This window comes from Protopterus annectens, chromosome 4.part1 (assembly GCF_019279795.1).
Source record: "Protopterus annectens isolate FY-2018-M chromosome 4.part1, PAN1.0, whole genome shotgun sequence".
Lineage (NCBI taxonomy): Eukaryota > Metazoa > Chordata > Ceratodontiformes > Protopteridae > Protopterus > Protopterus annectens.
Genome location: NC_056734.1, coordinates 885690451 through 885834629, shown reverse-complemented (window position 1 = coordinate 885834629; position 144179 = coordinate 885690451).

Genomic DNA, 144179 nt, shown 5'->3' with positions numbered 1-144179 from the left:
CTGCCAGATCTCCACATTTATATTTTGAGGCAAACAACTTTCATTTTTGAATGTAGCTTTTCTAGCTGCTTCTTCAGTGCAATAACGTAAAGTGCTTACTTCTCATGTGTGTCAGAATTTTGGCTTCTCACCTGGCTCATTATTAAAGAAAACTAGCCCACTACCCATTTTGTTTTGATGCTTGATTTCTAATCTGCAAGTTCCCAATACACTGGATCTGCCTTGCTGTACTTTGCATTTCTTAAACTGCAAGTACCATTTTTGAAAATGGCATTATTACTACTCTAAATGCTTTATAAATATTAACCATTAATGTTATATAGTTGTTAGCCATGACAGCTTCTGATCTGTCATCTTAATCATTGTAATGTTTTGTATTTCTTCATATGTAACACTCAGACATGGCAGAAACTAGTGAGTTTAGGATCAGCTCATTGCCGTAGTTAACAAATGAATAAATAAAAATATCCATTCAAAGCATTATTAAATGAATGCATTCTCCCCTTGGCACCTTTCTGGTCTTCAGGCCAGAGACCAGGATTAAAACTGATCTCTCATTACTATGATTCCATTTGTGCAGTTAAAATGATTTATTAACAGCCTATGTGAAACTTCTTTAAAAACATACCAGTAGTTCTGGCAATCACCTTATCTGCTGCTCATTGCCTTTCCCAGGAATCTTGGAAGAAAAGCAAATGTGTGCTCTGCATAAAGCAGTCGGATATGGTAGCTTGAAGACAAATAGGTAGAATGCCAGCAAATCAATTAGACCTGAAAATGTAGTCATGTATACTCAGCTGCAAACTGTCTTTGTGTGACATTTTAACTAAAGAAACTTAGTTGTTTAATATGCCCTACATCAATGCAGCGTATACAGTATACCTTTGTGTCTTTACATTCTCTCCTACATATCCATAACATTCATCAACCTGACCTGCTTTATTTGGACAACTACACCCATGACCATATGGCAGGCACCCTGTGGTATGTGATTTGTAACAGATACCCCACTTCTATAGCATTGCCAATTATTAGGTCTATACCAGCTGCAAGACAAACTGATGCTATGCTTCTTCATAAGTAAATAGTGACACTTGTAAATGCTAAATATATGAGTAAAATATCTTTAAATGCTGGCATCTATAAAACAGGTATGCATTCCAACAAGTTGCCTTTTCTATGCCTAAATTAAAAAAATGTTGCTCTTAATTTAGATCTGGAAGCAAAACTTTTCCATCATAGGAAACATGTGGTAGGCTTTGGAGTCTAAAGTGAATTATGTCTGCTGCAAAATATCCAGACCATAATAAGCACATATGAAATAAACCTGCAATACTCAAGTTTACATATAATTACTGTGCTCAGATGAATATGGAAAGCACACATCTGTATTTTTAGACATATCTTATAAATACTCTTTGGAATTGTTTGAAATATATACCGTCACTACCTGCTTTGTATTAAAATTTAATTCAAGATACTCTTACCCTTGAACTGCATTGACATGGTGCCACTTGTCTGCATTTGGATGATTGGCATGTGCTTTAGGGAGGATAAACTGTGATGGAAACTGTCAGGTTGAAGTAATAAAGTCACACACTACAGGAAGACAAGATAATATGAATGGTGATAGATAAGATATGTTTATCTTATTTTAGTAAGAAGGCTTGTGATGAACAGAAATACAACTGATGTGTCCAGAAGCCCAAATAAATGGCTAACATGACTACTTATCTAACCTCTTTAAGATGTGTTCAGCAGAGCCATAAGATTCAGGTAATGTGTTCTCAGTCCATTTGCACTTTGCGATTTAAATAAAACCTCTTTGAACATTATCATGGAAGCAGCCTCTGACAGAATGTAGGCCTTATTCCACACATTTTATTTTGATACCCAGGTTTGTTCAGTGTAATACTGAGTGAATATTTAAGAAAAGAGAGACTTATCATTCTGCCATTATCACTTGATAATATCCATATAATTTAATTGTAATTCTTTAAGGTTTGTGATCCTTCAAATTAATTTTAATATTACAGACAAATGTATTTTAAGCTTGTTAAAGCTGATATTTGCATAGAAACCAAAATGAAAATGACAGAGTGGACGGAGATGAGGAAATGATGATGTGGACAGAGACTGAGGGATGGTGACAGTGGACAAAGAGACAGGGATGGTAAATGGCAATAGTGGACAGAGATTGAGGATGGCAATGGTGGACAAAGTTGACATGGATTAGGAGACAGGGATGTGGGGATGATAATAGTGGACTGAGTACACAGGGACTGGTGGATCTTAATGGTGGTCAGAGTAGATAGATGGTACAGTCACCTGGCTTCTGGATGTTTAGGAAGGTCAGGAGAACAAGTGAAGTATATGATGGTGGTGGTGGTATGAGAACAAAAAGGGTTAAAGAGCACAGGAGAAGAGGTCAAGTATGAGAAAAAGGAAGGCAGGACTGATAGAAATGGTTACCTAATGCACAGAATGACTAGCTGAAATACAAGGCAGCTGGGAAAACTACACAGACAATCTGTTTTGTGAAAGTGGATGGTAAGGGACCCAAAAATATATAATACTATGTTGTGAAACGCAGAATAAAAACATTTACTGATGAAAGAGTTCAGTCTTTTAATGGTAAACTAAGAGGTGATCTTGAGTTTAGGAGAGAAAGGTAGTATCTCTCATATGGATTATGGAATCATATTCAAGCAGAAGATTGTTTCCTACAAGAAAACCAATGTCATTGACCTGGTCAAGTCCAGCAGGGATAAAACTAGGGGAAGTAGGTATAAACGTTTAGGTAGATAATAGTAACCCTGGCACAATATAATTCATTGCTACATGGGAGAGGTCTGGAAAGACAACAGGGAAGAGCTCTGCAAATGTAGAACAGTAACTTCAACAGATTGGGATGCCCATTTGGAAGGAAAACACAGAAGACATAGGAACTATCACCCATGGTAGAACTCTGGTGTGCTTTAAATATCAAGCTAGTAAAGAAAACATACATGTCAGGAAGCTGGAATGGTGATAAAGAAGATAGAAGTTTGATGAAGAAGACAGAAATATGGAAATATCATGTATATGTGCCAGCCCAGACATTTCTTGACTTTGTAAACATAAACACCCAGGATATGATACTCCACATGCACACTAGGAGTTTAAACATACTGGGCCTGCTCTTCACAAACATGGAGGAATGATGCACCCCCCCCCCCACCCCGGCACAGTAATGACCTCTCTGGTAATGTCAGACCATAAAGCTGTCTGTGAAATAAAAATAAAATCTGTGACCTCAGTTATCCCCACATAAGTCAGGAACTGTTCTAAAGCAAATTTACTTTTATTAGATGATAACCTAGCAAAGTGTCAAGCCCCCCACATCCTGAGAGCACAGCTGACTATGCAGAATTGTTCATAGAAACTCTGTGAAATCATGTTAATAGAAGAACTGGGACAACCCACCAGGAATAAGCTATCCTAGCATAAATAGGTTGTATAACAAAAGATAAAAAAATGTCAAAAGTTTGGAAATGTAATGCAATACAAACAGAATAACCCCTCCCCCCAATCTGAACAAACAAATAAACAACTCAGAAGGAAAATCAAGTCTAACTAAGCCATGTTTGAGGTAAGAATAAACTCACATGCCCAGGAAAACCATAAGACTTTCTTTAGCTATTTCCTTATCCTGAAAGGCAGTGTACAACAATGTGCAGAACTAATTGTAAATGGAGTCACCTACATGGGGCCAGAAGATAAAGCAAATCTACTGGCTGACAAATTCATTTCTAATTTAGGCATAAACCCTTATTTCACCTGATGGATAGCCAGCTGGCTCACAAGACAGAATGGAGGAAGTTAAAATTGGAGAGTCCATCTCTTCAAAGACGACAGTCACCAGTGGAGTCCCTCACGAATCAGTTCTGGGACTGTCCCCTTTTGATATCTACTTCTCTAAAGTCAAGGACAACATTAAGGGCATCTGGTTGACCAAATTTGCAGATTATTGCAAATTAGGAGCTGTTATAGAATCCCCCACCAACACTAATGTTCTCCAAGAAGGAGAAAACAAATCAATTGGTGTTAGAGTCATGGACTAAAAGCAAATGCCAATAAATCTATAATAGTGTCCTCCAGAAAGTCAGCAACCCTGGTAACTATCATATTGACAACGAACATCTAAGTAGTCAGGAAACTGGGGACATATATAGATAGTAATCTAGTCTTTGAATATCGCGTCTACGGTGGTGAGGAAAGCATTCTATGTTGTGCAACTTATAAATAAAGGTATGGCATCTAGGTCCAAGGAGGTTATTAATCCACTGTATTTGGCATTCATCAGACCTATTATTGAGTACAATGCCCCTTTGGTATTTACCTATTTAAGCACATCCAACAACTGGAACTGTCACACATGTTTCTTACTAAAAGAATACAGGACGTAAGTAGCATGTCATATGCATATCACCTCGATGCCCTATCCCTTTATTTTTTATTTTATTTATTTATTTTACATTTGTTGACCGGGCTAGTCCAGCTGGATAATTTCCATTTTCAGTGGAGGCCCGGGGAGAAAAGCTCCACAATTAAAACAAGGTTAAACATTTAAGCAACAATGCATACATTTTAGTTTAGTAGAAAATACAGCTAAAAAAAAAACAGATAAAAAACAAATAGTCTAGACTATATATTCATATTTTTCTTTTTTTTTTTTTTTTTTTTTAGAACAGTACAGTAATTTAGTCATTTGAAATAGCAGGGAAAGATAATGATTTTTACGTAGGGAGTTATGGCTGAAGAGCGAAGAAGTCATTTAGTCTGGATTGGTACAGGAGCAGAGCCAGAAGTTGTTAAGATGTAATAGAAGTTGTTTTTTGAAAAGGTGAAAGGAGTCTAGTGAGGTAATGTGTGGGGGGAGGTTATTCCATATTTTCCCTATGGAGTTTGAAAATAGACAGTTACCTGCTGAATTTGTAATTCTAGTTGTGGTGACTTGTAGCTTTTCGGCAGATCGCAACTGTTTCAAGTTTTTGTAGGGAGTAAGGAGGTTACTGAGAGCTGGTGTTTTTGTTGGTTGATAAAGAATGTTATGTGTAATTAAGAGTTGTTGATAGATAAGCTTGTTAGGTAGTTCTAACCATTGTAATTGTTTTAAGTTATTACAGTGGTGAGTTCTGTACTGGGATGCTGTGGCAAAACGGGCTATATTATGATATGATGTAGTTAGTTTTTTCAGGTTAGCTTTAGAGAGATTGGTGTAAATAGAGGAAGCGTACAGTAGGGTGGAGATAAGATGTGATTGAGCTAAGGTGGTCCGTGCTTCTGGTGTAAGGAAGGGTTTTATTCTGTACAGTGAACCTATCTTTTTATTTACTGCTTTTATAGTGTTATTGATATGACAGTCATAGTTAAGATTATTATCAATAGTAACACCAAGCAGTTTGGTAGTAGAGTCTGGGGAGATAAGAGAATTGTCAGCTGCAGTAATAGTAAAATTTAGTTGAGAAGATTTGTGGGTAGGTGAGAATAGTAATAGTTTTGTTTTCTTGGAGTTGAGAAGGAGACATCTTTTTGAGAACCATTGTTCAACGGTTGAAAAGGTAGATTGTGTGAGTGACTGGAGTTCAGATTGGGTGGAAGCTGTACAGATGATGGTAGAATCATCTGCATATTGTATGCAGGTAGTGTTATGGATAGATGATTGAAGATCATTAATAAAGATAGAGAATAAGAGTGGACCTAATATTGATCCTTGAGGTACTCCTAAGGAGATAGGTAGTAGAGCAGATAGAGAATTTTTCCAGAGTACTGCTTGTTGTCGGTTTTCAAGGTAGGATGAGAACCAGGTTAAGGAGGAGAAATCTAAGGCAAGTGAGTTAAGTATGTGTAGAAGAAGTTTATGGTTGACCATGTCAAAGGCTTTTGACAGGTCTAGGAAAAGAGAAGCAGTTAGTTTGTTATTATTACGGTTACAGTTTATGGTATTAGTAAAGGAAAGTAGTGCAGTGGTAGTACTATGTGAGGGTCTAAATCCATGTTGAGTGTTTGCTAGTAGGTTATTTTGAAGGAGATGGTTAAGTAGTTGTTTGTGTATACATTTTTCCATGATTTTAGCTAGTGGGGATAATAGTGCTATTGGGCGGTAGTTAGAGAGGTCAGTGGATTTGCCTCCTTTATGTAAGGGTATGATGTGTGATATCTTCCAAATTGCTGGGAAATCACTTTCTTTTATGGATCTGTTTATTAGGATCGAAACAGGGTAGGCTATAGCTTTTGCTGCTACCTGAAGGAATTCAGCAGGAAGCTTATCTGCTGAGGGGGTAGTGGGTTTAAGTTTTTGTAAGAGAGATTGTATGTAGGAGGTGGGTATGGGTTGAAGTTGAAGGGAAGGAATGACTTTGTTGGTGTTACTTAAGATCAGTTGGGAAGCATCAGGGGATAAATGGCTTGCTAGTGTTCTATCTTCTTCTATCGAATGCAGGCTACTGAGTAGAATCTATGTCAGGCATACAAGGCATCATCTGATCCCACTCTGAGGAATGTCCAGCATATCTGCAAAGCAAACAGCACCAGAATTATCTGTTCTTAAGATTTAAACCTTGCTGTGATATAAATAGGACCTGCTGGAGAGACAGGTATGTATCCCAGAGGCCACAACTTCTCTGGAACAGGCTCAACATCCATGTGAAGCAGAGTTTTTTCCTAACCTAATTCAACAGAAACTTGGAAAATCTGATAGGGAACAGGAAATTCATCCCTGGTTTGGCACCTGTGTCTTTAATGCATGCTGGCAGCTTGTAAATGTTTCATTTCCCAGGGCCCTGCTTGTAAATGTTTTATTTTCCAAGCTCTAGCTTACACTTACCAAGGGTACTAGAACTTGTCAAAGACTTGGGATGCATAGCTAGGCTTAAAAAGGCACCAGTGGTTGTCAACTTAGTACAAACCTATGACCCTATGAGCTGTGAAATGTGATTTTTTTTCATCTAAAGCTAAAGCACGCTCAAACAACAAATACTGGTTTATGCAATGTGAAATGACTTAACTACACACTACTTGTGGCAAGTTATCATACTAATCTGTGGCTTTGTCAGAATCAGTTTGCTATGAGAAATCATCAGTCTGACTCAAAATCTGGAAATAAAATAACATCAAATGACAGAATAAATGGTTAATGTTATAACTAGACACCATAAGCCGAAAAATAACCAAACAGTAACACTTCTTAGGGTATTCTACAACTTGCGTGCTTTATGTAAAATGCTTAAAACTTCTACTAAAGTTATTAAGGTTTAATCACCAATTCCTCTTGCATGCTTTTGAGGAGTCGGGTACCTATACTTTTGAGGTGACCAAAAATTCACATTACTTAAATTATAACTTTTAGTCTTGGGCCGAGCAATTGAAACTAAATGTGCCAATGACCTATGGCATTATGGATTCAATGTTGCTGCAACACTGTGCAAAAGTTGTTTGACAACACATGCTACTTCAGTCAAACTTCTCAACTTTTTAGAGTGAGAAATCTGGACAAAGCCATAAATAAAAGTGGGACAAAGGTCCAAAATGGACAATTTTTAAAATATTGCTCTTACAAATTTAGAAAGTTGATAGAATAACAGATTATGCATTAGCACAAATTTTCTGAAGGGTGTGAAGTCTGAAATTCAAATGTCTGTCATTTTCTAACTTCACTCTTTAATGATTCTCACTAATTTGCCAAAAAACACAATTTTATGAAAAACAGGCCAAAAATATGAGCCACAAATCTATATATTCTGTGAAAATCTGTACAGTTGAGAAATATGAGGTCTTCAGTGTGTATCCATGAAAAAAATAAGACACAAAGCCTGTGGATACATCACATGTATTTGCTCGATGTCTATCTTCTTATCTATCTATCTATGTATCTATCTATGTATCTATCTATCTATGTATCTATCTATCTATCTATCTATCTATCTATCTATCTATCTATCTATCTATCTATCTATCTATCTATCTATCTATCTATCTATCTATCTATCTATCTATCTATATATCTATATATCTGTCTATCTATCTATTCTGTTTTCAAGTATTTGCAACATGTACTTAGCATTTGTATGTGTATCTGTATCTGTGCATGATGCAACTACTTATGTATATACATAGCTACTTAGATAACTGTCTCTCTATCTGACTGACATTTTTTAATGAATTTATGAATACCCATGTGATTAGCCCAGCCTTGTTTGAAGGAAGATACTGTATCACATTGCTTGATCTGCAGAGGGAGTTGATTCCACGGGTCAGAGGGATACTGAGTAATGAATCTGTCTCTTCATCTTGTTTTATTAATCTGCTGAAGAAGATGTAGATATCCAATTCTGGTAATTTTAGAGTTTTGTCTTGTCAAAGCACAAGACATCCTGAACAACTGTACCCCTTATTGCACTAAAGATGAGACATAGGTCTCCTCTGAAGAATCTATATGATATGAAAAAATGAAAGTGCTTTTAAGCTTTTCTTGTTGCTTAAGAATTCTAAGCCTGTGATCTTTTTCATCAGAAGCCTCTGGAGTCTTTCCAATTGTTTGATATGTCTCCTTGGTACATCCCAAAGGAGGCATTGTATGTTAAATATGTCTGATCAGTGCTAAATAAAAGGGAAAATGACCTCTTTTAATCTGGATTATTTTCCTTTTTATGTCTAAACTGAAATAGTTCCTGATAAATGTTGCATGGTGGTAAAAACATAGAGGGAATTATCAATCTAGGTTGCAAGGTCTCTAACTATATTTTCATTTTAAGAGAGATACATTATATGCCAAGGAAGGGGTCATTGATGAAATATGACACTGTTGCATGTTTTAGCATTTAATTTAAACCTGTATTTAGTGCACAAAGTATTTATAAGTATAACTTCATGCTGGAGTTTACAGACATCAGATAGGGATTTGGCAATGACTCCCAATTTGCAATTATCAATGAATTTATTTTGCCATAGGTCTTGGTTCTTGATCTGGAGATCAGCAAGATAAATACCAAACAAATGTGGCCCCTATACTGAGCCCTGTGGAACACTGCTGGTTACATTCATGATCTCTAAGGCTGCTTTTTCTACGTATACTATGTAGGAGTCTGTCTTTTAAGCAATTTGCTATGCACTGAATTTACTAATTATGATAGCGTGGGGATGGTGCTAAATGCCTTGGCTAAATCAAGGTAAGACACATGAACAGCACGACCACTGTCCACAGCCTGTGTTGCCCTGTCAAAGAAGATTACCAGATTCATTAGACAGGACTTACCTTTTAAATCAAATGTCTGTGTGTAAGTCTGATGAGAGTCTTAATGTAAAGGATAATCGCATATTAGGATATGTTCTATGGCCTTGCAAATTAGACCGTAGTGTTGATGGGTTAATAATTCCCAGAGTCTATAGTGAGACCACCTAATCAAGTGGAATCACCTGTCCTGTACAACATATATCTGGGGCAAATCTTTTTTTTTAGCCTGTGGTTAAATACTTTATGTAGTGGTTCTGCCAGACCATGTTTGGTTCTGCTTTTGCAGCAACCTAGAATATTACTCAGTCTCATGGAGAAGGTGTTTTTGGTAACATGAATGAGGTTCAGAAATATGGGGAGATATGGATTTTGTATAGTCATCTTGAGAGTAAAATTTGCACTGAATTTATTTGCTAGTATTTTATTGGTATCCACAAGGTCTGAGTAGGTATAGTTATCTTGTATAATTTATTTGCAAAGTCTGGTGTTGTTTCTTAGTTTCCTAACATAGCTAATAAAGGATTTGTATCTATCTTGGCTTTAGATGCTAACCTATGTTTGTGGACAGCTTTGTTAGATTTACTAGTCTTTTTTAAACTTTTAATCAGCTGTCTTATATTTTCCTCAGCTTTGATTTCTTTAGATTTATTGTCTGCACGAGATTTTACCTTTTATTGTACATTTTATTTATATTACTGGGCCACCAGGATTGATTATTTTTAAATTTCCCATAAAATTTGGATCTGGATTGGACTATCAGTTTGATACAATTCTCTAAATGGGTATAAAACAGCAGGTCTATATTAACAAATGTCAATAAATAAATAAATAAATAAATATTACATTAACACAATCCAAGGCAAAAAATGGGTACCAGGCACCAGCAGTAATTGTTAAAAACTCCTCTTTATTCCAACGAAAACACAAGTCAATTCGGCCCAGAAACGAAAAGAACAAATAACTGTTGAGCGCGCTTTCCCTTTGTTAAATACAAAGCTTCCTCAGAACAACCCTGTTTAAAAATACCATGCTTATATATACAATTTAATTGAATTCATTGAAATAATTAAATCATTACTTTAATTAGTAATGAATGTAAAAAACACATTACTCCATTTGTTGGCAGTATTACAAAATTGTTACCAATACTACCAATATTACATATCTAACATCTCGTGGATGCAGGCAGGTATTAAAAACTATACAGGTTGTAAGTAGATTTAAATAAAACTAAAAACTTTCTACATTTACAAGTTTTGAACTTATTTATAATACATGTTTAAGAACTGAGACACTGTGGTTTGGACATTAAAACCTAACCAAATGAATGAATGTAAAAAAACGTAAATGCAACACCCATAATGCTCATAAAACTGTAATGAACACTCTAATAGAGTGTTAACCACCAAAAAAATGTATATTAAAAATTGTTACATGGAAAAATCCACGTACATGTGTTAAAATAAAAATAAATATAAATAAAAATGAATAAAAATAAAAATAAAAGTGTATGACCAACAAGAAAGCTCATTCTAATGGTGTAGAAGTTTAAAACTCCCTTTCTCCAAAGGTTTTACCAAGTCCCTTCTACTCTGTTTAATGATTTTTTTCCTTTGCAGTTACTTATAATTTTGCTTGTCTTAATTTCAAGACACTACAAATACTAATGTTGTCATTAAGACCTGGGGGTCTACTGGTGTCCATTTTTAGTTGCCAAAATAACTCGCTAAACTCCTCTCTGGAATACCAGTCCCCCCCCCCCCTTGGATCTATCATTACTTGCTCTATTACTGCCAATTTAATATTCATTTTACTACAAACCAAAGAGTGTTTGTAGATGGCATTGGATTCTTTACCTTTGCTGATTTCATACATATGTTCGTAAATTCTTTTCCTTAAAGTGCGTGTGGATTTTCCTATGTAAAAACTATTGCAACTTATACACCAATGTACACAATTCCTTTTGCACCACAATTATAATGTCTTGGTGCTATCAGCTTAATACCTCTGGAGGGAATGTAAACCTCTTGTTGGTGCAAAATATATTCACACTGTCGGCATGACCTGCATTTATAAGTGCCCTTTTTAGAATTAATGTTGCCCACCAATTGAATCTCTTTCTTTTCAAATATGTCCTTTAAATTCATCCCCCCTTTTCTAATGAAGGATGGTTGAGTGGGAATATATTTTTCCATATCGTTGTTTATTTTCAATAAAGGCCAATATTTCTTAATAATGTCTTCCACTATTTTAGATGTAGCAGAAAATGTGTGTACAAAAGCTTGATTACACTTCTCCACCTTCTCACCCCCTGAATTCCTTACATTTTCGCTTAATCCTAATAATGGAAAATATTTACTTTTTCTATCCTTCGTTACCTCATTCATGTTGATCAAACAAAATAGTTAAATCTTTATAAAATGCAGAACACAACAGTGAGTACACACATAATTACTGACAAATTGAAGATGCTTGACGTTAAGATGTTGAAACTAAAAAAACTGCAGCTAGAGGTAGCATATTTTAAACAATGTCTGGAAGATAAGGTTGTGCCTAAGGGACTCAGGTGCAACTTCTTCCCTACCAGCTTACTTCCAGATTCTGCATTTTATAAAGATTTAACTATTTTGTTTGATCAACAGGGAGTACAATTGTTAGAATTGATGATCAAACACTACTCCCTGAACATTGACTTGATGATTACTGAAGTTAATGACTTGGATAACTCGATAAAAAGTGATTTGGACTTTATTAGATATAAATACGATTATAGTCATATTTTCTCTAGTATAGACGCTCTCATTGAAAAACTAAAACTTAATAAAACAAAGAAACTTGAACGAGACAGAAAGGCATACAATTTAAGTACTGCTTACCCAAAATTACAACTTAGTCCAACTGGTTCTACGTTTCCTGCGTGTCCTGAAACTACAAACAACGTACCCGGACAAATACAACAGTCTCCAGGTTCTAATGCAACAGTTAATAATACAAATAGTGAACAACCTTATGAGACACCCGTGGAAGAACTAAGACAGAGTGATAGACTTCGAGCAAATCGAAATGTATATGAAGGCCAACAAGGTAAACCTATTGGCCACAATTCTCAAACAGCTTCTAACAATAAAAATAAAAATTTTTTAGGAGCTCGGAATTCACGTAAGCAGAAGAACAAGAATTGGAACAACCATCGGAGATGATAATTGAGGACGTTCTGACAGAAGGCTTGACACTGAAAATACTAACTAACTCTATGGGTGACTTTAAAATCTACAACTTTTCTACAATTAACATTGAGCCTGACTTGATAGAATTACTTTCATATGGAAACACATTTGTTCCAAGTAAAAGGTTTAATATAGCAAATACATTAATTGATTTGAAAAGTTACGTGAGAAAACTCAATTTGAAACTACTATTTAGCAATGTAGATTCTTCTACACCAGAAGTATTGAAACCTTTGAGTACGTTCAATCCTCCTTTGCATCCTGCACTACTGTTATTTGAAAATATACATGAGCTTGACATTAGATATACTATAGAACCACACATTTACAAGAATATACACTCCAAGTCTAACATTTCAAAAGATCAGGCAATGGCCTTACATACATTATGCAGTGCCCCAGTGAGGATCATTAAACCAGATAAAGGGGGTGGGCTGGTTATTTTTGATATTATTGATTACAACAAAAAAATGTGTACAGTACTAGATGGACCAGCTTATATTAAGTCGTCCTTAAATGAAATGAATACTGTTAACACCAGAATTAGAGGTTACTATAGAGACTTGTTTATAGGAGGAAAAATTGATATCAATACCTATAACTACATTGACATTCCCTTTCCTAAAGTCCCTGTAATCTTTGGAATACCCAAAGTACACAAGGACCAGAATAACCCCCCTATGAGGGCACTGATAGATAGTCGGGCTAGTTTGATATATTCAAGTGCAAAACTGGTAGACAACATCTTGCAGAAATATTTAAAGTTAATCCACAAGTATGTAAAGACTCCTGGTCATTCCTTAACAATATAACAACCTACAATTTGACCCTACACTGAACTTTTTAACAGTAGATGCAGTCGACCTATACACTTCAATACCACACAATGAAGCTGTTGAATGGTTGGCACTAATGATGCAGAACTTAAAAGCTACTAAAGTAGAAATTGATCTCATTACAGAGTTATTAGATATTATCTGAACATCCAATTTCTTTATGTTTAACAAAAGAGTATTACCTTCAAAAACAGGGCATTGCAATGGGTTCACTGCGTGGTGCAAGTGTAGCAAACTTATTTGTAGCTTATTGGGAGAAGGAATACGTATTTAATAACTCAGATTATGTGCCACAAATCAAGTACTATAGAAAATTACTTGATGATATTTTTATCTTATATAGTGGAAACGAAGAGGAGGCTACCTCTATGATTGAATACTTCAATTCTACTACACAATTTTTCAAATTTACATACCATTTTAACACTGAGCAAATTGACTCCCTTGATGTAAAACTAAGTAAGGACATATCTAATGGTTCATATGTGTCGACAATATTTAGGAAACCCACGTATTGTAATTCATTTCTGCACTACAATAGTGCACATCCATTTAAACAGAAACGGTCCATAGTTAAAGGCCAATTTATCAGAGCTGCGAGAATGTGTTCTTTAGATGTAACATTCTACGCGGAGTGCCACTTACTAAAGGAAATGTTTATTAATCAGAATTACCCAATACCATTGATTGACGATTTGTATCAAGAAGTCAAACGTAAAAGAAAAAATAGAATATATTTCCCTTTACTTCTCAATAGTGATGAAACTCCTATACGAGTAACTGACACTTACATCGAGTCAGGTAGCCATAATCCAGTTACTCTAGATCATGAAAGCATAACCTTCGTTAAACCAGTTAAGCATTACAACATCAGCTTTATTACTACCTTCAATATAGATTCTGAGCAAATCAGATCTATTTTGATCAAGAATTGGCAACTTATTAAAAATAACTTTAAACTGGAGGAAAAATTAGGGTCTTTTCCTAAATTTGTATACAAAAAAGGGAGTAACCTTAAGACGTTACTCGAAAGGAGAAATGATTTTTCTACTTTTTCAAGACTAAAGGGAACATTTCCTTGTGGCACATGTAAACAATGTAATTATATAAAACCTGCAAACTCTTTTACCATCAGAGACAAGAAATATTACATTAACTATAGATTTAACTGTGAGTCCAAGTCTATAGTGTATTTAGCGATCTGTGATTGTTGCCCAGCCTTCTACGTAGGAAAGACTGACCGAAAATTACAAGAAAGACTTTATGAGCATACTTATGCCATAAGGAAAAACAAAGATGATAACACTTTGGCTAAAGATATAGGAATCTATCCTGGGCACGGTTTCCATTTTTTAGCCATTGACCATATCCCTTTCGACGTCAGAGGCGGTCCCTTTTCTTTAAAACTAGAGGTTCGAGAACTGGAGTGGCAACTAACCTTAGATGCATTTTCTGCACCTGGACTCAATGAAAATTGTAATATACCTTATGTGTTGAAACTGAGATGCTCTCAGAGGTAAATCTTCCAACTATGAGAAAAAAGAAGAAGAAAAAATATTTACTTAGTTACCACTAATAATTGAAGATAAATTAAAAACATTTTGGAATTTACATAGGAGAGGGATGTGTAATATCAGAAGGAATATTTTACCTTTCTTAATTAATTATTGGGTTCATCAGTACAGACGGTAATTTATGCGATCTGTCTCTTAATAATGTGATAAGAAGCCATAAAGAAATTTTCACCTATTATTAAACTATTCTATCATACTTCAAAAATTTATGATTAATATTAAATAAATAGTGTGTTTGATTGTTCTAACAAGTAAAGGCCTATGCTTTTATTACTTTTTTTAAAAGCTTTTAACTATTTTTAATTAATTTTTAAAAAGTATTTTATAGAACATACTTAAAAATATAGCTGTAGCACTTTAACTGTCAAATGTGAAGGTATTTCATTTCAACATGATGCTACTGTGACGTTTTAGGTTCTGTTTTGGCGCCGTTTACTATTTAAAAGCTTGGCGTTTTTTTTAAACTGGTTTTCTGATGAAGTTACTGTTAAACAGTAATGAAAACGTTTGTGGATTTAAAAATAAACTTACATTCAGTATACTTCATTGTGACTGCTTGGATTGTATCGACTACCTGCTTTCTTTATTTAAATCTACTTACAACCTGTATAGTTTTTAATACCTGCCTGCATCTACGAGATGTTAGATATGTAATATTGGTAGTATTGGTAACAATTTTGTAATACTGCCAACAAATGGAGTAATGTGTTTTTAACATTCATTACTAATTAAAGTAATGAGTTAATTATTTCAATGAATTCAATTAAATTGTATATATAAGCATGGTATTTTTTAAGCAGGGTTGTTCTGAGGAAGCTTTGTATTTAACAAAGGGAAAACACGCTCAACAGTTATTTGTTCTTTTCGTTTCTGGGCCAAATTGGCTTGTGTTTTCATTGGAATAAAGAGGAGTTTTTAACAATTACTGCTGGTGCCTGGTACCCGTTTTTTGCCTTGGATTTTGTTCTTCATTGGTTTTGTGACTGGGTGTGTTTCGCTTTTAAATATTACATTATCAAAGTTTCAAAACTTCGAATCTGATATGGTCGACACCATATCATCGAAGTCTTAAAATATCAAAAATTTAATAAAACAACAACCTACAAAAACAAACCATTTAAATGCTCTAATCAGGGGGGCTGCACCCCTCCACACTCTCTACTATTTAAATATACCAACTCTGAGAACGCACTTTAGTGCAGAAATGGGAAATCTTCCCTTTCTGCGTTGTACGGAGATCTCCGTTAAAAGATTCAAAGTTTCAAGACTTTGATCATATGGTGTCGACCATATCAGATTAGAAGTTTTGAAACTTCCATCTTCTGATATAGACCCTAAAACAGCTCTGAAAACTAGTCTGCAATGTCTTGCCATAATTCAGTATTTAACAAGAGTTCAAACCTTGCATTTGAATGAAAATGCATCATACTGTTTTTTATATTATGCAATGTTTTCTCAGTTAAAGTATGTTGTTGTTGAGGCACTGATATTACATTATTTTATTTTGTCATACACAGTAATTTGTGACTAAAGAGACAAAAATATCATCATTTGTGCATTGGTTAGGTTGAAGTGTCATCAATGTCTGTTTATATGGCAGGATACTCATTTTAATCTGTAATTTTCTCATTATTGTGTTCCATGAAAACTTGTGTATCACTGCTTTTAGGTTATATGTAACTGCCAGCCAGCTGTAAGAATGGTAATGCATAGATCATTGGTGTTAGTGACTGCAGTCTTATGACACAACTATTTTATTCTACAGTTCACTGAGGTTTTAAGCAAAACCATAACTATAATGAACTGCATACCATTGAAAATTGTGCTAAGCACCTCCACCATTTTTTAATAGCTTATTCCCTTCTGATTTAAACATTGACCTGTATTTGTGAAGATCAAGTTGTAAGTATCAGAATTGCTATGCTTTACTCATAGTAGGCAAGGTCAAATGTGGCATACACATCTCCTAAAGATAGGCTAGGTGATAGTGGAAGTGATTTTGAAGAGGGGTTATAATAAGAGCTGGATGGTGAGTTGGTCTGATGTCATGATCTACTTGATGCAGGTGATCCTGCAGACACTGATATGACTGTGCTGCTGGAACATGATACAGATCTTGAATGAGAGGTTCTGCTAGATGCAGACAAACAATCACATGATCTGCATGACATATGATGTGCTTGTTCCTCCACTAATTACAGTACTTTCTTGAGAAACACTTTTAGTGTCATGTAATCTGACCCCATGTGTGGACAGTATCCCATCTACTTCCCTCTTCCAAGACTGAGTCCTCCTTGAGTTTGCTAAGTCCACACTAGTGTATGAATAGATGAATGGAGGTGGCCACAGATGAATGATGTGCCACCATACTATGTTTCAGTGTGATTGTGGTATTATCCCTTCACATTTCCAAGTAGTGCTGGAAATCCTCAAACATATCCTGGGGAAATGTGACCATTTCCTGCTGACTCTCTGTGGCAGTACTCTGAGCATTAACAATGTCATAGCACATTTGTTGCTGGACAGCCAATGCTTTATGTGTTTCCTGGGGTAATTATAACAGATTTCTGCACCTGGCTTCCCTTTGTAAAGGTGTCAATGTGGACACTGTTACTTCTGAATCTCTGCCAACATCCTAAAAGTATTCATCTGGGGTTGCAGATAGTAGAGTAGAAATGCAAGGGTTTTCTTCCTTTTCAAGCTGTACAGCAATGTCAGCATGTGCTTGACGTTTGTGGTGCACTATCTCTTACTAACATGTCATGTGGTGTGAGATCCTGCCATTAAACTTGGGGTCTGCTTGCCACTTTCCTCAGGCTGCTTCAAAAGTATAACTATGCTATCAACATCATTATTTTAACAGCCATTTTGCTGCTATCCTCCAAATTTATTGGCATAGTAGAACTGTTTTTTTCACTGATAACCTTGTAAAAATGGCTAGAAAACATTTCTAATAAAACAATAACATACATTACTGCATGCCTATTAAGGATATATGGGGGGGCACTTACCATACACACTGCCTTCACTGTTATTCTGCATAGATGTGCAAGGATCACCTATTAATAACAATGATCATGTTTTAATGTAATCATTCTATGCCAACATTTAATTCTCTATATAAATAAATATTAATATTTTTAAACCAACCTTGCTGTGCAGACAAGTGTTGCTGTTGATAATAATCAATGTCCACACCATCTTTGATTATTTCATCATTCTCTGTGTCAAGGTCATCCTCACAAGTGGAGAGGAGGTAGTCCTCAACTGGTGTTAATTGGTACTTGTTGCAGGACTCCCCAGTACTGGTACAGGCAATTGCATTCTATCAAGCTTGCTTCTAGCATGTCCTATCATATTGTTTGTCCTCTTCATGCACTGTGTTAATGTATAGTTTCTGCTACCTACTGCTTTATTTTCAGGATAACTTGATTCCAGGCTTTTGTGCTGACAGCTTGTTTGGGCCACTTCTTTACCTTACAAAAGTTTTTTTCCATATGTCCTAAGGACTGCCATGAGGATGTGATTTTCCTTATGGCTGAAATTGTACTTTCTCTGCCTTGATCCCTTGCTTTGAATCATTACTCCCCATAACAAAAAGGCCACAGTCACACACATACACAAAATTTGATGTACTCCTCAGTCAAACAGCACAACAATGAGCATGTCTACCTGACACCCTCCTATAAAACGTTAGGTAACACAAACCCCATAATTATAAACACATGCAAAGCTGCAGTCCAGCAAAGTAAAGTCCTGCTATACTAATGTCAGTATTATCATGAATGCATTCAGAACAGTGAAGCAATCACTTTTTTAACAGATTAATCCCTCCCCTACCCCTACCACTGTCAAGTATTCATAATACTGTCATTTTTTTATTCTTCAATAACGCTCAGAAAAATCTTCAAGTAAGGACATATGTATGTTTAACAAACAACACATCCCTACCACTTCAGTACTTCATAATTAAAACACATAAGTATGCACAATTACTAAATGACACCAAAGTAAATGATTTTTTCAGTGATCACTAATCATTTCCCACTACTGCTATAATATTTTCACTTACAAATCACAGCTTTACATTATTCACTAAAGCCATGAGGAAACACGCATCATATCAGTAAAGTTATTGTTTCTTCAAGATAACTCACTAATTTGACATCGCTTTGAAGTATTTCATGTTAAATTTCAATATTTGTTTTAATTTTTTTCTTCCTTTATGAACTCATTAAAACAAAGAGTGAGAAGTCACACTGAAAAACCAATCAGTAAAAACTAAATGAAAACTCCAGTCAAGCTAGAACTTCCAATGAGTGACCTCACAAACCTCCCATAACAGAGGCACATGAGATATATGCAAATGACTCCTATGAACATCAGGTGTTTCAGCTATATGGCGATTCTGATTGCTCATGATTTTTACACTTGAAGTCGTTTTAATGGACAATTTCAGGCCGATAAATCCAAACCCCACTAGCTGTGGATATGCATATTTCAGCCTTGCTCACCAGCACCGCACAAGCAAGAGTGTTTGACTAAGCATAAGAAACACAGGGCTGTTATACCCAGCTGATGTCCATTATCATTAGGGTGACTACAACATATCCCAACTAACAAATTAAAACAAAGAATGAGGAGACCACACTGAAAACCAATCAGTAAAAACTAAATGAAACACTCTGCTTGTGCTGTGCTGATAAGGTCATAAGGCTGAAATATGCATATCATCAGCTAGTGGGGTTTGGCTTTATTGGCCTGAAATTGTCTATTAAAATGACTTCAAGCATAAAAGTCATGGGCAATTAGAATTGCCATATAGCTGAAACACCTGATGTTCATAGGGGTGATTTGCATATATCCCATGTGCCTCTGTTCCAAGAGGTTTAGGAGGTCAGTCATTGGAAGTTCTAGCTTGACTGGAGTTTTCATTTCTTTTATGAACTCAGTTAATTGCTGGTTAATATGGCAGTATTAAACTATTTCACATAAATTCAGGTCCATTTATGCATTTTCTATGTAGATCAGACCCTTGTATGCTTAGCTGTATAAACTACAGTAATACAATTACATGTAAGGCCACTCATACATGTAGCCATTCTTGGTTACTCATGAATCTGACATCAGGTTCATGTAAACATGTTGCAAAAGGTGGCAGATTCTGCAACAGTCCTTAGCAGGCCCCAGTATGACTGAGGAACATGATGTTTGCCTCAGATATGCTTATAGCTGTCTGTATTTAGAAAAAAAATGGAGCCATATGTACGACAGTTTGCAGAATTATCTGGCACACCTTATTGCCTCAAACCACTCAACACTTAATTAAAGTGGGTAGTCACACACATAAGATTATTTATTCCTGCAACTCCCCCCCCCCCCAAAAAAAAAATATTACTGCTGCTTTACTGCAGGAATAAATGACATTCAGGTGTAATACTTCAAAAAAGGTAGCTAAGACAATGCACAGCAGTAGCAGCAGGGTAATGCAAAGAAAAATGATGATTGCATACTGTTTTTATGCACCCTATAAATAAAATGTGAATATATTCATTTAAAAGGTGTGTATCACAAGGCATTTTGGTTAAACAAAACATGTCAATAATAACAGTACCTGCATAGTTATACAGCATAGTAAATAAAGCAAAAGAGAGCCTACAGATTTAACATATTCCTGCTGGTTATCTAGCTTTGGTTAAAGTGGTGACACACCCTAGACACACCCTAGAACCACTGTCTCTAGGGTGTGTCACCACTTTGGTTAAAGTGGTGACACACCCTAGAGACAGTGGTTCTCATGTGTGAACCACAGCCCTGCTCATACTTTCTTCATTATGGTTCTTGCATTTCAAATGATGTAAATACCCATGAAGGGATGAGACTACACTCCAAGCTGATCAGACAAGGGAACCCTGATAATGCTTCTCCTTCTTAGGGAGTCATATCAGGATAAGATCCAGGCATGCACAAAAGGAGATGAATGGGAAAAGACTGACATCTCCCAAAAGTTGGGTGAGCACTTATCATCCCTGACAGGCATCATCTGCTCTGGCCAACCATGCTGCCACAGGTAAAATGACCTACAAAAGCATAGGCCTGATCACCTGGCTGACTGGTTGACCAGATTGTGGTGAGAAGGCCAAAGTGCTATAGTATGTATTAATTATTATTTTTTTGGGGTCACACTAAACATAGTTTAAAAAATAAGCAATAAGAAGTCTTCATAATTGAAGGTGTTTGCTAGAAAAAACATGTTTACCTGCAAAAATGTATCTGTAAAGTTATTAAAATAATGCAAAAGAATATGTAAACATATCTGTGCACACAACTATATCTGTATACAAATATATGGAAAGTTTATGTGCTAACATAATTAATTGTATAAATACAGATATAACATATGTTTAAGTAAAATAATAATGTCTCTCTCTCTCTTGTCTCTCCCTATATATATCTGTAAATGACAAATATTCATGAGTATGAGTACACTTATAACTACTGAATCATGTATAACTACTGGATCCACATATTTTCATTTAATATTGCATTAACCTACATAGTAGTTAAAATTCATGCAGTTTTTGTAGGTCAGAAAATTACTTGTCCAGGTCCCCTTCAAGAAACACATCACACCGAATGACATTTGATGACCTTTATTAAATTCCATAAACATAAACGCTGACCAATATTCATTCATTTCAACCAAACAAAATAACATCCATGTAACATTATCATAGGACAGGACAGCATAAATCTGCTCATCCTGATCAGTAAGCAGTATCCATTCTCGCTCACTTCCGTTACCATTTATTGCATTATACCATCAACCAATAAGCAGCTTCCTCTGCTTGCTTATGTACTTATCAAGCAGCATAACCACTCACTTTCATTACCATTTATTGCATTATACCATCAGCCAAATCTTAGCATAACAGCTCACTTTCCTTTCCTAACTTATTGAATTAACCATCCAACACCAGAGGGAGAACAGAAGAGGGGAGTCTGCCCCCCTTCTCTGCCGTATCCAAACTAAACATAATCCATTACCCACTAATAAAAAGGGGGAGGGAGGGCAGGAAGCAAGTTCACGCCAAAATGTGACTCCTACTCCAGTTACACTTGCCTAACATCCTTTAAGCCCCTCCCTACCCCTATCTCACTTCCTCCCAAACCTCATCCTTTCCTATTTAACCCTATCCTCCCTCTATACTCCCAATTCCTGCTACTCTATTTATCGAACCCTCCCCCCCCCCTTGAAGATGTCCCTGGACAAATTGGTCTGTTCCAAACCTCATTTGTTAGAATAATTATTATAAAAGATGTTCTCCCAAATTTACTATTCTTCCATGCAGGACTAGCTTAGTCCTGCATGGAGGCGGCCATTTAGGAGCAGGACAGCAGCGTGCCATACATATTAATGAAGGCACACTGCCTGAGCTCCTAATCTTACAAGGAGCATGTAAGAGTGCAGGGGGCATGTCTGAGAGCAGAGATCTCAGAATATACATGCCCCTGTAATGAAGAACAGCAAAAATTCCTAAAAGAATGAGCGAGACTGCTCATAAGAGTATGCATACCCCAGCAACATCCCCCACATGTACAAGAGCAATAGCAAAAGTACACTTTAGTCACAGCAGTTAACCACTAAGCCATCACAGCAGTACATAAGATTGACGTATCACCAAACAAATCCTCACTATAGTAAAATCAAACTGAACATGTGAAAGGAATCTATATAAAGTCTTATGTTCTATAACCTACTACATAACATAAATATGTGAACTGGAGTACTGCAGTAAGCCCAGATGTGAGGTGTAATTGTAATAAAATGTTAAAGTCCCATAATAAACACAAGGACCCCATACAGTGTACGTACACATGAATCATGGATACCAGACACATATATAGCATGTAATGAATAATAAATCAATGCCAAAAAGCAAATATAATGCAAATTAAATATTAAGCAATTCTAAGCAATGCACAGGCCAGCTTAGTAGGTGTAAGCAATGTGTAGGGCTAACTCAATTTGCCCATTGGTATACCACTTCAAACAATGCCAACCTTAGGTAAGCAGGTTTGCCCATAGCTCCACCTTTTCAAAACTGTCCAATCATGGCAAAGTGTAGGAAATCAGCCCTATTTAAACTCAACAGGCAGGAATACATCTCATAACTGGTTGTAGCTTCCTCTTGCAGGCACTATGCCTGGAATGGGAGAAGGTGTGCACTTTTGGGTGCAGCACTGGGGCATCCAGGAGTCCACAGTCATGGCAGGACTCCTTATCAAAGACCATGAGCATAGACTGCTGCAAGGCCAGTACCAGGGTTCCCAATATAAAGCGGAAGCCTGGGACCGTCTCGCTCGTGACCTCATCAGTGCCACTGGTGTACCCCGAACTGGTGAGCAGGTCAGGCATCACTATGCTGACCTGAAGCGGTGAAAAGTGGATCTCTTGGATCAATGGATCCAAGTGGCTAGGAGGACAGGGGAGGTCCCAGATGTGTGTATCACTCCACTACCTTTTAATAATTGCCAGCTCATGTATATTATGGATAGGTATGGCTAAATATCCCTCTTATGTCCTTCACAATGGCAAGTGAGCTGGCTGTGAACCAGGAGGCCCATGGATGTTGCTTGGAGAGGTTGTGATGTGAGGCAGGTTAGTAATACTCTTGCATGTACTGTCATAGGAAATCAATCTAAAAGTATTAGTAAGTTAATTGCCTGTATAAAACCTGTATTGTTTAAGGCAAGTACTGCAAGTACACCAGAGAATATGGCAGGAAGAGTCTCATATAGGTTGTATGTAAATAAAAGCATAATAGCCTGACAATAAAGGTCTAACTGCTGGACTGCATGTGTTTACTTTGGTATCATATGGTAATGTACATTTGCAATCACGTAATAGTACTGTTGTATTAAGCACAGTTACTCACACTGTCCAACATAAATAAAATGTGTAGGAATGTCTGTATGTGACTGGTGTAATCCCCAGAGGTCATTTAGTAAAACTGAGAGAGACATAGACAGAAAGCACTGAAAAGACAGACAACAAAATCCAAATAGCACATCCAACTGAGACGTGAACTGTTGTATCTTTAGCACACACTGCCATGATTTGAATCCTGGGAGTGGTAGTAAGCTGCATACAGAATCATACCCCACAACTTTCCAGAATGTCCAGTAAATTGGCCCATATCTGCTGCCTGTCCCCCTGTCCCCCTGGGAAATCAGTGGGATGATCCAAGACATATAGGCTGCAAGCAAGAAATACAACTGATAGTCACACATCTATAAGAACAAACCTGTCACTCTAGCAACTCCCCAAACTGTTATGAGAGTAATAAGCCAAGTATGTCCCATCTACACCCCCATGTTGTCAAGCTGTGACCAGAGTGTGTACAGTAACAGACTGAGATCAAAGTGCATAATACTAATGTGAAATCTGGTACTTTGTGTGGCAAAATTCAGGTAGTGCCAACAAACATTGCTCCCACAGCTCTGTCAGATTCGAACACTGTGTCTAGAAATAAAAGATTGATACCCTGTACTGGTACTGATTACTCTGGTATTGTATGGTATTGTGAGTGTTGCAGTTGCTCTGAATAATAAGGTATCACTCATCACTGTCACCCACACTGTGCTACATAATATAACTGTCTAGGAAACCCTGTATAACAGTGTTATAAATCACTAAAGGTTGAAGAGGGCAATAGTCTACATATGTCCCGATTCACCTGCATGTGGTCAAGACATGGCCGGGGTCTGTGCAAAAAGACATGCACAGGTATGTGCATAACATCAACCTGGAATCTGGGAGTATGTATAGAAACAGTTAGTTAGTGTTAACAAACAATTCCTCCACAGGTATTCTAGGTAAGAGGTGTATACTGCAGGTAAAACCAGTTCATATATATAGTTGTCGATAGCCATATCACTGTCCAAACTAAGGCAGTAGGGTAGTGTAGTAATACTTGCAAGGTACAGATAACAGCACTGACTAGGACAGTTATGAGAACTACAGGAATATACTAGTTGTTAATTGACACCCCCCCCCACCATATCTGCAACAATAAACTAAATACCTAACTCAGTTGGTATGTGATGACTTCACTGTAATGTTGGGACATATGTCCTACAGTTTGATAATTATTTAAATCTGTTTCTATGCATTTGCTATGTTGAAATACTCCAACATTGATGGCATGATGCCATCAATGTACCTGCATGGTGTTGTAATTACCACTGTGGTCCCATATATGCATGTGTTCTGTCTGCTATGCAACTGTTCCATATCTGGGTATCTGGGTTAATGGGAATATCTATGCATGTTGTAATACCTAATTTTGGAATGTGTTGGCTATTAAAAACCCACATATGTTGATAAAACATAAACACCATAGCATGTATGGGAATGTGGGTCACAGTGGACCCACCTGTCCCACCTCAGCTGGCTGTGACACCGGGCACCAGCACATCTGGGGCCCAACCTGGGACCTCCTTCCTCATCCATTGATCCTGCACCACCTTCGGGTGGAACCACCTCAGGGGATGGGGCTCACCCCCCCATGAGCAGGCACAGACAGGAACCTGTCGCCAGGTCCGGGTTGTGGTGTGTAGTGAGCTCAATCTGGAGATCTGCTACACCAACTTGAGGGCCATGTGTCATGACTAGAGGGTCGGCCTGGCTCTCCGACTCAGCCCAACACAGCCCCCCTTTGGGGCTGTGAAGGTGCAGTAGTGACTGCCCATGGGTGGGGACCTCAGTCCCACTGCTTCCACTACGGGGCTCATGGACTTCCAATTTCCCAACACCCTTCCCCCTCAAGGTGTTTACCCCCCCACATGTGTCATATACTGCCCCTGTATGCATCCTGTTCTTCTTGTCTGTTAACCTACCCAACCTCCCCAAATATACCTATTATCCCTCCCCAACATCCCACTCTCACCTGAAAAAAGAGCAATCTGTTTCCCCCCAAAAAAAAATCTCACCCCATACATAGCTGTCCATTTTGCACACGTGTCCACTGGACACATGTAATCTGGTCTAATTGTTATTACAGCATATTATTGTTGTCCTCGCCCCTCTCACAGGGGTTTGAGTGCCCAAATCTACCTCCAAATTCAGTGTATAGGCACAGCTCTTGCTGTAGAAGAAATGGGCAGCTATGGACCTTCCCTTCACCCTTCATGCACATCCCTAGATATTTTTCCTACTGTTTTTCACTCTTTGTGCCCCATTTTCACCAGTTTCTTATCAACCCTTTTTTCTTTTCTTTTAAAGAAATTAGTGTGGTGGTAAGTGGGACTAAGCACTTTTAAGCAGCAGTACGCAGGTTTAAGCTTGTTTGCATGGGGGTAAGCAATGCCTACACAGGTTAAGCAATTTAGAAGCTAAATCAGAATAAGAAACTGTAACCAGAAGATTGCAGTGCTTACCTTCGCGCAAAGCCATGCAAACCTGCTTACAACTACTTAAAAGTGCCTTAATCACTCTGTATCCAACACCCTGTGTTCTGCCCAGCAACAAAATAAACAGCCTTTGCAAAGCTCAAACCGAGAACCCTGCACAACATAGCCAAAGCGAGTTACCACTAAGGCATGTCAGATATAACAACGTCATTCAACAGTGCAGGAATATTTAAACATCTAGGTGTATGTCTGTGCGTATATATATTTATATCTAAATAGATATAACATATCTATATATGTATATATATATATATATATATATATATATATATATATATATATATATATATATATACATATACATCTATAGATATATATGTCTACATCCATATGTGTGTGTATATATATATACCGCAGTAGATATATATATATATATATATATATATATATATATATATATATATATATATATATATATATATATATATATGTATGTGTAAATATATAGCTATATATGTATATACAGACATGCACCATTAATGGGGGTGAGGGGGCCCAAACAACACACATCTTGTACGTATAGATACCTGCCCACAGCCAAACACATCTGCCCTGCAATACAATACCAACTGTTGCAAACTTCATAACCAGGACCTGACACAACATGGGCACAAGATGTTAACCGTACTCCATCCCACTTGTATGATGTCAGGCTGGTATCAGTAACATATCATGCAGTACAGTCTGGCTACCATAGGGAATGTACAATGTGGAAGCAATCAACATTCCTAAGATACATATACACAGACACATATATGCAGATACATATATATATATATATATATATATATATATATATATATATATATATATATATATATATATATATATATATATATGTATATATGTAACTACACATACACACAGAGATATGTATAGGAATATACATATGTAGAAGGTGCACACAATACGGAACAGCCACTATGCCTACAGTTGCCACCTTACCAAATGGACACTGTATGGGCCACCCATACAAATGACAGTTGTTGCCTGCAACTTATACCCACAGAGAGATCAAAGGATATAACACCACACACAGGTTTGCATACATGAGAAAGCTTTATTTGTGTACTAATACATTTGTATATGCCATATCATATAGATGTTTAGACTCTGACATACATATAAACAGACTAATTCAACTGTGAAACAGATATATTAATACAGTATACTGGAAAGGTTTACATATGCTGCTGTCCAGGCCGAGGCATTCAAGTAGTACAATAGAAAAGACAGACTGGGCCAAAGGATAACAATCAATCAACAGTAAGTAATGCAGATGTATAGTCCAGCAGTCTCTATCTACACTCTGTACACAATCCCTAGGAGGTAAACACCTCAGTTGACACAATGGGATATATCTGTTGCATAACAAGGCATAAGTGACACCATCACAATCACACTGACAAACAGAACAGTCTACATGGCAGGAAGCAGTAGGCCTGCATTTACCCAAGGTGAATTGTATGGTAATGTACATCCAGATACCTTAAAGCAGCTTAACCCTGATATCCCCACATGCTGTAACAGCCTAGGTTAGTTATGGTCCATCCCCCCATAGAACTATATACAGGGCCATATACCATTGTTACATACAATGGTCTCTGGAGTGCATAAGGGTACACATGTATTTTGTAGATGAAGCCCACACACATATATGGATCCAACCCCACAATATGTGTGGGGGCATAACAACAGTGGACTGATGGCAGGAATGGCAGCATAGCATACTCACAGCCCACTACATAACAACCCCTGACAGCATGTCATATGGACAAAGCCTGATATGTAGGTGGAGGACATAGGTGGAACAGAGGCCCATATGTGAAATACTGTTGTCATACATTAAGCAAGTCGCTGGTGTTACAGGATAGTCTGCAACAGAATATGAAGTTAGAAACAGAAATGGATGTAGCCATGTACTGATAGCACTCAACACACACACACTGCTAGTGATATATTTGACACAAGATCTGTGTGGTGGACAGACAAAATATAGTAGGCACACCTCCGGCCATCAAGTGGATAGGCCCACAGTTGAGATCTTTGCAGACAGGCTGCAGTCCATGTTAAACCATTATGTACACACAAACTCTGTAACACTGGTGCTATACAATGCATACAGCAACACTACTCACACTTTGTAGTTCTAGAACCTCATACAAATATGTAGCTGGTCTGAGTGTGCACATTCTCTTGTAAGAGGTACTGCTACCTGCTGTCTGTAATACTGCTTCCCACACACAGGAAGGATGTCCACCATACAGGAAAGATAAAGGGACCAATCCCACATGATGTAGGGATTTATAGTAGTGGGTTGCCATGACAGTAGTAAATGGAAGAACTACACAGCATGTTGCATGCAACTAGCAAGTGGAGGACACTGACTGGTGTAGAGGCCATCACCTGATCATGTGCATCACCTACAAAATCCATGCTGCAATCTATTCAAAGCAGCTCAATCCATTTACTGGAGAGAGACCGAGATAGAGAGAGAGTGAGTGAAAGGCAAAAAAAAAAAAAAAAAAAGAAAAAGAAAAACATCCATCTAGCAAACTATCCAGAAGTGACATCATTGCCACAGGTATATGAAGTATATATGCATGTAATTGACTGCAGTAACTGGTCCATAATAATGTGATAGATGATGTGGAATGATTTATATGTGCCATCAGGTGTTGTTGTAATGATGTTCAGCTGAACAACTGCTAAGGACAATAGAGTCTGTCCCTGTGGGTAGTGGGCCATACCCATCAACTGTGCAGAGCAGTACTGACTGATAAGATGTAAGCCATTATAGTGTCTGTTGTGTAATGGGAAGCATGTATATTATTGTGGCCAATAGCTGGTGGTGGAAGTAATGCCATAATGATGGACATATGGGTTCCACAGCCCACCACTTGCAGGGTACTCAGGTTGACCTATATTGTAGCATGCTGGAATGCCATAGGTGTGTAATAGGGTTACCTACAATCTGGCCCTACATATTCCCCCCTAATTTTAGGCTGTGTCCACATGTGCACCTGTCTGTGTTGTAGCAAGGCAGAAAAGTGCAGCTGTGCAGGAAGGTGTTGTGTAATTGTGGACCTGATGGCTGAATGTACCCCATACATAAGTATGTGTATGTGTGTGTGTGTATGTATATATATATATATATATATATATATATATATATATATATATATATATATATATATATGTATGTATAAATATATACCTATATGCACATGTCTACATATATATATACAAACACACACACATATATGTATGTAAATACATGTCCCCCTATATTACCACCACAGTGCTGCATGCTATGTGCGAGGGGAACAGCACACATAACAATACACACAGATATATACAGCTGTCAGTGTGTGCAACATGGACAAATATGTCACATGTGAACCCCTTGTTGGGACCACATTGCCCTTGTCTGTGAAGTAGGGAATGGGAATATGGGGAAGTATGGCAGGTATAGTTGTGGAGCTGGTCTGGGTTAGTAGATATACAGGGATGGTATGTGACACATGTGGTGGATTAACACTCTGGATGGTGTGTGTGGTTTGTGATGTGGAAGCTCCATGGAGCCCAATATGGAAACAATTGGAACAAGCCTCCCACTCACTACTACTCACAACAGCAGTCCACATCTCGAAGGTACCTGGCCTGGAGGCTGAGCAGGAGGAGCATGTGGACCCTGTGAATGTGTACTGGGTACCTCAAGGTGATGTAGCACAACCTACATGTCTGTGGAGCCCGCTATGGAACAGTCCATGGACTTGACCTCGGGGGACAAGATTGTGTCTGTGTGTGCCCCCAGGGGGCAACACCCCCTGAGTTGGTTCCACCTGAAGGTAGTACTGAACCAGTACATGAGAAGGCCCCAGGGTGGGTCCCACATGTCATGTGGCCTGGTAACATGGGCAGGTAAGTCTGGAGAGGTGGTTCTGCTGGTAAATATTCCCTAAACATGCCATTGTGTCACTGTTATAGAATATGTGGGTAGTAATAGTCTACACAATCCCAGAACATGTCCAACAGCATGCATAGATATCCCCAATAACACAAAATGTCAGATGTGCAGCAATCACATACCAAGCATACCACAGGCATATATGGAACCATAGTGGCCCTGACAATGGCATACAGGTGAATAGTCTGTAACAGGCCAGCAACGATTGTGTCCACACAGGGAACATGGCTACAAACACATAGCACAAAGTGTGGTACAATACAATATCTGTTCCACTGGTAGGTAAGCTGTAGCCATACCTATTGAGTACGTACAGTTTGTTGTTGCCGATATGGTGGGAGGTGACAGAGATGTATATTAAGAACTGTGGTAACCTTGCTCTATGAGTTGCTCATACCTGTTTCCATCTTTATGTCTTTCAGTCAAGATGTCACATGGATGGCTCCCGGCTTACTCAGCTGCTGAGAATGATATAGTGATAAACCACCTAACCCAGCACTACCCTGTCCTGTTTGACCGGGCCACCCAAGAGCAGCAGGAGTGGACCGCCCTGTGGAATGACCTAGTCCACAGGGTCAATGATGTCGGACTGCACAACAGCAGTTATGAGCAGGTCTGGCATCATTGTTCTGACCTGCTTCGCAATGCCCATCGGCATGCTGCTGCAGTCTGGGGGGATCACCTCACAACAGGATGTGACCATGCCATCCATCCCCCCTGACATGTTTTGAGGAGCTCCTCGCCAGCCTCGTGGCACCTGCCTGTCCGCATAGCCAACGACTTCCAGACACCATTGTGGAGGTGGGTGCTACCCACACACTGGCTAAGGACCATGCAGGTAAGGCAATACGGCACATTAGTAGACCACTGTTGCATATGTATCTGCATCTGTACAAGTAGAACATGCATATCTGACATGTCATAGATATTAGTTTGTTGCTGCATAGTAGTGATGAACAGATAGTGGTAGTATTGTGGACATGTACTGTTGATGTACTGTAATGCTGCACCCACCCTGTAGCAATGCCAAAGGTGTGGCCACTGACTTTGCATCTCTCACCCTCTTATGTAGGTCCCTCCGGTATACCACCAAGGCAGCAACTGTAGCTGGTGAGTATGGTTTATGTTGATGCTTGCCAATACACCGAGCATGTAATGGCTATGGTATATTCCATGCACACATCTAACACACCTACCCAGAATGCATGCTGTACATGTGCATGTATTGCTGCTGTTAAATGCACGGCATCACAGTGGTGACCGTGATGGGGTATTGGAAGGGTATGTCAGACTCCTGCAAGATATCTAACATCCTGTCATAGCAGAATGTGTCCACAGGGAGTATCATAATGGTGGGAGACATGGCCTATAGTAGGGACATGTGTGAAACATCACCCGTATACAGTGCAATAACAGTGTATATACCAGTAGTACAATGACAACTCTTACAGAGTTACACTATGGCATGAAGTATTACTGTGGTCTACATTATCAGCTAAGACTAGGCTGTAACATGTGGTGTGCAGTGTACGGGACACTGCAAACTGATGCACATGTGTAGACCTTAGTTGTCAAGCATCTACAAAAAGGTTGAAGATGGGGGGTCAGCATGACACACCAGTGTACTGCAGCAGGGATCCTAAGGATGCTAAGAATGGCTGTATCTGCACACAGTCAGGTTCAGGAACTGTGGCAGACTTAACCCTACCCCCAGAGCAATAGTGACAGCAGTGTGTGAACACCAAGGGATGTGCACATGAGTAGACCTTGCAATCATGCAGATTTGGCGGACAAGTGTAGGACAGACTGAACATACACTGGCAAATGCAGATGGCCCATGCTAGTATACCCCTGCCAGGAGTAGTGACTGCTGTAGTACACATAACAATAGGTGCAACAAAATGTCATGATAAGGGTGTGCACACATATGCACACACGGAGTGTATGCATCACCGTCAGCATTTGCACACCTAACATATTCCGTAGACACTGCATGTGAATGTACAGGACATATGTCACATATTGGGCTCATATATTGTTAATATATGCGGTGATGTGGTCCCATCGCAGATCACGGAAGGGTGCGTCATATCAATAAGGGTGCATACACTCCCCATAGCCATGGTATGCTCTGACTGTTGTCAGTGTAATAGTATTGGATTGGTCATACATGGTCCACTGATGCTGAGATCTGTAAACCAGACATCAAGCATTCACAAATGACATCTGTCCACATATCATCCCAGGTATGTGCTGCTGAAAAACATAGGGGCTGTGAGCATTAGAGCTGACATAACTGACACAGTACTACACATTTACCAATGGGTTGTACACCTGTGAGTTTTGGTGCCCAGTACATGGCAGGGTGCAGAACAGATACACAGCAATACTGTGTACATGGGTGCAGTGGTAACCAGGGGAAGGGGCATCACCTACTAACACAGCATATGCATCACACACATGTATACTGTTGCTAGCATGGATTGTCTATAGCTGCACTGCATGCTGTTGTGTACCAGATGTTAAGCATGTTGACAGATGGGTAATAGGAGGACTGTGTATACTATCATTGTGCAACCTCACCTGTATGTGTGTGTGTGTGTGTGTGTGTGTGTGTGTGTGTGTGTGTGTGTGTGTGTGTGTGTGTGTGGGTGGTTATGTTGTCTGCACAGTCATTCTGGTGAAGTGGAGGGAGGGTGATGCATGCAGGATGGGTGTGTGCATGTGTGTGTGTTTGTGTGTGTGTCCATGTATGGACATGTGTGATTGTGGGGTTGTTCATAGAGCAGTACTTCCCTTTGGGATTGTGCAGTACATGGACATGGACTGACACATGGCACACCAGGAATACTTGTCATGTATGTAATCACAAGACAGCTGATTGTATAATAAGGTCTGTAGCATGGAACATGCATTGGGAGGGAAGGCAGACATCAGGTATACCCTTAATATCGCATTCACCAGAGAGGTGACTGACAACCCACGTATGCAGCATTACAGATGCATTGGGGAATTACTAGACAACACCAGGGAGTGTATCCATATATTACACTTGTCATGTGATAGGTTGATTGAGCAGAATATCTGGCATGTACTGAGCAATACTTACACATGACACTTCAGTGCATGATATTATGGAGTGAACTTAGTACCCCCTCACATATAGGGGTCATGCTCACGATGTCTGGACATACACAGGGTGAACACTAAATGACAACTGTGAGGCCATGTAAAACCACTCCACTCAGGTCAGGGAGGTAATGGAGTAACAGGTCTTGTGCTGTGATCACTTGTCTAGGCATTTAGAAGAATGATACATTAATGAGTGGTATTAATGAGTGTATGTTACCAAGTGTGATGCAGTATGGAGAATGCATGGGAATAAACATGGGACTGTCTGTAAAGTCACGGAAAGGTAGGTATTAAGGTGGTGTGTGTGTGTGTGTGTGTGTGTGTGTGTGTGTGTGTGTGTGTGTGTGTGTGTGTGTGTGTGTGTGTGTATACTGTTATGCAATGCTGTACAGATCTTAAAAGGCATTTCTTGTTTTCCCCCACAGGTGGTGAGGTGGGTCAGGGTCCCTCCTGCATGCAATATGATGTTGGTGTCCATACAGACACTGAAGATGATGCTAATACTGTTGAGGCACAGGTGGGGTTATCAGAGGCCGAAATAGCACCATCATTTGTCATCCCCCTTTTAGCCACCCCAACCCTGCATACAGTTTCAGTGCCTATACATACCCCATCACCAGTGGCTATAGTGGAGGGACAGCTGGCATTCAGTGACAATGCACAGGAGAGTGTGGTAGCCATGCCTACTGTGTCTGGTCACAGCAGGCATAACTGGCTGCCCGGCAGGGACCGTATAGGCAAATGTCCCAGGGTGCTGATGGTAGGGCCACTGGTCATCATGCTCCTGGCAGATGCATCACAACTGGTACCACCAGTTGCATGTTTCAGGCTGTCATGGTGGTGGTGCAGACATGCATGGACTGTTACACCAGACAGGGCTTGAGGCTGCAGAGGGCTGCTCTAACATTTGCAAGCTACAACTTCCATGAACTGTTTGGTGCCATCAGTGCTTATACCGAGCTCATGGATAGATGGTCTGGTGAGATGATGGCCCTCATCAGCCATGGCATGTCTGTGCTTGAACGTGTGGTGGGAGTGTGGCGAGGGCCTTGTGGACGTAGGCCAGCAACACCACAGCTGGCAGTCAACATGGATGTGCTAGGACACCAAGTGTCTCCCGTAGTGGCAGTACCATCCCTGGCACTGTCCACACCACACCACAGCAGACCAAGGGCTCATGGTCCTGGCCAGTCCCAGGAGGGATCTGGTTCCAGCGGACATCTGTCATCATCCTGGGAGAGTAGCACATTGAGGCCTTTACTTTGATGTGCCCATGGAACCCCTGGCAGGCACAGTCCACATGTCCATGGCAAGAGGCAGTGAACTGCACACCCTGCCAGGTATGGTCTGCAGCTGTCTACAAATACCTGTGTAGGGCAGCCACATGGCAGAACTGTGTGCATGCATACCCACACACTCTATGAACAAACCTATGGCAACCCCATACCTACACACACCACATCACCATGCTCAGGTCAATTCATTACACACCTCACCCATACACATGGTGTCAAATATATGGCCCACCCTCGGCCTCTGGGAAACCAACAACACACCCTGTGCATATGATTATACCTATGCCCCTTCCTTGTCATCCATAACATCAATGCAGGGACAGGCTAATATGGTTCTGATGCACACAGCGACTGTACTACAGTGTACCAAAGTACTGCAGTGTAACATATCAGGAGTAAAGTTTAATGTATACATGTTAGGTAGTGTAGCCATCCAGCAATGATGCATTATAGCTGCTAGTAAGACTGGTTGATTGTGGTCTGCATAATGTTATCCATGTTGTAGGTGTACATGTGCCAGCAGGAGGATGGTCTGCAGTCATATTCCACAATGGGGTATGGCACAGTGGTGACACCATGGCTGTGACATATCTGGGGTACAGTTGAACACTTGTCACAGGTTTGTATAACAGTTATTGCCTGTGCCACATGGACAGGTGACCCACTGGGATGTGTATAATCTGCTGCCTGATGTAGACCCATCCACATACATGCACACTCTTATTTGGCAACTCTGGGACTTGACCCCTACCTAGGTATGTAGTGCTACTGAAGTGTGTGGCTTTCATTGCACACACCACACAGTGTTTAGGGTGAGGTGTGTTATAGGTTACATGTTACATGCAGAACATCCCCAGACATGTACAGTATGCTAATGGGGATGTAATGGGTGTATATGGACAATACATAGTGTGACATACCTTCATATACACATTAACAGACACATAACAGGCAGACACACATCCAAGTGATCTGAGCCTATCGCTGCTAACTAACTTGACCATGTGTCCATTGTATTACAGGTAGGCTGCACACAGCACATGCATAACTGGGCTGGATTGTGGTATCAGCTAACTGTATGGTTGATGGCAACAGTGGTAACCATAAAGTGATACATGGAACATATACTGGGTGTACCTTAGTTGTAATGACAGTGTACACAGCACTCACATCCCCCAGTGGATATTGTACTCCCTGAAACCCATGATGACACTGACATACCCACCATCACACATTGCCCATGACTGCTATACAGCCCATTGTATATCCCAACAGTGGTACTACAGGGATATGCATCTAATGCACATGCCACAGGCATAGTAGGGTGCTGCATTGGCATGCCTCACCTATGGGCAGCAACAACACTATCTGTACTACTGTGTGGCAATGGGTATTGTAATAGGAGTATATGGCCTCGGAATGCTGTACCCTACAGAAATACGGACATGCACACATACACACACTTGCCAGAACTCAATGGGTATCCCATGCCTATTAACCCATTTGTACAACACTGTTGTGCTAGTACTGCAAGGCTCATGTAGCCAGTGGGGAGAGGAGCATAACAGGGTATATGTAGTGTCCCATACAGCAGCAGCCACAACTGACTATGGCAATGGGTGTTGCGGTGGTTGTGATGGCCCTCATGGAATTCCCAAGTATAGGTGTGCTAACACACAGACGCTGCTATGCTCATTAATGCACACATACACATGTGTCAGTACTGGGGTGCATTGCTGCAGGTAGTCATAGCTGTGTACCTACACTTATTACAGATGTCATTACCCTGCTATGTTATCGGACTGGGTGGTGAGAACTGGTTACCAGGGCTAAGCCATGCTTAGCAGGTATCAACATTGCTGCAATATAATAGCTAAGCTGATTTGTGCACTGGTAAGCGAAGGCTACACTGTGTAAGTGCCCATACTTTTACCCATAGCTTAGCATCACTTAGCTTCATGCAAACCCACACAAACCATCTTAAAGCTGTTCAAAACTGCCTTAACCACTCTGTATCTGACAGAACTTGTTCTGCCCAGCAACAAAATAAACAGCCCTTGCAGGTCTTGAACCCAGGTCCCTGTACACTCTTGTCACAACACTTAACCACTACACCATGACCACTGTGACGACAGCTGTTGTTTTTCCAATATATCTGTCAATACACATATTGATTAGTATTGAACAATTGCCTTTACTTCCACAAATGTGTAGTACTTGTTATTAATATGACTGTTGCATCACATATGTTCTTTTATCATACTGTACACATATCAGATACATACGGTGAGATACATCTAGGAAGGTATACACAACCGTGATGTTTACATATGACAGGAATATGGATATATACATATACATATGTTGATATATGTCTACATGTACATACACATGTATATTCATACATATGTCTGTATACACATCTGTATAGTGCATTATATATATGACCAGTTGTAGATCTCTTTATATATATATATATATATATATATATATATAGCTATATATGTATGCACATCCTATGTGTACAGATATGCCTATTTATGTGTATATATATATATATATATATATATATATATTCATGCATATCTATTCTGATATACCTATTACTGTCAATATATATGTAGATATCCATAAGTATATGTTCATATGTATCTATATCTGTATATGTGTAGACATATATTGCTGTGTATATGAATATATTTGAGTGCTGTGTATATGTATATATATATATATATATATATATATATATATATGTGTACATATATATAAATATATATATATATGTGTGTGTATGTTGATATGTATAGATATATGGATAATTATATGTACATATATGTTCACCGTATGTTCAGAACATGGAGTTGAGTCCTACCTCAGCCCCAATAGACCCACCCTCTTAATGCAAGGGGATGTCAGATATGTATTGCAGGTATATATGTGGACTGTCGCTACTGTAATAGGGGCTGTCTTAACAGACATGTGTGTTAGAGTTCACATCTGCTTTTAACATGTGTGCCATTGGCTACTGACAGACATCCTAAAGACATCACAGTACATTACAACTGCTAGCACAGTAATGATCCTGTGGATTACAGAAGAAATATGGCAAATCGATGTGGAGAGTCTGACATACTCTGGTCAGTCCAGAGATATACACAGAACCCCTTAGTACAAGACATGTGGACCAAGCCTGACAATGTGGATGTTAACAGCCATGTAAATGGGTAAATCATGTGAATACTGGAATACATATGCCCACATAGGTTATGCATTCACACACTACTGTCTGTCCTGATCCCATGGCCACATACCACCCAGTAGTTAATGACATACATCTGTACAGCATCCCACTGCTTTGTCAGAAATATATGACAGTTATGGTGGCCCGTCAGCAGTACATCTGGCAAATATCTGGACATAACATCACACTGGGTAAGTACACTAAGCTGCTAGGCATGTAACAAAGCACTGTGCAAACTACAGGTAGACTGCCACAACACTGGCCTACATCTCTTATGGGGGAATACACATGTACCTGCAAATATAGCAGGCTTTACTGGCATGTCACAGCACAGAGTAACAGACACCTGTGTGAAAGTGCATACCCACAATCAATGTGAACACAGCCACAGCCACATATGGTAAGCTAGCTTAATATTACAGTATATGGACTGTCTGATCAACACCATTATCATATGTGCCACTCACACACTAGCCCTACATATACTGTGTCACTACACGGTGTGGTCCAATGCCTGTCTGTGGTATGGGGCATGTGTGTGTTTGGCCCTACAAACATGTAAGCCAATAGAGTACCATACATTGTAGCAGCATGTAGCATCAGGTAGAACAGGACCAAGGACAATGACATCTTTCACAGTCTGTTCACAGGACAAGGTACATATTTGCAATACTCATACTGTCGACAATCACCATAAGCACAGAGACCTCAGTACTGTACACACAACCACAGAATGCCCAGGTTATGTCCTCAAATATAACCCCTACTATACATAACATGTGTAGCAGTCTGATATCTCACTGGCTTATTATCAGATATGATGTCAATAAATAATGGTGTACAGAACATATGCACATCTTACTGCATGATATATGTACAAAGGTCGACAGAGTTGTGGCTGGAGGCACAAACACAGGGCCAATATTGACATGTTGCTGTGATAACCTCATAAATTTACTGTTTTAAAAGGGTTTGTTGTGACATATGTTCTATGAGGAATATGAAGTCAGTAACTCTCATGGCTGTCACCATGTATTGACTGCAACCTTCACACTATGCTTCTGCAGTTCTCAGATAGGTGTTCTTTGAGTAACACAAGAAACAAAAGGCACCGCACATTGCCCAGTCTGCAGATGACCCTACAGATGGGGGTTTCCTCAAAAATATAGCACTGTCATCATGACAGATATTAAAACATGTAGACCAGCCATATCCACACACACCCTCTTAAAATGACATTACTCCAAATGCAGAATAGCAACACTTACATTCTGTAGTCATGTCAGGCACATCCCGCTCCTGTGTGCTGACGTGTTTCCACAGTGTATGTTGTTAGAGATAAATCCCAAATCCATCTGTGATGCTGTTTGCCAAACACCAGATCTAGGTCCTGCTCACAGCGAATGAAAAGGCCCAACACCAGCATGATGCTCCTAGATATTGGAGTGTGTTTCCATGCAATTGGCTGTGGGAATGTTACTATAGCTGTTCCACATGCAATCAGCTAGAGGAGGGCTGCAATTCATGCAGAGGCCATCAGATGATCATGAGCATCACTTACAAAACACAAGCTGCTGCCTAAGCAAACCAGATGTAGTTCTCCACATCCACCAGAGAGGGAGTGAGAGAGACAGACAGAGATAAAGCAAGTCAGGAAGGGGGTGGGAGAGTAAAACCTAAATTTCTTTGTGTCATACACCTACCAGTACAGGGTTTCAAACCCCAGACTATGTATTGCTATCACATGTTTATGCAGTTATTGCATGCACCACATAACTTACATGTTAAGGAGCTGTCCAAACCTATATGTGATGGTGAGTGACATCTGCAACAGTGATATGGTAGCGATACGGTAGGTGTAGTACATGTGCCTGTCCACATGAACAGGTGTCAGTGTCAACACAGCCACACCCCCTCAGGGACTCACAGGCATTGACACACTTGGTAGGGTCAGGAATACACTTCCTAACAAGTTAGTTTGCCACAATACAGCAATGTGCAGGTATCACATGCACCACAGGGGTTATCCAGAGGTTATATGGGCAAAGGGTATGTGAATATGTCTGACATCAGACAGCATGCATCAGTATGCCAAAGGGAGTTGTAGTGAGTGTGAATGTGATCAAAAGCATCATACACCACACACACAGACACAGGGTGCCAGTACTGACCTGCATGCATGCATTGCTTCACAGGTGTGTAGTGGTTGTCTGTGCCAGAAGGCTATACAAGGCTAGGTGAGGGGTATACCTTGGCATCAGGCCACATGCAGTGTGGCTCATGGGTGTAGTGTCTGGATTGGCCCACACAGGTGGGTATAGTATTCACCATCCAGTCACCCGTGTAACTATTGTGTGTGGCCATTGCTGTGCAATGCTTGCCATGTGTGTGTTTTTATTCCATGACATGGACACTGTCTGGGATGTGTACACATCCCACATGCATGTACAGTGACATGTGGAACTGTACCTGGGATGTCTGGTCCATGTTGTGTACACAGATTGTTCTCATCAGATGTGCCAGTGCTGGCCTCATGTGCCAGGAACTGGTAATAGACAGCAGGTTGACCCTGCACCTACATTGATAGCATGATACAGGCGTTCCCTGGTGTCAGTGGCATCTGTCCATACAGGGCATGTTTTTAAGGTATGGTATGTCCTTTGTGGATCACATTTAATGGCACCACAGGTGTTGCAGGCATCAAGTGGGGAACATAGTGAAGGCACGCTGTCTGCATGTGCATGCCAATTGTACTGATGGACTGGGTGCCATGCCCTCTGTAGTCTACTGCAATCACATCATGGTTACTATCTCTTGGCAATATGCAGGGTACTACCAACATAGCGGTTGTTTCCTAGGCAAGTGTATTTGTGTATGAGACATAGGTTGAGACTGTTCCCTGGGTAATACAAGGATTGCTAATGTTGTTTGCCAGACCTTGATGTCACATGTAGGGGTATGGATTGGCACCCCAGCCTCTCGGCTATTTCACATCTGTTATCCTTGTAAGGTGGACATTGTGACATATAATAGGGTCACCATATAAGAAATTTGCAAAACCCACTCCACAATGAGTCCGGTTGTTACTCACACTCACAAGATACAAATGACAAACACAGACATACTTGCCATGAATGGGATTAGAACGCCAACCTAACTAGCTTATTACACATCAGCATTACGCAATTATAGGACATGCCATGGAGGTTACCAGAGTACTCTCTCCCCAAAGGTGTATTTCTCTGGGAATGACATCATCAGGCTTGCCAAAGAAGGTAAACTGAGGTTGTAGTGACTGTGAATGACCTCAGAAGCATTGCACCTTACACAGACAAAGAAACAAACACACAAACATCCACACTTGTCATGTGTGGGAATATAACTCCTACCAAAGCACTATATCACACTACAGCATTAAGCTGTTATAGGACGCAACACGGGGATTACTAGGCTACTCCTTTCCCAAAGGTGTATTTCACACTGAATGACATCAGCAAGCTTGCCAAAGTAGGGCATTTGAATTGTAGTGAGTGTGACTAGCCTAAAATGCATTGCTCCCTACACAGACAATGAATCACACACACAAACATCCACACTTGCCATCAGTGGGAATAAACCGCCTACCAAAGTACTATATCACACTACAGCATTACACTGTTATAAGACATACCACAGAGATTACTGGGCCACTTCTTTATCAAAAGTGTATTTCAAAGTGAATGACATCTGCAGCCTTACCAAAGTAGGGCATTTGAATTGTAGTAAGTGTGACTAGTCTAAAAAGCATTGCTCCTTACACAGAGACACACAAAGTTCACATGTCTGGGATTAGAACTCCTACCTAACTAGTTTATCACACTACAGCATTATACAGTTATAGGACGTGCCACAGAGATTACTGGACTACTCCTTTCTCAAAGGTGTATTTCAAAGTGAATTACATCAGCAACCTTGCCAGAGTAGGGCATTTGAATTGTAGTGAGTCTGACTAGCCTAAAAAGGCATTGCTCCCTACACAGGGGCACACAAACACACAGTTGACATGTCTGGGATTAGAACTCCTACCTAACTAGATTATTACACTTCAGTATTATGCAATTATAGGACATGCCACAAAGATTACTGGGCTACGCTTTTCCAAAAGGTGTATTTTAAAGTGAATGACATCAGCAACCTTGCCAAAGTAGGGCATTTGAAATGTAGTGACTGTGACTAGCCTAAAAAGGAATTGCTCCTTATATAAACACACACACACACACACACACACACACACACACACATAGTTGCTATATCTGGGATTAGAACTCCTATTTAACTAGTTTATCACACTACAGCATTACACAATTATAAGATGCTACATGGAGATCATTCATCTACTCCTTTCCCAAAGGTGTATTTCAAAGTGAATGACATTAGCAGCCTTCCAAAAGTAGTGCATTTGAATTGTAGTGAGTGTGATTAGCCTAAAAAGAATTGCTCCCTGCACAGACATTGACACACACAAACCCACACACAGTTGCCATGTGTGGGGTTAGAACTCCTTTCTAACTAGTTTATCATACACCAGCATTACACAGTTATAGGATGCACCACAGAGATTACAGGTGCTGCCTTTCTCAAAGATGTATTTCAAAGTGAATGACATCAGCAGGCTTGTCATAGTAGGGCTGTGGGTAGGGCAGTGTGTGCACATGGGCCATAACACATTCATCTAGAGGTAGACACACCACACTCAGGCACATGCAGATTTACACTACACAGGTACGTGTATACAACTGCTAGATGACTACTGCCTTGTACAGTCATGTTGCACAGCTAGCACTTGCACCACAATGCCTGTAATGCTGAGGATACCAGTGGCTAATTTCTACAGTGAGTGACATTTACACATCATGTGGTTGTAGCCATTTGGCTGTGTGCTGGGTGGGACAGGTCACATGATAGAAGGGTCTTTGTCACTGTCACTCTCTTCCACACATCTATGTATGTGTACTTTTGGCATATTATAGTGTGTTGCCCTTGGATATATGTGTGTATTCCTATCCACTGTGTGTGCAAAGCATGACTGGTGCATACTGAGGTTTGTATGCACTAACATCTGCAACTGTCAGATATGTATGATCCACTGTTGTTGGCAGACATGGGCTTTATTTGTTTAAGTGTGTGATCATGCCCAGTATGCCCTTCTGCAATGAATGTGTGGATCCATTCCAGGTAGTTTGTACTCCAGTGCAGACCTTTGTGTTCCACACCTACAGGTAGCAAACTGTTTCTGCAGGATATCTGTAGATCAGTTGGCAAGATGGGGTCAAACTGTGCAAGGGACACAGATTGCATCTGTGCTGATTCTGCTACATGGTACTGGTGTTAGAGATATTCAGACATGTGCATTGTTATACATTGTGATGTTTTATGTCCTCAAGTACTGTCAGGTGGACATTTTTACTCAAGTGATGTCCTGGGGAACACTGGGTGAATGCAGCTGTGTCCAGTATTGTGGTCAAATGCCTACATATTCATGGAAAGTTATGCCATTCTGGAGGGGGAGCTGCAGACACTTGCTGCTGGGTCTGTGTATACAGTTCAGCACCTTGGTACAGTGCTGGCAAAGGATCCCATACTTGTACATCCATTGATGTGTATGGCCTTATCCTGTTGTGGCAATACCTCACAGCTGTTCAGATTCACACAGGTTACCCAGAGGCAGGGGTCATAAGTCAGGACATTACCCCTATTGTGGTGTATAGGTGGCTTTGTAGCCACCCAATTTTGTATTTGCAGCCAGGGATAGTGTGTGCACATGGCTGTATGTCGGACCTTGCACATTTCATGCTGCCCATGCTCCCACCCCCCTCTATTATTCTATCCTCTTCCATACATTATGCATACATTCACTGATTCTTTATCTATAGTTATCACCTCATCAAAGCTGTGTTTTGGTGTTGGTCCACAGTTCATGCAGTGGGACATGATGTACATGTTACTGTGGTTTGTCCACAGGGCCTTGCATATGGCTTATGTGGAGTGTGTTATGTTTTTGTTTGGGTGTCCATACATGGACAGTATGGATGAGATGTGGGCCTTTTGCAGAGGCCTGTAGGCCATTTGGTGGTGATGCAGGCCAGCTGTAGCAGGCCGTTGCATTCTGTCAGTCCTACAGTCCCAGACTGCCATACAGTATATTGCCCTGTGGTGACAGGGTAGATGCGCTAGGTGTTCATGCCAATACTTTCTATCAGTATTGATCAGGTGGTTTGGATGCTGGCAGGGTGCGAATTACAGCTAGGGACACACCTGCATGGGTCACCTGCAATGCATGCTGCATTCTTTTGCTATTGCCATATGCAGGTGGGGGTCATATTGTACCCATTCCCAACAGCAGGGATACAACCAGAGAGGTACCTGTGGGTGGTCTTTGGGTGAGCTGGGTGCATGTGTGCTATGGACACTACTTGCATATGACTCACAGATATGCATGGGGCATTCCAGTTATGCTGGCTTGTGCAGAGACATCAGCATTGCCCAATACAATAGTCCTATCACCTTTGTGATCTGCAAGTGTATGGCCAGACGACATTGGTATTCCCTATTACAATCCCAGATAATGTGATGCATACTTGTATGTACAATTACAAGGGTGTGTCCATTTCACAGTTACACATTATATTCTGTATGTCTGGGGTACTTTTCCCTGTATACTGCTTGTATATGTAGCCCAACAGTCATGCCATGTCCATCTTTCAGATGATGACACATATTACCACCATACATTTACAATAGCTTACTGCTAGCATGTTTTATACTGGGGGAAATTGTCTTTGGCACTGCAGTTGTGAGGACTTGGCCTTGTCCTCGGCAGTAGTGGGCAATGGCCACCAGGTCAAACTTCAACATGCATACATACTGACCACTCTCACACTATAGGAAGCACACACCAACCTAACACACACATACCTGCATATTGTACAAATGCTACAATCTAGCCTGCTACCTTGGCCACTTCTGGTCATTTGTGCTCCACTGGTATTATACCTACACATACATGTTACTACGTGTCTACATCAGATTGGGGGGCACACCTGACTGTTACTGCATTTCTACATAGGATTTGGGGGGTCACACCTGACTGTTACAACGTGTATACATTGGATTGGGGGGGGCACACCAGACTGTTACTACATTTCTAAATAGGATTGGGGGGCTCACCTAACTGTTGCTACATTTCTATGTAGGATTGGGGGCACACCTGACTGTTTCTACATTTATACACAGGATTGGGGGGCACACTTGACTGTTTCTGCATTTCTACACCAGATTGGGGGGCACACATGACTGTTTCTACATTTCTACACAGGATTGGGGGGGGCACCTGACCGTTTCTACATTTCTACATAGGATTGGGCGGCCCACCTGACTGTTTCTACATGTCTACACAACATTGGGGGGCACACCTGACTGTTTCCACATTTCTGCCTAGGATTGGGGGGATCACACCTGACACTGGTACACATTTTCTTTGACTGTACTTGTATTTCAGGTACTCCATTTCATTCTGTATTCTAACCTATCATGCTGACTAGAGGCATATCAGTGTACTACAGTTCCTAGGTTTGATGGACCTGCATATTAGTTTCTGACTTCCTACCCTTCAGAACTAACATTCCACTGCCTGACCTGAAGTAGTCTGTCTGTGTAGGCCTGGGGGGTAGGTTACCCATAGGCATCATTCAGAGGCCTTAGCAAAGCCTTTGTTTGTGCTTGTCTACACCTGTCCTGCTGGCTGAGACTGTTGTTGGGTATGTGAACCTCCCTGACTGGTATGTGTGTGTCATATGGACACACATGTGGCCTAGCACATTTCCTGCGATGGGTTTTGTCACCATGTGTAGTACTGGCTACTATGGTGACACCAGTATTTGTTTCAGATCTCATGCTGCCACTGTAAATGTCTACTATCTGCTGGCATCCCATTCAGCCACCCAATTCCCTTGCATGCTCGCAGCCATACCATAGATACAAGTAACAACACATACTACTCCATTTGGCGATTGGTAAGGAGAGTGACTAACCTTGTGGGTGTGCCAGTATTGAGGATGGGGCTGGAGGGCTGTCTATGTTGGATGCACATAGTACACTCCCTATGCATTGTTGAGCACAAACAGTGTCATGTTTGCCATCTCTTTTACTGCATGTGCAAGTCAGAGAGAGATGTCATTCCCTAGGTCTCTACTTTGTCAGTGTATGTGCTATGTGTTGCCTCTTTGCCAAGGCCAGGGCATACTGGGCATGCTTTCATCTGCCTACTGGGGCAGGTTCAGGTTGTTTCCTCTGAGTCACTCTGTGCCTGTGCAGGCCTTGGCATTGTCGGGGGGGCTGTGTGGTCCTGCCCTGTGCTGTTCCTGCTGCAGATGTTTCTGCAGGATCATATTGTGTAGCATGGCACATACAAGGACAATTTGAGTACATATAGCTGGTGAGTATTGCAAGGCTCCACCAGATGTGTCCAGGCACCGGAACTGTGACTTGAGCATCCCAAACACATGCTCTATTATAATTCTGGTCTGTACGTGTGCCTCATTGTGGAGTTCTTTTTCAGTTGTGTGTGCATTTCTGATGGGTGTCATTAGCCATGGCACCAGTGTGTAAACAGTATCCCCCACTAGGTGACTATAAGGGATGTCCCCACTGGCAAATTTCTGGTACAGCTGTCTCAGATGCCAGATGTGGGAATTGTGATCGCTTCCAGGGCAGCCAGCACACACATTCATTATAATGCCCTGGGCATTGCACACGACCTGGCAGTTGATGGAGGGGAAGCCCTTGTGGTTGATGTAGACCCTACCCCGTTCACCGGGTGGTGCTTTGATGCACATGTATGTGTGGTCTATAGCAGCCACTACCTCGGGGTATTCTGCTATTTGGTGGAAGAGACGCATATTGCTGGCCAACACCTCACGGGTGTTGAGGAAATATACGTGCTCACTGGCATGTGCTGACATGGCATCCAGGAGCTGGTGGAATACACTGGCTGCTGATGCCTGTGAGATCCCCATGATATTACCAGTTGGGCTTTGGGAGGTACCTCTGGCTAGTATTCCTAGGCCTACACATACCTTGGTATCCACTGGGATGGGTTCCCCTCTGTAAGTGCTGTGTGTCAGGCATGGCCAGCACAGCTCAACAATTTGCTGTAGGAGGTCCCTGTCCTCCCTATAGTGTTTCACTATCTCCAGCTCTTCTAGTCCCTTCTAGGTTGCCATGGGTCTGTACACCCTTCTCCGTCTACTTAAACTGTTGGTTGGTTGACAGCATTCTCATCCTAACCACCCTAAGCCACTTCCACATGTTGATGTGTGATAGCTGCTGGAGCCCCTATCATTTTCTTGTTTTTGTTTGTTAAAAGTTCCTCACTTGTATACACCGGTGGTGTAGAGTATGTGGGGAAAAAACAGAGGGAAAGGTGTTTGCATAGTTTATAGTAGTGTTCTGGGCTGGGCTGGTCTGTTGCCTTTGTAATTGGCTGATTCTGATACATTTCACCTGCCAGCTATGCTAGTTCTCCTAGATTACCTACCTACTGCTGTTTTCCCTTACCATTGCCTTCCTGTTTAAGCCCGGGGGTGCGCCGTGCAAACACAGTGCTCAAATGTGCACGGAGCTGCTATTTCCTGATTTATTTATTTTTCCCTTTAAAACCCGGTGCGCAGCTTACACACCTGCTTAGGCAATGCAAAAAGTGCTAGGCAGCCTCCGACACACCCACTTGGTTGGCTCTGCTAAACTAAGGGCAAACCCGAGCCACTGGGCTCCAATCCACTTACAGTATGCCTGACACACCCCCTATGATCTCAGCTAACTCCTAGGCTTGTACCAAGCTATTCTTTCTCTTACACTGTTGGGTGTGGACTAGCATGCAGGGGAAATCTGGGATTCAGTATCATTCCCCTCATTTGCATCGGATTGCCTGCAGATGCATAGTTACAGGTCCCACACTGAGCTTCCCCCCTTTGCATCCACTATTCACTGGCCATGTTGTCTTCTGCCTGCTATTGAGTATAATGGCAAAATAGTATTTTGGTTAGAATGCTTATTTTCGGGTTTTATTTTATTTTTCGCCAGATCCCATTTGCGCCCTGCTTCCATACGCAAATAAACGTTGATTTTTTTTTTTTTTTGCAACTGTTTTCCATGCCAGTGGCTATTGGCATGCTTTCTACATGATATCCACCTTTTATTTGGAGCTGTCACGGCTCTGTTTTGTAGTTTGCAGAAATGTACTCAGTTACTGGCCAAGTACATTTCTGCAAATTACACTAGTCCTGCACAGCTGGCTTCCTAATTCACCTAATTTTGTCCACTAATGATTGACAATGAAGTTTTACAGTGTTGAGTTTCCAGCCTAGCACCCAAACTTTCAAAGAAGGCATACCCACACATGTACCTACCTGCATGTTTTTCAATTCACTTGACCATGGGGTGGACATGCAGACTCCACACAGAGGATGCTCCAGCCAAGAATTGAACCAGAGAACCTCTTGCTGTGAAGTGCCAATGTTAACTGCTGCACCACCATGGCTCTGGAATTGAGATAGTAATACATATTTCAAAAATGCATGCTTAGCAAATACTACTGTGAACAGAATTCCTTGCAAATAGCCACTGATCATATGAATAATGTTAAGGGAAAAGAGGTGCAATACAGGTAAACAAAAATTGTCTTGTGTCTTCTCTTTATAGCTGAGGAAGAAATCTCCTATAACAGGAGACAGCAGGAAAGATGGGCATCTACTGGATGAAGACATTGGTAGGCATGGTTAATGTAATAAATAGCAGTGTGAGATTAACTGATTTCATTAATAGCATGTGTGTGTATATCTGGGGAAATAACAGTATAGTAAATGAAGCACTAGAGAACATTCATTAAATTACTGCAAGCAAAAGTGAGAGATATGTCAGTATGTAAGTGCAGTATTATGTCTTTAACTCAGTTTATTAGTGTATAAAAAGAAATCATTTATACTCCACAATCTAAGTTTCAACACCTAGGTTACCAGTAAGGAATTTTTACTATGAATTTTACTATCCTGCATATTCCTTCACACAGCTTAAAGAAAAACTCCATCTTAGAACTAAAAAAAATATGCTTTTTTCATTCTTTTTTTTTCTGACCTATTTTAACACATCAAAATCACTCAAGTGCTTTATTTGGAATTTTAGCCTGTTTTCCACAATATGGCTACCAATGGGGCTGGATGCATCAACATGATCTTGTTCTTCTTCAACCCTTTCTCTTTCCCGTAATGCTTTGTATGACTCATGTCAGACATAAGGAAGTAACTGTGAATTCCCATGCCATTGAGATATAACAGGATTTGTGTGAGTCATTGTCATCGTCTATACTTTCTGTGAAAGAACTGCTTCTTTTCTGTCTCTAATCACTCTCATTTATGTTTAGCTCAGAGTTTGTTTTACATTATACTTAGAAGTTATCCAGCTACAGCCAAAAAAGTAGTTAAACTGTAGGCCTTTGTTCAGGGTTTTCATTTGTAGTGCAAGAGGAATTGATAGTTCCCTCCCCCAAAACTACTGCAGAGGTGTTAAAACTGTCATTACACTGAGAGACCATTGCAGAATAAAGTGCAATTGATACCTCTTAAAGGAAAACAACGGGATATCAAATCAAATATCTCTACCTGATGTCTCTCTAAAATCCTGTTATGTGATACAGCCTCAAAAAAACATAACCGCAGCTTTAAAAAAAAAATCCACTATTCTCTTTTACTGCTTAGGCTTCATACTTTTCCGTACTGTTTGACTTTCAGTTTTAAAACCAAGATGAAAACTGTCTAGTTGTCTCTTAAATAATGATGTCACATCTGCCATAGCTCTTGCTGAAGATCCTGGGAGGTTTCCTCCCCCAAAGTGACGTAAACACTGCCTTATTTGCATGCTGTACATAATCCCTGTGATCCTCCCACATTGTGATGTCAACACTGCCTTTACCAGCCCACTGTTAACCTAATAAATGGACTAGGTGCTGTGTGGAACTCCTTTTCTGTGTTAGCAAATCTGGTCGTCTCTATTCATGTGAAGCACGTCTTCTTCACCAGTGTTTTGCTACTTCATAAGTAAGGTAAGTCTTATTACTTATTACTTCTTAATAGTGTATCCTAAATGTAATCTGTCCCTGTTTCTATGCCTCCCTAGCCCTTATATTGTGTCCTCCCAAGTTTTTAATTGCACATTAGTGGAGTTAATCTTTTTCTGTTTGTAAGGGTGCCACGTGCTTCCCTTTTGCAGCTGCATTTTTAGCTTAGCCTACTTATTTTCGTTTTGATCCAGGGTTTATATTTCCCTGGTTATGTTTAATGCTGGCATCTTTTGTATTCTTGAGTCGGCCTGTGTTTCTGTGCTTGCTGCCTTTGGGTTTCCTTCTGAAGTAAGTGTATTGCTGCTTGTAGTAATTGTATTACTGTCTAGTGTTTTTAGTTGCTTGCTGGTGTTTTTTAAAAACTATGCTGTATTTGTAGCTATATTTGGTTTTCTTTAGTTGATGCCTTGTGCTTCGCGATTGTGGTTGCTGGTGTGTTTTTTTTAAAAACCTTGCTGTATTTGTAGCTGTATTTGGTTTTCTTTAGTTTGTTGATGCCTCGTACTTCGTGATTGCATGCTGCAGATGTTTTGTAATGTTTTCAGCTGTTTGTTTCTGTTGTTGAGCTTCGAGTTTCGGTCTTGTCATGTTTTTTATTTTTGTTTTTAATATTAGTAATCCGTTTTATTGGTTATGCTGCTGGGCTTGCTCCGTTTTATTTGTTATGCTACTGTGCTTGCTCCGTTTTAGTGTGTGTGCCATCAAACCTGCTACCTGCTTGAAACTTTGCCACAGCTGAATAATACCTTTTTTTTCCCCGTTAGCTGGGTAATGAAATTATTTTAATGTGGACGCTGGAGCCATTAGGCATAAAACTTATTTATTGAGTAATTCTGCAGCCTGTAAACATACTTATGAATAGTCAGCAAGAGAGTGGTAGTAGTCCAGGGTGGTTTCTGCAGCTATACTTGTTTCATGCAACTAAGCTAAGTGCATTTCTGGGTTCCCATGTAAGATTATTATAGCAGGTAAATATACAGTGATGTAGGCAATATAGAGGTTCAACATTTTGTCCATCAGTATGTGTCCATAGTTTAGAAGTAGCCTCAGACACTTCACAATGCTCAGTTACACATAGAGTGCAGGTTCTTGTAAGATTAATGTCACGGTTGCTATCATATTCTTTGAGCCTGCGTGTTGTTTTGTTTTTAAATTAATGAAAAACGTAAGGGAAATAAGAGAGAAATAGAAGATAGATGGGAAAGGAAATGAAGAATTTTGCTGCTTGTACAAGCACAGCAGCTTAGTCATTGTAAAGCTGCTAAGCAGCATGCCTTGAGTGAGAGTTGCTGCCAATTCCTATTGAAATAATGGAATCAGCATAGCATATATTTTTTTTGACTTTGTTATAAAGTTTGGTAGACAAAATACTATTTCTTTAGTCTGCAAAGTGATATTCTGCCTGTTAATATAACATTTTGTGAGTGAGTATAGCACACAAGCCACTGAGAAGCAAAGTCTGATAAAATCTCTAAGGCTGGTAAACTTTTCTGATCTCAGTTTTCTGGTAGTGAAGTACATGCCTTGCAACCATTTTTTTTTTGTGGCCAGGGATAGCACTATCATGGTAGGGGCTCTGAGTGAGAAGAAATAAAATAGGAGGAGGAACTTGCTAAAAAATACAGGTAACATATGTAGTGCCTTCAGCTGGAGGCCTTCTAATGTCCATAGGATACAGCAAGGGGCAAGTGTGTGTGTGTGTGTGTGTGTGTGTGTGTGTGTGTGTGTGTGTGTGTGTGTGTGTGTGTGTATGAATGCAAGCAAGTGTGTGTGCGTGTGTGTGTGTGTGTATGTGACCTAAAAGCAAGGGGGCAAGTGTGTGTGTGACCGCAAGCAAGGGGGCAATTGTGTGTGTGTGACCGCAAGCAAGGGGGCAATTGTGTGTGTTTGACCGCAAGCAAGGGGGCAATTGTGTGTGTTTGACCGCAAGCAAGGGGGCAATTGTGTGTGTGTTTGACCGCAAGCAAGGGGGCAATTGAGTATGTGTGTTTGACCGCAAGCAAGGGGGCAATTGTGTGTGTGTGTTTGACCGCAAGCAAGGGGGCAGTTGTGTGTGTGTGTGTGTGTGTGTGTGTGTGTGTGTGTGTGTGTGTGTGTGTGTGACTGCAAGCAAGGGGGCAATTGTGTGTATGTATGTGTGTGTGTGTGACACTGCAAGCATGGGGGCAATTGTGTGTGTGTGTGTGAGACTGCAAGCAAGGGGGCAATTGTGTGTGTGTGAGAATGCAAGCAAGGGGGCAATTGTGTGTGTGTGAGAATGCAAGCAAGGGGGCAAGTGTGTGTGTGTGAGACTGCAAGCAAGGGGCAAGTGTGTGTGTGTGAGACTGCAAGCAAGGGGGCAAGTGTGTGTGTGTGAGACTGCAAGCAAGGGGGCAAGTGTGTGTGTGTGTGTGTGTGTGTGTGAGAGACTGCAAGCAAGGGGGCAAGTGTGTGTGTGAGACTGCAAGCAAGGGGGCAAGTGTGTGTGTGTGTGTGTGAGACTGCAAGCAAGGGGGCAAGTGTGTGTGTGTGTGAGACTGCAAGCAAGGGGGCAAGTGTGTGTGTGAGACTGCAAGCAAGGGGGCAAGTGTGTGTGTGAGATTACAAGCAAGGGGGCAAGTGTGTGTGTCAGACTGCAAGCAAGGGGGCAAGTGTGTGTGTGAGACTGCAAGCAAGGGGGCATGTGTGTGAGACTGCAAACAAGGGGGCAAATGTGTGTGAGACTGCAAGCAAGGGCCAAGTGTGTGTGTGTGTGTGTGTGTGTGTGTGTGTGACTGCAAGCAAGGGGGAAATTTTGCCTCTTTCAAGATTTCTTGTGCTGTGAAGTTCATAGATACAACTGATCGAGTAGATTTTACAGGGAGCTGAGAGATGCAGGGCTGCAACAATTATTAGTGCTGCTTATGTCTGCTTGCTTTGCTAATATCACAACAGGTTGTTTGCTTTTGATGCAGAAGGCTGTGGTTTCTACTCACATAGATGCATTTGTGAAACTGTACTGCATTGCAAATGGGGTGGATGATGCACTCCTTTCTGGTGAAGAAGATTGTCATCCATTCCCTACTGCAGTATTACCAGCTTATTGTTCTTGTGTAAGATAAGTAAATTATTCAAAAAGGGCAACTATGACATTATTTGTTTATGACATGACATCTAATTTTTGGCTATCAGCAACCGCTTCATTAGTTACAGATCGCTTTAATGTGGAATTATTTACAGGACGTTTACTGCTTCAGAAATTGTGCGTATGTACTGATACTGGTGGACTGTAGAAGTCTGACTACACTTGTGATGGAAATATTCAGAATTGGGCAGTATTGTCATTATTGGTGCATGCATTTTGTTGCACTATTTTCAGGAAAAATGTTTGAAACAGTAAATATAAAACACCCACTAAAACTGGACTGCATTGTACAAGGAATATAATTATATACAATCAGGAAGGTGTATTCAACAACATGTGCATTTCTCATGTGCAAAGGGTCTGAGAATTTTAAAATATCACTAACTGAAAGTGAAACTTAGACTGCCACTGGCTACATGTGTTATCTTTGAATGTCTGTTTCAGTGCTATTGCAATGTGCAGATTCTGACTGCAAGCAAGGTCGAAGTGTGTGTGTGTGTGTGTGTGTGTGTGTGTGTGTGTGTGTGTGTGTGTATCCGCAAGGGGGCAAGTGTGTGTGTGTGTGTGTGTGTGTGTGTGTGTGTATGTGTGTGTGTGTGTGTGTGTGTGTCCGCAAGGGGGCAAGTGTGTGACTGCAAGCAAGGGGGCAATAGTGTGCATGTGTGTGTGACTGCAAGCAAGGGGGCAATAGTGTGCATGTGTGTGTGTGACTGCAAGCAAGGGGGCAAGAGTGTGTGTGTGTGACTGCAAGCAAAGGGGTAAGAGTGTGTGTGTGTGTGACTGCAAGCAAGGGGGCAAGAGTGTGTCTGACTGCAAGCAAGGCTTCTTATTTTTGGATTGTTAGTCTCAATTTTTGTGGTTTTCAGTCAAACTCTTTCGGAATAAAGTCACTAAATGAGACACTGAGTTTCTGCCTTCATAACCTTCAGAAAAATGTATGCTAAAGCAAGACCTGTTATTCGATCAGCTCTCTCAGTTTATACAAGATCAATTTTTTGTACTGTTTTGATGTCCCCCCACATATAGTTTGCCTTGTCCAGATTTCCTGCATTAACAGGTTGCTAGGTACATGCAAATAAATTGCTTTTTTAGAATTAGGCATATCCCAACCTCTCAACTGTCCCTGAACTTGGCTCAAAATGTTGCTCTTCCCCTAATAATCCCTCCCCAGAAATTGCTATTTTGGAAGAAAACATGGAGGGTTTACCATTAACTGTAATAATCCAGTTAGGGATAACTTTAATTTCATAAATGCATGTTTTTTTTATTTTGTCAGATGCTCAAGTTAGCAGTACTAATATTAAAAGGAGGCCTTCTTTGACAGGTTACCAGCTGTATTGTGTGGCTATTATCTTTTTGAATCAATTTTTTTTTTTTTTTTTTTTTTTTTGGGACAATTGCTGCCAAATCATTAGAGACTGAAGAATGAAATCAATGACAGACATTTAAGTTTCAGATTTCATACCCTTTTGAAAATTCATACTAATGCAAGACCTACTATTTCATAATCTTTCCTAATTTGATAGGAGCAATAATCCTACTTCTATTTATTTATTTATTTTATTTATTTATTTATATTTGTTGACTGGGAGTGTCAGACTGGACGTAGGTCTATTTTCAGCGTAGGCCCGGGGAGAAAAGCTCCACAGTAAAATAGACAGTAGTTACATTGGATTATAATGATTAACAATTTAACATAGCACTTACTTACAACATATTTACAGATGAAGAACATAGTACATCAATAGACAAATAGAATCTTTATCTGTGAAGTACATAACAGACATTAACAAATGTTACAATGAGAAGTTTCTGCTGTATAATAAGTACTAGGCTTATGAGCATCTGAGCTTGCTATAATCAAGGTAGTTAGTGGAGTGGAAAGAAAGGTAGTGGTTGGATGGGGTGGATGATATTAGACTGGGAGTTGCAAGGGCATAGCCAGCATGTTTTTAGTTGCGCTTTTAATAAAGTTTTGAAGTGGGTGCATGATGGTACGGAGGTAATTGTGGGTGGGAGTGAGTTCCATAATTTGGCTATGGTGCAAGAGAATAGTGCTTCACCAGCAGAGTTATTGGCTTTAGTGATCTGCAAGTGATTTTTGTTGCTGGATCTTAGTGGTCTGGTGGTGCGATTAGGGTTGGAGTAGATTCTGAAGGGATGGGACATTTAGTGGATGGTTTACTAGTTTGTGGGTGAGTGAGAGTTGATACCACTGAAGCAGGTGAGGGAGTTCAAGCCAGCCCAATTCAGCAAGTGAGAGACAGTGGTGACTATGGTAGGTTCCCCTGTGGTGAATTTGGCGATTTTTGTTGTAGCAGGTCTCTAGCTTGTTTAGACCACATTGCCTTAGGTTGGTATATATTGGAGAGGCATAAAGTAGGGTGGAGATAAGGTGGGAATTTGCTATTGAAATCTTTGCTGCTTTGGTGAGAAATTGCTCTTTTCTGTATAATGCTCCTAGTTTTTTGTGGACTTTTTTTATGGTCATGGATAGTGTGAATGTCAAATATTAGTTTATTTTCTGTTTCCACTCCTAGCAATTTGGTGTGTTCAGTTGGGTATATAGTGGTGTTGTCTTTTGCTGTGATGTTAAAGTGAGAGTTGTTTTGAGTATGGCCACACAATTCAAACAACCAGCCCACTCCACTACACATGCCAGCAGAATACTACAACTACATCAGATCATCTATTTACCTTCGATCCAGTACCCATATCCTCTATAACATCTCTTCTTAAAAAACTAAAACCCACTAAGCTAGCAGCTGACCTTCTCCCAGCTGAGTTTCTGCAAAAAGCAGCTGAGGCCATTTCCTATCCCGTCTCCATAATCATAAACCATACCTTGTCAGAAGCCTTCATCCCCTCCATATGGAAAATGTCCCACATTATTCCTCTCCATAAAGGTGGTAGCTCACTAGAGCTAACCAGCTCCAGACCTATAGCTATATTCTCACCCCTGGCCAAAATTATGGAAAAGTGTGTCCACAAACAACTGATGGAACACCTCACCAAAAATAAAATTCTAGCCAACTCCCAACATGGCTTCAGTCCAAATCACAGTACCACATCAGCCCTACTATCCTTTTCTAATACCATCAATAACTTCAGAAACAATAATAAACTATCATCTGCTCTTTTCTTAGACCTCTCCAAGGCCTTTGATATGGTGAACCACATTCAACTCCTCCATACATTAAAAAAACTATCACTTGGCAATTCCACGCTGAAATGGTTCCAATCCTACCTGTCCAATAGGCAACAGGCTGTTCTATGGCAGGACAAATTATCCACATGCCTACCTGTTACACTAGGAGTTCCCCAAGGATCTATTCTTGGCCCTCTTCTCCACCATCTTTGTTAATGACCTGCCCACAATCACCCCCCATGCCACATGCATTCAATATGCTGATGATTCGACTATCATCAGCACTGCCTCCAACCTGGCAGACCTCACTGCTTCAACCCAAGACACCTTCAACCTAATAGAAAAATGGTTCTCAAGTCGTCAACTAGTTCTCAACCCCAACAAAACAAAACTACTTACTTTCTCACCCACTAACAAGACTCTTCCCCCCACCTTCTCTATTACATCCTCCAATGGAATCACTATATCACCAGAAGCTCACACAAAGCTATTAGGTGTTACCATTGATAATTCCCTTAAATTTGACACCCATTTCAATCTAACCATCAAAACTGTCAATAAAAAGCTTGGCTCTCTCTATAAAGTAAAACACTTTCTCACTCCTCACGCTAAAATTACAATTGCCAGCACACACCTACTATCAACTCTTTTCTATGCCTCCCCCCTTTTTACAAACCTAAACAAGACAACCCTTAACAAACTTGCTTCTTGTTACAATCACATAGCTAGATTTGCCACAAATTCCACCTTTAGAACGCACCACTGCACTAACTTGAAGCAACTAGGGTGGTTAGAGTTTTCCAGCCAACTCCATTTCAACCAACTCAAAACGGCTCACCAGATGTTGTATCACCCAGAGAAAACAGCAGCTCTGAAAAACATCATTCACTCCTATATTAACCTGCAATCTTTACGCTCCTCCAATAAGATCTTAGCTCAAACTACCAAAGCCAATAATTCTGCTGGGGATTCTGTATTCTCAAACTTTGTAGGTAAAATGTGGAACTCCCTACCGACCATGCTCACCTCAGAACCTTCACTCCTACAATTCAAAAAAAAGCTTAAACCCCATCTCAATACTCTCTGGCAATGTCCCTGTTCCAAACCTGATTAACCACTATCATTTACCCTTCTCTTACCTCACTATCCTTAACCACTTTTTAACAAGGCGCCTCGCCTTTGTAACTGACCTATGTTTTTTTTATATGCTGCTGTTATTTTTTTCCCAAGATGTGATGTATCTTTATATTGTATTTAGAACTCAACTATCTTCCTTTTTTGCATTAACAATGTTCATATGTCTGTTATGTACCTGGAGCTTTTCTCCCCGGGCCTCCGCTGAAAATGGACATGTATCCAGTCGGACTCTCCCGGTTAACAAATGTAAAATAAAATAAATAAAAAATAAAAATAAATGTTTGGTGGGTTGGAAGATGAGTAGTTTAGTTCTGTTTGGGTTGAGTATTAATTGGGCATCGGATAACCATGTTTCAACAGAGGAAAAGGCTTCCTGTGTGACTTTTTGCAGTTTCGGTAGGGACTGGGCTAAGCAGATGATGGTTGAGTCATCTGCATATTGTATGAGTGTGCCATGTTTGGTGGCAGAGGCTAGATTATTGGTGTAAACAGAGAAGAGTAGGGGTCCAAGGATGGATCCTTGGGGAACCCCTATGGAGACAGGTAGTTGGGGAGATGTCATTCTGCCATACAACGGATTGTTGGCGGTCAGACAGGTAAATCTGAAACCAGTTGGTGACTGATTGTGAGAAGGATAGGTTATTGAGGACAGAGATAAGTTGTTTGTGTGGGACCATGTCAATTGCTTTAGATAGGTCTAGGAAAGTAGCAGAGGAGAGATAGCCATTGTTTTTATGCTGAAGGATAGTGTTAGTAAAGGAGAGTAAGGCAGTGGTGGTGCTATGGTTTGGTCAAAAACCATGCTGAGTACTGGAAAGGATGTTGTTAGTAAGGAGGTAGTCTGAGACCAGAGAGTGTATGCGTCTCTCTAGTATTTTGGAGAGTGGAGAGAGAATAGCTACGGGGCAGTAATTGGTTGGGGTGGATGTCTCCACTTAGGGCTAGTTTTGATATGCATGAGATTATTAGTTTTCTCAGTTTTTGAATGTGTTTGTTTATAAGGGAAACTTTATGATTGTGCTCTGTGGGTAATAGGTATGGTGGGAGGGTTACTATGTTAAGTTGTAGGGCTGCTTTATGTTTGAGTAATATAGTTGGTAGAATATGTGGGGGGTGCATAGGGATGGTTCTTGAGCTGGTGGGAGGGGAGTTGAGTGTGGGTGAGACATGAGTGGTGGTGTGAGTAGTAGTACAGTGGTAGTGGTTGAGTGGGGAAATGATGGAGCTTTAGTAGGATGTAAGATATGCAAGGAGAGTGCATGCAGTGAGCATAGGTAAGGTATGCTGGTACATGTTAGTTGAGGAGGTGTGATAGTAGTGGGAAGGTGGAGGAGGTAGTGTTGGGTTAGCGCTGTGGTTGGCTATTGGAAAGATGGGAGGGGTTTTGAGTCCAATAAAGGTGGGACCACCTGGGGCGGGAGGGAATAGGGGGGCAGGGTGGGGAGCAAAGCGGGTAGAGACCCTGTTAGTTGCTCGTATGAGGGGGCTGGAAACAATTACAAAGCAAAGGCAAGTATGTGTTAAGAAACAATCACAATTGACCAAGGACTGCTCTGAAACTAAGTCATTTCTTAATTTCTCAGGTGGAAAAACAGGATAACTGTGTATCAGTAGGCTACTGTGGTCATAGTTTAAATTTACAAACACACAGTATTGATGAGTTATGGCGGATACTATTTGCTAACAGAAGGGAATAAGAGAAAGTGGAATGTGTGTGTGTGTGTGGTGGTGGGGGGGGGCTGCTTACAAGCCAAAGCAGAGTGCTCTCCAGGGGAAAATTAATATTGGCTCAAACAGGTAGACACATACTCAAAGTTAACTGTAGCTGTTTGCAGACAGTTCAGACCCGAACTGCGCTTTTCCGTTTGTGCCTTTGTCCCACTTCTATGTATGGCTTTGTCCTAATTTCTTGCTCTGAGGTTCATAGGTATTTCAGGATCAATTTATCCTTGCTTTTGAACCAGATTTCTCTGCTTGGTTAGTACACTGCTATAAAATGTAAAAATAAAATCTAAATCATTGTAGAAGTAAAGCAGTGTGTGTGTCTGCGTGTGTGTATGCACTACCATAATTTTTTTAAAATATTGACTCAAAAAAGCATGTGGGTGCTGTCATGCAAGTCTAAAATATTTCAAGTTTATAGTGCATCATTTGTTAGCTATTTAAACAGGAAGGGAAAATAAGTGGCAGATTGCTTTGCAAAGCAGGGATTATTGCCAGTGCTATGTAGCTTGGTTTTAAATTTGACAGGAGTAGTGCAACAAAAAAAGTCTCCCACTGTAAGGAGGAAAATGCTGACAAACAAACAGTACATTACTCTGGTCACCTGCTGTGATGAGCTGTCAATCACATGCAGATAATGGGTCAAATTGCCCTTGGCTCTTTGACAGCTAGGGAAGGTAGGTGTGAAGTGGGAGGGGAGATTCCTTGAAGAGCTAGATTTCAGCCTTCACAAAAGAAAGCAATTTAGCATTTCTAAGATGAAAAAGCTAGAAAATGCACCTTTCAGTTCTGTTCTGTAGCATTTGCACTGCTTGTGTTTTAAGTGGTCATTGAAAAAGGATAACATTTTAACCAAAAGTAGGGGATTTTAAGACTGCAGTGAATGCCTGTTAAGTCAATGAAGTGACAGCAGCTTAAGGCAAAACGTGGCAGATCTGATGCAATTTTTTGGAGACAAATAATGTATTCTGGGATACTTAGAGGCAGAGTAAACAGTCTGAATTTTTTCAATATGCCAGACCCCATGTGGTCAGAGTCAGAAATTGCATATAAAAATATCTAAAAAGCTCAAAATAGTCTCAGAGTGCTATTAAAATGTAGGAAACATCAAACCATGATGAAATTAATATGTTTTTTGAGTCTGAGGGCGCGGTTGTCCTTTAATGGAAAGGAAGGGTCTTCCAATATAAATCTCTTCTCCTCTGCCTGCAGTAGGAAGGTCTATTTATTTAATAAAATAGATTAATTATTTTTTCTAGGTGCAAATAGCAGAAATTGTTTGATTTGGTTTGTTTTATTACTAGTAACAGATTTACCTCTTACTCTATCTACAACACAGTATTACTATAACTTAGGTTTGCATAACTATTTCTTTCTGAGGAACACCTGTCTTGTGGCATTTTTGTTCTGCAATTTTCTGACATTCTAGTTATCTCCAGATTTGTTTCAGTAAAACACTAATTTGGCAAACATGAATCTACGATACTGGCACATTAAAAAAATGTTCTGAAAATTATCTCTATTACACAATCCATGCAGTGCAACTAACAATATAACTAACTTAAAAATGCACAAAGATAAGAGTGTCTCAGAGAAATTACTGATGCTGGGGCAAGGAATAGAGAATTGTTTAATAGTTTGCTGTTAAATTTAAGAACAGCACAATAACTTCAAAAAGAATGCATTAGTTATATGACTAATGTAAGTGATATAGAATTTCCTAAAATATTCAGTAGCCACTCCCCTCCTCTGAAAAAAAAACATTGTACTGCATGGATTGTGGAATAGAGAAAATTTTCAGTACATTCTTAAGTTACAGTAATATTGTGTTTTAGATATAGTAAGGAGTAAATCAATTGTTACTAGTAATAAAACAAACCAAAATAATCAAGCAGTTTCTGCTACTTGCACCCATAAAAAATAATAAACTAGTTAAATAAATAACTAGATCTTCCTGCTGAAGGGAGAGTAAAAGAGGTTTATATTGGAAGACGTTTCCTTTCCATTACAAGCTTTCAATTGTGCTTAATTCTGCAAGGGTCTTTCAATGCAGTGACAGTTTTAACACCTGTGCAGTAGTGTGGGGGGAATGGACTGTCAATTCTTCTTGGACTGCAAAAGAAAAAGCTGAACAAAGGCCTGCAATTTAGCTTTTTTTCTGTCTGTAACTGAATAACTTGTAAATATAGTATAAAACAAGTTCTGAGCCAAACATAAATGAGGGTGATTAGAGACAGAAAGGAATCAGTCCTTTTATAGAAGGTATAGACTCACACAAATCCCATTATATGTCAATGGCAAAGGGAATTCACAGCTACTTCCTTATGGCTGGCATGAGCCATACAAATCATTATGGGAAATGAAAGAGTTGAGGAAGAACAATATCTTGTTGATACATAAAGCCCCATTCCATGTTGTGGAAAACAGGCTAAAATTGCAAATAAAGCACTTAAAGTGATTTTACAGTGTTAAAACAGGTCAGGAAAAAATAGAGTAGTAAAACAGAATTTTCTACTTTTAAGGTGGAGTTTTTCCTTTAACTTTCAAAGACATACATATACTTGTAGATATCTTCATGTTAATTCAATCATATATAACTCAAAATTAGGCTGATCAGAAAAAATATGTCCTGGCAAGGTTTTAAAGAAATGGTATTAAATATATTAAGGCTTACAAACTCATACTACATCATAAAAAAGTATTTTCATGATTCAATTGACAATCGGACCAGCATTTTTGCACTTATTGAATAATTACTTCAACATTCAATCTTTCTCAGTATTCCAACAATAATTTCAGGTTAGCCCTCTCTCTATCTTTCTATTTTATTTCTGCTTAATTTTCTTCATACTAATTGTCTTTATTAGTGGTATTTTATAAAGTGAATATTGTTACATGCATTTTATTAGGCACATAATATATTGGACATAGCTATAAATAGTTGTTTGTAGGGTAATATATATTTAGCATTATTGTGTCCTCCGGATTCAGTAATCTTCCGAGCAGGACTAACTTAGTCCCACACAAAAGCACCTGTGTAGGAGCAGGATGTCAGTGCACCATGCAGAATAATGAAGGCTCACTGCCCGAGCTCCTAGGCATGCATGGAGCGTGTACGAATGTAGGGGGCATGTCTGAGAGGAGAGCTCTCAGAATAAACATTCCCCTGCAATGTAGAACAGCAGAAGCTGTTAAGAAATGAGTGAGATCTCTCATAGGTTTCCTCATATCCCCACCAACAGTCCCCCATGTGTACAACAGAAACAGGACATATAAATTAAAAGAAGAAACCCTTTAATTTATTTAAAAAACCCAATGAAAGCTAACCATAGGTGCATGGGTTTGCCCATCTCTTAGCTATGGTTAATGCAGCTTAAATGGCTGAAGAGGATAACAGGGAAGATATATGCAAATGCAACAGTATAGCAGTAGGCAGTGGGCAGCACACTCACCTTGCGAGCAGGCATTCCTGGTCCGGGTCCCACTGCAGCACATTCCATTTTCAATGTGAAATCTGTATATGAACATTTTTTGCCATATAACCTACAAAATAACATTTAAATGTGAACTGAAGTACTGCATTAAATGCACATGTGAAGTGTCAGTGTCATAATGAATAAGGCACTTGTAAGCGTGTTTAAGTGCATTTGTACAGGGGTAAGCATTGCCTACACAGATTAAGCAAAGTAGAAGCTGAGTGTAAGAAACTGTAACTGGAAGTAAGTACTGCTTAGATCTGAGCAAACCCACTTACAACTGCTTAAAATTGCCTTAATCACTCTGTATCCAATGGCCCGTGTTCTGCCCAGCAACAAAATAAGCAGCCTCTGCAAGGCTCGAACCCAGTACCCAGCACATAATAAACAATGTGATTTAACACTAAGCGATGCCAGATATAAATAAAATTGATGTTTTCAGAAACATATCATCCAGTCCAGGCAAGCAGCAGTACAGGCAATGTATACCAACATCTAGATGTATGTGTTTGTAAATATATTAATATCTAAACAGATACAAAATATTTATATATGTAGATATATCTATCTATATATATATATATATATATATATATATATATATATATATATATATTTATAAAACTATATACATATATATTAATATATAGGAACATATATACATGCAAATGCCTACATCAACACATATATGTGTCTACACCTATATGTCTACATATACACAACAAGTTACATATGTGTACGCAGATATATATCTATGTCGGCATATACGGACATAGTTATATATATATATGTAAGCAGATATATATCTACATAGGTATATATGGCCATACATCTGTAGATAGCAATGGCAGATTAACAAAAACACAAATGTCCACATGCACCATTAATGGGGATGAGAGGTGCCACACACTATATGTCTTGTATGAATAGACATCCCACCCCCACAGCCAAACATGTCCGCCCTGCAATACATTACCAAGTGTTGCAGATCCCATAACCAGGACCTGTCATGACATGGGCACAAGATGTTAACAGTACTACATCCCACCTGTATGATGTCAGGCTGGTATTGGTAACATATCATACAGTACAGTCTGCCTCCCATAGGCAATGTAAAATATGGAAGCCATCAACATCCCCAGGATACAGATGCACAGACACAGGTATATATATATATATATATATATATATATATATATATATATATATATATATATATATGTACCCATGCATGTGTGTGTGTATGAGACATGGGGACATGGGTTGAGAGTGTGCTCTGGGTAATCCTGGGGTTGCTAACTGTGATTGCCTGGCCTTCATGTCAAATGTATGGGCATGGCTTTGCACCCCAGCCTCTCAGCTATTTCACAGCTGTTATCCCTGTATGGTGGACATTGTGATATATTAGGACCATCATATAAGAAATATGCAACACCTGCTCCACATTGGCCACACGTGTCACACACTCACACCCACCTCCACACAGGATATGAGTTACAAACACAGACACACACAAACACACATACACACGCACACACACACACACACACACACACACACACACACACACACACACACACACACACACACACACACCTGACATGTCTGGGATTAGAGCCCTTATCTAACTTGTTTATTATATCACAGCACTGTGCAGTTATAATACATGCTTTGAAGATTACCGGAGAACTCTTTCTCCAAAGGTGTATATCAAATTGGATGACATCAGCAGGATTGCCAAAGTAGGCCATTTGAAATGTAGTGAGTGTGACTAGCCTAAAATGTATTACTCCCTACACAATGACACAAACACACACGCAAAACATCCTCAACTGACATGGATGGGTATAGAACCCCTAACAGAGATCTACATCACACTACAGCATGGAGCTGTAAGGTGACGCACCACAGGGAAGTTTTGGAGAACTGCTTCCCCAAAGGTGTATACACAATGAATGACATCAGCAGGATTGCCAAATAGGCCATATGAAATGTACTGAGTATGACTAGCCTATAATGCATTGACACAGACATTGAAACACACACAAAACATACAGAACTGCTATGGGTGGGGATTGAACCCTACCACAGTTCTTAACCATACTAAAGCAGTGCACAATTATGGCACACACTACAAAGACTACTGGGCTACAACCTTCCTAAAGGTGTATTTCTAGGTGGGTGACATCAGCAGCCTTGCCAAAGTTGAGTATATGAGTTGTAAGGAATGTGAGTACCCTAAAAAGCATTGCTCTCTATACAGACAGCGTCAGACAAACACAAATTTGCCATATCTGGGATTAGAACACCTACCTAACTACTTTATCACACTACAACAGCATGCAGTTACAGGACACACAACAGAAATTACTGGGCTACAACCTTCCTCGAGGTGTATTTCTAGGTGGGTGACATCAGCAGCCTTGCCAAAGTCGAGTATATGAATTGTAAGGAGTGTGAGTATCCTAAAAAGCATTGCTCTCTACTCAGGCAGACACACAAACACACACACTTGCCATGTCTGGAATTAGAACACCTACCTATATTATTATACTAGAGCAGGATGCAGTTACAGGACACGCTACAGAGATTACTGGGATACAACCTTCCCAGAGGTGTATTTCTAGGTGTGTGACATCAGCAGCCTTGCCACAGTTAAGTATATGAATTGTAGGGAGTGTGAATACCCTAAAAACCATTGCTGTCTACACAGTAAGACAGATACACCCACAAACACACAGTTACCAAGTCTGGGGTTAGAACTCCTACCTTTCTAGTTTTTCACACTACAATAGTACATAGATGTTAAGTTGTCAATCTTGCCTTCATTCTTGCTTGATGGGTTCAGAGCCGATCCTCGGCTCTGACTCGGCACTTTGCTAAGCTCGAGAGTCACTTTTACCAACTCGAGGCAGCCCCATATCCCATGATGCAAGGCGGTAAGTACCCAGATCTCGTTTGCCGCTTCGCTGATGAGGTCCTCCTTTTGCCAGCTTCTGGTAAGTGTTAGCTTTTAACTACTTTTTGCCCATAAAATTTAACTTTTTTCACTTTTCTTTAAAATACCTTCCTTTTTACTTAATTGTAAACCCTTTTCTGACTAAAATTGTATTTCCTTTCCCTTCTTTAGTCAGGCCTTCATTCCCCTCCCATCCCCCCCCCCCCGTCAGGGTGTGTGTGTGTGTGTGAGAGGTTAGTTTCTTTATATTTTAGATAACTTTGTTATCTGATTGGGACTGTGTTGTGGTGTACTGTTGGTACAACTATGTCCAAAGAAAGGGTCTCAGGCTTTAAGAAGTGTGACTCGTGCTGTCAGAAGATGTCTCTGACAGACGGTCACACTTCTTGTTTATATTGCCTGGGACCTCTCCACCTGCAGGACTCCTGTGCGATTTGTCATTCCTTTAGCCAGAGAGTCCTGCAGGAGAGGAGAAATAAGTTGATTTTAAGGGGTCTCCTTAAACCGGAGGGCTCTCCGGCCAAATCGGCTCCGAGCAAGACTTCTAAGTCTTCTAAGGCCCAGGCTTCTCTATCTAAGCCGGTGGCCTCGGCTCCGACTCCTTCGGAGCCGATCCTGTCTTGCAAAAATCTTCGGCACCGATGGCTATCGGTGCCGATACTGTTTTGGTCACATCGGTGTCGGCTCCGACTGGCTCCGACCACCATGTGGCTCAGGCTTCGGTGTCGGCACCGACCGGCTCCGACACCGTTACTGTTGTGTCTGTATCGGCTCCGGCTGGAGCCGATGCATCGAGACTTTCATTCAGAGCCGAAAAGTCCTCGGCTCCGTCTGGATCTGTGGCTTCTTTGGCTCCAATGGTTCCTTCGAGGAAGAGGTCCAGGTCCCCTTCCTTGGAACCGATACTCTCGGCTCCGGCCTCACCTCTCCTCTCGGAACTGAGCCATCGGAGCCGATCATCTAGGTCATCCAGGCTTTCAGACCATGATTTAGAGAGGGTGGTAAGTAGATTATTGAAATCACAGGCACTGGCCCAGATGCTGCATAGTCCGTCTCAACAGATGACTATTAGTCCACACCCTCTTCAAGTTCCTCCTTCAACTCTACCTCAGAGTTTGGAGCTGGAGTCTTCAGGAATAGTTACTACTATGGCTGAGGGGCGGATACCCCCCCCTTCTGCTCCCTCGGCATCTACTCTTATCTCCTCTTCGAGACCTTCCTTGGAGGGATGCGGTGGTCGGGCTTCCCTGGTCTCCTCCGAGGGGGTGAGTGGCATCGGACCCTTGTCCGACCCCGCTCTTCCCCTTGGAGCCTCGGCCTTGGTGAGCTCGGCTCCAACATCTGCCTCGGAGCCTTCCCTTTCAGTGGGCCCTGGAGTCCCAGATTCTTCGGAACGGGTTCTCTCGGACCTCCCTGGGAGGGGGGCCTTCGAGGTGATGAAGAGTGTGCTGGCCACTGGGCTCAGCCAGCAGTCCATTCCCTTAGCTCCTCCCTCTACAGTGCCTGTCGATATCTCTTCCATCTCTCTTGCTCCCGGACCCAGAGATCCACTGCCTCAGGTTTCCCCACTGGGAATAACCCCCTCTTCCGAGGATTCTCCTGATCAGTCAGGAGATCCTCCGCGCAAGAGGACTTGTAAGAGGAAACACCTAGACTCCCCTGAGTCTATCACTTCAGATACCGACTTAGATGAGTCGGAGGGATCCCCAAGATCCCCTCTGAGGATGTCTCCTTTTCAGACATCCTAGAACTCCTAAAACAGAGGGGAAACTGGCCCTCCACAAATCCCTCTGAGGATGAGTCGGTATACCTATAGGCGTTTGGATCTCGGCCCTCCACCTCCTGGGTGTCACCGCCTTTTGACCCCCTTATGGAGGTTATTGCTCGAAAGGCTTGGGCTGCTCCTGACTCTGTAGAGCCAGTTCCTAGGAGGCCGTCTAAATTTATTACTGCCCCTTCGGAAAAGCAATTCCTTACGAAAGGTGTCCCTGTTGATGCCATGGTGGTGGCGGCTGCCACTAAGAAGAAACTTGCAGATCCTTCCGTACCTGTCCATCCTCCAAATAAGGATTCTAGGACCATGGATAGGTATGGTAAGTGGATGTTCTCTTCAGCGACCTTTGCTATGCGCTCGCTGAACTACTTATGTCACTTCACCAGACTCCAAAGGGACATCCTTAAGGAACTAGGTGAAGTAGTACAGGATCCTACAGCTGCAGGGACTCAAGAGAAAATTGCTTCTCAGCTAGGAATCCTTAATTCTATAGCTAACTCCTCCATGCGACTGATATCATATGCAGCAGATGGAGCGAGTAGAGCCGCAGGTACAGGGGTGGCTCTTAGACGTCAATCCTGGATGCGGCTCTTTAATTTTGCAGATCCCTTTAAGGCATCCTTCACAAACTCTCCCTTTGATGGGTCAGCTTTGTTTGGCCCTCAAGTGAAGGATACATTGACCAGGTGTGAACAGGACGGCAAGACTCTTTCTGCCGTAGGGGTCCATTTTTCCACCCCTTCTAGACCTTACCCCAAAGGACAGAAGGGTGGAAAGATGTGGTTCCGCAAATCCCAAGGAGTCACGCCGGATACACGTGGTCAGTTTACCCCTAGAGGGAGAGGGGGTAATAATAACAGACGCCGCTCTAGAGGCAGAAGGGGTCCACAGAACCAGGGAAGCAGAGAGCCTCTCTCTGACAAGCCCTTTCAGCATCCCTGAGATGTTGCCCGACTGTCCATCCTTGGAGGCAGTCGGGGGAAGACTATCGCTGTACCCAGAAGCCTGGCATTCCCTCACTCAAGACAGATGGGTACAGTCGATTATATCCGAGGGTTACAAAATTCCTTTCGAGGAAAGTCCTTTCTCTCACACAAATTCCCTTCCAGATGTACCACCCGGTCTAAGGGAAGTTGCAGAGTTAGAAGTATTAAAGCTTCTGCAAAAAAGAGCCATTCAGCCAGTTACAACAGACCATTCAGAGCCCGGAATCTACTCAAGATTCTTTTTGGTCCCCAAAAAGACGGGAGACTGGAGACCAATATTGGATCTCAGCAGACTCAACAAGTCTGTGAGAAAGACAAGATTTCAAATGGTCACACTTCAGTCAATTTTGCCCTTCCTAGAGAAGGACAACTGGATGCTCAATAGATCTTCAGGACGCGTACTATCACATAAAAATTCACAGACGCTCCAAAAGGTTTCTCCGCTTTCGGCTGGGGTCCAGTAATTTTCAATTCAGAGCCCTGCCCTTTGGTCTCACTACAGCCCCCAGAGTGTTCACCAAATGTATGGCAGTGGTCACGGCTCACCTGAGACGTCAAGGATTCCAGGTGTTTCCGTATCTCGACGACTGGCTCCTTTCAGCCACCACCAGGCATCAACTTCTTCAAGCCAGGGATTACACACTAAATCTCTGCACTCAATTGGGAATTTCGATCAACTATGAAAAATCCTCCTTATTGCCCTGCCAGTCTATTACCTTCATAGGCGCAAACTTAAACACTGTTCGGATGTCAGCAACCCTCACAGACCAAAGAATCTCAGCTATACAGAGTCACGTGAGGATCATCCTTGCCAGCAAAAAGGTACAAGCCAGAATGGTTCTGAAGGTGTTGGGCCTCATGGCTGTGGCCATTACCCTTCTTCCCCTGGCCCGCTTCTACATGCGCCTGCTTCAGTGGATGTTGTTCACTCAGTGGTCTTACCAACAACTTCCAATGCGTCACCAAATCCTGGTGACACAAATTTGCAAAAATCATCTTTCATGGTGGATTACTTCTCCCCAAATTCACCAGGGCAGACCCTTTGTATCCCCGGCCCCGGTAGCCACTGTCACTACAGACGCCTCCCTGATCGGGTCGGGGGGTCATTATCAGGGCAGGATGGTTCATGGGACGTGGCAACCGTTCGAATACCACCTGCACATAAATGTCCTAGAGATGAGAGCAGTGCTTTTAACGTTGCAAGCCCTCAACGACTTTCTTCCCTTGGGAACAATTGCAGTTCACACAGACAACATGTCTGTAGTATGGTATATCAACAAACAGGGCGGAACCAAGTCCTACCCCTTGTGTCAAGAAGCTCTCAGACTTTGGCAATGGGTGATCTCCTCTCATCGGTTTCTGGTAGCAACGCACATCCCTGGGAAAACCAACATTCTAGCGGACAGATTGAGCAGAGCTATTCTCATGCCTCATGAGTGGTCTCTCAAACAATCTATAGTGGAAGAGATTTTTCTAGAATGGGGCCGCCCATGTTGCGATCTTTTTGCTACTCCCCAAAACAGCAAATGCCCAGACTTCTTTTCTCTCTTCCCGCTGCCAGGCCATCCCCCCAGAGACGCTCTAACCCAGGATTGGCCCCAGGGACTTCTTTATGCCTTTCCTCTCTTTCCACTGATTCCACAAGTTCTCCAGAAAGCCACTGTTTTGAGAGCCAAAATGATTCTCATTGCTCCCTGTTGGCCTCAACAAATTTGCTTTCTGTTCCTCTATCGTCACCTTTTGGTGCAGCCGTGGCATCTGGACCCAGTACCAGACCTTCTGATTCACCAATCGGGTCAGATGCATCGGTCTATCCCTTCTCTCAACCTCACAGCATGGTTGCTCCACTTCCTTCATTAGCCAGGCTTCCTATGATCTCTAATCCTGTTAGGGATATCATAGTGGCTTCCCTAAAATCCTCTACTAGAAGGATTTATACCAGCAAATGGAAACGCTTTTCTTGTTGGGCAAAAGCCAAAAATATTGATCCCTTTACTGCTCCAATTCAAGCAGTTTTGGATTTCTTAGCGGAAATCTTTCACGCGGGTTCTTCTTCTTCCACGGTCAAAGTTCAGTTGGCTGCTATCTCGAACTTTCATGTCGGGTTCGCAGATCACAACATTATGTCCCACAGGCTTTGTAGAGCCTTCTTAAAAGGAATCTTTCTCCTGAAACCTCCAGTCAGGAGTCCTCCTCCTCAATGGGACCTAAATTTAGTGCTGACATCCTTGATTCTTCCTCCCTTCGAGCCAGCTGTTTCATGTTCCCTGAAATTCCTTTCATGGAAAACACTCTTCCTAGTTGCTATTACTTCGGCTAGGAGAGTGTCTGAACTTCATGCTCTCTCTGTTCGTCCCCCTTATTTGGTCTTCCACAAAGACAGGGTATCCTTGAGAACTAATCCGACCTTTTTGCCTAAGGTCGCCTCAAAGAGTAATTTGAATCAGTCTATTGACCTTCCTGTATTTTTCCCAAATTACTCAAACAGATCGGAACAAAAATTACATTATCTTGATGTTCAAAGCCAACTCAGATATTATTTGAACAGAACAAAACAATTCAGGAAATCCGATCAGCTCTTTATTTCTTATGCTGATAACAAAAAAGGCCTTCCTGTCTCAAAAGTGACCTTATCTAGATGGCTTTCTTCTGTCATCTCTGAAATCTATCAGCTCAGGGGAAAACAGCTGTGCTCGAAACCTAAAGCGCATTCAACCAGAAGCTTAGCCACTTCCACAGCCTTTCAGGCTAGACTTCCATTAGACACTATTTGTGCAGCAGCCACTTGGGCCACTCCTCATACCTTTGTTTCTCATTACAAATTGGATTTGGCCTCCAGGGATAGAGCCAGTTTTGGCTCTACAGTTCTCAAGAGTCTGTTCCATTGAGCCACCCAGGATAGAGGTGCTAGGGACGCGGTCCCATCAAGCAAGAAAGAAGGCGAGATTGACAACTTAACATTGAGAAGTTATGTACCTACCATAACGTTCCATGTTAGTTGTCTTCTCTCGCCTTCTTTCTTGCGACCCTCCCTCCTTCCCCCTGGCCTGGACAGATCTTTTTTTCTCCCTTCATGGAAGAATGCTTCTTAAGACCATACAGTTCTGGTCTTCCTAACCCATCCTTCAGGCTTTTTCTCTGCCTTCTTCTTCCTTTTGGGAAGTTTTTTATGCTAGGTGTTATTGCCTATAGACAACAAACGAGATCTGGGTACTTACCGCCTTGCATCATGGGATATGGGGCTGCCTCAAGCTGGTAAAAGTGACTCTCGAGCTTAGCAAAGTGCCGAGTCGGAGCCGAGGATCGGCTCCGAACCCATCAAGCAAGAAAGAAGGCGAGAGAAGACAACTAGCATGGAACGTTATGGTAGGTACATAACTTCTCATTATGGGATGCACCACAGAGATTACTGGGCTACAACTCTCCCAAAGGTGCATTTCACATTGGATGACCTCAGCAGGCTTGTCATAGTAGGGCTATGGGGAGGGCAATGTGTGTGCATGGGCCATAACTCATTCATCTAGGGGTTGATACCCCACATTCGGGCAGACACGGGGCTATATTTCACAGGTACATGTATACAGCTGCTAGATGACTACTTCCTTGTACAGCCATGTTGCACAGCTGGCACATGCAACACATAGTCTGTAATGCTGACAGATACTGGTGGCTAGTACCTGCAGTGAGTGACATATGCACTTCATGTGTTTGGGGCCCTTTGGCTGTGTGCTGAGTGGGACAGGCCTGGATGGCTCCTTGTGACAGTCACCCTCTTCCACACATCTATGTATATCTACCTTTGGCTTATTATAGTGTGTTATCCTGACATATATGTCTGTATTCCTATCCACTGTGTGTGCAAGGCATGAGTGGTGCATACTGACGAGTGTCTGCACTAACAATTGCAACTGCCAGATATGTCTAGTCCACTGGTGTTTGCAGACATGGCCTTTATGTGTTTGTGTGAGCATGCCCAGTATGACCTTCCAGTATGTTGTTGACTGACATTGTCTTAATTTCTCTAAGTATGTCAGCATGCTCAGTATGGCCATCTGTATTGAATGTGTGGATCATGTCCAGGTAGTTTGTGCTGCAGTGCTGACCTTTGTGTTTTACACTGACAGGTAACATGTTGTCTCTGCATGGTATCCATCGATCATTTGGCTTTGACTGTTATTACATTTCTGCATAGCGGGTTGGCACACCTGACTGTTCCTACATTTTTACACAGGAGAGGGGGCTCACCTGACTGTTATTACATTACTATGTATGATGGGGGGTGCACGTAACACTTGTACACATTTGCTATGACTGTACTGGTATGTCAGGTACTCCATTTCATTCTGTATTGCTAACTATCATGTTGACTAGAGGCATACCAGTGTACTACAGATTGTGGCTTTGGTTGCCTTACATATTATTGTCTGACTACCTATCCTTTAGAACTAACATCCCACTGCCTGCCCTGCTGTGGTCTGTCTGTGAAGGTCTGGTGGGAGGTTAACCATAGCCATCATTCAGGGGCCATGGGACAGGCTCTGTTTGGGTTTGTCTACACCTGTCCGGCTGGCTGAGACTGTTGTTGGGTATGTGAACCATCCTGACTGGCATGTGTGGGTCATATGGACACACATGTCACTCAGCACATTTCCTGCAGTAGGTTTTACCACCCTGTGTATTACTGGCTACTATGGTGACTCCAGTATATGTTACAGATATCATGGTACCACTATGGGTATCTACTGTCTTCTGCCATAACATTCAGCAACTCAATTCCCTTGCATGCTCACATCCATACCATAGCTACAGGTAATGACACATTCTACTCCATTTTGCAATTGGTGGGTTGATTGGCTTACCTTGAGGGTGTGCCAGACTTGTGGATGGTGCTGGAGAGCTGCCTATGTTGGATACACATAGTATACTCCCTATACATGGTTGAGCACAGGTAGTGCCATGTTTGGCATCCTTTTTACTGTATTTGCGAGTCAGAGAGAGGTATCATTCCCTGGGTCCCAACTGTGCCAGTACATATGGTATGCGTTGCCTCTTTGCCAAGGTCAAGGCATACTGTTCATGCTTCCTTCTGCCTACTGCGGCAGGTTAAGGTTGTTCCTACTCCAGGTCACTCTGTGCCTGTGCAGGCCTTGACATTGGTGGGGGCCTGTGTGGCCCTGCCCCATGCTGTTCCTGCTGAAGCAGTTGCCGCAGGATCATATTGTGTAGCGTAGCACATACCATAACAATTTGGGTACATGTAGCTGGTGAATACTGCAAGACTCTGCTAGATGTATCCAGACACCAGAACCATTACCTGAACATCCCAAACACATGCTCTATTATATGTCTGGCCTGTGCGTGTGTCTCATTATGGTGTTGTTGTTCAGGTGTGTGTGCATTTCTGATGGGTGTCATCAGCCATGGCTCCAGTGTGTACCCAGCATCCCCCACTACATGACCATAGGGGATGTCCCCATTGGCAAATATCTGGTACAGCTGCATCAGATGCCATATGTGGGAATTGTCATAGCTTCCAGGGCCGCCAGCACACACATTCATTATAATGCCCTGGGCATCACATACAACCTGGCAGTTGATGGAGGGAATGCCTCTGCGATTGATGTAGGCCCTACCCTGCTCACTGGTTGGTGCTTTGATGGATATGTGCGTGCAGTCTATAGCACCCACTACCCCTGGGTATTCTGCTATTTGGTAGAAGACATGCATATTGCTGGTCAACGCCTCATGGGTGTTGAGGAAATATAAGTGCTCACTGGCATGTGCTGACATGGCATCCAGGAACTGGTGGAATACTCTGGATGCTGATTCCTGTGAGATCCCCATGATGTCCCCAATTGTGCTTTGGGAGTTACATGTGGCTAGTATACCTAGGCATGCACATACCTTGGTATCCACTGGGATGTGTTCCCCTCGGTCAGTTTGGTGTGTCAGGTGTGGCCGGCACAGGTCAACAATTTACTGTAGGTGGTCTCTGTCCACCCTATAGCACTCCACTATCTACAGCTCATGCAGCCCCTGGTAGATTACCCTGGGTATGTACACTCTTCTCCGTCTCCTCACTGTGGGTTGTTCAGCAGCATTCACATCCTCACCACCTTCAGCCTCTTGCACATGTTGTTCTATGTTGCCTGCTGTATCCCTTCTCATTTTGTAGGTTTGTTTGTTAAAATTTCCCCGCTTGTATACATCGGTGGTGTAGAGTATGGGAAAAAGCAGAGGTGAAGGTGTTTGCTTAGTTTATAGTAGTGTTCTGGGCTGGGCTGGTCTGTTGCCTGTGTAATAGGCTGATTCTGATACATTTCACCTGCCAACTAAGCTAGTTCTCCTTGATTACCTTCCTACTGTTGTTTTCCTTTCCCATTGCCTCCCTGTTTAAGCCAGTGTGCATACTGCACAAACAGAGTGCTCAAGTGTGCACACTGCTGCTATTTCCTGGCTTAACTTATTTTTTTCTTCCTGTAAAACACAGTGCATGGCGTGCACACCTGCTTAGGCTTTGTAAAGACTGCTAGGTAGGTTTAGACACACGCCCTAGCTTAGCTGTGCTAAGCTAGGAGCAATCCCGAACCACAGGGCTCCAATCCGCGTAGAGTATGCCTGATACACACCCCCATGATGTCATCTACCTCATAGGCTTGCACCAAGCTATTCCTACTCTTACACTTTTGGGACCTGACTCACATGCTGGGGTAAACTGGGATTCACTATCCTTCCCTTCATTTGCATAGGATTGTCTGCTAATGCATAGTTACATGTCTCACATGGAGCCTCCCACCTTAGCAACCACTATGTACTGGCCAGGTTGTCTTCTGCCTGTCATTGACTTGCATGGCAGAATAATGATTTTAGTTAGAATGATTATTTTAGGTTTATTTTCTTATTTCTCCCCCATCCCATTTGCACGCCGCTGCCCATTGCTTAAACAACCGAGATTGGCTAAAAAAGAAATAAAAGTTTATTTTTTTATTTTTTTTTTGTTTGCAATGCAATGGCCTTATACTTGGCCATTGACATGCTTGCTACATGATATGCAGCCTTTATTTGGAGCTGTCATAGCTACGTTTTGGATTTTGCAGAAATGTACTCGGTTACTAACTGAGTACATTCCTGCTGATTGCACTAGTCCTGCATGGATGGTCTCAAGCTTACTGGAATGCAATATCACCTCATTTGCATGGATTTCTCCTGCAAATGGGGTGATTTGCATACAAGGCCTTCATCTGTGCAGGATTAGTGCAGGAGCTCTCGTGCATGCCCCTGTGGACTGTTTCTGGATCGCACAGCGGACATATTGCCTGTTTAAGCTCCTGCACCGATCTTACACTCCATGCAAGCTTCTGAGAATCCGTGGGTCTGTTTTTTTCTTGATATTTTTGTTTTATTTTATTAATTCAGTTTCATTATACAAAATGTAGTAAAATAAATTAAAAAAATAAGTGCAGTATTCTACCTTATTGTATTATAATGTATAAACCCAAGAATTCTTTATGCCTTGCACGGCATGCAGGATCAGTGCAGGAGCTCTAGCAGACAATATGTTTGCCGTGCGATCCAGGAACAGCCTGCAGAGGCATGCACGAGTGCTCCTGCACTAGTCCTGCACAGACTAAGCCCCTGTATGCAAATCACCCCAGTTGCAGGAGAAAGCCATGCAAATGAGGTGAATTTGCGATCCAGGAAGCTGGAAACTGGCCGTGCAGGACTAGTAAAATCTGCAGAAATGTACTCGATTAGTAACTGAGTACTTTTCTGCAAAATCCAAAAAGGAGCTGTCACAGCTCCAAATAAAGGCTGCATATCAGTCAGGAAGCATGCCAATGGCCAAGTATAAGGCCATTGGCATTGCAAACAACATAAAAAATAAAAAAAAAATTTACTTTTTTTTTAGCCGAACTCGGCTGTTTAAGTGTAGGGCAGCGGTGTGCAAATGGGATCAGGGGGAAAATAACAAAATAAACCTAAAATAAGCATTCTAATTAAAATCACTATTCTGCCATGCAAGTCAATGGCAGGCAGAAGACAACATGGCCAGTGAGTAGGGGTTGCTAAGCTGGGAGGCTCAGTGTGAGACATGTAACTATGCATTAGCAGGCAATACTATGCAAATGAGGGGAATTTTAGTGAATCCCAGTTTTCCCCAGCATGCTAGTCAGGTCCCAACAGTGTAAGCATAGGAATAGCTTGGTGCAAGCCTAGGAGTTAGCTGACATCATGGGGGTGTGTGTCAAGCATACTGTAAGCAGATTGGAGCCCTGTGACTCGGGTGTGCTCCTAGCTCAGCACATCTAAGCTACTGGGGTGTCTGAATCTGCCTAGCACTCTTTACATTGCCTAAGTGGGTGTGCATGCTGCGCACTGGGTTTTAAAGGAAGAAAAAAAAGTTAAACCAGGAAATAGCAGCACTGTGCACACTTGAGCACTCTGTTTGTGAGGCTCACCCCCGGGCTTACACAGGAAGGCAATGGGAAGGGAAAACAGCAGTAGGAAGGTAATTAAGGAGAACTAGCATAGCTTGCAGATTAAATGTATCAGAATCAGCCAATTACACAGGCAGCAGACCAGCCCAACCCAGAACACTACTATAAACTATGCAAACACCTTCCCCTCTGGCTTTTCCCATACTCTTTCCCTACTCTACACCACCGGTGTATACAAGCGGGGAACTTTTAACAAACAAACCTACAAAATGAGAGGGGCTGCAGCAGGCAACATAGAACAACATGTGCAAGAGGCTGAGGGTGGTGAGGATGTGAATGCTGCCGATCAACTTACAGTGAGGAGATGGGGAAGAGTGTGCAGACCCAGGGTAACCTACCAGGGGCTACATGAGCTGGAGATAGTGGAGTGCTTTAGGGTGGACAGGGACCTTTTACAGCAAATTGTTGAGCTGTGCCAGCAACACCTGAAACACCAAACTGACCGAGGGTTAACCCATTCCTGTGGGTACCATGGTATGTGTAGGCCTAGGAATACTAGTCACAGGTATTTCCCAAAGCTCACTTGGGGAATATGGGGATCTCACAGGCATCAGCATCCAGAGTATTCCACCAGTTCCTGGGTGCCATGTCAGCACATGCAGGTGAGCACATATATTTTCTCCAACACCCGTGAGGTGCTGGCTAGCAATATGTGTCTCTTCCACCAAATAGCAGAATACCCTGCAGTAGTGGGTGCTATAGACTGCATGCACATATGCATCAAAGCAACACCCTGTGATCAGGGTAGGGCCTACATAAACCTTAGGAGCATCACCTCCATCAACTGCCAGGTTGTCTGCAATGCCCAGGGCATTATAATGAATGTGTGTGCTAGCTGCCCAGGAAGCTATCACTATTCCCACATTTGGCATCTGACGCAGCTGTACCAGAGATTTGCCAATGGGGATATCCCCTACGGTCACCTAGTGGGGGATACTGGTTACACACTGGTGCTGTGGCTGATGACATCCATCAGAATTGCATACACACCTGAACAAGAATGCCATAATGAGGCACATGCACAGACCAGACTTATAATAGAGCATGTATTTGGGATGCTCAAGTCATGTTTCCGGTGTCTGGACACATCCCATGAAGCCTTGCAGTACTCACCAGCTACATTTATGCAAATTATTATGGTATGTGCCATGCTACACAATATGATCCTGCAGAAACTGCTGCAGCAGGAACAGCATGGGGAAGGGCCATGCAGCCCCACACTAATGCCAAGGCCTGCAGAGGTGCAGAGTGACTCAGAGGAGGAACAACCTGAGCCTGCCCCAGTAGGCAGATGGAGGCATGCCCAGTATGCTGAGGCTGTGGCAAAAAGACAATGCATAGGACATACACTGACACAGTAAGGACCCAGGGAATGACACCTCTCTCTGATTCACACATACAGTAAAAGGGATGCCAAACATGACACTGTCTGTGCTCAACCATGTATAGGGAGTGTACTATGTGCATCCGACATATGCAGCCCTCTAGCACCATCCTCAATCCTGGCACACCCACAAGGTAAGTCAATCAACCTACCAATTGCCAAATGGAGTAGAATGTGTCGTTACCTGTAGCTATGGTATGGATGTGAGCATGCAAGGGAATTGGGTGGCTGAATGTTATGGCAGCAGATAGTAGACACCCATAGCGGCACCATGACATCTGTACAACATACTAGAGTCACCATAGTAGCCAGTACTACACAGGGTGACAAAACCCACTGCAGGAAATGTGCTGGGTGACATGCGTGTCCATATGACTCAAACATGCCAGTCAGGGAGGTTCACATACCCAACAAAAGTCTCAGCCAGTAGGACAGGTGTAGACAAACCCAAACAGAGCCTGTGCTACGGCCTCTGAATGATGCCTATGGGTAACCTCCCCCCCGGCCTACACAGACAGACTACAGCAGGTCAGGCAGTGGGATATTAGTTCCGAAGGGTAGGAAGTCGGACACTAATATGTAGGGCAACCAAAGCTAATATCTTTAGTACACTAATATGCCTCTAGTCAGTATGATAGGTTAGAATAAAATGGAGTACCTGACATACCAGTACAGTCATAGCAAATGTGTGCCTGTGCCAGGAGTCCCCCCATCCCATGTAGAAATGTAGAAACAGTAATGTGTGTTCCCCCAATCCTGTGAAAAATGTAGTAACAGTCAGTTGTGCTCCCCAATCCTGTGTAGACATATAGTAACAGTCAGGTGTGCCCCCCACTCCCATGTAGACATGTAGAAACAGTTGTGTGTGTTCACCCCAATCCTGTGTATAAATGTAAAAAAAGGCAGGTGTGCCCCCCCACAACCCTATGTAGATATGTAGTAACAGTCAGGTGGGCCCCCCACTCCCATGTAGACATGTAAAACAGTCAGGTGTGTCCCCCCAATCCTGTGTGTCCCCCCAATCCTGTGGAGAAATGTAGTAACAGTCAGGTGTGCCCCCAATCCTGTGTAGAAATTTACAAACAGGTGTGTCCCCCTGCAATCCTATGTAGAAATGTAGTAACATTCAGGTGTGCTCCCCACGCCTATGTAGACATGTGGAAACAGATAGGTCTGCCCCTTACCCCAATCCAGTGTAGAAATGTAGTGACACTCAGGTCTACCCCCCAATCCTGTGTAGACATGTAGTAACATGTATGAGTAGGTATAATGAGTAGAGCACAGATAGCCAGAGGTGGCCAAGGTAGCAGGATAGGTTGTAGCATTTGCACAATATGTAGGTCTGAGTGTGTTAGGATGGTGTGTGTTTCATAAAGTCTGAGAGTGGTCAGTATGTATGCATGTTGAGGTAAGAACTGGTGGCCATTGCCCACTACTGCTGATAACAGGGACAAACCCTCATGACTGCAGTGCCAAAGATAATCCCCACCAATATAACACATGCAAGCAATAAGCCATTGTAAATGTATGGTGGTAATATGTGTCAGCATCTGAAAGACTGACATGGCATGGCTGTTGGGCTAGATATACAAGCAGTACACAGGTTAAAGTACCCCAGACATACAGTATATATTGTATCACTGTGAAATGGTGACACCTTTGGATATGTACATATAGGTATGCAGCACAGTAACAGGACCTGTAGTAAGGGATACTGGTGATGTCTGCCTGAACACCTGCAGATCACAAAGGAGGTAGAACTGATGTATTTGGAATCAGCTGATGTACCCGCACATGCCAGCACAACTGTAATGCCCCATACATATCTGTGTGTCAGATGCAAGAAGTGTCCACAGCACACAGGCACCCAGCCACGCAAACACCACTCACAGGCACCTATCTGGCAATATCCCTGCTGTGGGGAATGGGTATAGTACAACCCCACCTGTAAATGGCAATAGTGGAACACTGCAGCATGCAGTGCAGGTGTCCCATGCAGTTGTGTCCTTAGTTGTAGGTAGCACCCTGCCAGTATCCACACCACCTAATCAAGACTGATAGAAGGTATTGGCATGAACAACTAAAACATCTACCCTGTCACCCCAGGGGAATATACTGTATGGTGGTCTGGGACTGTATTACTGACAGAATGCAACGGCCTGCCACATCTGGCTTGCATCAACACCTACTGCCGCAGAGGTGCCTGCCAAAGGCCCATGTCTCACACGTACTGCCAATGCATGTTATGTCATGCACACCCAAATAACAACATAACACACTCAATTTAAGCCATATGCAAGGCCATGTGGACAAACCACAGTAACATGTCCACCATGTCCCACTGCATGAACTGTGGACCAACACTAACACACACCTGTGATGTAGTGATACCCTTATGGAAAGTATAACAGAATGTATGCATAATGTACAGAAGAGGTTCGAATAACACAGGGAGGTGTGGGAGCATGGGCAGCATGGAATGTGCAAGGTCCAACACCAAGCTATGTGCACACTATCCTTGGCTGCAAACACATAATTGGGTGGCTACACACCTGCCCGTACACCACGATAGAGTAAATGTCCTGAGCCATGGCCCCTGCCTCTGGTTGACATGTGCAAATTTGTACAGCTGTGAAGCATTGCCACAGCAAGATAAGTCCATACTGCCATGTTGATGGGTGGACAAGTATGGGATCTTCTGCCAGCACTGTACCAAGGTGCTGAACAGGATACACAAACCAAGTACCAAGTGTCTGCAGCTCCCCCTCCAGAATGGCATAACTTATCATGAATACGTAGGTGTCTGCCCACAATACTGGACACAGCTGCAGTCATCCTTGTCCCACAAGTCTTCACTGTGAGCATGAATGTCCACCTGACAGTACATGAGGACAGAAAACATCACTTTGTGTAACAATACACATGTTTGAATATCTTTGACAGCAGCAGTACCATGGAGCTGAAGCAGCACAGAGACAATCACCTACAGTACACACTATCCCCTGCACAGTTTGTCCACATATTGTCAAATGAATGACTGATACCCTGTAGAAACAGTATGCTACCTGTAGGTGTACAACACAAATGTCTGCACTGCAGTACAAAACTACCTGGAATCGATCCACACATTCAATACAGAAGGGCATACTGGGCAAGCTCACGCACTTAGAGAAATGAGGGCAATGTCAGCCAACAACATACCGAAAGGTCATATTGAGCATGCTCACACACTTAAACAAATAAAGGCCATGTCTGCAAACAACAGTGGACCAGACATATCAGTCATTTGCAGATGTTAGTGCAGACACTCCTTAGTATGCAGCACTCGTGCTTTGCATACACACTGGGTAGGAATACAGGCGTAAATCCATGGACCACACACAATAGTAGACATACACAGATGTGTGGAATAGATTGACTGTCACAAGGGGCCATCCATTATGAGGCCTGTCCCAACTAGCACACAGCCAAATGGCTACAATCACATGAGGTTCGGATGTCACTCCCTTTTGACCTTAGCCACTGGTATCTGTCAGCATGACGGACTATGTGGTGCAAGTGCTAGCTGTGCAACATGACTGTACAAGGAAGTCATCATCTAGCAGCTGTATACACGTACATGTGGAATATAACCCTGCGTCTGCCCGCATGTGGTGTGTCAACCTCTAGATGAATGGGTTATGGCCCGTACACACACACTGCCTTCCTCATAGCTGTACTATGACAAGCCTGCTGAGGTCATCCACTTTGAAATACACCCTTATGACAGGTGTAGGCCAGTAATCTCTCTGGCACTTCCTATAACTGTGTACTGCTGTAGTGTGATAAACTAATTAGTTATAATCCCAGAGATAGCAAGTGTGTGTGTGTGTGTGTGTGTGTGTGTGTGTGTGTGTGTGTGTGTGTGTGTGTGTCGATGTCTGTTACAGAGCAATGCTTCTTAGGCTAGTCACACTCACTACAATTCAAATGCTGCACTTTGTCAAGGCTGCTGATGTCATTAACTATGAAATACACCTTTTGGAAAGCTGTAGCCCAGTAATCTATGTGGCGTGTCTTATATCTGAGTACTGCTATAGCATAATAAACTAGTTAGGTAGGAGTTCTAATCCCGGACATAGTGTGTGTGTGTGTGTGTGTGTGTGTGTGTGTGTGTGTGTGTGTGTGTGTGTGTGTATGTATGTGTGTGTCTCACCGTCTGTGGAGAGAGCAATATTTTTTAGGCTAGTCACACTCACTACAAATCAAATGCCCTACTTTGCCAAGGCTGCTGATGTCATACACTGTGAAATACACTGTTCGGAAATATGTAGCCCAGAAATCTCCATGGCGTGTCCTATAACTGTGTACTGCTGTAGTGTGATACACTTGTTTGGTAGCAGTTCTAATCCAAGACATGGCAACTCTGTTTGTGCGTCTCTGTCTGTGTAGGGAGCAATGCTAGCCACACTCACTACAATTCAAATGTCCAACTTTGGCAATCCTGCTGATGTCATTCATTTTAAAATAAACCTTTGGGGAATGAGTATTCCAGTTATCTCCATGGTGTGCCCTATAACTGCATAGTGCTGTAGTGTAATAAACTAGTTAGGTAGGAGTTATAATTCCAGACAAAGCAGGTGTGTGTGTGTGTGTGTGTGTGTGTGTGTGTGTGTGTGTGTGTGTGTGTGTGTGTGTGTGTCTGTGTTTGCAACTCGTATCCTGTGTGGAGGTGGTTGTGAGTGTGTAACAACTGGGCTCAATGTTGAGCGTGTTTTGCAAATTTCTTATATGGTGGCCCTATTATATATCACAATGTCCACTGTACAGTGATAACAAATGTGAAATAGCTGAGAGGCAGGGGTGCAAATCCATACCCATGCATATGGCATCAAGGCCAGGTAAACAAAGTTAGCAACCCTAGTATTACCCAGAGAGCACTCTCAACCCATGTCTCACACACACACACACACACACACACACACACACACACACACACACACACACACACACAATGTCCTAGGCAACAGCCGCTATGTTAATAGTAAACTGCATATTGCCCGCTGATAGTAACTATGGTGTGATTGCAGTGAGCTACAGAGGGCATGGCACCCTGCCCATCTGTCCAATAGGCACACGCATGCCGACAGTGCACCTTCCGTATGTTCCCTACTGGACACCTGCAAAACCTGTGGTGCCATCAAATATGACCCACAAAAGACATACCACGCCTGAAAACATGCCCTGTATGGACAGAGACCACTGACACCAGAGAATGTCGGTATCATGCTATCAATGTAGGTGCAGGGTAAACCTGCTGTCCATTTCCACTTCCTGACACATGAGGCCAGGACTGGTACATCTGATGATAATATGTGTACACAACATGGGCCAGACACCCCAGGTACAGTTCCACATGTCACTGTACATGCATGTGGGAGGTGTGCACATCCCAGATACCATCCATGTCATGGGCTAAGGAACACATACATGGCAAGCAATGCACAGCATTGACCGCACACAATAGTCACTCAGGTGATTGGATGGTGAATACAATACCCACCTGTGTGAGCAAATCCTGAAACTACACCCCTGAGCCACAATGCAGACCAGTGTCATTTTGGCTGATGCCAAGGTATACCCATCACTTCGACTTGTATAGCTGTCTGGCACAGTCAACCACTACACACCCATGAAGCAATACACCCATGCATGTCAGTACTGGCACCGTGTGTGTGTGTGTGTGTGTGTGTGTGTGTGTGTGTGTGTGTGTGTTGTATGATGGGTATGATCACATTCACACTCACTACAACCTCCATTGGCATACTGAAGCATGCTGTCCAATGCCAGACACCTCCTCATACCCTTTGCCCATATAACCTCTGTATGAACCTTGTGGTGTGGTGCATGTGATACATGTACAGTAATTTGTTGTGGCAATCTCACTAGTGATGATTTGTATTCCTGGTCCTGCCATGGGTGTGGTGCATGTGATACATGTACAGTAATTTGTTGTGGCAATCTCACTAGTGATGATTTGTATTCCTGGTCCTGCCATGTCGTCAATATGTGTGCATCCCTGTGAGAGTGTGGCTGTGTTGATACTGGCACCTGTTCATGTGGACAGGCATGTGCACTACACCTATCATATAGCTACCATATCCCTGCTGCAGGTGACACTCACCATCACATATATGTTTTGAGGGCTCCTCAACATGTAACCTATGTGGCACATCTGATAACTGCATAGAAATATAATAGCACTACATAGTCGTCAGGGGTTTGATACTCTGTGCCAGTAAGTGTGTGACACAGACATGCTTAAGTTTTACTCTCCCATCCCTCCCTGACTTTACTTTGCCTCTGTCTGCCTCTCTCACTCCCTCTCTGGTGAATGTGGAGACCTACACCTGCTTTGCGGAGGCTGTAGCATGTGTATTGTAAGTGATTCTCATGATCAGCTGATGGCATCTGCAATTGCAGCCCTCCTCTAGCTGATTGCATGTGGAACAGCTCTGGAAGCATTCCCATAGCCAATTGCATGGAAACACACTCCAATATCTAGGAACAACATTGGGCCTTTTCATTCACTGTGAGCAGTAACTAGATCTGTTGTTTGGCACACAGCTTAACAGATGGATTGGGGATTTACCTCTAACAACATACACTGTGGAAACAGGCCAACACACAGGAGGGGGATGTGCCTGACTTGACTACAGACTGTAAGTGCTGCTGTACTGCAACTGGAATAATGTTGGTTTAACAGGGTGTGTGTGGATATTGCTGTCCTACATGATTTAATACCTGTCATGCCAGTGCTATGTCTATGAGGAAACACCCATCAGTAGGGTCATCTGCAGACTAGGCACTGTGTGGTGCCTTTTGTTTCTTGTGTTACCCACAGAGCACCTATCTGTGAACTGCAGAAAGTAGTGAGAGGATTGCAGTCAGTAGATGGTGACAGCCGTGAGAGTTACTGATTTCAGTTCCCTCATAGGACATATGTTGCAACAAACCCTGTTACAACAGTAAATGTATGAGGTTAACACAGCAACATGTCAATAATGGTCCTGTGTTTGTGCCTCCAGACACAACTCTGCCAACATTTGTACATATATCATGCAGTAAGAGGTGCATAAGTGCTGTACAGCATATTTATTGGCATCATATATGATAACAAGCCAGTGAGATATCAGACTATGCTATGTATAGTAGGGTTTATATTTGATGACATATCCTGGACATTCTGTGGTTGTGTGTACAGTACTGAGGTCTGTGTACTTATGGTGACTGTCGACAGTGTGTGCATTGTTAATATATACCTTGGCCTGTGTACAGACTGTGACAGATGTCATTGTTCTTGGTTCTGTTCTATCTGATCTTACATGCTGATTCACTGTATGTTACCCTATCGGCTTAAATGTTTGTAGGGCCAAACACACACATGTCCCATACCACAGACAGGCATCGGACCACACTATGTAGTGGCCCAGTATATGTAGGGTTAGTGTGTGAGTGGCACATATGAGGATGGTGTTGAACAGATGGTCCATATACTGTAATATTACACTAGCTTTCCATATCTGGCTATGGCATTGTTCAGATTGGTTGTAGTTATACACTTTCACACAGGTGTCCATTACTCTGTGCTGTGACATGCCTGTCGAGCCTGCTATATATGCAGTTACATGTGTATTCCCCCATAGGAAATGTAGGCCAGTGTTGAGCCAGTCTGCCTTTAGCCTGCACAGTGCTTTTTTACCTGCCTAGCAGCTTAGTGTACTTACCCAGTGAGATGTCATGTCCAGATACTTGCCAGATGTACTGTTGCTGGGCCACCATAACAGTCATGCATGTCAGACAAAGCAGTGGGATGCTGTGCAGATGTATGTCAATAACTAGTGGGAAGTATATGGCCATGGTACCTCCGTACCAGTGGTTATTATGTGCCAGGACAGACAGGGGTGTGTGAATGCATAACCTATGGGGGCATATGTATACCAGTAGTTACGTGTTATACCCATCTACATGGCTGTTAACATCCACATTGTCAGGCTTGGTTTACATGTCTTGCACCGAGGGGTTCTGTGTATACCTCTGCACTGTCCAAAGTGTGTAAGACTGTCCACATATATTGGCCATATCTCTGCTGTAGTCCACAGGAACATTACTGTGCTAGCAGTGGTACTGTACTATGATGTCCTTAGGATGTCAGTTAATAGCCAATGGTGCACATGTTAAAAGCATATGTGACTTCCCACACTCAACATGTCTGTGAAGACAATCCCTGTTACAGTAGCAATAGTCTACAAATATACCTGCAATACATACCTGACATCCCCTTGCACTATGAAGTTGGGACTATTGGGGTTGAAGTAGGGCTCCACTCTATGTTCAGGACATATGGTGAACATATATGTATATCTCATTATCCATATATCTATAAAGATATATACACATTTGCATATCAACATACATAGATGGATATGTATATGTACATATTTATAGGTTCATAGGTTCATAGGTAGATACTAGGCTATCTGCCCTAGGGCATTTATAAGCCTAGCCAGAGTGTATTTGGCTTACGCCTCCCTATTAGATTAGCCTACTGTGCCTCTGTAAAGTAGGTCACAGAAGGTACCCTTTTAAGATTAGTTTACTGTGCTTCTGTCTAGCAGGGACACAGAAGAGATCCCAGGGGTGAATTTGCGATTTCCTATCCACGCGTCCAGATTTCGCTTGAAGAAGGTCAGCGAGGGGCTATGTCTAACATGAATTGGGATTCTATTCCAGAGTGAGGGGAGCCTCTGCGAAATTAATCTGTCCCTCCAGCATGTCCTATTTATTTTTGTGCTGAGGTTTAGGTCCCTGGAGCGTGTAGCTCTAAGGGACTTGGATTTTTTGAGGTGGAGCATGTCCATTAATTTTGGGTTTGACATGGCTTTGTACATCAGGCATAGATCGCCTCTGAGTAGGGGTAAGCAACTGAGTAGAGCTGGAGTTTCTTTAGTCGAGCTGCATAGGACATCTGTTTGTAGCCCATGATCTTCTTGGTGAGGTACTTTTGGGGTTTCTCCAATTGCTGCAGGTGTCAGGTAAGGTACATCCCAAAAGGGGCATTGTATTCAATTATGGGCGTGATGAGTGACGAGTTGAGGGGCACAATGACCTCTCTTGATCTAGATGCGAACCCTTTTGTGATAAGGTGGGCTATATAGAAGGTCTTTCTAACCACTTTGGCAATGTGATTATCAAAGGAGAGATTACTATCTACGTTGGTCCCCAAATCTCTAATTACTTCTTCCGTACTTAATGGATTACCACCTATGTGGTAATTTGTGGCACTGTTTTTCCCAAAGGGGATGACTATGCACTTTTTAGCATTTAGCTTGAGGCCGTGGCTCTGGCACCAAGCATCCGTCTCTGTGAGACCCTTTGGGGGATGCTTGTATCAGCTGGAGATTCGATTATGGCCCCCAGTTTGCAGTCATCTGTGAACTTTGTCAGCCATAATCCCCCAGTGTCAGCCTGAACTTCAGAGAAGTATATACCGAACAAGAGAGGTCCCAGAACTGAGCCCTGTGGGACGCCACTTGTAACTAGTTTGGATTCGGACATGGCACCTGCAATTCTGACCATGTGGGTTCTATCTCTGAGCCAGTTTACAACCCATCTTGTGATATAGGGGTTAATATTTAAGCAGGTAAGCTTATTTATGATGCCCGAGTGGGGTATTGTGTCGAAGGCTTTTGCAAGGTCCAGGTAGGCTGTGTGGACTACCTTGCCCTCATCTATGGCTTTGGTAACTGTTTCAAAGAAATCAACTAGGTTTAAGAGGCAGGATCTGCCCTTAACAAAGCCGAATTGGGTAGGGTCCAGTGTCTGGAGGCTCCCAATGTCTTTGTTTATGAGTTACATGATAATACACTCCATAGCTTTACAGACCAGACTAGTCAGGGTTATGGGGCGATAGTTTCCAGGGTCCATTGTGGCACCTCCTTTGTGGAGTGGGACCACTGTAGCTGTACGCCATTCTTTGGGTACATATCCTGAAGTAAGGCTAAGTTTGAACAGTGGCTTAATGTGAGGGTTCAGTTCTTCTTGGAGCTCATGTAAGACACAGCCTGGGACACCGTCCGGTCCCATAGATGCTGTGTTTTTTGCTTTGGAGAGGGCAGCTTTCACCTGTGCATCTGTGATGTCAGGGAGGTTACATTCAGTTGGGATAGGCATTTGCTCCTTTTGGGGGGGAAGAGGGGGGGTTTGTGTTGAATCTGTCTGCCAGGATGTTGGCTATGTCTGTAGGTTCGGTATATTTTGTACCGTTATGCAATAATTCAGAGCATATCTGGGAGTTTCCGCCCATGTTCCTGACATAACCAAACAAGGACTTGTGATTATCTTTAGTTTCTAGGGCAATTTTTCTTTCGAAGCTGGCCTTTGATGATTTTATGAGGGATCGACGTTTCTTGCTAATACTGATCAGAGATGCCTTCCCTTTTTGGGATTTTGCTCTGTCATGTAGTAGCTTCCTCCTTCTGTTGACTAGCTTATTTATGGCCGGGATCCACCAGACCAGTCTCCTGTTTTTGGAGGAGTGAGTCTTGGTTTTATTTGGGATAGCACGATCCATGCATTCCTGCAGGTGCTCATAGAATGCATTTGTAAAGGATTCTGTGGATTGGGCTGTATTATCCTCTGGCCCAGGGGCTTTGAAGGATTCCACCTCAGTCTTGAGAAGTGCAAAGTTGGCTTTTGAGAAATTCTTTACAGTGATTTCCTTGGCTGGGGGTGGGGATATGGATGTCCAGGGAAATCTGTTTATGGTCTGAGCTTACCAATGAGGGGTTTACCTCTGGTGTGGAACATAGAGTCCCCATGTTGGTGATGACCAGGTCCAATATGTTGTTCCCTCTTGTGGGAGTGGTGACCAGTTGCTCCATTGCGTTAGAGTTTATAAATTCAAGGAACCGTTGGGCGAGGGTGTTTAGGCTTGAGTAGTTTTCCCAGTCAATGCTTGGGTAGTTGAAGTCACCCAATAACATAGTGTTTGCAGAGACCTTCATATTATCCAGTGTTCTCAGGAATGCCAAGTGGGGTTCCTGTAATAGGGAGGGTGTTCTGTAGCAGGCTACAAACTGAAAGGCAGTTTTGCCCACTGTTAGTTGCACATGGATGGTTTCCGATGCTTCGTGCAGTGCCACTAACCTGGAGGTGTAGGTATCTTTGATGAATATAGATACTCCCCCTCGTTTTGTGCTTCGGTCTGAGTTTTTGGGCCAAAACACATGGTATGAGTTATAACCTGGTAGTGCTGGGGTGTTCTCAGGAGCCTTGAACCAGGTTTCTGTTACTGTACAGACATTGATTTTCTCCATACTGAGGAGAGCCTCGAGTGCGTGCATCTTGAGGTTTAGACTTCTGGCATTGAGTAGCATTACCTTTAGTTTTTTTTATCCTTGGGTTGTCTATGGAGGTGGGTTTGTCCTTTGAGCCTTTCCTAAAAAATGCACTATGGGGGTGGCAAGAGCCTTGGCCAGTATACAAAAGCCTAAGGGTGACAGGTGCAAGCCGTCCCTAGCGAAGCAACGTGGCTTGTCGAGCATGTCATCCCAGGCTGACAGACACTGGATCCCCTTTGAATTACACCAATACTTTAACCAATTGTTGAAACTAATCATTTTGTCTTTATACTGTGGCATCATTCTTGGTGAGGGCAAGATGCTACTCAAGGTCAGGGTCATGCCAGCCTGGGCTACATGGTCAGAGAGCTCCTCTATGTCTCTTTTCATGTAGTCCAGGGAGGTACGTCTCAGGTCATTCACACCAGCATGGACAATGACGGAGTCATACTTGTACTTGCTTTGGAGTGACCTGAGTGCTTGCATTATGTGGCAGATCCTGGCACCTGACAGGCAGCTTACATTGACCTTCTCCTTGTTCAGTCTGGTGAGCGGGACGTCAGTGTGCTGGACAACAGAGTCCCCTATAACAAGTGTATTTGGTGTGTTGTTTGGCCTTAAGGTTTATGACTGTGAGGCACACTGATTTTGTGAGATATGTGATTCATGGGTATTGTTGAGGGGTGGCTGTTGCTTGGATATCTGCTTAGGAGGTCTTTGCTGTTTAGGCAGATTTTTATTTAGAGCCTCCGAGTATGTTTTTGTGTGTTTATGTGTTGGGTATGCAGATGCAATAGGACTGTGTGAGACTGGATTTGTGGTGTGGGTGGTTATCTTTTCCTCCTGACTAACTGTGCCATTCTTGGTTGAGAGAGCTCTGCCTCCAGTTTGGCTGTGTAACTGCATCTCTCACATGTATTAGAGTTTGTTGGAAGGAGGAGAGGGTTGTCTGTGTACATAAGGCAATTGTAACATTGCCTCAAAATTCCCAGATTCACCAGCTGGACTGGAGAGTAACCTTGAAACTGACCCTTGGACATGCCAGATTAGTATAGGGAACTGTTTTTTTATTGATCAGATTAGGGAAGGGAACTGATTTTTCACTTGATCAGGAAGGACCAATCAGGAGCCTAATACTTATGAGAAGTCAAGGAGGGTGTAGTGCTTTAGTTATTTAGATTTTCCTTATAAGAGCTGAGCAAGTGCAGGGCTTTAGAAAGAGAATAGAGTGATTACTTTGAGAGTTTGAACAGTTCTAAGGGAAAAAGTGAAAAGCAGACTTTGTGGAGCCTGGAATAATTTAAACTTGTTTAGGCGGCGCTGCCCGACGCTGCTCAGTGCGCAAAACCGTGCAAAAAGAGAGTTGTGAGAGATCAAGGAGTTTAGAATTGACCCAAAGTGGCCAATAAAACAACAGCTTCTAGGTAGTAACCACTCCTCCAGGGACAGGCAGACTGTTCAGTGTTAACCACTCCCACTGGTGAACACAGAGACTTCCCTTTAGCCCAAGCAAGCACTGGCCTTCTAGAAACTTCCAAACAGTTCAGAACAGCAAATCTGTAACTGAACTTTCTTAATTTTCAGAAAGTGGGAAAAAAGCATTTTTTTTTAGTTTTTTTTTCTTTTTGTTGTAGTTTAAATGTAGCAGAGATACACAAGCAGCAAAATAATCACAACAGTGCAATAAATGACCCCACACTTGAGTGTTAGGCCAAAATCAGGTAAAATGCCGTTTTTAGAGTAAAAAAAAAATGATTTTAAATTAAGTGCAACTTAGGAAATGCAGTAACCAGGCTCTAGATGTGTTCCAAGTACTGTTACAGTTACAGATATAAACTTTAGCAAGCTGGAAAATGCCAAAAAATAGGCAGCAAAGCAGTAAAACATCAAAAAATCTGAAGAAAATACTTAAAATCACAAAAGTGGCTCCTTTTCTTCTATCAGCATTTTCTCCCTTTGGTAGGTGCTTCAGCAACAACTAGCAAGCCTGGAAAGACGCTAAAACCACGAGGCAGCCAGGATTTAACAGAGACAGATCAAGGATATACACATATATACATATACAGAGCAATATATGTTTACACATATACAGATAGAGATACATATGCATATATACGTATGGATATCTACATATATATTGATAGTAGTAGGTATATCAGAATAGATATGTATGTACATATAGTTGTACATATCTACACACACACATATATATATATATATATATATATATATATATATATACCAACATAACTAGGTATAACTGTACATATAGGATGTGCATACATACATATATTACTATATATATATATATATATATATATATATATATATATATAAACATATATGTATCTATATATATATATATCTATATATATATATATATATATATATATATATATATATATATATATATATATATATATGTATGTATATATACACACACACACACACACACACACACACACACACACACACACACACATATATATGTATATATATATATTATATATATATATATATATATATATATATATATATATATATATATGTACATGCGAAGGGATGTACACATGGCCATATATAAGTAGCACTATACAGATGTGTATACAGACATATGTATGAGTATACATATGTATTTACATGTAATCATATATAGACCTATTATATGTATATAACCATATTCCTGTCGTGTAAACCTCACAATTGTGTATACCCTCCAAAGAGTATCTCACCGTATGTATCTGCTATTTGTACATTATGATAAAACAACATATGTGATGCAACAGTCATATTTATAACGATGACTACACAATTTAAGAAGTAAAGGCAATTGTTCAATACTACTCAATATGTGTATTGATACTTATATTGGTAAAATAACAGCTGTCTTCACAGTGGTCATAGTGTAGTGGGTAAGTGTTGTGACTGTAGTGTACAGGGTCCTTGGTTCAAGACCTGCAAGAGCTGTCAGATACAGAGTGGTTAAGGCAGTTTTGAGCAGCTTTAAGTGAGTTTGCATGAGTTTGCGTGAAGCTAAGCAGTGCTTAGCTTTGGGTAAACGTACGAGTGCTTACACAGTGCAGGCTTTGCTTACCAGTGTGCATATCAGCTTAGCTGTTATATTGCACCAATGCTGAAACTTGCTAATCATGCCTTAGCCCTGGTAACCAGGTCACACCACTCAGTCTGATAACATTGCAGAGTAATGACATCTATAATAAGTGTATGCAATGCCATGTAGAATACATATGCGTATGTGCTGTATTACAGTAGCAAGGGTTGTGAGTGTCAGGTGTGGCACACAGAAGTAAATGAAGCCTGTACAGCACTGTTATCCATGTGAATGTGTTACATACAGGCGAAGTAGCCCAGGGTATGTGGTGTCACACTGGCATGTAGTGTATTATGGCAGTACTACTGTTGACAGTGCTTACCCAGGCAGGAGCAGACTGCTAAATGTAGAACTGACAGGCATACCTGCAGGCATATCTGAACTCTGAGGCCTCCCTGTTTTATCCCTGGTGTGTAAGCTGTGTGTCAGTATATACGCCTTACTTGGCAATGGTCCGTCATATGGAATGTAACAGTAGACTCCTGTCTGTACAGCACATGTTACTGAGGGCATTTGACATGTAGTTATGGCATACATATTGTTGTCAGACATCTATCTGTCAATGCACTCATGATACTGCATAGCTACTTGCCAAGCTGATGACTGTCAGTCTGTGTACAGATGTGCAGATGGCAGGTATCCAGATGGCATATGTACAGGCAACCTAAGCTTGACTGAGACTGACATGTTCTCCCAGCTGTGTAAGAAGTGACACATACAGGAGATGTCACACTGTATGCACCACATGCCACAGGTACCTCCACTACACTACCACAGTCAACTGAACATGCTTGGGTACAGGTCACCATCACAGGGAATAACCATGTGTTGTAATGCATGTTGCATACATGTCAACTTGATCACCTCAGTGGCCATGTGCAGGAGGCACCTGGAGGATTGGCTGATGCATGTCATTCACACACCCTGAGGGTTACGACAGTAGTTTCTTTCGATAGATGCCCACTGCCACCTGACAGGTGGCAGGATAACACTGTACACACAACCCCTACACAACCCATCTCCCCTTGGACAATAGCTAGATACACAACTATAACCACCTACAGGGATGCACCCTTGTACTGACACATGTGTATATGTGCATAACTGAGTATAGCAGTGTCTGTGTGTTAGCACACCTGTACTTGGGAGTTATATGAGGGCCTTCACAACCAATGCAACACACCCATTGTCATAGTCAGTTGTGGCTGCTGCTGTATGTACCTTGTTAAACTCCCCCCATACTGGCTACACAAGCCTTGCAGTACCAGCACAACAGTGTTTTACAAATGGGATGATATGCATGGGATACCCATTGTGTTCTGGCATGTGTGTGTAATAGGTGTGCATGTTTGTATATCTGTAGGGGAAAGCATTCCAAGGCCACATACTCTAGTTACAATACCCATTCCCACACAGTAGTACAGATAGTGTTGTTGCTGCCCATAGGTAAGGCGTGACAATGCAACACCATACTACGCTTGTGGCATGTGCATGAGATGCATATCCCTGTAGTACCACTGTTGGGGTATACTATGGGTTGTATCACAGTTGTGGCCAATGTGTGATGGTAGATGTGACAGAGTTTCATCATAGGTTTCAGGGAGTACAATATCCACTGGGGGATGTGGGTGCTGTGTACACTGTCATTACACCAAGGTACACCTGGTATATGTCCAATGTACCACATTATGGGTACCAATGTCACCATCAACCATGCAGGTAACTGTTACCACAATCCAAGCCAATTATGCACGTGATGTGTGCAGCCTACATGTAATACATTGGACAAATGGTCAGGTTAGTTAGCAGTGATAGGCCCTGGTATCTCCAATGTGTGTCTGGCTATGTGTCTGTAAATGTGTATATGACGGTATGTCACACTACGTATTGTCCAAATACACCCATCACATCCCCCATTAGCATACTGTACATGTCTGGAGATGTTCTGCATGTAATATGTAACCTGGGACACACCACACCCTAAATACTGTGTGGTCTGTGCAATGTAAGCCACACACTTCAATATCACTACATAGCTAGGTAGGGGTCTACCCTTAGTGTTGCCAAGTAAGAGTGTGCATGTATGTGGATGGGTCTACATCAGGTTGCAGGGTATTCACGCCTCAGTGGGCCACCTGTTCATGTGGCACAGGCAATAACCGGTTTAGTAACTTGTGACATGTGTTCAACTGTACCCCAGATATGTCACAGCCATGGTGTTATCACAGTGACATACCCCATTGTAGAATATGACTGCATAACATCCTTGTGCTGACACATATACACCTACAACAGAAATGGATAACATTCTCGGCTGGAGTGTGGGAAGTGCCTTCTGTGTGGAGTCTGCATGTCCTCCCCGCGGTTGGGTGGGCGTTCGAAAGACATGCGTAAATGGGAGTGCCTTCATTGAAGGTTGAACGTTGAGCTGGCACCTTGGCGTTCATGAAAATCTACTGCCAATCATTAGCAGACCGGAGTTCCACTGTGGCGACCCCTAACCAGGAAAAGCCGAAAGACAACAACAACATAGAGACCATATCCAACCAATGTTACTAACAGCTATAAGGCATCATTGCTAGATGGCTATACTACCTGACATATATGCATTGCACTCTACTCCCTACAACATGTTACACTGCAGTACTGTGGTACACTGTAGTACAGTCACCATGTGCATCAGAACCATATCAGCCTGTCCCTGAATTGATGGTATGGATGATAGGGATGTGGCAGAGGTATCATCATATGCACAGGGCATCCTAGTTCTGACACATATACACCTACAACACAAATGGATAACATTAAAGAGACCACATCCAGCCAGTGTTGCTAACAGCTATAAGACATCATTGTTGGATGGCTATACTATCTTGCATATATGCATTACACTCTACTCCCTACAACATGTTACATTGCAGTATTGTGGTACACTGTTGTACAGGCACCATGTGCATCAGAACCATATCAGCCTGTCCGTGCATTGATGGCATGGATGACAGGGATGGGGCACAGGTATCATCATATGCACAGGGTATGATTTTGGTTTGCCAGAGGCCAAGGGTGGGCCATGCATATGACACCATGTGTGTGGGTGAGTGGTGTACTGTGGAGAGCTAGAGTGAGGTCATGCAGTGTGTGTAGATATGGGGTTGCCCTAGGTGTGTTTGCATAGTGTGTGGATATGCATGCACACAGTTCTGCCATGGGGCTGCCCTACACAGGTGTTTATGGACAGCTGCAGACCATACCTGGCAGGGTGTGCAGTTCACTGCCTCAGGCCACAGACATGTAGACTGTGCCTACCAGGGGTTCCACGGGCATGTCCAGGTACAGGGCTTGATTTGCTACTCTCTCCTGCTGATGACAATTGTCTGCTGGTACCAGATTCCCTCCTGGGACTGGCCAGGACCACATGCACGTGACCTGTTCTGGTGTGGTGTGGACAGCACACTCCTGCACTGCTCAGGCTGCTACTGCCACTACGGGAGCCCCTTGGTGTCCTAGCATGTCCACATTGACTGCCAGTTGTTGGTGTTGCTGGCTCATGTCCAAGCTGGCGTTGCCGCATCCCCACCACACGTTGAAGCATGGACATACCACGGCCGATGAAGGCCATCATATTATCATGGTGTCTATCGTTGTGCTCAGTATAAGCACAGATGACACCCAATAGTTCACAGAGGTTGTTGCTTACAGATGCGAGAGCAGCCCTCTGCAGCCTCAGGCCCTGTCTGGTGTAAAGTTCCATACATACTTGTGCCACCATTACAGCCTGAAACATGTGCCCGCTGGTGCCAGCTATGTCACCTATGCCAGGGGCATGATGTCCACTGGCCCTACCATGAGCACCCTGAGACATCTGCCTATGTGGTGCCCTGCCAGCCATCTGGTTCTTCCTGCTGCGACCAGACACAGTAGGCACACTTCTCTCCCTCTCCCTCTCCCTCTCTCCTCTCTCTCTCGCTCTCTCTCTCTCTCTCTCTCTCTCTCTCTCTCTCTCTCTCTCTCTCTCTCTCTCTGACATCATACAGGTGGGATGCAGTACTGTTAACATCTTGTGCCCATGTCGTGTCAGGTCCTGGTTATGGGATCTGCAACACGGTAGTGTATTGCAGGCCGGACGTGTTTGGCTGTGGGATGGTATACCTATTCGCACAAAACGTATATTGTTTGGGGCCTCTCAACCCCATTAATGGTGCATGTGGACATATATATTTTAATTATTTTCCCATTGTTATCTACAGATGTATGTCCATATATAGCTATATATATATATATATATATATATATATATATATATATATATATATTAGATATATCTGCTTACATATACATAACTATGTTGGTTTATACCTACACAGATATATATCTGCTTACATATATGTAACTTGCTGTGTATATTTAGACTTATAGATGTAGACATATATATCTATAGATGTAAGCATTTGAATGTATATGTTTATATATATATACATGTATAGATATGTTTTATCTGTTTAGATATTGATATATTTACACACACACATACATCTAAATGTTGAAATACACTCTCTGTACTGTTGAATGACTGGGCTAGATGTTATGTTTTTGAAAACATCAGGGTTATGTATATCTGACATGGATTAGTGGTAAATCACTTTGGCTGTGTTGTGCAGGGTCCTGGGGTCCAGCCTGGCAGAGGCTGTTTATTTTTTTTCTGGGCAGAACATGGGCTGTTGGATACAGAGTTATTAAGGCACTTTAAAGCAGTTGTAAGCGGGTTTGTGCTGGTTTGCGAGGGTATGAGCGGAGGTAAGCACTGCTAACTTTCGGTTACAGTTAGTTATCCTCTAAATTGCTTAATCTGTGTAGGCATTAATTACCCCCTTGGAAACAGGCTTAAACCCGCTTACTGCTGCTTAAAAGTGCTTACTCCTGCTTACCCCATCGCTAATTTCTTTAAAAGAAAAGAAAAAGGGGTTGATAGGAAAGTGGTGAAAAAAGGGGCACAATGAGGAAAAGACAGTAGCAAAAATAGCCAGGGATGTGCAGGAAGGGTGTAGGGAAGGTCCATAGCTGCCCATTTCTTCTACAGCAATAGCTGTATATGCACTGGATTTGGAGGTAAATTTGGGCACTCAAACCCCTGGGAGTGGGTGAGTACAACAAAAATAAGTTGTGATGTCAATTAGACTGGATTACATGTATCCAGTGGACACGTGCGAAGTGGACAGCTATGTATGGGGCAAGATTTTTTGTGAGAACAGATTGCCTTTTTTTTTCAGGTGAGAGTGGGATGTTGGCGAGGGGTAGTAGGTATATTTGGGGAGGTAGTTTGGGTAGATTATCAGACAAGACAAACAAGACACATACGGGGGTGGTATATGACACATGTGGCAGGGAAACACCTTGATGGGGAGGGGTGTTGGGAAATCGGAAGCCCATGAGCCCCCTAGGGGAAACAGTGGAACTGAGGTCCCCACTCATGGGCAGTCACCACTGCACCTTCACAGCCCCTAAGGTGGCTGTGCTGGCAGCTGAGTCACAGAGCCAAGGTGACTGTCTAATCATGACACACAGCCCTCGAGCTGACATAGAAGATCATCAAACTCCTGGTTGATCTCTCTATGCACCACAACCCCAACCTGGTGACAGGTGACTGTCCACTCCCACTCCCATGGGGGTTGGCGAGCCCCATCCCCTGAGGTGGTTCCACCCAAAGGTGGTGTAGGACCAATGGATAGGGAGGTCCCAGGTTGGGCCCTAGACATGCTGATGCCCGGTGCCACGGCCAGCTAAGGTGGGACAGGTGGATCTGCTGGGACCAGCCTTCCCAAGCATGCTATAGTGTTTAGATTTCATCATCATATGTGGGTTAGTAATAGTCAACACATTCCAGGGTGAGGTATAACTGCATGCATAGATATTCCCATTAACCCAGACACCAGATACGGAACACATGCATATATGGGACCACAGTGGTCATACGAACAGCATGCAGGTACATTGATGGCACCATGTCACCAATGTTGAAATAATTCAATATAGCACATGCATGGGAAACATTAGTATATTTATCAAACAACTGGACAGTATCAGAACATAGGTGACATTACATACCAGTTGGGGTGGGTATGTTGATTATTATTGGAGATATGGTGGGTGGGAAAGAAAGATGTCAATTAACAACTAGTATATTCATGCAGTCCACATTACTTTCCTAGTCAGTGCTGTTATCTGTACCTTACAAGTCTTACTGCACCACCCTATAGCCTTAGTTTGGATGGCTGTCGTCATCGTTGCACATGATCTGGTTTTACCTGCAATATACACCTCTTACCTGGTATACCTGTGGAGGGAATGTTTGTTAACACTCACTAACTGTTTCTACACATACTCTCAGATTCCAAGTTGATGTTGTGCACATAGCTATCCAACTCTTTCTGCACAGACTCTGGCCATGTGTTGACCACATGCTGGTGTACCAGGACATATCTAGAACATTGCCCTCATCCACCTTTAGTGACCTGACACACGCATATACATGCTTTTCCACACAGTTATATTCTGTACCACAGTGTGGGTGACAGTGATCAGTGATACTTTATTATTCAGAGAAACTGCAACACTCACAATTCCCTACAATACCAGAGTGAACAGTACCAGTATAGGTTATAATGGTCTGTATTTCTCAGCACATTGTTCTTATTCGATGTACCTGTGGGATCAATGTTTGTTAGCACTATTTGACTGTTTCCACACAAACTTCCAGATTACACATTAGTATTATGCACATACATCTCACTCTGTTACTGTACACACTCTGGTTACAGCTTGACAACATGGGAGTGAAGATAGGACATACTTGAAATATTATCTTCTAACAGTTTCAGGGGTTGCTACAGTGACAGGTTTGTTCTCATAGATGTTTGACAATCACTTGTATTTCCTGTTTGTTGGCTAAACATCTGGGATCATCCCACAGACTTACCAGGGGGACAGGGGGACAGGCAGCAGATATGGGCCCATATACTGGACATTCTGGCCTCATCTGTACAGTTGTGGGGTATAATTCTGTATGCAGTCTACATCCACTCCCAGGATTCAGACCATTGCTGTGTCTGCTACAACTTAAACACTGTCCATCACAGCTGTGTCTGCTATATAGATATTGCTGTATATCTTATCTGCTTTCTGCCTTATGAATTACCTGTGCTTTTGCATTCTGGCCTTGTATTACAACACTCTTATACAGATTTCCTAGACAGTTATATGTTGTAGGACAGCGTGGGTGACAGTGATGTGTAATACCTCATTATTCAGAGCAACTGCATCAGTCACACTGCCATACAATACCAATGTAAACAGTACCAGTACTGGGTATCATTCTTGTATTTCTGGTCACAGTGTTGGTATCTGACAGACCTGTGGGAGAAATGTTATTAGCACTACCTGAATGTTCCCACACACAGTACCAGATTCCACATTACTATTATGCACATACATCTCACTCTGTTACTGTACACACTCTGACCACAGCTTGACAAATTGGGGTGTAAATGGGACATATGTGGCTTTTTAGTCTCATAAGGTATTGTGGAGTTGCTAGTGTGCCAGCTTTGTTCTCATAGATGTGTGTCAATCAGTTGTATTTCCTGTTATCTGCCTATACGTCTGGATCATTCCACTGATTTCCTAGGGGGACAGGTTGATAGGCAACAGATATGGGCCACTTTACTGGACATTTTAGACATTTCTGTACAGTTGTTGGGTATGATTCTGTATGCAGAGTACTACCGCTGGCAGGATTCGAACCATGGCTGTGTGTGCTAAAAAAACAGCTCATATCTCAGTTGCATGTACTGTTTGGGTTTTGTTGTCTGCATTTTCCCTGTTTCAGTCTATGTGTCTCTCACTTGTACTAAATGGCCTCTGGGGATTACACCTGTTATATACAGGCATTCCTACACATTCAATTTATGGTGCACAGCGTGCATAACAGTGCTTAATAATACAGTATTATTACATGATTGCTAATCTACATTACCATATAATACCAGAGTATGCACATGTAGTCCGGCAGTTAGACCTTTATTGTCAGGCTATTACACTTTTATTGACATACAAACAATATGAGACTCTTCCTGCCATAATCTCTAGTATATGCAGTACTTGCCTCGAACTGTACAGGTTTTATACAGGCAAGTAATTTACTAATACATTTAGTTTTATTTCCTATGACAGTAATTGCATGAGTATTACTGACCTGCCTCGAGTCGCAATCTTGCCAGGCAACTGATGTGGATCTCCTGGTTCATGGCCTGCTCCATTGGAGCTGTGGGGGACATAAGAGGAATATTTAGCCGTACCTGTCCATGATATACCTGAGCTGGCAATTATTACACACATAGTGGGGTGATATTTACACACTACTGGAACATTCCCTGCTGCTCTAGCCTCTTGGAGTGACTCCTCCAAGAGGTCACCCTTACGCTGCTTCAGGTCGGCATAGTAATGCCTGACCCGCTCACCAGTTCAGGGTATGCCAGGGGCACTGGTGAGGTCACAAGCGAGATGGTCCCAGGCCTCTGCTTTATATTGGGAGCCCTGGTACTGGCCCTGCAGCAGTCTCTGATCATGGTCTTTGACAAGGAGTCCTGCCATGACCTTGGACTCCTGGATGCACCAGTGCTGTGCCTGGAAGCGTACACCTTCTCCCCTTACTGCCATTGTGCCTGCAATGGGAAGCTACAACCAGTTATGAGATGTATTCCCGCCTCTTGGGTTTAAGTAGGGCTGATTTCCCACACTTTTCCATGATTGGCCAGTTTTGAAAAGGCTAAACTATGGGCGGACATGCTTACCTAAGGTTGGCATTATTTAAAGGGATATAACACTAGGCACATTAAGTTATCTGGCCTACACATTTCTTATACCTCCTAAGCTGGCCTGTGCAGTACTTAGTGTTGCTTACATTAGACTTTGCATTATAATTCTGTTAGAAAAATCTATATTTACATACATGCTGCTTAGAAAAATATATTTACATACATGCTGCCTAGAAAAATATATTTACAATGTATGCTGCTTAGGAAGATGTGTATTCAAACATTCAAACATATATAAGCTGTGTGGTCAAATATATAGAGAAATGTGTGCCTTAGTTAGGAATAAATGTACTTAAATCTATAATAGAGAACAAAGTTTGAAAAGTAGTATGATATATAATGCATTTAATTCTGTTTTACTAGAATAATGGTAGAAATAAACTTGCATATTATTGCTTGAAGCACAAGCTGCAGTGTAATCAGAAATTTGGCCTTGGCAGCGTTCAAGCGCAGCCTGGCTCATGTCTTTCAAGTAAAGATTATTTTGCAAAGTTAGAAAATAATAAATCTGTTCGCATGTGTATCTTCTTCCTGCTTCAACCAGAAGAATAGCCTTGTGCACTATCAGAGATAGTGTCCAGCTGGAAAGGGACAAAGAAATGTATTAAAGAGACATTCATCCATTGTATTCGAGCTAATCTAAGAGCCTTGAATTGGCTACATCCTCAGGAGGTCATCGTGACTGACCAGGTGCTTGCAAGGCTGTAACATTCTCATGGGAAAAAGACTTTTTGAAAAACACAATCTCAGCACTTTTTCATAAGTTACTATGATGTAAAGACCCTGTCACTGACCACGTCAGTGAGGTGGGCAAAACTGATAATGACATGTATAAAAAATGGAGCCCTCTGTCAATAAACCAGACAAAATTCTGTACAAGTTTGTGTATGGTTTTTTGCCTCCTAATGTACATTAGAGTATAAGATACTTGAGTTCTCCTGCATTATTGTTTGTTATTGATTGACATTGTTTTTGAATAACTCAATGATTTTTACAGTCTGACTCTAACAAATTTATTTAACATTTTGGTCCTAATCGTGCCGGAATTCCCTTGGTAAGCTGCAGGTCAGAATATATAGGTGGCACGAAATCTGCAGAAGAAGGAAAGACCTCCGACTGAATTGTCGTGTCTAAAGAGGCTGTCCACTTGTCTGATCTGTGGCGAAAGCGGAAAACTGGATCCTAAAAGCATATCAAACATAAGCGGGAGGCTCGGGTAAGCAGAATTCCTCTCTTTGTTTTTGTTTTAGATCAGGGACCAGGTTACACTGTGCTATTGCTAAGGTTTGTGATAGCAGGGAGAGAGGTAGTCGAAGTATTGTATCTTGAGTCATAGATCAGGAAGTAAACAAAGCAAAGTAAACAGTCATTCTAGACACTACTGTGAATACGGGGAATAAGATACCACGTGGTACAAGAGAAAGGGTTACGTAACAGTTCTTTTTTTCTCTCTCTCTCTTCTTTTTTTTTCTCTTTCAGAGACATGGGAAATGAATGCACTAAAGGGTCACGTGACCCGCCCCTAACAGAAGATGCAAAATACATGCAATTACAGAGAGCAGATAATGTGAGATATTTTTCAAAATGGGTTAACAAGTATGACTTTGATGGTAAATTAGATAAAATATCATTGGTAAAACTTTTGAAACAGTTAAAATCTGATGCAGAAGGTCAGGCAAAAAAACAACAACAGTTGGGCGTTCCTCAAGCACATAGGTGGATTGAGGAAGTGAACCGAAGGGAACAGAAAAATAAAAATGCAAAGGCATTATTTTTAGACAAAGAGGATAATAACATAATAGTAGCATCGGTCCCTCCTACCACCTCCTCCGATGCCTTACTTAGAATATGAAGCGGGAGGCGGGCTGGACCCCCACGTTACCCAGAGACAACAGGGATATTAAGACAACCATTTGTAAGAGAACCTATCGGGACTAGATCCCGAACACGCCAAACGCTTATAGATGTTCAACCAAGCGGAAGCTTATTAGATGAGAGTGAGGAAATCTGTCCATTAATAGAAGTACCAAACCCACAGGCAGGACAGGAGGGCCAGACCTGAACTCTCTTAGTGTATAGACCATGGACACGGAAGACATCCGAAAAGCTACAGAAGGAATTCCCCATCCAAAATTAACTTTGAGAAATTTCTACAGGATTTACAGGGCATGAGATTGAGTTACCACCTAAATGGGGAAGAGGTAGAAAGAGTAGTCAGACAAATTTTAGGTCCGGACTGGCACATGATTTGTGGCGCCTGGAATGCCCGTGGACGCAACACAGGCCACTCCCACACAGTGACGCAGAACTAGATGCTAGATTGAAGGGTCTTACAGACCGCATTACTGAAAAATGGAAACCTAGGGCAGACTGGACTTGCATTAACCAATGCGTACAACAAGATAATGAAACAGTGGATGCATACTATGGTAGATTATTAGAATGTTTTAATAACCATAGTGGCATGCCTATTCCTGAAAATCAAAAGAATGATAGCTCATATGAACAACAGTTGAATAATGCATTTTGAAAGGTTGTATTGCCCTATCAATAGCTTCATCACGAAGCACATGATAGATCACCGAACAAGTAGGCTTCAAGCCTTGTTAGAGTATGCTAGACATGCCGAGAAACATTTTAACAGTAAAAAAAGAAAAGCAGGTCTTCACAGCTGAAGACGGTGCGGAAGTTTTGTAGTACAAACAGCCAAGAAGGGTAAGCGAAATACTCAGGGTAACAAACGCTCTGACAGAAACTCAGAAATTTATGAGGACAGGAAGAAAAGAGGTGAGTGCTTCAATTGCGGTAAGAAGGGACATTTGGCAAGGGATTGCAGGAGCAAGGCACCTGTGGAAAAAAAGGATAAGGAAGATGAGGATTGACTATATGACAGTTATGCTGCTCAGCAGTCACCAGAAGAGACTAATGAGCAGGGGAATAATGTAAATACCTTAGAAGAAACAAATGACATGCAACCGGATGTAGAAGTTGGGGAAAGTGAAGTTTTGGATTTGGCATTACTGAGCTTAGAGCTCTATTTAGCAGACACGAAACCGGAAGTTACACTTCTGGTGGAAGGAGAGAAGTCAAATTTTGTGTGATTCAGGAGCATCACGAACTTTGATACATCCTTCAAAGTTACCGGAACATTCTGAGTCACCTGATTACATATTAGTGAAAGCAGCAAACGGACAGCTGTACAGGGAACCACTTTCCCATGATATAGCAATAACTGACCCGTCTCGGCATGACCCAAGAAGTAAAATAGTACTTTCTGCCAAATGCCCCATGAACTTATTAGGAAGAGATCTTATGCAACTTTTGGCATAGCAGTAGTCCCTACCATGAACGGTATGGAGGCACAGAGGCAAACTGATACTTTTGTAGTACGATCGGAGGGTGAGGCTTATTATTGGTACAGCCAGGATCTGGTTACAACCGGTCCAGGGGCAGTGACCAAGGAACTGATGAATGTAGCCACCAGCAAGGTGCTTCCCCTCGATGTTGACCAGCAACATTTATTACATTGTACCCTATATTATTGTAGCACATCAGGACCTGATAAAGAATACGAACAAAAGTTGTTCAGGAATCCCGCAAATAGATTAATACTACGGACCCTATACTGGGACACTGAGGGCAACAGTGTAGTGAGTTGTTCGTTACCTCAGGAGTTCTTGGAATTGTACAAATCCAATAAACTACCACATGTGAGCCTAACCAAAAATAGGAATGTTAGGTGGGTAGATTTGAGTGATAAAGTAACAAAATGGGAAAAATTGACTGACTCAGAATTATCGGACTTAGGAGTACAGAAACAAAAACTAAATTGGTTAACGCAGGCACGCCCAGCTGTACACTTACAACAGAGTGAAGACAGCTGACTGGCGTTCTTGATAGAAGAAGAAGAAAAAGCTTTGAGCGAAATACCAAATGTTCTTTGGTCAACAGGGAAATCAGATGTAGGACTTATTCGAACAGCAGGGCCAGTAGTTATTACACCAAAATCGGCCTTTAGACCAAGAAAAAGACAATATCCTTTGAGCAAGGATGCGGAACAGGGAATCAAACCTATTATAATGGCATTACTTAAGAAAGGGATACTGGTAGAATCCTTAGATTCACCATGTAATACTCCTCTATTTCCTGTAAAAAAAGCAAAGCGGGAATGGCGGATGGTACAAGATTTACAGGCTGTAAATGATGCGGTAATACCAAGGGCACCTACGGTGCCAGACCCACATACCTTGTTAAATGATTTGAAGCCAACAAAATATTTCACCGTGGTAGATATCAGCAATGCGTTTTTCAATACCTATCCACCCTGACAGCCAGCATTGGTTTGCATTTACATTTCAGGGCAAAAGGTATACGTACACCCGACTACCACAGGGATATAGTGAGAGTCCAACAATATTCGCACAAGAGATGGCTAGCAACCTGGCGGGGTTTTCTCCACCAGGGGGCAGCCAAGTACTACTTTATGTAGATGACATCCTGCTTGCAGCCCCTACCCAGCAGCAGTGTAGGGAAGATACAATAGCATTGTTGAAATTCTTAGCTGAGCAAGGGCATAAAGTGAATAAACATAAATTGCAACTTTGGAAAAAACAGGTTAAATACCTGGGATATGTGATATCCAAAGAAGGCAGAACATTAGATGAAGATAGGAAAACAGCGATCTTACAAGCACCTAGACCAACTACCAAAAAGGAAATGATGTCCTTCTTGAGGACGACTAATTTTTGTCGAAGTTGGATACCGAATTATGCTTTAGAAACGGCTCCATTGGCTGATTTAATATTTAAAACACCAATGGCAGCACAAGAAACACTGCACTGGACTCCGGAAGCAGAAGCAGCCTTTTGCAGACTAAAACAACTGATAGTTTCATCATTAGTATTAGGGCTTCCGAATTACCATAAGAGATTTTTCCAAACTGTAGATTGTAGGCGGGGATATATGACGTCAGTACTGACGCAACAACATGGCGGCAAGCAACGCCCCATAGCTTACTATTCATCACAGTTAGATCCGGTGGCACGATCATTACCACCCTGCGTACAAGCAGTAGTCGCAGCAGCTATGGCAGTGCAAGCTTCAGCCTCAGTGGTATTGTTTCATCCTCTCACGTTGAAAGTACCTCATGCAGTTGCGATAATTTTACTGCAAGAAAAAATAGCATTTTTATCCCCTGCCAGACATCTTTCTTGCATGACCATACTATTGAGTCAACCCCATATGACAATTGAACGTTGCACGACATTAAATCCATCGACGTTACTTCTGATTCCTGTGGATGGCACACCACACAGCTGCCTACAGGAAATGGAACAAATAACCACACCCAGACAAGATCTTACTGATGTACCTTTAGCCAATGCAGAGGTGACATTTTTTGTGGATGGGTCCTGTAGACGAGGTCCTACAGAAAAAAACCTAGTGGGTTATGCAGTAGTGACTGATGACGAAATCATAGAAGCACAACCCCTGCAACATAACCTGTCAGCTCAAGCAGCAGAATTGATAGCTTTGACACGTGCTTGCACTCTAGCAAAAGACAAATGTGTTAACATATATACTGACAGTCAGTATGCTTTCTCTACAGTGCATGTCTTTGCACAACAATGGAAAAACAGGGGAATGATAACATCTACTGGCAAGCCGATCAATCATGCACAATTGATTTTGAACCTGTTAGATTCTATTCAGTTACCCACTAGAATAGCTATCTGTAAATGTGCAGCCCATACCAAACAGCAAGATAGAATTTCAAAAGGGAATGCTCGGGCTGATGCAGCTGCGAAGCAAGCTGCCTCAGACCCAGAAACTGTGCTCTTAAATGAAGAACTACAACCTTCTGAGACTCTAGATTTAGAAATGTTAAAAACAATGCAGACATTAGCTTCAAAAGCAGAAAAGCAAAAGTGGATAAAACGAGGAGCAATCCTTGAAGAGGGACTGTACATCTCCAAAGAGAAAAGCCCATATTGCCATCTAATTTATTTAGATATGCAGCTTTGTTGAGTCATGGGCAGAGCCATGTCTCAACAGGGGGGATGGTACAGTTAATTAACAAAACATTCCAAACATACGGATTCTGAATTATACACAAAAATTTTGTGCAACATGTCATATTTGTAGCAAACATCATGCACAGGGAGCATTTAAACCGGCGAGGAGCTTTCCAACACCACCCTATCCGTTCCATACTATTTGTATGGATTTCATAGAACTGAATAAATGTGAAGGGAAAAATACTGTTTAGTGATCATAGATATGTTTTCAAAGTGGGTAGAAGCTTTTCCAACTAGAAATCCGGATGCAGCAACAGTAGCAAAAGCCTTAGTGAAAGAAATCATTCCTAGATTTGGCATACCGGAAAGAATTTATAGTGACAATGGAACACATTTAAGTAAACCAGACAATACAGCAGCTTGGGAGATTTTTGGGATTTCCTTGAAAACCATTGTGCTTATCACCCTCAGTCAGCAGGACTGGTGGAAAGGTACAATGGAATTTTGAAAACAAGTTGAGAAAATTAATGAGTGAGACTCAAAGACTTGGATTTGCTGTCTGCCTTTAGCACTGCTGAGCATGAGAACTGTTCCAAATGTAAAGGGCTTGACCCCTTTGAGATAGTGTTTGGAAGGGCATATTGTGTGCCACAATGGAAGGCCCTCATGCCTGCAGAGCTGGAGGCCGATGGCTCATTAGCTAGTTATATGAAGAAATTGTTAACAAATAAGACTGTTTTGCAGTTGAACTCTTTTTCAGATAAACAAGAAGCAAAACCGGAGGCCGTGCTGACCCCGGGGTCCTGGATTTGGCTGAAAGTCATCAAAAGAAAGAACTGGGCGAGTCCAAAGTGGGAAGGTCCGTACCAGGTACTATTGGCAACACCTACTGCAGTAAAAATTGCTGAGAGATCATCTTGGGTTCATTTGACACACTGCAAACCTGTCAAGGAATTTAGTTTGGATAAACACCTTTTAACTGACATACCACAGGAACAGGATGGCCAGAGGCAGAGTGAATAAAAATGTAAAACAACCCCAGAGACATTGGTTCACTGGCCTACTGATCATACACTTACTAACTATGTTTGTAGTAACCTTTTTGTTGTTATGGTCTTTCTTGCATCTAACTACAGAAGTGAAATTAATAAACGTGATGAAGGACTGGCTATAGACTGGCACCCAAACTTTAACACATACCTGGCTATGAAACGAGTCTATGTAGAGACTATGAACGTTTCAAATTGCTGGGTTTGTACTGCAATACCCACAGCATATGGAGGACTTTTGATGTCTGCTGTCCCCTTGGGGATAAATGAAACTTGGGAAAACCTATTATTTGATACAGGCACTGTGAGATCACAAGACAAAGTGGCATTATATTTGCCTGTTACTCAGAAAGGAATTGTTTGTTTTGTTAAAAATGATACACTCCAGGTTGGTTGGAGTAACTGTAACATAACTGTGTCTTACAAATGTTATATAAAACCTATAGACCAAGGTACTAGTTGTAGCACGAATTATGGTTCATATTTAAGCTTGATGAAAACAACATTGAGAGATGTGCAAAAAACTCCTGAAATATATAGACAATTATCTGTTATAGATAAGAAAATGTTTCATTCAGGGTTAACCCGCATCAGTACAAAAGTAGAAAACTGTTATTTTGTTTGTGGGAAAAAGGCCTACAAATGGTTATCTGAGAATTGGTCCGGCAGTTGTTTTTTGGGTTATCTGGTTCCAGCCATAAGACATACTGCAGAATTGCCCCTGGGTAAAATACGTAATGTAAGAAATGTAGCTCAGCAAGCCGAGAACACAGTCAAAAAACCTGCTAATCCAGTGGGTAAGATCGAAGCAAGCTGGAAGGATCATTCGGCTGTGAAGGACAAAGAAAAGTTGACCCATATGGACTTGGGTGACAGTGTTATATCCTGGGCTGGGATATTCCCAACCTACGGAGCAGTCAAATCGATTTGGGAACTGAGGAAATTGTCAAAACTCCTCGAAGTAATGAGCAATGCGACTTTTTCCGCTCTTGAACTTGTGACTGATGAAATGAATGCAATGAGAACAGTTGTATTACAGAACCGAATGGCTCTCGATTTCACCCTAGCGGCGAGAGGTGGTACGTGCGCGCTTATCAAAGAATGCTGTGCGTACATTCCAGACAACCAGCATGAAATCAATGATCACCTGGAGGTAATACAGCGGGTGTCAGCAATGGCAGAACCAGGCCCAAACCCACTGACGAACTTTTTCCAGAATCTGTTTGGGGGGTGGGGGTCGGTCCTTATGAACATTCTGATTGCAATTTGTGTAGTACTGCTCATAATTGGAGCATGTGTCTGCTGCGGGATACCCTGTGTGAAAAAATTAGTTAAAGACCTAGTTGACGTATCAGTGACTGAAACTATGTACCAAGATATGGAATTGAATTTGTTGATACCAAGTGAAAGCCTATCTGAAATATAAAACAAATGACTTACTTAGCTGAAAGCCCTTGAAAGGGAAAGGCTGAGGAATGAAATAATATTGTTTATGTTTCAAATAGAATGAAATGCATTAACAGGAGGGAGAATGTTAGAAAAATCTATATTTACATGCTGCTTAGAAAATATATTTACATACATGCTGCCTAGAAAAATATATTTACAATGTATGCTGCTTAGGAAGATGTGTATTCAAACATTCAAACATATATAAGCTGTGTGGTCAAATATATAGAGAAATGTGTGCCTTAGTTAGGAATAAATGTACTTAAATCTATAATAGAGAACAACGTTTGAAAAGTAGTATGATATATAATGCATTTAATTCTGTTTTACTAGAATAATGGTAGAAATAAACTTGCATATTATTGCTTGAAGCACAAGCTGCAGTGTAATCAGAAATTTGGCCTTGGCAGCGTTCAAGCGCAGCCTGGCTCATGTCTTTCAAGTAAAGATTATTTTGCAAAGTTAGAAAATAATAAATCTGTTCGCATGTGTATCTTCTTCCTGCTTCAACCAGAAGAATAGCCTTGTGCGCACTATCAGAGATAGTGTCCAGCTGGAAAGGGACAAAGAAATGTATTAAAGAGACATTCATCCATTGTATTCGAGCTAATCTAAGAGCCTTGAATTGGCTACATCCTCAGGAGGTCATCGTGACTGACCAGGTGCTTGCAAGGCTGTAACATTCTCATGGGAAAAAGACTTTTTGAAAAACACAATCTCAGCACTTTTTCATAAGTTACTATGATGTAAAGACCCTGTCACTGACCACGTCAGTGAGGTGGGCAAAACTGATAATGACATGTATAAAAAATGGAGCCTTCTGTCAATAAACCAGACAAAATTCTGTACAAGTTTGTGTATGGTTTTTTGCCTCCTAATGTACATTAGAGTATAAGATACTTGAGTTCTCCTGCATTATTGTTTGTTATTGATTGACATTGTTTTTGAATAACTCAATGATTTTTACAGTCTGACTCTAACAAATTTATTTAACAAATTCCTTTTTCACATTGAGTTATTATTCATTACACCTTATATGTATGCCTGGTATCCATGATTAATATGTACGTGCACTGTATGAGGTCCTTGTGTTTTATTGAGGACTTCAACACTCTATTACAATTACACCCGACTTCTGGCCTTAATGCTGTACTCCGGTTCACATATTTATGTTATGTAGTGGGTTAAGGCACATATGTCTGTATACTGATTCCTTTCATAGGTTCAGTTTGGTTTTACTATAATGAAGACTTGTTTGCTGATACATCATTCTTTTGTATTTCTGAGATGGCTTGGTGGTTAACTACTGTGACTATGGTGTATAAGGTCCTGGGTTTGAGATCTGTATGGTTGTTTATTTTGTTGATGGGCAGAACAACAGCCGCTGGATACAGAGTGATTAAGGCACGTTTTAGCATTTGTAAGCGTGTTTGCGTGGGTTTACATGATGGTAAGCACTGCTAACCTGCCGTTACATCTGCTTACAGAGAGTTAGCTTCAGAATTGCTTAACGAGTTGTAGACATTGCTTACTGCTGCCCAAATGGGGTTAAACTCTGGAATAAAATCCCAGTCCAGGTTAGGCAGAGTCTTTCATTGACTCTCTTCAAGAGGAATCTTGATGAGTGGATGGGAGATCGTAGGTTTACCCCGGGTATCACTTCTGTGTCACTGTTAGACAGAGGCACAGTATACTAACCTCGAAAAAGGGCATAGCAAAATTAATTTAAAATGGGTGGCAAAAGCCAAACATACTCTGGCTAGGCTTATAAATGCCCTAGGGCAGATAGCCTAGTATGAACCTATGAACCTATAAACCTATGAACTACTGCTTAAATTTGCATACTACTGCTTATTGGTGTTTAAACCTGCTTACTAGTGCCTTTATTCATTATGACACTGATACCTCACATGTGCTTTTACTGCAGTACTCCAGTTCATAAAAATATGTTATTTAGTGGGTTTTGCAACATAAATATTGATCATAATGTGCTTTGCCATGGAAAATGGAATGTGTTGTAGTGGGACTCGAACCAGGAATGCCTACTCATAAGGTGAATGCTCTGCCCACTACACTATTGCTATGTTGCTTCATTTGTCTTCCTTGTTATCCTCTTCCATCATTTAAGCTGCATTAACCATAGTTAAGTGATGGGCACACACCTACAGCTAGCTTTAATCTGATTTTTATATAAAAAAAAAATAAAGGGTTTGTTCTTTTAATTTATGTATAATGTTGCTGTTGTACACAAGGGGGACTGTTGTGGGGAAATGCGGACACCTATGAGTGGTCTCGCTCATTTCTGACCTCTTTCTGCTGTTCTTCATTGCGGGGGCATGTATATTCTGACAGCTCTGCTCTCAGACATGCCCCCTGCACTCTTACATGCTCCATGTAAGACTAGGAGCTCAGACAGCGTGCCTCATTACTATGCAAGTCACGCTGCCATCCTGCTCCTAAATGGCCGCCTCCATGCAGGACTATGCTAGCCCTGCATGGGGGAATAGTAAATCCAGGGGAAAGAAAGAATTTAAACAACATAGTGAGTGAAGCACTAGAATGCATTCAGTATAGCAAGCAAGGTGAGAGATGTATCAGTATATGTAAGTGGAACAGTTTGTCTTAACTGATTTTATGAAATGTAAGTATTTATAAATGGTGTTTTCATTATAATATTGAAATGCATATTAGTCTAAAATATGATCATTATGTTTGAGTAGTAGACAGCAACATGTACACCCCACTATAACATTTGAAAAAATACTCTCCTGCGAAGTAATCATAAGCACTTCCCATACAATTTCACCCAAAAGTCCACTTTACTTCCCATACACTCTGTTTTATGTCAATAATGATTTATAAAATAAATCTATTTTCTCTTTTGCTCCCCCTTTTTGTGTCTGTTTTTCTTATTTTAATTATGCATTCCTTTGTACTTTCCTATTTTTTTCTTTCTCTCTCTTTCTTTCTCTCACATTTATGTTCATTTTTTACACATCCGAAATCCTCTGGGGTGGCCCAGGCATGTAACTCACAGATAAGGGAGTGCTCACCCTCTGCCCATCCAGGGGTGTACTCACAGGGTTGGGATGTTAGCACTGGTCCTGCAGGTACCAAGGTATGTGGCAGCCTAGCAAGCCTCACTTTACAGGAACTTCAGGACTTGGTTGATGCAGAACTTAAATTACACAGGAAAACTGTTACAACAAGTATTTTATTACAATCATAGATACCGGTAACTAGAAAATACTGGTATTTATGATTGTAATAAAATATGGACTAAAATGGGAAACATGGGTGAATTTAAAATTGTGAAATAAAAACTTACAAACTTGGAAAATTACCTGATTCACAGTGTTAAAGATTTGAAAGACTATGTATATCAACCAACAATAGGGTACTTACCAAGGAACTGCACACAGACACACACACACACACACACACACACACACACACACACACACACACACGCAGATATACGCACACACAAACACACACACACATGCACACACACAGACACACATGCACACACAGGCGCGCACACTTGTACTCACACACACAGACACAAAACACACACACACACACACACACACACATACACACACACACACACACACACACACACACACACACACACAGCCAGAACATAACATAAAAAAGGTTATAACATGGGGCAAAATGAATAGGTAGATAAAAAATAAAGATATTGCAGAATATATGGAAAGTGTGGGAGAATGTGAAAAGTGATATGGTTCAAAAACAAAATGCTGAAACTGTGGAAACAAATGCCTTTTTATATGGCTGTAAGAGTCAAGCTTTGCACATGAATAGACTTTAACCAGTGATATAAATAGATAAATCACTGGCTACTACTACACAGGTGATCCATATTTGACAACTTCCTCAGTGGCTGCAAGGATGAAGGCCAGAGGGAGGAGCAGCCTTTGTTGACTTTTCCATGCTTCCATGCTGGTGGGATGGAAGTGACCAGATCCAGTGTAGTACAAACCCCAACATCAGGACTGAGGCATTAGAGATTGCAGTCATTGGTTTCAGGTGGCAGAGCATGCTGAATCAAGAAGGTATTCCTGGGTGTTCAGAGCATACATGGGGTCATCTTGAACTAGCAGCACTAAGTAACATCCTTGGTAATGTATGGGAGAGGCTATAAAGTAGAATTCTACCCTCATACAGCGAACAGCCACCCTCATCACCTAACACCTGAGTAGGAAACAAGTAGGCCAAGTGGCTCCCACCTGGATCATGGAATGGAAGGGCCAAAGCGCTGTTACTTGGTTCTGAGAATGAATGGGCCGGCTCTCACCTCATGGAGACTAAATGAGTCGTTAATGTTGGAGGGGCTGGGCTTTAAAGTATGAAGTCACGGGCTGCAAAACAATTTAACATTAGAATCTGTAGACATGGATGATAGAAAAGAAGTTATCAGCGACGACAGCAAAAGGGAAATGAGAAATAATCAACAGAGGATACAAATTGTAAACATAAAAGGAAAGGAAAATGGTAAAAATGAATTAAAAAAACATTTTTGAACAGTAGCAGTACTAAAACAAAATAAAGAAGGGAAGAAGCAATTTTAGCCTTGCTGAAATAAAACAAGAAGTAGCTTTTCTCTTTCTACTGGATATTGGATTTACCAAAGAAAAGGAAAACTAAATGGTAACAAGAGCAGAGTGGGGGTAGTATTACTCACCTGAGAAATAAGAATGGTCAGGAATATTATAGTATTCTGTGTTAGGAACAGGATAACATAGAAATGAATGGCCGATAACATAGAAATGAATGGCCGATGAGTGACAGAAGAAAGGAAGACAGACGAAAGAATAGGTATGGGGAATCACTAATATATCACCGTTCAATGAAAAATAAATGCAAGATTTGAGGTGCTACAAATACAGAAAATATTTGTGAGTTAGGAGTGGTTTTTTACTAGATTTTGACCATAACATAATGACGGAAGAGAGGAAAATGGGTATAGTAACATTTAAAGAATATGAGAAATAGATAATTTAGAATATTGACTATTATGGAGAATATAAAGTTAGAGAAATGTGAAAGAAGAATGGAAGTTATTTTTTGGACTTAGGCACAGATATATTGCACCACAATTTACCAGCTATGCAGAGATCATTTAGGGATGAAATTATGGTTTATGGGTCAGGTTTTAAGAAGTTTATAATGATAAACTGATCATGAAGGTGATAGGGGAATAAGTAAAGGACAAAAATATAATAAAGATTAAAAGTTATTAAAAAGCTTTGGAAAAAGAAGTTTGGGAGATGGCAAGGACTATATTTCAGGTAAGATAATAAAGATTAAATGCCTGAATGAAAGAAGAAGAAGGGAGAGAAAAAAGGAGACAAAGACTTTATGTAAGATTTCATAGTGGAAGACACAAATAAGAAAAAAGTCAGAGAATGTAGTTATAGTATACGCAAAAAATATTTAATTAGGAAAAAAGTAATGAGAGTCGTAGTAAAGGATATATGGCGTGAGCAGAGACTACAGCAGAAAAAAACGAAGAAGATTTTGAAGTGGATAAATATAACTAATACGCCTGCTATAGAATGTTTTAAGAAAATAATGGCTGAGCAGATACAGATCATAGAGATTAATGGCGGTCTTTTAATTTATGTGTATGCATTAGTGGGAGTAGAACACTGATTCATATAGACCTTTCTCAGGTTCTATTCAAGAGCACTAGGTGAATGAGTGACTTCAGTGTCATATAACAGACAAATGAACGCTACGGGAATCAATCCCTGAACTACAAGAAGCCACTTGTTAACTATTCATAGTTTTAATCCTCTGTCTTAACTGCCAGATAATGAACAAACAGAGAGAAAGGGTATCATGAGATATAAAATTAATGAGGGCGTTGTAGGAACATATGACCATAAGAACAATAGAAAGCAAGTTGGATGTATAAAATACTTCTTCATGGTCAGGATTATGAGCACAAAGAATGCACTCTCAGAACAGTAGTGGAGAGAAACAGAATCCAGAGAGACATTCAAGAAGGCAAAGAATATTGTGGAAGAGGTAAGAGGTTGTAGTGTTGGGGGAAGAAGAAAGCTGAATGCTCATAATGACCATAACACCACATGATATCAAGAAAATGCTATATATAATATCTATTTATCTATTTACTATCTATTTACCATCTATCTATCAGTCTATCTAAAGTTAAAAAGTGTGTGTCTTACTTTAATAATATTTTTCCTTCCTGGTTAGATGGTCTGAGAAGTTTTCAGAAGCTCAGTGGGTCATAATATTATATTATATTATTAGTAAAGTCTTCAAAAGTTGAGAAGGGCTGCAATTTACTGATTATTCTCATCGCACAGTACATTTCTTTCAGATACATATATTTGCATCCCACCACTTTAAAAAATGTAAAGTATTTAAATCAATGTGAATAACATATTAAGGTAAATTTACTACTATTTTTTTTTAAGTTCATATCTTTTAAAAAGAAAATGCTGTGGCTACAGTGCTGTACCATCATAGGATGCTCAGTTTTTATCAGTGGTCCTGGACAAAGCCAGCTGAAAACAATGCAGCTCAGTATAAGTTTCCTCTTGTGTTGTGACTGTATCATAAAACAAAACTGGAAATAAGGAAAATGGACTACTTGCAATGTCTTTTTGTTGCACAGGATAGTTATCCATTTCAACTTTCTTCTCAGCATGTGTGTTATGAATGTTGCTGTAGACATTTCGAAGAAGGTCATAAAGTTGCTGAATATGGAAAGTATTTATGCAGAATATGACAAAACCTGCATTGCGCAGATCCAGCAGAAGGCCCTGACAGTGCTGACAACACCCCCTCCCAAGAACTCAATAGCATTAAAATGTCTATTCTGCTGGCAACTTGTACAGATAACAGAGCACATACATCTCTTGAATACTGACAATGAGTCTGTGACAGTTAAAAATCTAATATCTAATGCCTGCAGCTAAGTTGTTCATTTTTTTAGGGGAATTATTAATGAAAAGGGAAAAAATTATACTAGACCCACTCGTACTGTGGCTTATCTTGTTTTTAATAATGCATCAAATATGAGTCAGATTAAAGAAATGTGGTGAACCCTTGGTGTACTCACATTAATAACATCATGAACAGACAAATGCCAGAAAAGGATTTACCTTCACTTCGTAGTTAAACTCACTCTTAGTGACATTTATTAATAAACTATGCTTGCAAATTAAAGGACATACAAAAGATTTCAGCTGATAAAACATCTGGTCTCTACTGAAAGTGCTCTGTGTTCTTTATAGCATATATTTTCCCCTATGTGATTTTAACAATTTTAGGGAAATAGATAAAATTATTGGACTGACAGGCAGAAGGCTGTAAGATGCTGGTTAACGAGGGCTGACAGCTTATGCATGGGTTGGGCAATGTGTAAGCTGGTTCTGTCTACCAGCCCTTTTTGGTATTAGAAGCTTTTATGTTGTCAGTTACACATAAAGACTTGACTATCCAGACAGCAATGCTCAGGAAGTTGTTAGAGATTACATTTGGTACATTTTATTTTTCCTTTGGATTTCACCTGTTGTTTTAGCAGTTAAAGTACTTTGATTTGCAAGAAAGTGCTATACAAATAATATTTCTTTCCCATCCAAGCAAGAAGTTCACAAACATTTGCTATAAAGGCTTTTACTGTTTTAATAATGACTGCCTAGATCTCGTGTTGCTTCTCAGGTGAAACCCTTTTTCATTATTGTTTGATTGTTGTTTTGATGGCAATTAGAAATTGCATGGCACTTCCCTTGTAAGTATTTTCGTTCTTGCCAGCTAGCTTCCTGATATTCCAATGAAACACACACACACACACACACACACGTTTTTGTGCAAAAACTGTGTAAGCACAGGACAATGCATGATTTCAGAAAACTATCACTTTAGTGTATTATTTCTGACTGAATAGCTGGGTAATTATTTATGTATTTAAATGTAGTAAGTTAGCAACTGAATACAATTACACTGAAATCAAAGGTTCAATTTTTCCAAGACAGTGTTTATTTTCCTTGGTAAGTTAAATGACTTGCTCAGGGTCATAGAGAATGCAAATGTTTTCTTACCTGATTACATTTGGCATGAAAATTAAACTTGACATTCTAATTTTACAACCCAGAGTCATGTGGGTCCTGAGAATCATACCCAACATTTTTCTTTATACCCCAGCACCTTAACTATTACCCTATATTACTTTCGTATGACATCAGTAGTTGCTGTTTTGGAATTAAATTGGAAACCTGGTTAACTGGCCTGCAAGATTTGGTGTGTTGTTAATTAATTCAAAGATTATTTTTATGAAGGTATGATTTCTCTGAGAACAACATCAGGTACTTATCAACATTCATGAAGAGGAAAATGTCAAGTGAAATGCTATGATTGGTAGCTCTCAAAAGTTGAAGCCTACACATTAATCAGCCTGTCAGTATAGTACTGTAACACACAGTATGCAAAAGCAGACTTCCCCATCAACTTTCAAGGAAGGGGAGATGGCATAATGGTTATGTTGCTTACCTTAAAAGCACAAGATACAGTGTTTGATTCTCAGGATGCTTGCCTAGTAATCACATATGAATATCAGTAGCTATGTAGCTTGACAGCAGTATATAACACATTACAGCATTTATGGGGAGAAGGTTGGTATAATGGTTAAACTGCTAACCTCATAGATGCAAAGTGCAGGGTTTGGTTCTGACTGATTATTAGCTAAGCTTGTAGCAGTCAGCTGACTGTTAACCTAGTATTTACCAATGAACTGATCTACTTTGATGTTGGTCATTTAAGAATGTTGCTCCAGCAATGCATATCTTGATTTTCTAATGAGTTTAGGAAAACACAAACACTGGCGAGTAATACAGCTAGCTGAAAGTGCATCTACATATCCTCCTGTGAAGCAGCAACTGTTGACCATAGCTGGCTTTACAGCATGTAATGAAAGCAAGTGTAAATAACTAATTTATTACAAGGTAATATAAGAAGATTGCTGCACAGTAATTTAAATTAATGGAGCAGTAATACCATCAAAGATACAAAATATGTTGAAGTATTAAATTAAGTTCTCTGTATAAACTTTAAGTATTGGAAAACTTGCTAACAACAGCTGTGGTTACTTCACAGGTGTCTATATAGCTGCACTTTTAGACACTGGTTGCATTACTATCTTGACATCCATGGGAAGCAGGAATGGAGGCTACAGTGGATTCCAGACATCAGCACATGGAAGAACTGTGGGCTAGAACATTACCGTGATTATTTTTACAGATATCTCAGCAGCCCATTCATGAATGTCAATTTACTGACAGCCTGCATGCTTGAAACCAGATGTCTGAAAGATAAAAATACCAATAATCTAAATTTATGAAAATCCAAAAACACAACTGTGCTATTTGTACAAATAATCTATTTTACTAAACATAACACCTTCACATAACATTGTCTATATAAGTGGACAGCTTGTAAACCCTACGATAGTGTGTATGGGGTAATCGGGTCTTGCTAGTTATACCATAAACAAATACAATGGGAGCTTTTTTCTTCTCATAATATATGTACTATCAGTTTAACAGATTTCATCTGAGGATTATTAAATTTATAAACATTCATATGTATCTCTTCCTCTTAACATGTAAATGCAAATATTTTTTGCAAATAATTGTAAATGTTGGGCATATTGGCATCACCCCCCAAACCACTATATGCAAGTGTGTAAGGGTGTAACCCTAACCCTCTCTCCATCCTAAACCCCAAACCTGCATATAAATTTACTAAAAAAAACTTTAACAATGCCATTAGCGAGACAAAAGGACACAGACCTCACAAAATACAAAACATGCACATCATTAAATGTACCCCTCTGCATAACCCTTACTCTAACCATAACCCACAAACAGTTGTTCATACACACAAACTGCTATAACACTATCTTGCACATTTTCACAGCCATTCATTTTTCATTCAAATTTTCATTTTCCTGCACAGTTCCTTACCTACACTAACTTGAATTCAGCCATATGTGATTCACACTGAACATTCACTCATTTGTGCAGTCAATCTTTTATTTACCCATTTAAATGATGGCCATACATTCACACACATACACACTATATGTATGTGTGTGTGTGTGTGTGTGTGTGTGTGTGCATGTATACACACCATTTCAATGTAAAGCACTTATCCAAGTGGGCCATTTTCAGGTTCTACCAAGGGTTTACAACCACATTAAAAAAGATATACAAGAAGTTGTTTACACAGTAATTTTCTTTATGAAAAGAGTAAAACTATCAAAGGTACAAAAAGAGCAGTAAGGTTAATAATTGAAAGGTTGTCGATAGCTTGCTAAATTACTTACAGTAAGAGTACATAGGCTAGCACAGGCATTTATATTTAATATTGCATGCCTTCTAGAAAAGAAATACTAGTTGTGTACTACAAAATGAATCTTCTACAAAAAGAAACACTTTTTAACACTGTGATATGTACAGCAGAATAGATGAAGTTAGGAAAGTGTTTCTGAATTGTAATAGGTAAGAGAGGAATTTGTAGATGTAAGGATGGGAGAGACAGGAAGTTAAAAGTTTTGTGAGGAAAGTTTTAGGGGAGTGAGTTGTGTCTAAGAAGTAGATGAAAAAAGATGCAGAAAGGAGAGGTTTAGGATGAGGAGCTTTGTTAGGGGTGGCAAGGCATTTGTTAGGTCATTATTTGTTGTCTGGAATAGCCTAGATGTGATGAGAGGTAGGCCTCAGTTTAGGTGGATCTGGAATGGTGACAGTGTGTTTGTGTAAGAAGCTGTGAAGAAGTAGTATCTGTAATGTGCTTTGATGGGTATCTGTTCAATAGGTTCAGTATCTTAATGTGGGCCATAGTGAGATCTAGCAAGCCTCAAGGAAATGGCAATAGTAAGAGTACAGGGAATGTCGTTGTACTGAGCTGTGGAATTAATTAATTGATGACACTGGTTTTAAAACAATTGCATTTGGATTGGTTGAGCAGGAAGTGTTTCAGCTGTTTATGGAAATTAATGATCAGTTGTAATGATACAAAATCTTCTGGTATGGTTCCTCAAACTTTGGGGTCATTATAGAAAAAGTGTGGTCTGTGCATTTCAGGTTGGACAGTGGAGTTTGGAAATGGGGTACAGTTTGAGGAAAAGACCCTTAGATTATAAGGTGGCAGAGCTATTTCTGGTATTCTATAATCATAGAAGAGGAGTTTTCTTTCCATAGCAATTTGTATAACAAGGTACAAAAAGGAGGGAATCTCTTTCTGGTAAGGACAGCCATGGGATTTTGCAGTAGTAAAGCAGTTGTGTTCCCTTTTAGTGAATTGGTTAATGAACTAGAAAATGTTGTTTGAGGTGTTTTGTAGAGCTGTACAATTCTTTTGTGAAACAGAAGCAAAGAGTAGGAGAACATGTTCAAACTGAGGAAGAATGGCTCCTTTCCCTGTTGTTCTCATAGCTTCTGGAGAGAGGAGGAGGCAAGTTTTCCTGACCCTGAAGAGTTATTTAATAATTTTGGCTTTAATTACTTTACTTTTTATATTAGCAGTTAAGAGGAGAATACAGGCAGATTCAAAAGTATCTGTAGTGTGGGACTGTTTCAAGCAGTTGGTTTTGGTGGTAGAAGATGGACCAGGAGTTGTACAATTTGCAGACTTTTTGCAGTTGCAAAGAACATTGTTACTGTTTTTTTTATTTACATTGAATATTAGATTGCATCTGCTTAACCACTTACTTATGGAGGTCAGTTCAATTTCAAGCTGCTATTTTATGTTGGCAGATGTGGTGCCAAATCTGTATATGACTATGTCATTTGTGTACAGTAGAACTGAAAGGTAGTGGATGTCCTAAGGTTTTTTGTTGACTAAAAGAGAGAATAGAAGAAAAGAGAAGAGAATTATAGTGCTTTGAGGGACACATTTAGAGATGGGACCTAGAGAAAAGGATGCAAATCCATGTGATCTGAAGTGTCTACAAGACAGAAAATGTTTAAACCATAGGTCCACATTTGGGCTGATGCTGGAGTCATCCAACAGTAGTGATCCAATAGCTTTCTTAGATCAACAATGATGATGCCAAGTAGTAGTCATTTATCTCTATTAATGAGGGTGTTCTCTGTCAAAGTATCTAAGGTGGACATGGAACTTCTTCCAGACTAATGCCCATACTATTGGTAGCAAATTATTCTGTAAGTTTTTGTGCATTTGGCTCGCTGGCTGTAAATTACAATTTTTAAGAAAAGGTTTTATTCTTTTGGAGATGCCATTGATCTATGACTGTTGCAATTGTGAGACTTTCTCTTTTATACTATTAACACTCAGAGGCTCTTGAGTGACCTGAACCTTCTTTACATTTTACATGGAAAGTTTCTCCAAGTTTCATCTTGTGTGCTCATATTAGTGAGCACTAGAACTTCAAACTTGGAAGGACCTCCCTTCAGACTGCTAAACATCAGTAGCCCTCTCTATCATATCTTCCCACTGTTTAGTGCATACTGCAATACATACAATATGAATCCATTTTTTCTATCCATCTTTTAAAATCACAAACATCTGGGCAAGACTACTAATCACATTTAGCCTACAAATCATTTCTAAAGAATCAGCTTGGGATTAGTGCTTCTGTTTTGCTCCTGGATAGAAAAGGAACATATCAACATCATTTTCTAGTCTTCCTAGAGACTACTGAACATTGGAAAACCTGAACACTGTTTCTTAGGAGACCACATGAGATTACTGCTACATTTTTGCTCCTGATGAGAAAGTGAGCATGTGGACATTGATACCTGTCTCAGATTGGAAAGTGCTCATGTGACTTTCCTGATTGGTCTGGTTTTGGACTGTTGAACAGCTACAGACCAATAAAACATTTAGAATAAGAATGCTGATCACCACAGAGCCTGCCAATTTAATCTTAGGAGCCAACTTGGGATTGCTGCTATTGTTGAGAAAAGGAGCAATGGTAAAAATGACTCCTTGCTTAGTGTAGGCTCAGAGAGAGACCACCACTAGGCGTAACCAGGTAGAAGCCAATATGTGAATCACTAATATTTATCATTTTTGTCAAACCTAATTCTGTTTTTCTTTCTCTGTGTACTATTGGATTAGCCACCATGTAACGTAACTTCAGAGTATCACGCTAAATGTTTCATCCATAAATCTTCTGGGTCTTCTGTAGTGGTCTCCCTCCAACCACTGAATACTGTGACTAGCCTCAGTCCTCAGCTCTCTGGCGATGTGACTTGATAGTCTGCTCTCATTTCATCTGTGGCCAGACTGATTACATTAGAAATTCTAGGGCAGTATAGCTATTGCCTTGTACTACTGACTGTTCACTGCTTCTACCAATTGATAGTAGAACCAGAAAAAGATGTAAATATTGAACAGATGTCCAGGAAATCCTGTTGCATCAGCCCACATTTAGAAAGCATCATACACCACTATGTCAGTTACAACACACCACTTTGCCTTTCAGTTATACTGAGGTTGCAAATAAAAATTTGTCAAAGCCTCTAGGACAGAAAGCAAAAGATCCCTGCCTTCAGAACGCGGCAACAACAACTCCTTCTTCACTCACACATATTGAAACTCCACACAGTTCACCAAAGAGTAATCAAATAAGCACTCCAAAGCCCATAATGCCTAGTTAGTCTGTTTCCAGTGAGATAAATGCTCTAGATATAGGTGATTCTATAGCTAGGCATACAGACTCCACAATCACTACCCTGAACAACAACAGGATGACTGGATAGTGGTTGTCTGGTGCCATGATCCTTGATATCCTAAAAGCCCTAAGGTATTTTAAATAAGATAAGTATGACTATGCCCTCGTGGTAACCCATTTGGAAGTGAAGGACCTCAGGTGATCCACCGAGAGGGACATGCAGACAGATATGATGGAACTTACTATGCATGTGATAATAGCAGGAAATGCAGTGATTTGAGTCGTATCCTTCTTTCACCAAGAATGATGGCTAGATACCAAGACAAGATCGTTCACTTTCACAACTGGTCAAGTAATCAGTGGCATGGTATAGGATCCAGTATGCATTGACCTGGGATGAGATGGTAGATAAGACTTCCTGTTTTGCCAGGGATGACTTAACATGTCTTATAATGGGGGTCCAGCATACTGAATAAAGCATTTGCTGTCACCATAGTGCCTTTTTAAGGCAGGGTCTCATTACTGGACATTCCTACATAGCAAACATAAACTCAAATTTGGACACCATCCTGGTGGCACTACTCAATGCTAAGAGTCTAAACAGAAAGATGCCAGAACTTGACACTCTCCTGCAACTTGAACACATTCATATCTGTGTGGTTACTGTGGCATAGTTTCAATGCGATGGCCACACTCCTTATATAACACTATGTAACTCTTTTCATGCATTCTTGCCTTTAGACCCTTGGGTTACTGTTGGTGGGAGTATTGGCATTTGTCAAAAATACCATCATTTCACATTAAATTATTCATGACTCCAACTTGAAGCTCCTATAGATCCAAATCACACTTAATCCAAATATTACTTCATTGCTGGCTACAGATCCCCATCAATATTCCTCAAAAATCATGGAAATCACCTTAATACTACTGTAGGCTAAATATAAAAAAAAAAATACCTCAGTGCTATGGCACTTCAGTTATCTAAACATTGACTGGCACACTCACTGCTTTAACAATGGATATACTCAGCATTTCCAAGATTTTCTTAATAGCAATGCATTGGGTCAAATTGTAAAGCTAGAAACAGTAATATCCCTGACCTGGTCCTTACCAACTTAGTCCCCACCTCTACCCCTCACCATACAATTTATAATTTGTAGTTTTATCTGGCCATAGATTAGTTATCACCTCACCACCATCTTTGGTGATTTCTCTGAGGCAAACCTATTTCAGTTTGTAAAAGACCTGTGCAAAATTTCCTAGATTCCCCCACAAAAGGACTGAAGTGGGAGGACTGCCACATACAGCCTCCAATTTTTGTCAGCATGTAAACAGCTGAATAGTTAAGTCTGTTCCTGTCTGCCATAAATCTAATGGCAAAATTCTGGAATAAATATCTGTGGTTGAAGTCCCTTATTAATAAACAGTATAACAAAAGAAGGAAAATAATTAAAGGTTGTAAGAGGTCACCATTCCCCTACCTCAAGACCATACTGAAATATGCTAGCAAGTAACTTAAGACCACTATTAGAAAATGTAAAGCAGAGTATAGACTTAAAATCACTGCAGACAATAAAGGAAATTAAGGAATAATGTTCAACAATGCACTAAGCTCATCCATAATAATATCACTTATTCCAGTATAAGTATATAGCCAATATATTAGCAGACAAGTTTAGAACTAACTTCACTCCACCTACCGACATTGTTGTGCTCACTGCCCCTGAAAATTTAATTTCTCATGAAATCGCCTTGGAACAAGTCTTATAATTCCTGCTAATATCTACAAATAATGTTTCCATCAGATAACACTCCAGGCTGATTCCTGGAGAACAGACAGTTTGACTCCAGTACTCAAGGGTGGCCTCTCTACAGACCTAAGAAATTATTGGCCCATCAGTCTCACCAGCCTTCAGTACAAAACCCATGGAATGCATTATAGCAGAACTCATGTATGCAGACATAGGCAACTTAACTCATCAAGTCTCCAGTCAGTTTGATTTATGTGCAGGTCCTGTCTTCTAAGGCTAGTAAAATGCTTTGAAATTTCACAGAGACTATGGACAGTGGTCACTCCGCGCATACTGCTTATCTTGAACTGGCCAAGGATTTTGACTCTGCCATAGGTTCACAGTTACTTACTAGGCTGCTGATCTATGTGGATCTTTAGAAGCCTTGCCATACATTCCCCAGAAGTTTTTATCCCTTATATTGTAAGTATGAATAATCCAGAGATGAGCAGAACATTTACATGTTGACTCTGTTCATGGGAGACAAGCATGCTAAACCAGGCGTGAATTTTCAGTTATGCATCCATTTGTCTAGATTACTTTTGAGCACTGTAAGAGAAGTACCTTCCTTTTTGTGAAGTGAAAGATGATCACAAACAAGTGGCTTTCTCTATGACACATATCTATCCCTCCAATATGTTCTATTTATGTTGCAATAGAGATTAAGATGTCTTGAGAGGATGTTTATGTTCCCACTGGACTTGCAAATGTGCAGTAGGTATAACAAGGCAGGGTCTGTTGAGCTTCTGTATGCGGGGATCACTGTCAGTAGTCTCTATGACACAAAGCAGTGGCAAAAGACATTTAGCTGGTCTTCACAGTTTTTATGACTTAACACTTGATTTTCTTAGTAAGAAAGCATTGTGGGCAGTTGAGTTGTTTCAAATGCTTGGACAGTTACATATTGAAGGGAGCATTAAACTCACTGGTACGTGATGAGTGTGGAATAAATTGTAATGATAGTATTTTTGGACATCCTTAGCAATAAGCTGTACAATGAAAAAGCACTTCCTTACAGTAGTGAATATGTGCTGATCGAAGGACAGTTCATTGTCAACATAGGTTTAGAGATCCCTTACTACTCAATAAATTTTCAGGGCTGTTCTGTCAATGTGATAATTACAAGGAACTTCTTGCTCACTGAAGGATACTATTATACATTTTTGACATCCTGTTTTAGTCCGTGTCGCTGACACCAGCTACTGGTTTGGGAAAGGCCATCTTGAAGGGTCTTAGTGTCCATTGAAGAGTTTATCTTGGCACCAAGTTTTTAGTCATCTGCAAACTTGGTCAGCTATAAACCCTTATCATTAGCTTTGACCTCTGAGAAGTAAATGGCTAAAAGGAATGATGCAAAGACTGAACCCTGGGGTACACTGCTAGTGGCAGGTGTTTATGAAGAGGTAGAGCAATTCACCCTAATTTCCTGAGTTCTGTTTGTGAGCCAGTTAGCTATCCATTGAGTTATGTAGGGATTAACATTTTGCTAGGATTATTTATCTGTGATACCTGAATGTAAGACATTTTTGAATGCCTTTGCACATTTTAGATATGCAGTCTGTACTGATTTGTCCTCACCTATTATTTCAGTAACCTTCTTAAAGAAGTAAACCAGAATAAATAAGCAGGATCTGCTCTTAAGAAATTTGAAATGGCATGGGCTAAGAGTTTGCAGGTTACCAACACCCTTATTTGTTAATTCCATAAGGATCCTTTCCATAGCCTTACAGATGAAGCTGGTCATACATATGGGTCTATAATTTCCTGAGTTCATTAATGCCTCACTTTTGTGCAAGAAGATGATAGTCACTGTTTTCCATTAGTCAGACACAAAGCCTCTTTGGAGGCTTAGAATGAATAGTCTCTGTAGGTCGCCTGACAGGTACTGTTTCTGGCTGGCCAGTGAGGGAGAAGCCCAGTATACTGAATGGCCTTCTAGAAGCAATTTTCTTGGCCTTGAGTAGTTCCTTGAGAACTTGATCATGGGAGATTTGGGGAGGGAGTGCAGATGAGATTTGGGATTATTGTCGAGAGGGTGACGTTTGAGCTAAATTTATCTGCTAGTAGACTGACTATGTCCTCTAGGTCTGAGTATGTTATATCATTTAATATTAGCTCTGCACAGTGTTGGGCATCATTTCTAAGGTTTCTAAAAACATGGCATTAAAGCTGCTCTTTGCTTTGGTGGCAATTTTTACTTCATATCTGGCTTTGGTTGACTTGATCAGGGTTTGGAGTTTCCAGTTAAGTTTGCATCTTATTTAAATTTACTTTTTATGTGCATTGTTATTTTTTCTTTCAGCATTATATTTACTCCAGAGGAAGACAGATGCATCTATGCAACTGTTCACATGAGCATAGAGTTTGGCGGTAAAGGATTCCACAAGAAAGTGTGGTTATCGAGATGGAAGGAGATGTTGAATTTAGCCAGGTCATCATTCAGTTTCAGAAGATTAGCCTTAGCATAATCACAGAACACTGAGATTCTGTAGGATGCTTTTGGCTTAAGTCTTATGGTGAGTATGATATGATTTGTGATTAGATTTGACCACAGAGGGAGTTACATTTGGTAAGGAGTAGAGCCATTCCAGATTGGTGAGGACTTAACCCAGGATTTTATCACCCCTGGTTAAGGGGCAGATTAACTGGTATAGCAAGTTTGTACAGATGAAGTCCAGAAGTCTTGGGTATAAATTTTGGAGGATGCATATATTTCACATTTAATGGAGGAGTAGCTGAATTCCCCTAGGAGAATGTTGTTTGTATTAATGCATAGGGACTCCATGCTAGTTCTTTAGGAGTTATGAGCTAAGGGGGTACTTGAATTAGCACTGATGTGATAAATGGTCTAGCCAATGGTATGTTGGACATGGAAGAGCTCCAGATTGTTTTTTGTCAATCCAGTTTAGAGACAGTGTTTTTTTTTTAAATATGGAGACACCGCTGCCTTAAATGTCTTCTTCTAGTGCTGTGTGGCTGAACATGTGGTAGGCATTGAAACCCTGCTCTGATGGCCATGAACAAGTTTTTTTTGTATATATTGATGTTTTTCTGGGTAAGGTGTACTTGTAGGAAGTTAAGTTTTTTTTTGTTAAGGCTCCTGGCGTGGAGCAGCAATACCGTTATTCAGATTCTTTTTCGTTATGTTGGAAGCTTTTGAGGACTGATATTGCCTAAAATAGCCACTATGGGATGGACAAAGTTTTAGCTAATATACTAAAGCCTTGGGGGAATACCTACAGGCCATCCCTGACAAAGCAGTTAGGACTCTCTACCATCTCCTCTCATGCTGATATATATTGGGTACCCTTTGAATGATGCCAGAAGCTAAGCCAGTTGTTGAAGTTGGAAATCTTTTACTTGTATTGCGGCATCATTCTTGTTGATGGTAAAATGCTGCTCAAGGGTAAGTTCATATTCGCCTCACATGCATGTTCCGATTTCTCCATCCTGAAACTCTTCATATAGTTTAGGGAAATACAGCTTAAGTCATTATCACCCAGCATGGGCTATGACTGCATTACATCTTTACTTGTAGTGCAAGGACTGAGTGATGTGGCAAATTCTAGCACCTGAATGGTGACTGCCCTTGACCATCTCCTGCACTGGTGAGTGGTGCATCAGTGTGCCTCACAATGGACTTGCCTATGACTAAGATATTGGATTGTGTAAAGGTTTGCCTTTTGGGCATTTGAATTGAGACACTGTGACTCTTAGACATATATTTCAATGTGGGTGCTGCCTGTGTTGTATGTTTGTGAGGTTGCTGAGGGTACTGAGGGTACTTTCTATTAGGTTACATTTTGGAGGCCTTTGCGCTTTAGAGAAGTCACTTTTAAGAGCCCTAGCATATGTAGGTTTATATGTTTGGTTTGATCCGTGTGTGATACCTTTAGTGTGGTGTAGTGTGCTACTGATGACCTGTTTGTTATCTGTAGTGCCTGTTCATGAGAGTTTTGTCTCCAATATCATTAAATAACATCATCTCTCACACACTGAGTTGGTTTGTTTTAGTGGTAGGTCATTGTCAGTAAACATGAGACAATTGCTACACTTCTTCAGGATGCCCATTTCATCTAAGCTGGCTACAGAGACAGTTAGAAAGTGAAAGTCCAGGGTTCCAGGTGCTTACTAATGTGGGCTGGAGAGGAAATAATACCTATGAGGTTTGCGGTTGACTAATGCAGGTGTTGTCTGTCTGGTAGCGGCAACAGTGCTGGTCTCAACACAGCTGCATTCAGCTAAGAATTAATGATTCAGAAGCAAAATAGTAGCATAAGTGCCAAGCTGCTTCTTGAGAAGTAACGTTAATCCAGATGTTGCTGTGTTAGTGTGACAGCTATAGTCTACTCTTGGTAGATACCATGGGTATCATACTAGTATTACCGAATTACTGAAAAGTCATACCAACTCAGTGTAAACCCCTACATTGTCTGCATGATTGCAAACTGGCTTTTTAACAGATCCCAAGTAATGAAAGCTCCTAGTACCATAGGTAATATAAAATAGGAACTAGTTGGGTATTGCAAGGGTCAGTGCTGGGCCTATCCTGTTTTGCAATTATTTTGCAGATATCCAAGCCAATATCTCTGTGGTTGACCAAGTTTGTTGATGGCTGAAGCTGGTAACTGTTATCTGTTCATCCACCAATAATAAACTGCTCCAAAAAGACTAGAATATGCACAAAGTTGGTGCATTGAAAAATGGTTCAAGCTAAATGCAAACAAGTGTAACTTAGTTGTGCTTGGCAAAAAAAATGTTTACACCTCATATGCTATAAGTGATATTCCTCCTTAAACAGATACAGTTGTAAGAGACCTGGGTACTTACTGGACAACTCTTTATCATATGATCATCATATTTCCACCATAGACATTAAATCCTTCTTTTGCGCCCAATTAATTTCTAAGTAAACCATTTCAGCACTATACTCTTCCCTTATCAGACCAATCATCAAATAATGTGCTCCCTTTGGTATGTGTAGATGCAATCATAGTGCTCAACTGAAAAGGCTTCAACATTTTTTATGCAAAAATAAAAAAAATAAAAGGCTTTAAATCATTCATCTATCCTGATATAGTAGTATAACTCTCCCTATACTCACTAGCCTACTGGTTGCTCTGAGAGTTTGACCTCCTATCTCTTTGCAAAACCTGTGGGTCTGCAAGCCTAAATTCACATCAACAAACAAACGAGATGCATTTGAGGGATAGGTTCCTAACTCAAAATATTCCCAGCCCATGGAAAAGATTACTACTTCAGGTCAGGCAAAGCACTACTTTATCTGTTTATAAGGGTCAGTTTTGATGACTGGATGGGTAGACACAAATATACACCAGGGTTATCATATATGGTCCTGCTTCATTTGGGAGGTGAGGACTATTAAGAACTTATAAAGGGTGGAAGAACTTTTACGTTTGTCTACTTAATGGTATTAAATGGCTGTGCCTCATACAGTTCCTATGATGCCTTGTGTAGAATTGTTTTTTTCTTACTATGTTCATATTTCCCTAGGGTTGGCAGGAATAAGGTCTAAAGTCATAAGCAGAAGAAGAAGTTTTAGTTTTTGGAATTCGTCTAACTTTGTGGCAATTTTCCAAACTGAGGTCATTGTGCTTTAGGAGAGCCATAAGTTGTATAGTTGTTTTATGGTGCACAGGATGTGGTCTTTTCCTAACTGAATGAATCAAGACTTGAGATTTTCTATTAATGAGGGGGGTCATCTAAAGAAATATTGTCAGTGGCCTCTAATTTTTCTTGGTTTGATTATTTTGAAATGGATTTATAGGGGTGACTGTGATAGGGTCATAATCTGTAGCTGAAGTAAAGAGAAGCACAAAGCAGTTAGGAGGGAGATTTGTTAATTCCATTAGGAAGTGAGAGGGTCTGAGTTGTCCTGAGGATATTTTGATGACATCATCATGAAGCAGGTCTGTTGGGTGGGGCATGTCTGTTATCTTATTTACTAGGTTACAACATTTTTTAACTGTAGTTTAAGGCATTCTGAGAGCATGCAAATATGTTAGTTTTATGCTTTCTGGTGGATATTGGTGTCCAGAGCATATCCAATAAATAATTGTCAGACGGAAGGAGCCAGTCCCCATGTGGGATGCTAGTCCATTTCCAGACACACACTGCAAAGCATCTGCGTTGACCCATATGGCTGATTTAGTATCATTATCCCACTTGCCAGTATATCTTTCTAATTTAAAAGGTAACTGGAGACCCTCATAAACATCTATTCAAACGTGGAAAACATACAAATTCTACACTGAAAGCATGAGAATAAAGTCACACTGGGAAACCAAGCATTGTTCAGATGGAAAGAGACAAGGAGACAGTTGTATGTAATGGTCTAAAGATAATCTCTCAGCATAATGACTTTAAATAGTTGTGAAGGATTCTAGGATGTAAATATATATATATATATATATATATATATATATATATATATATAGGGTCATAAGTTCATAAGTAAATAATCGGCTATCAGTTGTAGACTATTACAAGCCTAGCTGATAGTTACAGGATAGAATTAAGTCCTGTACCTAGTATCTGTGAGATAAAGACCTTAGCCATTATAGCAAACCCTCCTGCTCTTTTTAGTCATTTATGCTGAACTGATATAAGACCCTCACAAGGAGCACTGTGTTCAACTCTGGATACTGCTGTCAGCATGCAAGTGGGTAGTGGTGAAGCTTTCCAAGAGAGGTGTACCAAAACGGTATAGTGTCTGTAATGCAAACTGTTTTATACAGTCTAAAGACACATTGCATAATGTACACACATTTTAAACATTCAACATTTTTACTACACTTTAGCAATGTTTCCAGTATAAAGGTGCATATGGATAAAGCCCTGATTATTGACTTACAATCCGTACGCTGTGAGGAGCAGATAAGGGAGTAATGACATGAGTGTCACAGTCTAACTTGCACATTCTTGGTGGAGAAAGATGGACAGGGCTACTGCAATGCATTCACTTATTAAAGACATATAGCAGCAATGATTGCTGCATATAAGGTAGGGACATAAGTTAGTAGGTTTGGTTCCTGAGGTAACTTTCATTTTGTGTGTGTGTGTGTGTGTGTGTGTGTGTGTGTGTGTGTGTGTGTGTGTGTGTGTTTGTTTGTGTGTGTGTGTGTGTGTGTGTGTGTGTGTGTGTGTGTGTGTGTGTGTGTGTGTGTGTGTGTGTGTGTGTGTGTGTGTGTGTGTGTCTGTGTCTGTGTCTGTGTGTGTGTCTGCTGTGTTCTGGTGCCCAAAAAAAGGTTTAACAGTCCCTTATATCTGTCAGCATACATAATGGTTATAAGGGGAGGAGGTTCAACATGTAAAGAAAAAATCATGTTATGGTTGCCTTGACTTTGCCTCCCTATAATCATCTCACATTCCTGTTAAGTAGGGAAATGAAGAGGTACGGCAGGAATACACCTGAGCATTAGTAGGCACCTGGCTCAAAGAAGAACCTGTACAAGCATCCCTGATACTAGTAACTTACAGTTATTACTGTAAATGTTCATTTCATGGTCTCATGCAAGGAAGCAGTAACACTGAACAGATGTAACAGTTCTCTGTGCTACTGTTCCTTTTCCTCCAGTTTTGTACTACAGTAATATACCAGTAGGACTGGTTTTCCTTCTGTAATTTTTTTTCAAGATCAAACAGAAAAACTGCTGCAATCTTTTTCAGCACAGTCAATCTTTTCTAACCCAACCCTACTCAAATCTTTGCAAAATGAATACAGTTAATACATACACACACACACACACACACACACACACACACACACACACACACACACACACACACACACACACATATATATATATATATATATATATATATATATGTTGTTGTCTTTCAGCTTTTCCCAGTTGGGGGTCGCCACAGAGGAACTCTGGTCCGCTAATGATTTTGGCACAAACGCCAAGGTGCCTGCTCGAAGTTCAACCTTCAACGAAGGAACGCCCATTTACGCATGTCTTTCAAATGCCCACCCAACCATGGGGAGGATATGCAGACTCCGTATAAACACATACACACAGACAGACAGACACACACACACACACACACACACACACACACACACACATGTATATATATATATATATATATATATATATATATATATATATATAGTTCCCTATCAGAAGCCTGAAACACTATAAGCCTGAAAATCAAAATCCTGAAACCAAAATCCTGAAAATTCAAAATCCCGAAAACCCAAAATCCTGAAACTCAAAATCCTGAAAACAAAAAATGGACATACTGACGTCATTGTGGCTTTGCTATTGTTAGCCCTGTGGTGTTAGGTCATGCGTTGGGTTCAGGTAAGTGTGCGGTTGGTTTTATGTTAGGGTTAGGGGCAGTTTAAGTGAGTTAGGGTTAGGGCGCAGGTTAGGCATGTATACAATAGTGATAAATATTGGGGTTAGGGGCGGTTTAAGTGAGTTAGGGTTAGGGCGCGGGTCAGGTGAGTGTGCGATAGTGATGGACCTTAGGGTTAGGGTTAGGGTCAGGGTCAGTTGGTAGATATTAGTGTCTTTATAGTGACATATTAGCATTATTTGTGTTTTCAGGATTTTGAGTTTCAGGATTTTGGATTTTCGGGATTTTGAATTTTCAGGCTTTTGGTTTCAGGATTTTGATTTTCAGGCTTATAGTGTTTCAGGCTTCTGATAGGGAACCATATATATATATATATATATATATATATATATATATATATATATATATATATCTAGATAGATAGATATGTGTGCATATCTGTTCTGTTCCTATAGAGTTAAGAAGATAACATTAAAGATCTCATCATTCATTTACCTTTTAGCCTCCAAACCTGCTGACAAGCAAAAACACATACTACACATCATGCTGGCTTTTTTAACCTCAGTGCAGACCCATTCTACAGTGTTCCAATTCCTGGATCCTTCCCAGGTGCAATATGGTCTGCAAGTCATTAAAAGATACACAGTAATAACAACACAGGACAGTGGGAGATGAAGACAGACTTGATTTATTTTCAGAAAACAGTTGTAGCATTTTTTTTACACTTAATTAGCTCAATTCCTTTAATGAAATAGTAGGGATGCTTTCACCTTTGTCCCAAGGGTACATTCAGTTTTAACTCTGAGTGAGCAGAGAGAAAACTGTTAGGGCAATAATAAAGGAACATTGTGGACCCTCTCAGGTAATACTGGCAGCAGACAAAAACAGTCCATATGAGACACAGGGCCCGATTCCAAAAGTCCACTTACACTGCCAGCAAGTCTTTTGGAATCTGACCCATCGCAATAAACAGCCAAATGCAGAAATGATAAGCATGCATCACAAGAAATACCTGAGTTACCAGAACTTGGTGTGTGTTATTATTTCTTGGTGTTCAGTATTTATTAAAAAAATAAATATTAATTGAAAATCTAAATAACACAGCATTTTTTCGCATGCAGGAAGTCTTACTGAAAAAATTCATTCTGTATTAGAGTCAGAAACACTGCCATATTATATGGCAAGAAAAGTGCAGGCATAGTTCAAAAAGAAGATAGAACCATACTTTCCTTTGTCCCTCAAAAATGTTTTGATGTTTGTTAAACAATGTCATTAAATGATTTTACTTGTGACAGTTACAGATATTTAAAAAAATGACAGTAAAGTGCATGTTGTCATAAATCCTTGCATTCCAACAGTTTATAAGAGAATAATATCAATACATTAAAATGAGTCCCCAATTTTAGATGCTTGTCCTTTGCCCAAATTTCTCTCTAAACACATTGAGAGATATGAATTGAACAAAATAATAAACTGAACTTGTATGGAAGCCTAAATGATATGTGCATTACTGCAAAACTAGCACTGCTAGAGTTTGAATAATCAATAAATATAACATATTAGAAAATGTCTATTGCAGATTCATACTGAAGGCAAATCTACTTTTGTTCAATCTGTTATTTAAGCACTATGGCATAAAACAATATCTGTACCTAAATACATTCTGCTCAGCCTCTTGCAAGAAATCTGGACAAAGCCAGAAAGAATGGGGGGGGGGGGGAGGCACAAAAATAAGAACAGAATTTAAATATTGTTCCTATAAGCTTAGAAAGTTGCTAGAATAACAGGCTTTGCATTATTATGTATTTTCTGAAGGATATGAAGTCTGAAACTCAAATGTCTGCCATTATTTAATATTATTTAGTCACTTCAATCCCCAATGATTTGCCAGAAAACCACACATTTTATGAGGAACATGCCAACAATATGAAGCAAAAATCTAAACATTCTGTGAACATCTGTACAGTTGAGAGGTATGAGTACAGTCTATAAATATATTTTCAACTCGCAGTAAAAAAACTGAATCTCAAACCTGTCCACTGCAACACACACCTGCTTATGCAAAACTGCAGTTATAAACTCCTTTTGAAGCCTACTCTTAGAGCCTGTTTGCATTTCTGAAGAATTCCATGTGCCAGTTGCTTTGTTCTGCATCTTCTGTGCTTCCTTACCCATAATGCAATTTCTGGTGCAATTTCTGGAAACATTAATCAACAAGTGATGATTGTGTTTGTTATAAGCGCAGCAGTATTGTTTTTCTGTTAATCCTCATTCCCAGTACAGCAGGCTGCTGCTAACTAATTGAAATGTCCGAGGTTTTGTATTCCTCATTTGTAACAATTGTTCTCAGAAATACTGACACTGTTCCTTCCTGTAAGCTATTACCTTAGTATTAAATATGTATAGTTCATAATCATTGACTTTACATTGTATTGCCTTGCTGTTTCGAGCAGGTCATGCCTGAGAAGTATCCATTGATAAGTTCACCATCTTGGCTAAGAAATAAATAAATGCATTTCCACATTTAACAATACAGAGAATCACAGAAAAAAAAATATTGCTTATTTTTTTTCTTTATTTGTTAAAATCTAGATGTTTCCACTATGAAAGCATGTGAACTCCAATTAATTAATTGATAGACCTGTTCTTGGTGCTGCTCTTCAAGATTATGTACATTTGTATGTGTGAGGATGTGAGTGTGCATGTGTATGCATGTGTGTGCATGTGCATGTGCGCAAGTGCATTTGTGTGTGTGTGTGTGTGTGTGTGTTTTAAATAGCAAATTAACCCATTATTAAGTATGTTTTCAAATAAAAACAAAGTTACACATGAAAATTTATGTAGTCCCTGTCGAAAGGCAGAATATCACTTCGCTAAAAGAATACCCCTCAGATTATGCAGGACAGTTTTCCTCTTCTTTATTAGTGTAACTACTTAGCTTTCATTATATCCTAAAATGACATTCTTCACATTTCAAGCAATGTCAGAAAGAAAATTATCATCCTGACAGGATGGGGCTCAAGGCTAATCAGAAGAATATCTGAATTCATTTACACATTTGTCTTGAAATAGGGTTTAACCCAGCTAATGTCATTTGAAAATTGTGTCTCTGACATTTGCTGTTGATCTAGAGAATGTTCTCATTGGTTATTATTTAAGAAAATGTTGTTTTTGGCTGAAGGCTCTTGGCATCTGAATAGAATCCATGTTTTATTTAATAACCTCGCTTACTTCAAGGATTAGAAATATCTGGCATTGAGCCTTAGTATATTCAGTTCTTCATCTTTTCCGAAGTGAGGCACCTGTGTGATAGAGATATGCCAACAGATGGCAGTGTGGTAATTTAAAAAAAAAAGAAACAAATTGTTTAAATTTAATAGTTAAGAAATGATATGAGGTCTTGCTTTAATGTTTTCTTTCTACTTTTTTTTCTTTTTTGAAATCCGTTCCTTTTATAAAGTTCAGCATTCCTTCTTACTTTACTGAGGTAATAAAAGTATTTCACCTTATGTTGTTGCACTGCACAAAACCTGAACCACATGCAGGCAAGAAGAGCCTACAACCTCTGTAGACAAATTATAAAGTAAGAAATTTAGACAAAGGTAACTTAGCACGCAATTTGAATGCTTAATTCAACTGAATTTGCTATGCAGATAAAGAAAAGCGACTTAGTTCAACAGCAAAATGAGTAAGCTAAGTGTGACAGTGAAAATGTACTCTTTTCCAACTTGAAACAAGCATTTTGTTTGTGGGCAAAAAAAAAATAAAAAAAATAAAAAAATCCAAGCAGACCTGCTGCCATGGACACCACAAGTGAATAATAATGTTCTCTGCCTTTGCATTATTTGTATTAAGTTAGAGAATTTCAATTGCACTTAAAGTATCAAGTTATTTTATGTTCACTTTTTCCTCAGATATTACTAAAAGTATATAAAACTTGTCACACTTGTTGATCTCTTTTGTTCCAGACTCATTAGATATAACATGTTCTCACTACTTTTTTCTAGTTTGAAAAATGAAGTACTTGTGTACATTTTATATCCTTATGTATTACACGAACATTCCTCTTTCATTCATCACTTCTCTGTCTCATTGTATATAGTGTGTGGCATTTCTTTAGCTACAGCATTTGAACAATTACCACTCTGTATATTACTGTAATATAACCCTCAGAATCTACTAATGATTTTTATCAGGAGTTTTACCTGCATGTAATGTATTGGTAGCTTTATCGTTATCCTTCTTTTGAATTTACCTGTTCCAAAACACCAATGTATGACAAGGCTTATTCTTGTCTTTTCATATCGAATTAATAGATTTGTCATTACCACGCAATGCCTCCTGTGTAACAATTGGCAGTACTGAGTGTGCTCCATATCATGTTGTTCTATAGCGAAAGTAAAGGTTTACAGTGTTTAAGGAAAATGCACAGTGGAATTTAACAGGATATGCATGTGGTGGACTCCTCACCATATATTCTGTTAACATCTGTGGTATGCCTGGAAATTCTTCCCCTAGCAAGACCAAAACATGATTTATAACACTACAGTATATTGGCTTGAATCACACCTTCTAGTTATAATTTACTGTAAAGAAAGTGGAGATGATTCCCTGCTCGAGTAACAAGGAAGACAGTAACATGTTCCAAGTCGTCACAGCTGTATCTTTGGTTGTGATGATTCAATTAACAGTGTGAGCATAACATTAAGATTCTTCAGGTGATGTGATCTGTGATGGAAATGATTTGTGTATCAGCATTAGCTGAGATCCAAACTCATGTTGAAATGTCCCTGTGGTGTAGTGCTATGTGATGCTCTTTAAGGGGACCTCACCAGACCATAGAAGAGCCACATCCACAGCCGCAAGTTGTATTGCAGCATCTTCTAAAGCAGTATAGGGTTAGAATCTGATCAATTAGCAAATAAAATCCTGTTACACAAATATGTGGCGAATGCATGAGACAGAAGAGCATATTCTGTAAGTGATATGGATACTTGGTAGGGATAATGAGTTGTGGTGCGGCCTAATGCGAGAAACACTTGTTTTTATTATCTAAATGGTTCACTTCGCTAGGTCAAAAAGGTTCTTTTAAAGTTATCTGCTGGTACAAAGGTCTGATGATGTAGCTTGCTTTGATTCACACCTCACTGTCTCTGTGGCATACAGTGTAAATATAGTGAGCTGAAAAGGATAGAACAGAGGTAAAATAGGGTTTGAGTCCCACAGTAGATATTTTTCCCACACTCAGACACTGTTGACAAACTTAAGAGGTTGGGTATAAACCCTTATATCACCTGGTGGATAGCCAGCTGACTCACAGACAGGAACCAGGAAGGTAGAATTGGGGAGTTCACCTCTACAAAGAGGCCAGTCACAAGCAGAGTCCCTCAGGGATCAGTACTGGTGCCACTCCTTTTTGGCATTTACTTTTTTGAAGTCAAAGCCAATGTCAACAGCCTCTGGCTGACTAAGTTTGCAGTTGATTGCAAATTAGAAGCTGTCAATGAATCTCCCACTGATACAAATGTTCTCCAGGAAGGGCTAACACAGACAAACAACCGATGCCAGAGCCATGGATTATAACTAAATGCATAATAGTATCTTTTGAGTAGTCATTCACCTCTTGTAACTATCATATAGATAACACACCCAAAAGAGCTGAACCAGTAGTCAGGGACTTGGGGACACTCATAGACAGTAATTTAGCCTTTGACCATCGCGTGTCTACAGTAGTGAGGAAATCATTCTATGTTGTGCAACTTATAAACAAAGGAATGGCATCTAGGTCCAGGGAAGTCATTGTTCCACTGTATTCAGCATTCACCAGATCTATAATTGAGTTCAATACTCCTTTTGGAATGTACCTAGCAAGGCATATCCAACAACTGCAATGTTCCTCAGAGGTTCCTCACTAAAAGAAAACAGGGCATAAGTAGCATGTCCTATGCAGACCACCTCAAGGTCCTATCCCTGTATTATCTCCTACAGGCTGTTGAGGGGAGATCTATACCTAGCATACAATGCATTGTCAGAACCCACTCTGATGAACCTCCTGCATATCCGCAAAAACAATCAACACCAAAATTACCCATTCTAAGCACTTAAACCTTGCTTGCATTATAAATAGAACTTGGTGGAGAGACAGGTATATATCCCAGAGAATATCCCTTCTCTGGACAGGCTCCCCATGTATGTAAAGCCAAGTTCCTCCCTAATCCAATTCAAGTGTAACTTGGACAACTGGATGGGGGACAGGAAATTCATCCCTGGTTTGGCACCTATGTCTCTAATGGATACAGGCAGCCTGTAAATGGTTCATCCCCTAGGCCCCTGATTGTAAATGTTTCACCTCCCAAGCCCCCTGCTTATCAAGGATACCAGTACTTGTCAGGGATTTGGGATGCATGGCTAGGCTTAAAAGGTCCTTGTGGCCATTAGCCTAGTAAACACCTATGGACCTATAAACCTGGTATGTAAGATGAGAAGACGCAAAACACAAGTTACTTTATGAAGCTTGTTAGTGGCAAAAAATCATAAGTATTTTTGCCTTCTTTGCATTCTGCATCAATGGATATTTTTTTTCTTCTGCATGGTAAGAAGACTATGGAACAGGAAAAATGTTTTATACAGATGTTCTCAATTTGGAGGGTTGAGAGTAAATTAAAGAAGGCGAGGGAGGAAATCATATAAAAGGGCTGAAGCGATCCATCATTAATTGAAATGTTATTTCTACTGGCCTGTTACTTTCACATTTACTTTTAATTCAGAAAGTAAAAAACGTACAGTAGTTCGGTAATAGATCAATCAATGCTAATGTTTTGGGTTAATCGACTGCAATGGCACCTTATAGTTATCTTGACAAAATACATTTTATTATATTGTTAGTTTCTGCTGTCATTTAAAAGTACATGTTATACTTACAGTGTTCTAGATGAAATAGAAGTGGCTGGAAGAAGAACAGAGCAGACTGTTCTCCTCGTATAAGTTATGTAACCTCATTTTTCCTGTTCTTTGAAACAGATTAATAGTATCCCACGGGAGTCTGTAAACTTAATAAATTTATAACTTAGCCAAGTTGTGCAATAATATCAAGTGTGATCTTATACTGAAATTCAAAACCTAATATTTGATAATGATGATTGTCATTATGACATTTCATGTTGTTTCTCTTTCTCCACAACAAAAGACTGCTGGTATGTGGTGGAGTGAAAATATAAAGTGGTTTAAAGTTAAGGAGAAATGTGCAGACATTTGAAGTGCTATACAGGCAGTTCCCAAAGTAATCCCCCACAAAAAACCCATGCACATGCATACATGCACATAAACTTATTTTATACAGCACAGTCAACCAGAAATTTCACTTTACAGATAAATTGAATGTTTAGTCGAATTTTCATTAGTACTTTTGATTAGTTTTGAAAAAATTATAGGCAGGTGATTGGTGTAAACAAAATAAACATATATATACATATATATATTTTTAAACACCTACTTTATTAAATTTCTATACTTACAACATATTGCTATGCGGAATTTTCTAGACCATTACTCACATGTCTCCTTGCTTCCATTGTTTTTATTACTTTGTAGACTGTATTGTACATGGTGGCATGAAAGAGAGCATTAAGGGGTTGTTTTTCAAGAGGTCTTGCTGTGGCAGTGTGTAAGTCAGACATGCAATAATGCTAACAGACTATGAGTTATACCCATCTGGTGTGCCTGAGTAGCAGAATGGGTAACTACAAAGCAGCTTATTCTTGTACTTGGTATCTATCCTCTGACAGCTGCTTACAGTAATCCTGTCTGAAGAGCCTCAATCCACAACCCCATTAGGAAAAACATTTTAAAACCTCATCACAATACACAGGACATCAATTTCCTAATGTCTCTCTCCAGTTACCTGCCTGCTGCTTGCTTTCTACCCTCCCCATCCTTACTTAGTTCATTTCCTCAATTCCCACTACCTTTAAAACTCTAGTGTAGATGCACGCCTAAGGTTGGAACTTTTTCTTTTTAGCCTACATTGTCCATCTCCCACACAGTCTTTGTGATTCTGTTATTGACTTCTCCAACTTCCCTGTTGATTTTTAATAATTTCTGAGGAATAATTTCCAGAAATAGGTAAAGAACATCAAGTGAGCCATTGCAGCAATTTATACAGCTTTATTATGCTGTCTGTATTCTTGGCCCGGGATTCATGAAGCTCGGCTCAAGGCCGGCATTAGGCTTGCGCCGACCGTGCAGCGTGTAGATGGCGCAGTAGCACCAAATGCATATTAATGAAGGTGCGCTGCCGCCACAGCCACGTGCATAGGAAACAAGCGTGAGTGCATAGGGCGTGTCGAAGGCGTGGAAATGTCAGCTGTCAACGTGCAACCTAAAATGCTTGAATATAACAATTTACCTGCAATATTTACCTGCAATAGTAATCACACCTGTCAGTGTCCGTGGATACTGAAACGTATGCAAAGCATGCAAGACAGTTCTTGCGAACACAAAATTAAGAAGCAAACACAAATGCACGGTAGGGAATATCGAGTCTCCATCCCTTGAACAAATGACATTGAAAACCGTGTGCCTGTATTCTAACGCAGTGTAGATAGTTATACCAAGTGGAAGTGAAACGCATCATGTTAGCGCGCCACCAATTGCTATGTCTAGCCCAATGTTCAGGGTTACCAGCTGTCCCACATTGTGAGGGATAGTACACAGCTGGGCAGATGTGTCCATACCAAAACCATGATAAATGTAAATATTTAGCATCTGTATGACAGAATTATATCCCACATCACATGTAATAGTCACATACAATAGGTATGTCCATATGTAACATACCACATGTGACAAGAAATAGAATAAGCAAGAAAACGAAACAGAAGGAGCATATAAACTGCCACAACAATAAGCTAACATGTAGGCAGAAAGGAAAAGTATTATCTGTAGTGCTGACCGTGGGTATGTGTTTTCCTGTAAAATCAGATTTGTGTCCGGAATATATCCCCATCCTGTACATATGAAAAGGTGGCACCCTACCAATGGTCAGAGCAGTCGACCAAAATCCGCCCATATGCGGTCCAAGCCGTACTTGTCAGGATGTCTCACAGTTGAACGGGTATTACCCGGGTGTATCAACCATGTCATGAAAGTTAAGTATGGGTGTGTACCTATGTGTGTGATGTACAGCATGTGGAAGGTGAAACATGCCAGGGTAGTCCACACAACCATACAGGTACCTGACATATGTAGTGTATGCAGTGTGTTCCCTTGACCGTGTCATGGGCCATCAACCAAAGAAGTGATGGATGGAGTGTCAGGAATGTGTGTGTGGTGGAGGGGTGGGTAATGGTATAATCCACAAAGGCGAGACTGTGTTGGATGCAGAATAGGTGAACTGGAGATGTATGAGGGAGCAGCGGGAGAATCAGAAAGAAACACAAAGAACAAGTATACACATCTGCAATACAACCTGACAGGCCATACTGTAGAACACAATCACACAAACATATGAATATTAAAATGTGCGATACACATGTACAGAAACGTCACCAGCACATAACCACAGAATGGTCTGGATGGAACTGGCCCATCCAAATGCAACACACCTGGATGCAAAATTGAATACCCATCATCCCCTCCACAGCACACAACCTGCCCCCATACCTGAACGTCCACCAAATCCAGCCATACTTGGCCTACTAGCTTGGCGCAGCCATATCTACACATAGTGACCACTACTCATATGTAGTAGACAGTGTCACCCTAGGCAGTGTCAGGATTTCAAACTATGTATCCCTTGCATGTAAAACCCTAACACATTTTCGTAAAGCAAAAAGAATGGACGGTATTGATCTTGTTCAAATTTTGGATATCCCTCATGGGATAAGTAACCTGTGTAAACATCAGACTGGGTATCATGACACAATGTCCAGTCCTGTAGACATCCGGACACAAGTTGAATGTGCAGTAGCGGTGCACGAGACTGTTCTGCTCTAGACGGTCATTCCAAACCTACTACCCAGGATCAAACACCTGCCCGTGACACACGTCTCCCCACATGAATAATTGAGAGAATATATTGTACGCATTCACATAGAAGCACTTGGAAATAGGGTGATTAAG